The sequence below is a fragment of the Apteryx mantelli genome, chromosome 2 (assembly GCF_036417845.1).
Source record: "Apteryx mantelli isolate bAptMan1 chromosome 2, bAptMan1.hap1, whole genome shotgun sequence".
Classification (NCBI taxonomy): domain Eukaryota; kingdom Metazoa; phylum Chordata; class Aves; order Apterygiformes; family Apterygidae; genus Apteryx; species Apteryx mantelli.
The window spans coordinates 78,723-221,484 of NC_089979.1; the positions used below are offsets into that span (position 1 = coordinate 78,723).

Here is a 142,762-nt window from a genome sequence, read left to right on the forward strand (position 1 = left end):
TCCCACAGCCCGGGGACAGACCCTACCTCAACTGCTTCATGGCCACGAGGGCCCGGGGGTGCACCGGGGACTCCTGGGGCTCCTCCTGAATCACCTCCTGCAAGTCACAGGCAGACACGTGCAAAGTGGGCAGCGGCGCGGGAGAGCCCTCCCACCCGTCCTGGCCGTAGGCTCTTCTGCCAGACCCCGCAGGCACCGGCCCCGCCACCCCCACGGCTCCCGCAAGGGTCCCGTGGGACGAGGCGGCAGCTCCCTGGCGCCCGGATGCACCACGCTTCCCCGCCACAGCCCCGAGCGCCAGCACCCATGTCCCCCAACGGTTTGGGACATGGCTCGGGGCCCGTGGGAGTTTGTGCGATGCCCCGGGAGACCATCGCACCTCTGCGCAAATGCAGAGCCCACAGCTGCCCTGGGCAACGGTCCCAGCTCCGGGCACTCACCAGCAGGGTCTGCAGCAGCTCCCGCTTGCAGCAGAGCTCGAACCCGGGGCCGGTGACCGCAGCCTGGATGGCAAGGCTGATCTCCGTGACGCTCTGCGCCAGGGAGAGCTTCAGTTGTGCATCCTGATCCCAGAGGAGAAAAACACACTTTGAGCTCTTCGCAGGTCCGAGGGCGGAAAGAGCAGCGGGGCTGGGGGGAATCTGCCTCCAAGCACAGCACGGGGAGGACACTATGCCTTCCGGGAACCCCGCGGACCCCAGCTCGGCACCTGCGCCCCAGCAAGGAAACCTCTCTCCCCTCCTGGGAAGGAGCCTCCCAAGCGGAGGGAAGCAGCTGCCCCGCTGCCGGCCGGAAAGACCCTGCGGACCCCTGCCCAAGGGAGCAGGGCGAGCAGTGCTGGCACGGCTGCGACGGGAGAGGCGCGCACGGGAAGGGCAAGGAGAGGCTGGAGCTGGCGGCACCCGGCCGGCTCTGCCCCGCGCCCCAAGCACCCACCTGGCAGCCCTCGCGGTAGAGCTGCAGGACGTTCCCCACCACGTCTCTCTCAACGTGGGCGAGCAGCTGCTCCCTGGGGGCGCGCAGCGCCATCTGGCCGTACGTCACCATCAGCGCAGCGCGAGTAGCGCGGGTCCTCACCGTGTCGCTCTGCCGGGAGGTCGCCGGAGAAGCACCGAGACGTCAGCCCGCGGCCCCGCTGTGCCCGGGACTCCACACGCTCCCGAGGCGAGAGCTGCCCTGCGCCCGACCGGTGGCGCAGTTCCCCACGCACCTCCCAGCAGCTCCCCACAACACCACCACAGGCTCTTTACCTTCTGGTGTTTCAAAGTCCCCGTGAACTCCTTCACCGAGGACAAGGCCAGCTGGAAGTGGCTCTCGGCACAGCGGGACACAACTGAAACCATTCCCTGCAACGCAGCAGAAACAGGGAGTCGCTCCAGCCCCAACGCCCAGCCCTGGCCAGCTCCACCGGCCAGGCAGGACCTTTCCCCAGGGAAACGGGCGTGAACAGAACGCCAGCAAGGGCTGGAGCAGGGCATGCAGGGCCCCTCTGCCCCGGGGACACGCAGGGGACACTCGGGAAAGCAGGGCGACACGAGAAATCCTCACCTGTGCCTCCCACAGCTCCACGAAGTTGGCTGCTTTCAGATGCGCCAGCGTCTGCTCTCGCACGTGGCGGAGGCACCCGCAAGCTGCCAGGGCCGTGCCGAGAGCCTTGTACAGGAACCGCTGCAAGAGAAGAGGCCGAGCCCCAGCTGCGGTGACAGCCCGGCCTGGCGGGAGAGGGCCAGGCCACGGCAGCCCCACTGTGCCGGTGCCCGCGGCGCCAGCCCCAACAGCGGCCGGTGGCCAGCCCAGCCCTGCCACCAGCCCAGCACGGAGGGGAGCGCGAGCACCTTCTTGGGGAGAGAGCGGGCAGCAGGGAAACCAGCCCGCGGGGCAGAGCGCCACCGCCAGCCCTCGCCCTGGCCTGAGCCTCCCGCGCCTCCGCCGCCGCAGCCCTCGGGGCGCGTGAGCAGCAGCGACGACACGCAGGGAACAAACCTTCTCCCAGGACAGGCGGGGAGAGCTGCCCAGCTGCCGGCTCAGCTCCCGGCTCAGGCCCACGGTCCAGGCCTCGCTCCTGATGACCTCCAGCGACGTCCGCAGAAACTAGGGCAAAGTGGGAGATGAAGCAAACGCTCCCCTGCCCTTGGCCAGGGCCTTTTGTACATCCAAGCGGCCCTAGAGACTGTCGGGGCAGAGCTCCCCCTCACGACAGTCCGTCTCCCCACCCGCCCCTCTTGCAACCTGCCTCTCGCTCTTCCCCTAACGCGCCACTTGAGTCCCCTGGGCTCCGCACACGCCAGAAGCAGGCGGTGCCACGGCATGCGGCCGCTCCAGAAGCCCCTGCCCCGGCCTTCGGCTGCCTTCGTGCTCAGCCGTGCCCCACGTGCCGAGAGCGGCTCCTCTGAGCGGGCAGCACCCATGGCCAGGGCAGGTGCCGGGGGCTCGGGAAGTGCCCGTGCCGCTCGGTGCCCGAACAGGGAGCCCCCAGGTTCCTCCCACCGCTTTTCCTGCCCCCTCGTTTGCCCCATCCAGCTGGGACCCCCTCAGGGACGTCGTACCTTCAGCAGAAGGCTCTCCCACTCGGCCGCATCCAGGGAGCTGGCGGTTGTTCCTGCAAAGCCCGAGGAAGCAAAGTCCTCGCTGTTATCCCAGCGAGCAGCACGGGAGAGCCCGGAGGTCTCCTTTGCAGTCTGACGCCCCAAAGCCTCAGGCCACGGGGCTGACAAGCGCCAGCAAACCCGGGACCATTGCCCTCCACCAGGCTGGAGAGCTGAAGCATTTTGCTGCCCCCTCCGCCCCCAGCCTCTCCCTCCCGCCGGCACTTTACCTGCCAGGTGCTGCAGCAGCAGGGGGATCTCCGCGGCCCAGCTCGCCCCCACGGCTCCGTGGATCGTGCCGGGCAGCGCCTGCAGCAGCTGCAGGGCCGCGGCTCCACGGCCACCGCCTGCGTGCGGAGCCACCGCCGCCACCACCTAGGCCAGGGCAGGAGAGAGACGGGCTCACACCTGCCCCAGGAGCCGCGGCTGCCCCGCAGGCAGGCAGGCAGGGAAGTCGGCACTGCCCTGGCTGGCAGCAGGCAGCCGATGGCTTCACCTGGGCACTGCCATCCCCCAGGAGGAGCGGGAGCCCCCGACGGGCAGGGAGGCTCAGGCACCCTCCAACACGCTCCTGCCTCCTCCCGGGGCGCCCGGCACCGGCCTCGGCACCATCTCTCCCACCCTCTCCCCTCGCTCCGGCCCCAAAAGCTCTTCCCTGGGGCCCCGCTACTCACCAGCAGGCGAGCCAGCAGGGCCTGGGGAGCCGGCAGAGCAGCTGTGGGCAGAAAGAAAGGCTGTGTGAGATGCCCAGCCCCACTGTGCCCTGCCCTGCCCGCGCCACGTCCCACGCCCCCGCGCGGGGCTGAAGGGGACCCCGGCTGTGCTGCCTCCACACCAGCCCTGCCGGGATCCCGCGCTGAACAGCTGCTGACAAAGGCAGCTCCGGCACGGCAGGAACCAGCCCCCGGGTCCGGCGAGAGCTGGATGCAGGAGCACCAGGCACCTCTGCCAGGGAAGGGGCGCGCGGGGCAGAGCCCTCGCACCCAGCAACGGGCACCGCTCTGCCCTGCGCTGCCCCAGGCCTCCTGTGTGGGGCTGGCAGGGGACACAGGGACACGCGCTGCCCCGCGCCCACCCAGCCCAGCACAGCGCGCCAGGTCTTTCTGCTCCCCACCTTGCTCCTCAGACTCCAGGGCCTCGGGCGCCGCCGCCTCTTCCTCGCGCTCTGCTCTCTCCTGTCTCTCGGCCAGGGCACGCAGACAGCGGCAGAGCGGGACCAGCATGCCCGTGTACTCGGCTGGCACCACGTACCGCAGCAGCCTCGGCCACAGGAGCTGCAGGCAAGAACCAGGCCATTCGGCACGCCGGCATTTCCGCCTCTCCCTCCCAGTTCCCCTGTCATTGCCGCTTCTCGGCACCGGCCCCTCGGCCTCGCTCCTTCCCTAACTCAGTCTCACCCCGACTTCCTCCTCCACCTTCCCTCCCTCTCGCCCACCTTGCTTCATGCCGCTTTCCCCCTCCCTCTGGCTGCCCGTTTGGCGAGAGCTGCCGGCACAGCTCGCCCCAGGGGCAGTTCACCTCCCCGCTGCAAGGGGACGCAGGAGGCGTACGGCCCCGCCAGCCCCTACAGCTCCTCTGCGGGACGCAGCCGAGACGCGCGCCCAGCGGTGCTCCAGGCAGCGCAGACGCGCCGGACGAGCAAGTGCGGCCCCACACAGCTCAACCCCAGCTCTTCTGGGCTGCTTTAGTGGCTAAGATGGGGAGTCCCAGTGCACAGGGGAAAGCCTCGGGCACCGCCAACCCCACCGCTCAGGGAGCTCGCAGACGGAAAGGACGGAAGCGTTTCCGTGAGCTGCGCGAGCTCTGCAGCCTGTCAGGGGAGAGGTTCGGGCCACGGGGAGGGCGAGGAAAAGTGTCCCCAGACAAGCAGCAGCAGCAGCAGAGGATGACTGACTTTGGCCACTGCTCCTGCAGAGATGTCCAGCGTGCCCAGGACGTGCACGCACAGGCCCCGAATAGCCCTTTCCTCCCGGGCTTCCACTGCACTAAGTTTTCCTGTCGCCTGCGAGACAGAGGTGGGAAACACTCGTCACTGCCTGTTCCCAGACCTTGCGGCGCACGGTGACAGGGAGGCCGCTCCCACCGCAGCACCGGCGCTATTGGTCCTGCTGCACCGGGCTCCCCGCCGCCAGGGATGCCCACGGCAGTGCGGCACCGCTGGGGCACGGCAGCCCCGGCGCCGCGCTCTGCCCTTACCAGTCTGCCCGAGGCCCGGCTGAACTCGCTGAAGATGTGCCCCACCACGTCCCACGCCGAGCAGCCCGGGGCACTGGAGTGCAGCAGCTCCCCGATGAAACGCAGCACTTCCCTCCTCACCTGCCGGGGAGGCCGCAGTCACGACCCCGGCCCAAACCCCGAGGGGAGCTGCCTTTGCGGCACTGCAGCCCCTCTGGCCGGGCCGAGGCGACGAGGGTGCAGCAGCAGCCCTCGCTCCGTGGCCGCCACCGGGCTCCAGCCCCCGGTCCTGCCTTTGCCTCCTGGTACGGCCTCGCCAGGCTCTGCCCCGGGGAAAGGGCTGCTCTGCCCCCACGGCAGCACCGGCCCTGCCCAAACCAGCTCACCTGCGCCGTGGTGTCGCGGCACACAGACTGCGCAAGCTTGGCGAACAGGGGCAGCTTCTCCCTCGTGTCGGGGGCTGCAAGAGACAAGGAGAGGCTTGCGCTGAGGCCGAGCCCCCATTTCCGGAGGGAGTCGTCACGGCTCCACGGCTTTTTGTACACAAGTGGGACAGAAAAGCGGGGCCAGATTGGGATGTCAGAGGAAGCAGCAGCATCCCAGCAATGGAGTAGGGACTCCAGTACTCCGGCCCATGTTACTGACCGTCAGAGTGCACCAGAGCTTGCAGCATTTCCACGGCTGCCACGCGATCGGCCTTGCTCCCGTTCCTCAGCTTGCAGTATAGGAAGACAATCGTCTCCTCCGGGCATATTTGGGCTGTGGGGAAGAAATCACGCTTGGCATTAGCGACCAGTGCCTTCCCACACGGGCAGGTTTGCGAAAGAGCTGCCGGGACACGGTGGCGCGGCGCTGGCTCTCCTCTCCTTACCCAGCAGCGTGATGCAGCGGCACAGCTCTGCTCTGTGCTCTGGGCTGGGCAGCTCGATCTCGTCGCAGAGCTGTGGGAACAAGGCGCGTTTCAGAGAAAGCCGGATCGGCATGGAAAGGGACAGCAAAGAAACTGCGCTGCCAGCTCTCGTCTCACGAGCAGCTCTGGGCACGGACCCACAGCCACAGCCCAGAGCCCCGGGCACACGCAGAGCTGTGCAGCAGCCGAGGCGGCCCAGGAGCCCCAGGCCAGCGACGCAGCGTCACACCTTACCTGCTGGTGCACAGCAGCATTGACGGCCAGAAGCTTGGCCCGGGGCACGTGGGTCTGAACGCCCGCCACGGCCCCCAGGAAATAGCCGAGAGTCTGCAAAGGAGTGCCGGAGGGAGAGGGCGGCTGTCACCGCGAGCCGCCCAGAAAGGGAGAAACCAGCACTGCTGGGAGGCGCCACGGCCTGAACCCACTTCCAGGGAAACCCCAGCCCCGCACGGAGCTTCTGGCTCGTCCTTCCCGCAGAGCAGCACTGCGAGGTCTCTCTCCTCTGCGTGGCCCCACCGGGATGGCCTTTCCCGGCACATCACCCCCCTCGCACCTTTCCCTGTCACAGGGGCTGGACGTGGCCCTGGGCGCGAGGGCAGAGCTCCTCGCGCGCCCCCAGCCCCAGGAGGCGGCGCAGCCTCCCCTCCCGAGCCGCTCGCCCCAGTGACTCTCCGCTGCCTCCTGGGCCTCCCGCCTTGCTGCTTTCTTCCAGCAAGAGCCTGGGAAGCCCCAGGCCCCCGTTCCCCCTTTCCTGCTCAAAGGGCCCCGGCTCCTCCCGGCACCCCACAGCTCCCCGACGGCCCCCGGCCATGCTGTGCCCCGCACAACGCCTCACCGTGGTCACCCCCGAGGGGTCCCAGACGTCGCGATACTGGTGCAGGAGCCAGAGGAGCTGCTCCCAGACGTGCTCGCGGTGCTCCTCCGCGTGCAGGAGGACACCCATCATGGCACCCATCGCCCTGAGCACGGCCTGCTTGACCTGCCGAGGGACGGTGACACACTGCGTCAAGGACTGCGGGTCTCTCCAGCGCTCGCCTCCCCCAGACACCAGCCCGCCCTTCCCGCATGGGGCTTTCCCCTCCCCGTCGCCCCTGGTGAGAAGGGCTCGCTCGCCAGCACAGAGAGCATTTCCTCCCAGCACCCCCGGCCTGCCCCGCCAAAAGGTCCCAGGATTTGGCTCCTTCCTGGCAGGGAGCCCCTGGCCTCCGGGCTCCTGGCTCGGGGCCGCCACAGGCAGCTGCTGCTGCCCACGGCTGCGAGAGCAGCAACACTCACCTCCTCCTGCTCACAGCCCCGCCAGGTCCTGCCCGCGTAGCAGAAGAGCGGGTAGACGGGGGCGCAGAGCTGGGCGGCCCCCAGGCGAGGGAAGGCACGCTTCTCCCCCTCGCGCAAGTACATGCTTATCCCTCTGCACCACTGCTCCACAGCTGCAGCACAAGAAGGGAAACAGGATCGCCTCGAAGCCTGACCGGCACGAGACCTCGCACCGGCCCCCAGGCCTGCTTTAAGCCCAGGCCAGGCTCGCCGGGGCGCAGGTTGCGAGGAGATCTGCCTTCAGGGACGCGTTGTGCCACGGTCCGAGACGGCTGGATTGAAACGCCGCCTTGTTTCTCCCCTCTTCCGCCCCAGCGCATCTCCTCCTCCGCACAGCCTCGCTCCCCTCCACCGCTGCCTGCTGCAGCCCTGCCTCTCGCTTCCCAAACGTTTGCCCCGCAGCACAAGCTTGGGGGCTTTGGCAGTTCTTCCCTGCGCTCTCCCTTAAAGCCCACAAGCACAAACCCAGGCTGCCCTGGGGGAAAGGGAGGAGCAGGGGGGAAACAGAACTGGACAGAGCTCAGCCAAAGGCAGGTAAAACCGGGAGGCAAGCGCGGGAGCAGAGGCCGGGAAGGGACCCAGGAGCTGCTCGGGGCAGCTGCAAGGAGCGCCGGCCCGGCCTGCCCACAGACACCCTGGCGGCACCCGCCGCTCCCGCATGTTCAGGGCAGTTTGGAGCTGCCGAGGCCGGAGCTCGCTGCGGGCTCAGCCCCGCCGTGCTCGCCCCGAGACCCCGGCGAGGCGCCCAGGGCCGCCCCCTCCCCTTCCCCTCCCCGCGGGCCCTGCCGCGGCGCCGACACTCACCGCCGCAGACGGCGCTCAGCATCCGGCCGCTCCCCACCACGCTCAGCACGCCGCGCAGGGCCGACAGCGTCGTTTCCGCGAAGGGCACGCACTGCAGGGCTGCGGAGAGGGCAGGGACGGGCGGCCCCGGTCAGCCAGAGCCGCCGCGGCCCGCGGGCTCCATCCCCTGGCAGCGCTGCCAGGCCAGGGCCAGGGCTGCGGGGCCGTGCTGGGGGCAGGGGGACGGGAGAGCTGCCACAGCGCTGGGGGAGGCCCCGGCACGGGAAGGGTCCTGCCAGGGCACCCGTGCGCCGGCCGCCTTCCCCGAGGGGCGCGGGGAAGCCCTGGGGCACGGGGAGGACGGTGCGGGGCAGAGTCTGGCACGTTTGGTCTCCGGTGGGTTCCCTCCAGCCCAGCCCAGCCCAGCCCAGCCCAGCCCGTTTTGGGCAGGGGCAGGAACCCCGTCTCCCGCCTGGCACCCACTGTAACCCGGAGCAGCGGGCTGGGGGGCCGTACCATAGCAGGCAGCGAGGTTGCGCAGGGTGATGAGGATGAACTCCTCCGACATCTCCTCCATGGCCTTCAGGCGGCCCTGCAGCGCCGACACCACGTCGTGCAAGTGGGAGCGGGCCAGCGCCACCAGGACGTCACTAGCCGCCATCCTCACGGCGGCCGTCGCACCCTGGAAGACAGCAGCTCGCGTGTGGCAGGAGCACAACCGGCCGTCTGCCACGGCTCGGCCTCCAGGCAGGACAAGGAACCGGGAACTTGACTCCGACTGTCCCTCGCTCACAAACAGTCCGCCCCCACCTCTCTGCACAGCTCTGGGTCACCGCCCCAACCCCCCGCCAGGACGCATCCCGAAGCCTCTCCGTAGGACGGCCGGGCTGGACGCTGGCATCCGGGGTCACCCTCAGCAAGAACGAGCTCACCTGGGCCGCTCGCAGGTCCTCGCACGCCACCGCTATCACTCTGTCCATGACAGAGCTCTGCAGACGGCTCTCGTCGCCCCACAAGATGCTCTCCAGCTCGCGGTAGGTCTCCGCTCTGCCACCCTGGGGACACACCGCACACGGCAGCGATGGGACGTGCTGCCCCACAGCAGCTCTGCTACGCCAACGCCGCGGATGAGCTACCGGCACCGCTCAGCGCAGCCGTCGGGAGCGGGCGAGAAAGCCTGCGCTGGGATTTCCTGACCCGAACCCGAACCCTAACCCTGGGGACGCCAACACCTCCTGCGGGAAAGGAGGGTGTGTGGGAGCGCCTGCCCAGCGCCACCAGCAGGATCAGCGTTTTGGGACGAGGCGCAGCAGCAGGGCAGGGGCGCTGTCAGGCGAGATCAGCCCTCGGCACCCGGGGAAGCCGGGGCGCTGCCAGGAGCCCTCGAACCCCCCACGTAGCCCTGCAAGATGCCTCCGCCTCACCTTGGCGTCTTGCAGCCGGTCCAACAGAGAAGTCACCACGGCGGCAAAGGTAGCGATGGCCACAGGAACCGACCCGGCCACCCTGCCGCCGTCCTCGCCACGTGCAGGTCCGGACTGGGGACGTACACAAGTGAAGAAACCTGGAAGGAAAGCAGCGGAGGGTTTGCATCGCTCCGGCAGCCGCGGGGCTTGGCCCCGAGTCGGGGCAAACATCTCCCCAGCCGGAGCACGGGGAGACAGGAGAGGCCGCTGGAGCCAGCTCTGCGCAGCCTGGAGAAGAGCAGCCCGGGGCAGCTTGGTGCTGGCCCCAAGCGGGCGACCTCGGCTCTCCCCGAGCCGGGAACGCGGGCACTGGCAGGTCCCCGTCACCCCCACCAACGTGCCGGCAGGCAGGGCGCCGAGCGCGGTGCCGGCACCCACCTCGGAGCGCTCGCAGCACCCCCATCGCGGCAGGACTCCCTGGACGGACGCACTGCTCCACCAGCACCTCCTCCCGTGGGAGTCGCGAGCCACTGGGCCAGCGCTGGCCCCGGGAGGGAGAGGGCACCCGCGGGGCCACTGTGACACGTGGGGGCCACTGTGACCCATGGGGGGGCCACTGTGACCCATGGGGGGGGCCCGACGCCTCACAGAGGGCTGCTGGGCGGGGGCCAGGCACGGCTGCAGAGGGACCCCCAGGCGAGGGGGTCCGGGGCACTAGAGGGGACGAGAGGGGTCCAAAGGGGGCTGGAGGGCCAGAAGACAGCTCTGGGGGAAAAGGAAGGCCGAAGGAGCAGTCCAGAACACCCTAGAGGGGACCTAAGGGGCCTCCATGGCCAAAAAATCACTCTGGGGAACAGGGAAGACAGCTGGAAGGGTTCTGAGGAGACTGGAGGGGTGCTAAAGGGGGCTGGAAGGCCAGAAGAGAGCTCTGGGGCACAATTCTGACTCAAAGAGGGGTCCGGAGAGCACTAGAGGAGTCCTAGGGGGTCTAGAGGGCCGCTAGAGGACTCTGGGGCACGATTTTGGCCAAAAGAGGGGTCCCGAGCAGACCAGAAGGTCGCTGAGAGGGCTGGAGGAGCAAAGCAGGGCTCCGGGGCATAACAAAGGCCTCAGGAGGAGTCCTGAGCGGACTAGATGGGTCCTAAGGGGACTTGAGGGCCAGAAGACAGCTCTGGGACACAAAGAAGGCAGAAAGAGTAGTCCAGAGTGCACTAGAGGGGTGCTAAGGGGAGCGGAGGGCCAAGAGAGGTTTGCAGGGGGAAACTAAAAGGCCAAAGGAGGGGCCAAAGCAGAACCCCTGAGCGACAGACCCTCAACAACAAACTAAACAATAAACCTTAAGTGAAAAACTTCAAAGCCTCAGCTTTAAGCAAGAAACACCAAAGCACCCATGAGCATGAGAACAGTACAGAGAAGCCAAGGGGTTTGCCCACAGCTTAAGAAGTTTCCCCTTCGTTTAGAAGGGCAGCAGAACAGCAAGACACGCACCAGAATCATGTTACAGCTGCTGTTTATAGGCTCGGTCTTAGCCACCATTCAAACGTGAGCACGTGCAAGAATTACGCCACTGGATTGCACTAAGCTGCACTTCCACTGCACCTACCTGAAACACCGCAAGCACTAATTCATCTCTCTTACAGACCATTAATATTTTTGGTCCTCTCAGCTCCACGGGCAAACAGCCACAGCCAATGACACCAGTAACCACCGAGGGCAAAACCACCTTCCACCTCCCAGCCCTGCTCACATACACTGCAGCCCCAGGACGTAGCTGTGTCCACGCTGCAAGTCAGAGCTCGTCCTCCATGGACGGCCGCAGAGCTCCCAGCTGTGACAACGCTCCTTCGACTGCCGGACTATGCTTCAGCACCTGCAAAGCGGCCAGAACGGTTACTGAAAGGCACAGCCCTCCTAGAACTACTCCCTAGTCCAAAGCCTGGAATTGTTTCCGCAATTATGACTGACCCTCTGTGCTGCTTCAGTCACCCTCTCTGGCTCCGTTTCATCACAGGGATGTCACAGCAACCCTCACGTACAGTCAGGCTCGCTCAGTCACCTGGCCACCTCCAGCCTTCGGTAGATGATCCTCCTCAGGGAAACTGCCACTGACAGACACCCTCAGAAAGCGCTGTCCAGCCAAAGCAGGATAAAAACTAAGGCCTCCAGAAACTCCAAACTCTGCAGAGACTGAGCTGATGGGAAACTGACTCTGGCCGGGACAGTGCCAGGAGGAGGATTTTGCTTCACTCGCTCAGGCTGCCTAGCAGACCCTGCTGGAAAGCCCTACGACACGACAGCGTGCCAGAAAGCAGAGGCGAGCGCAGGCTCCTGGAAGAGCAGCAGAGCAAGGCTGACGTAGGGAAGACGCCGGTTTGCATAAAGGCAGACCTGGCAGCAAAGCGGGCTCGATGCCAGCGTCGCGATCACGACTCGAGCCGCACCGCGCGGCAGCCCCGTCTGCGCGCAGGCGGCCAAGACGCAGGAACCGCAGGCCGCGCCGACGAGCGGCACAGACGACCGCAGCAGCTCTGGAGCGCCCTGCCACGAGCACCCGTCCTAACACCCGAGTACTCGGAGCCTCTGCTGCTCTCTGCCTCTGTGACACCTTCCCTCCCCAGGAGCCTCTTTGCTGTCCACCGCATCCCTGGCCCACTAGTGCTCCCCCACTGCACATCCACAGCCCCGCGCCTCCGCACGCAGAGTCGCTGCGGAGGGGTCTGACATGACCCGAACCAGGCAGACTGATGGGACCCACTGGTCGCTGCTGGCACCGGACAGAGTGACAGGGAAGGAAAGAGAAAGATGGAGAGCTGGACAGAGGGACAGGGAGCAGAACCGGATGGATCCGGACATCTCGGAACAGCCCTCACCACGCTCCAGCACCACTCACCTGCTGAGCACGCAGAGTGCTCTGCACACCGCTGTGCCCAAAGTCCGCTTGTGGGCCTGCTCGCCTGTGTCCCTACAGCTCCAGGGTGTCTGCATCTGGCGCAGACTGGGGAGAACCTTGTTCTGCACCGCGTTCAGTCACGGTATTTTACTGCTCCTTGTGCATTAGACCCTTTCAAACCTTCATATGCATATGCTTAACCCCAAATTCTCTCAGGTCTTCAGTACGTTCACGGCACCTAGTTTCTCCACACTCTCCAGTCTTCCTTGCTCTTTCCTGTCTTGCTCGAAAACCCTCCCAGACCCCTTCTGTACTTTAAACAGTACCACCGAAATCAACCAAACGGGCTGAGCCGCTCCACTTCTGGTTGCCGGCCCTCGGAACGTCAGCCTGCAAATGAATCAAACCACCAAGGTCACCGGCAGAGTCTCCTTTTGGAGCTTTCCCCCCCACCCCACCCCAGGCTTTAACGATGGTTTCCCAACCTGGGCAAACACAGGTCCTCCCTTCAGCCCTGTAACAGTTTTTATTCTGGGGTCCCAAGTCGCTGTTACAACACCAAGCGGCAAAGCAAGGCAAAGACAGCTGGGGTCACAGCTTATCCACCTAGCCACGAAAATTCTTATTTGAGGCCTCACTGCTTTTTCCAGGTAAACACACCAAAATAAAGCTCCCAACAGGCAGCTGAGGCTTCACACGGGCCCTGCTAGCAACAGCAATGCCGTAGCCACTGGGCTACCAGGCGCTATTCCCCCCCCCACATTCCCTGCTGCTACGTGAACTGCGGCTTATTACTCACAAGTCCGGTAACCTGCCAGTAATGCTGCCAACCCCCCTACGGCCGAAGGCTCCTCGTCAGGACCGGGCAGAGAACCTTTCCCCTGGCATTTGGAGTCTCCTGGCCGCTCTTGACACCTGATAACTTGCAAAGGGCTGAGGGCGGGAGCCTGTAGTTCTGTGATGGAAAATTAGGCTCACCGGCCACCATAACAGGATCTGACCCTAGGTTCCCGCTGAGGCAGAAGTTTGAAGTCAGATTGGAGAGAAATAAAATTTAATGATACATGTGTGGTAATTACAGCTCGAGCTGGGTGCCTCCGAAGAGGGACTCCAAACAAAGAAATCCCTGGGCAATTATACCCTTACAATCTAAATTCCCCACCCCTTAAGCGATAGTTTGCACCAATAGTAATAGTTAGGTCTGGGTTCTTCCCCTTCTTCCTTGGGCCCCTTCATTGTCTCTAGGCAGGCTGCTTCTTATCTTCAAGGTCGGCTACTCCTGCTGTCCGTGTAACTTCTTTATCCCTCCAGCTTGAACCGGCTCTGGGGCCCCCTTTTACTTATCTAAGTAAAAGTTCACAGCCTGAGGCCTAAGGCTTCAGCAAATTTAGCTACTAATGCTAAGCAAGTTACGCTAAGCAATTAATTCTAGACAGCTTCAGTCCGATATTCTCTAACAGTTCTTCACGGCAGCATACAGTCGTTCCCCGATGTTCTGAATGCCTAGGATTAACACAATTTATAAATACAAAAATACCACTGCTATAGGGTGCAAAGCCAAGCTAAAATTTCTGCAACCAAAGCAAACCTCTTCACACCTGACAGAACGAGCCATGTGCATCGGCGCCTATAACTCCAGGCTAGCAACCCCTCCCAGGTGACGTTCTTCTGGCAGGCTGCGGAGCTGAACTCCTCCGTCTTGCCTAAGAGTCTCCGCTGGGACGTAACAGCTCTGTCAGCCAGCGCTTGTTGATGGAGGCTTAGTAAAATCCATCGGCCTACAAAAGCATAAAGCAAAGCAAAAAACAAAAAAAAGAATTCAAAGCTGTTTATAAGCACAGAAGCGGATCTAATACACACACAAGCAAGGTAAATGAGAATACGCAGGCCACAAATAGCTTCCAAAACAGGAGGTTGGGGGAAGCGGTATGACGACAGTCGGGCTGGCTGTGAAAGGCAAGTTCGACTAAGTAGCCGCTAGAGATCAATCTTTCAGAAACCTCCTGTGTCCACATTTCTGGCACAACCGTGCTCTGTCACTTCAGACACACACAGGAAGATCCACTTCTTGTAACACTTGCACAGTAACCCCCCCACCCCACCCCGCTCGTTAAGATTAGTGCCCGCTGTGCCACTTGGATAGACGATACTCTGCTGTCTGTTCACTTCCCTGACATTAGCTACTTCAGAGGGAATTGAGCAGGCTGGATTGCCTCTGCGCTCTCAAAGGCGGTCACAGCCCAGATGGCTGCTAAACAGTCTTTCCCACAGCTGGAGAGTTTTTGCTGTGGCCCCAAAGGGCATGGAAGGATGCTGCTACTGGCACCCACTTTCCCTACCGCTCTTTTCTAACGGTGCTGCTCCCACGGAGTCAGCAGATGCGGAAAGCTTTACTGAAAGAGGCTTGCCTTGTCCTGGGGATTTGAGGGCAGCAGATCTTAGCCGCTTCTTCCAGTCCAGTGAAAGCAGCCTCATGTTCCTTGTTCCGGTTCCGTTCCTGACTCCTTTCCGGTCATTTCCATCACGGTGCGCTGATACTGGCAAAGCCAGGTTAACGCTGCTGGAGGAAATTAAATCCTCCTAAGATTGCTCGGAGTTGGAACTGACGAGAAGGAGTCTTAATTCCGCAAGGCTTTAACTTTTCTTCTAGCTGCTGTCTTCCTGCTGCCCCAAATGCCATTGCCAGGCAATTAACCTGGGGTCGCGCTAACTGAGCCTTCCTGAAAGCCATCTCTTCGTTTTACAATTCAGACACTTCTGTCTCTCTGTCTCTGTTTCTTCAGTAACTCTGGCCACTTGACCACCATTCCCCTAGGATAATAGTTTGCTGTCTTGTAGCTCTTAAAGTATGATGCTTCATAGATGCATGAAGTCACACGCGCAGAAATATATGTACGTAGCATACTTTTTGTAATGCGTACAGACCTTCCGTTATATGTTGGTGATCTATTATTCCAATTGCTATTATTGGTGATCCTTCCTCGCCAGGAGGAACAGGCTTTCCCTTTTTGGGCGATGGAGACAGCTCTCGCTTGGTTCCTTTTGATTTTATTACTTCAGCTTGCTTACATTTTTCTGGTCTCTTCAACTTCAGCCGTGGCAATTAATCTAAAAATTAAATATTGTATCTTTCCCTTTCTATAGATGCACGTATGATAACAAAACAAAATAGAAACGACCAAAACAAAACTAAGGCAGATACAGTGAACAATATCCACAGGGTAGGAACGGGTTACTGAGTCCTCAGCGCTGCCTCCGGGAGGCCGAAATAACTAACATTCAGCATCAAGAGTTACCTTAGTTACCCAGGCCAGAACACCTCCTACTGCCGCAGCTTCTGGTGCTGTCAAGGGTCCACTAAACTGCATTCTTGCTTCCTTCTTTCATCCCGTCCCTTCGGTATTAATCACCAAAAAACTGCTTGTCCAGCTTTCTCTTTGTCAGCATTTGCTATCATTGGTTCCACCTCTGTAACAAAGACACGAACTTGCATTTTACTTTCAGTGAAACACTTAGATTTATGCATGGTCTTTTTCTCTTTACTGTGTTCTGTTTCCTTCCCCCCCTCCTTTTCCTTAAAGGAAAAGTTTTATCTTAATACAGCACCTTGCATCATACATTACAGGCTAAACTGTTTGGAAACATTACATACAGCGATTAGGGCTAGGTTATTAGGCAGGCAGGCACATCACCTAATACTTAGCTACGCCATCTTCCATGAAACCTCATTTTTATTCTGCGTCAGTATTATTGTTCCTGTTCAGTATCCTTCCTCAAGCCCTAGTATACACATGCTCGTCGCGCATGAGTGGAGTAACGCACTTCACTCATAAGAGAGAGGCAGCACTATGCTTATTGCAGTAAGACAGCAACTTAACAAAGTTCAATCGTAAATAAGAATGATTTCACAAGGTCGAATTGGCAAGGTACACTCGGTTACTTACTGCATGGAGGACAGGGTCAGACGCAAGTGCAAAGGAGACCCTCCCGTTGAGTCACGAGGTTCAGAAAGGAACCCCTTGCTTTCTAAACTCCTTCTGAGAGGAGCCTATGTGCGGCTGGATCCAAGCCTCGTCCCAGACTTGGTCAATGGTTTATGTCTAAGGGATTAGATGCACAATCAGTAAGAGATATAACTCAGGAAAGTTTCACAAAGTTCACAAAGTTTCAGCATGCTATTAATCACTTACCGAGGCTCTGTCACGGATAAGGAATCTCTCGACCTCGAGGAGTAACCTGGAGAGGCGTCCCTGCTCAAGAGGAGGTTCTGCAGTGCAGCCCGCTGCCGTGCAGGAGAGCTCCATGGGCTCTGGGCTGCCCCCTATTTATTGGGGGGGGGGGGGGGGGGGATGATCGACTCAGTCATATTTGCAAGCTAGACGGGCCTTAGCTGGCACATGCTCAGCTAGCCCCTGTCTATGTGCTGTTTACGGGGAGAGAGCACATCACGGGGGAAGAAGCAGCACATGTCACAACGCATAATCGACAATTCTCTCAGTCTTTAGCTACGTGGAAGAATGACAGCACTTGATTTGCCTCTCTCTGCTTCAAACCTATCACCTTTTAGATACAGCTCCTAGATTCCTCTTACGCTCGGATGCTGCCCTTGCAGGTGATGACCAAAATGAACAACTGGATCGCTAGGTCGAGCTGCTTCTCTTCAAGATGTCCCCCTTCGGTGGACTACCCTGCCAAACAAACCAAAAAGACTCGTGAGGCCCTGAAGGTATCAGATCTTTGGACCAACTCTCCAAGGCTTTCCGGGGCATTGACAGAAGCGCTTCTCTTCCCATTACTCAAAGCCACATTCATCTATTACCTAAGACTAAACTGTTCCTATTTTAAGAGGGGACTGTTTGTTGAGACCTTACACATAGTCCGTAACCTGCTACGCATCATCTCTAGCCCCTTCTGCTTTCATAACACTTTCGGTAATTAAAGGTGGTAATTAAGAGCACCCATTGCCCTATGGGCTGGAGTAAGACATTTCTCCTGCTCTGAGGAGGTGCTTAAAAGCCATGCTGTTTTTGGTAGCATTTCTGGGGCTTCCCAGAGCCCATCAGTGCTCTCTTAGGCTTTTCCTGAGCCTTTTATTTTTTTAGGGTATTCCTTAGCCTGCAATTTTATGTCAATGTTCTCCTGAAGCATTGTGCACAGCACGATTATCCCACATCAGTCACATCTTGCATGTACAGAGGGTTCTGAGAGGCAGCTCAGAGAAAAAGGGAGAAAAGTCTGCCCGTCACCTGTGCACCCACCCGTCAACATTCTGCACCAAAAAGTGCTGTAAATTCCCTTTTCTCTAAAGTGGCACTGAGTCCAGGGGCAGACACACATCACCGCCCACATTTCTTAGAACACCTCACTGCTGCGGGCACTGGCTCTGGCAGTGGTTGTAGGACTGTTTGGGACTTTGGGACAGAGTTTAGGGGCAAGGTCTGGAGTCAGTGACCATGTTGCGGCAGGGTTTGGAGGCACTTGGGGGTGCGTGGGGGTGTGGGGGCAGCATTTGTGGGTGGTTTAATGGCTTTGGGGGGGCTGGTTGCAGGAAGGGTGGGAATCTGCAGGGCCCTCAGGGCGGGGGGGCCATCCCAGATGTGCAGTGAGTGCATAGGGGTGCCGCATGTGGCTGTCAGCTTTGCAGGAGGCACCACCGGTCTCCCACCAGAGGAGAGGGGGGAAGGAGGAGGGATCTACAAGCTTGTGGAGAGCACCAGAAGAGGCAGTAGGGAACTCTCCAAGGGCCCCATATCCTGCAAAGAGCTGTGAAGGACCCCGTGTCCCAGACAAGAGGAGGTGTCAGGCCGCTGGGCCACTGCTGGAGACATCCAGACCCCCGTGCAGCATACAAGTGCCTGGGGTCAGAGACGACAGAGGCAACGGAGGACCCAGCACCACATACTGCACTGGGGAAGCCCATGGCTTTGGGGCAGCTGGACAGGAGGGAGCAGGGCTCAGCGGGGCTTTCAAGCAGTTGGTGCCCGCGTTGGCTGGCGCCCACATTCTGTGCCTGGGGGTGGAGGAGGCCTCCGGGTGCCTGGCAGTGTCATTCTTCTATCCATCTTCTTGCTCGCCTAGCCACAATTCTCAAACAAACAACTGGGGGGGGGGGGGCTGCACTAACCGTACCTGACTCAAATTGACCTCCAACCTGCTTGGCCCAGAAGTTTTAAACCTCCTCGGCACTTACCAGCACTCTCGGCCGAGCCTGCCGCCACAGGAGCCGTGCCACAACCCTGCTCCGGGGCCGCCTGCCTCCCTGCTCCTCCCCGGCCCGCGCTGCGGAGGCACCGGCGCCCTAAAGGCGACACACGGGGCAGGGAAAGCCCGGCCGCGCTCCAGCACACCCTGCCCCGCGCTCCCGGCGTGGCGCGTAGCCCGGCCCCAGCCCCCCCCCCCCCGCCCCGCCTCGCCGCCTCCACGCAGCGGCGGCCGCAGCAGGCAGGACACAGCCCGCCGCCACCCGAAGGCCCGCGCTCGCCTCACTGGGGCTCCCAGATCCTCGACTCCAGGCGGCCTCCGCCCTCACCCGCCGCTGCCGCCGCCCAGCCAAAACGCCCTCCCTGCTCGCCGCCATCTTGCTTCCCCGCCGCCGCGCACGCGCCGCTCGCCAACGGAGCGCAGCCGCAGCGTTGGGGGGGTGAGGCTGCCGCTCGAGCACCGCGCATGCGCCGGCTACGGACCGAGCGGGAGGGGCGGGGCGGGGCGGGGGGAGCGAGGGGGAGCCCGAGGGGGAGCCCGAGGGGCGGGGGGGGGAGCACGAAGGGAGGCGAGACCCGCAATGGCGCACTCGCGTGCTCGCGGCGCGGCGCTGCAGCCGGGCGGCTCACGCGTGCGAACCGCAGCCCGCCGCGGCAGCCCGGGGCTCCCAGCGAGCGCCCCGAGGCTGCCCGTACCCGTGCCCGTGCCCGTGCCCGTGGCCGAGAGAGCGGCGGGGACCAGCGAGCAGGCTCCGGTGCTGCCCCGGTGAAAGAGCACCGCGGAGCAGCTCCGAGACGGCACTGCCCGTCCCCGCGGCACCAGGAAGCACCGATAAGGAGGAGCGCTCTGCGCCACCGCTCCGTGAGCACCGCGAAGGGGCGACGAGCACGCTCCAGTCGCTTACCCGTTACCGAAACGGCGGAGAGCAGCGGCGAACACGGCGACCGGCACTGAGCGTGTGCGCGCCGGCTGGCTGCAGTATTCCCTGTATTCAGGGGAGGCCAGTCGTGGCTGTAGCAGTGAGCGCGGCGGAACGCAGTGCGCATGCGCCGTCCCCCTTGCGGGTGCAATACCGCTTTTTGACACGCGAGGGCAGCGGTGAGAGCGGCGGAACGCAGTGCGCATGCGCATCCCCCTTTCGGGTGCAGTACCGCTTTTTCGGCACGCGAGGGCAGCAGTGAGCGCAGTTGAACGCAGTGCACATGTGCGCCCTCGCTGAGGCAACTGGGGAGTCTCTGTACCTGCGTCCAGGGCTCCCGCAGGCTCTTTCCACACAGTTAAAGGTACCTGAACGCAGTGGCCTTGGGAGGCTGTGACACGGTGTCCCTAGGGCTGCTGTGGGGCGCCTGTGGCTGTTCCAGGATCTCTCAGGCTGCTTTAGGGTCCTTGGAGAGAAACGGTGCTGGTCACGTTTCCAGGATGGGAAGACTACACCTCCCGGCATGCCCTGCAGACTAAAATGGCCGCCGGGAAAGCGACTGCCAGAAAACTATACCTCCCAGCATGCCGTGCAGACTAAAATGGCCGCCCGGAAGCTCGGTGCCGGAAGACTACTGCTCCCGGCATGCCGCGCAAAAACAACATGGCCGCCCGGAAGCCCAGTGCCAGAAGACTACTGCTCCCGGCATGCCGCGCAAAAACAACATGGCCGCCCGGAAGCCCAGTGTCGGAAGACTACTGCTCCCGGCATGCCGCGCCAAACCACATGGCCGACCGGAAGCCCGGTGCCGGAAGACTACCGCTCCCGGCATGCTGGGGGGGGGTGCAACCCTCTATGTCTGCTCTGCGCATGCGTGAGAGCGCTGACTGCAGTATTGGACTGTGATCAGCAGAGGGTAGCAGTGTGCAGTGTCCGATCACGCATGCGCAGTAGCACGTACAGCTTAATGACTGTCCAGGGCCTCTGCGCATGGCTGTTCCTGCTCGCCTGAGAACCAGCGGTGCATTTCTAGTGGCCTCTCTGCTGCTCCGTGGAGCTCACGGACAGAATCGACTGCAGTGAGGCAGCATAAACTGTCTTTGAGATATCGGGGAACACCAAGGGGACAAGACAGGTTGTGCTTCCAGTCCATGAGCACCGAGGAGACACGGGGAGCGCAGCCGATGGCAGCAGCCGTTCCCGAGAAAGCGGGCAGAACCGGCGATCCTGGCTCGCTGCAGGGCGCATGCGCGAGCCCGCCGGCCGCCTTGGGCGGGACCGCCCGCACGCGTTCAAGGAGGGCACTACGCATGCGTGGGCCGCCTCGGGCAGCGCCGCTCCCTGGGCGCGGGTGGGCGGCAGCGCCCCCCGCTGTCTGCAGCACCGCACTGCAGCGCCATCGAGCGCAGCCGGTAGCGGAGCCGCCCGGGGGCGCCGGGAGGCCCCACAGCCACACGGCGGGTCTTGGGAGAGTCCCACAGGCACACGGAGGATGTGCGAGAGGGGAGCCGTGCGGGGGTCTGGAGGTGCCCCAGAACCACAAAGGAGCCGCGTAGGAGAAGCCTGAGGGGGGCAAAGCCGTGTGAGGAATGTCCGGGGCACCCAAACCCGTTAAGCAGGGCTTCGGGAGAGCCCAAACCCACACGAGGGGGTCTAGGCCCCCCAAAGGCACATGGAGCCGGGTCTGGAGCGCCCCAAGCAATGTGGTGGGGCTGAGGGGTGGTGCCAAAGCCACGGGTGGGTTTGGGGAGGGCCCCACATCCACGGGGGAGAGATCTGGGGAAGAGAAAGCCATACGTCTTAGAGAGAAACGAATACCGTGTTAGTCTACAAAAACAGAACATTGAACGTTGAAATAAGGCACATAGTAAAACACAGTAAGAAGTCATTTTAGATGAGTAGATATAAACTAGAGTGGATTAAAAAAAGTATAGCATATATGCAAGAGTACCTTGGGAGAAAATCTCACACTCTAGTTAACACCTTTGTCATTTGCTTGACTCTCCCGACAAGATACCGTATAACACTGAAGCTAGATGCTTATAGTGACTTTTCCTACTCAGATCATATTTAGGTCATATTTCTGTTGTTTTTCTTGGCTTAGAAACTTTTTAATAAAAGTGTATCATGTTCACTTACGTTATTGAGAATGTGTTTCTTGATGCAACGTTTAGGCAGTGGGCAGATCTGAAACTGCCCGTTGCTGCTGTCTCTTTCATTTGACCGCATTTTTCAGCTTTCAGTATTTGGGAGCAGTGTTTTTCATGTTCTTTAATGGGTGGGTCTATATCCATATTCTCTATTCTGCATCCTTTATCTTCAACAGTATAAAGCACATTAATATATCTGCCATTCATTGGAACAAGAAAGATATGTCTAAATGCTGTAAGGTCATATATAAAACTCACAAGCTGATCCTTATACATGAGAAATTTTATTTCCTTGAGTATATAAGGGTAGAAGAGACTGTTCTGTTGTCAAACTCAGCTTCTGTGTGGCACAAGCATGGAATTTCACTAGCTTACCTGTTCATCGAATCTGGTGATTTGTGACTAAAGCACATCTTTCTAGAAAGACATCTGAACTTCAGTACAGTAATAATGGAGAATCCATTACTTACTTCGGCTGTTTATTGCAGTGGTTAATCACTTCATGTAAAAAAATGTGTGAAATTTTTTTTTCTCACTTGAATTTTACAGCTTGAGATTTTATTGATTTCTAGGTGGTTTCCTGCAAAATTAGGGCAATCTTTATTCTTTAGTCTTTTCTCCAAGTGCAGATTTTTATGTATTGTGTTTGCATGTCCAAGTCTTTTTCTGAAATGAGATTAGGTTGCTTCTGCCTCATTTTAGAGCATTTTTGCCAGCCCATGAATAATTTTCTCTCTTGTATACAATCTCAGTCTATCAGGGTTTTTTTAAATGTGTTGGTTCTTGTCTACATGTAGCAGAACATAAAAAACGTAAGAAATGCAACAAGACACTTGCTAGTGTGCAGACTTGCAGCCAATCTCATCTATTCTGAAAATAATTTAAGTGCATTAAACTATATTGAAAGGTGACTTAATGGACTGTTTTCCTTGTAACAGAAACTATCAGCCAAACGCATAAACAGATAACTCCTTAAATGCAAACTGAGAACCTGCCCCCCCAGTGTGGCTTTGAGGCCCCCAAGACTCTTCCTACAACATGACTTTGGCACGCCACAGACCCCCCGTGTGGCTTTTGGCTGCCCCAGATCCCCCCACGTGGGGCTAGACGGACCTCCACTGTGTGGCTTCCCCCCACTCCCCATACATACATCCCTTCCTAATTTTGTGGTATCTGGGATTGCTTGCCAACCTCACGGAAAGAAAACCCAAATATATGGACTAGAAATGCTTGAGTAGATATTGGTACCTAATTCCCAAGGAGGACCAGGGCTTAAGCCATACATTTTCCTTCAGCAAATCCTAATAACTAGTTGAGACTGTTTCCCACAAAATATAGTGGCCTCTATAAAACCTGTTCTTATAAGCCAAACTGTCCTTGTATTTCTGTTTAACTGACAGCTCATCACTTGGTAGGTAACAAAACATCTCACAGTCTGGCCTCACAGCCAGGCTGGGAACTGAAATCGTTCCAAGAATCTCGCTGCAGAGCTTTGCTTGTGGCTGCAGTGTTTCATCACCATGGACACACACAGCTTGTAAACAACGGCTCTGTTCAGAAATCACAGTTTGGCTATCTTCAAATGCTGTCCTGTAAGCCAGGAGGAGCAAGCCAGAAGAAGTTATCTTGAAACTTTAAGACTGCAAGCACAGGAAAGGTCAGTGGCTTTCTGAAAAACACATTTTGTATAATACCAGCTTTAGCAAAGCTTGCTTTTTCCATGCAGATTTAGCCATTCCCCTAACATTCACACAGTCCTACAATTGTCTTTCCCCCCAAACCCTATTGCATTAACTCATTTCTACTACTTTCCATCATGACACCCTTCTAGTCTTTAAGTGTGTTTCCCAAAACACAGTTGCACTGATTTCTCCCTCAGATTCTTATGGCTCCCTTATGCACTACACTTCTGATGCAGCTGCCATATTCCCAGCTTGGAACCTGTTCTGTTATTACTACGATAAGAGCTTTTTGTATATTTATTCTACTTTGGTCACCTATTTACTTGAATTTTGGACATTTTCTGAAAGAGAGACATCAGTTTTATTAGGATGCAATAAGTTTTAGTTAGAAGTGTTCATTAAAAACTACATTAGACTTATCAGACTTCTCTCTAGCTGTGATTAAATCCTGGATTGCAGTATTCCTCCTTTGAAGAAGTAGTTTAAAAGTTCAGCACACAAAGTTCTATTCACTTTTATTTTCACAATTAAGTCTGCAAGAGTCATTAATACTGATGCATTTCCCTTCCCTCAATATTTGTTCTGGACCTAACCATGCCTCTTATATTGCAGGTATCTCACCAGTTTTAATACATAATGTTGCATTTAAAAAAGAGAAATGTCTGCTTTCAAAAAAATTAGCAAAGTCTTAATTTAGGATTGTAGGCATAGTGTTTACACTATTTGAATATATCTTAAAATAATTACATTACCACTTACTTAATCAAAAATTCCCTGCCTCATTCACACCACAAAAATTATGCCTAATTACCAGACACTGTTTCCTGTGATGTATTATCTTTTAATCATTTAATATGTACAGAAGAGGGCTTTTAAAAAGTGCTATTTAAGGCATTATCCACTATTCCATCATCTTCCCCTGGTAGCTCACAAACATTACAAAACAAGTCTTCTAACTTACTTCTTGGATTCAGGATGTGCTTAGCTGTACTTAACAGTGTGAACCTTCGGCATACAAACATCAAGATTAACAGAAACATTATTCTGAAACTAAAGAAAAAAGCATACATTCCAGACACGTACAGCTTCTTGCTTGTTACTGTGCCTGAGCATTAATTGTTCTGTAATGTTTGGCCCTTCTGGAAAAAAATTGTATGCTCTAAAGGTACATCTTACTGTGGCCACTTTTTCTAACAAAATAATAATTCTTGCCATTATTTGCACTACACGTTTCTTCACCTTGGGCTCTAATCTGGGATGTTGTTTTCTGGCCATGGAAACCCGGGTGTACATCTAAGAGTAATGAGCGTTGGAACACAACTCTCCCCTCCCTCTGGCGAGTGTCCATGGATTGAAACATTAGTCTCCATACAGTAGTCATTCTTTCACTCTTTCTGTATGCATGAATATTTAATTGCCCAAGAGTTGTGTCTCAAATTATATTATAGCCTAATAGTTAAGATGATGTCCAAGAAGATGTCAGTTCATGTTACCTCAGGCAGAGGAAGGATAAGAATGTAGTCACTCCCCAAAGTAACTAAACACCCTGATCAGTCATTGAAGTCTTAGGTTTAAACTGGAAGCAACATTTCCTTCTCTACTCCCATTTCATAAGACAATACTGAGTTAAGTATCTACTTCCAGAAAAAGGATGTGGCTGTGAATTCTGCCTCTTCAAATGTAAATACAGGAATCTAACTTTGATGGAGAAATGGAACTTCTCTCCGTAACATAATTCTCTACAGAGTAATTCGGATGGCTTCTAGTCCAATGATTTTGCAGCCATATTTTATAATTTACTTTATAAGTTTATGGATTTCAGTCATGCCTCTATCCAGCCTTCAGTACCAACTGTCTGGCTGAAGTTCTAGCCACAAGACCCACTGTCTACAGAGAAACAGTACACAATGTAAAACTGTAATAATTCCCCAGTGGAATTTGACCCCATACTCCAAACTACAGAAAGAATACAACGTTAAACAACAACAAAAAAATTAATCTTAAAAGATACATATTTGTAGATTAGCAAAACTACTTATCAGTTGACTAGGACTATAAAAAGGCACATACACATATGTACATATGTGTGCTTCAAGTCAAGATGCAGGCCAGACATGAAATATTTTAGGCCAAACATAAGCAGTTGAAAACAAGAGGACGTGATGGGGGGGGGAGCAACCTTCATACATGTGACTGGAATACTCCCCTAGAATTCCAAATTTTTCATTCTGTTACATTTTGCCAGAGTTTGATACATCAGTGTGAAGTATGACATCCAAGAAAAAGAAGCTGAAACAAGACACCATACGCACAGGAACAAATAAGGAAGGACTAGGAACCAAGAATGGAGAAATATCCAAAGGAAGAAGCCCCATGGAAACACTTGTCAGAGAGAGGAAGCAGTATTTGCAGGAGGAATACAAGACCCTTACTGAACATATGAACACGTACATGGGAAGAGTGGAGCACTTCCTCCATGAGAACGATATCCTAGAAAAGGAAGCTCAACAGAATCAGGAAGAGAGCAACGCTTACCTCTCCTACATAACAAAATACAGCCAGAAGTGCCAGAACGTGATAATAACATTAAATGACCAGAATCACACTGATCTGTCTCAAATCTGGAAGCAGAAAGAGAAGCTAATCTCACAGTATACAGAAAAAGAGAAGGAGGTAAGGAACTACCTCATGGATATGGAGAAAAAGTATTCTCTTATGAACAAGGAGGTTGAAGACTTGCAGCCTTTCAAAGACCTGCAGCTGGAACAGATGAACAAGATTAAGGACCTGGAGAAGGAGTTGCTGGTCACAAAGATCCGGCATTCAGAACAAATGCACAAAATCAAGAGCAGATTTCTCCAGGCCAAGGCTGCCTGTGAGGCAGAGTCTCATCAGAAGATCCAGGTTCTGACCAAGAAAGCAGAAGAAGCAGCAGTGCAATCTCTGATTCAGCATGCCAAACAAATAAAAGCAGAGAACTGGCATCTACGCCAGGAACTGCTCAACCTCATCCAATGCTCACGCACTCTCAAAGCAATCAGGCTTCAACTGAGGGAGCAGCAGCAGCAGCTTCTTCAGGAGAACCAATACAGCCAGGACATGGCACGCATGCGTCGCTGGTTTCCCCAGCATGAGGTACATGATGCAAACAGGTAAACCTACAGCTTCCATAGCCCCTTCAGATGTGTTCATTAGCCCAGAAGAAACACTTCTCTACTCCTCACTCATACCAATTTATCACTAGACATAGCTGGACTGCTGCTACTACAAGTCAGGTAACAAAGTATGCAGAAGTGAGGTGAATAGCTGACATGTTCTGTGGGTGGGTGAATGGTTTGATTTACATTGCTTGTGCTCAGAGCACAATCCAAATACATCTTAAAAGTAACCTCACCTTTAACTTCCACAACATCCATATTAAGTAGCAGTTGAAACTGCAATCCTTTCACTCTGCAAAATAAAATGAGATTTTCTCTCTTTGAGAACAGCCTTTGATATTTCATCAGTTAGTAACTTTCCACCTGTAAATTACATTGTTAGACCTAGTGAGGCAACCTTTGTTACTTTTCACTGCCAACTACACCTACAGATACCATAATTTGAACTGGCGTAGGCCAGCTTCTACTTCCAGCAACATTAATTTTCCCCAAACTTCTAGAAGGCAAGGACTTTAATTTATTTAATCTTTCATTAGTCTCCAAAGGAGGTAAAATAAATTAGCAAACAACTAAATTCTTTAATTAGTATATGTACTAATATAAGATATTCAACCTTTAGTCAGAACTATCAATAAACTATATTCGCTGAATATATTCATATCAATTTTGATTCTTTTTTTTTCCTCATTTTTTGCTTGCTTTAATGTTTCACTTCAGAAACAACGGGCAATCAGTTCTGTTTCTGATAGCCTACAGGTATATTCACTTTCCAAGCCAAACTCTTCTAAATTCCAATTACCTCATCAATGCCAACACCAGAGGTCACCTTTCCTCCATGTGCGGATATTCACACAGGGATATTTTATATAGAATCATAGAATAGCTGAGGTTGGAAGGGATCTCAAAGAAGGATCAACCAGAGGAGGTAGCTCAGGGCTGTGTTCAGTAGGGTTTTGAATATCTCCAAGGATGGAGACTTCACAACCTCTCTGGGCAACGTGTTCTAGTGTTTGATCGCTGTCATGGTAAGAAAGGTTTTTTCTTATGCTTAAATAGAATTCCCCAAATATCAACTCGTGCCCATTGCCTCTCATCCAGCCACTGGGTGCCATGGAGAAGAGTCTGGCTCTGTTGTCCATACTCACTCCTATCAGGCATTTATACACATTGCTAAGGCCCCCCTGAGCTTTCTCTTCTCCGGGATAAACAATCCCAGCTCTCTCAGCCTCTCCTTGTATGTCAGATGCTCTAAGCCCTTAATCACCTTCATGACCCCTCAGTGGACACACTCGAGTATGTCCATGTCTCTCTTGTACTGGGGAGCACAGCACTGGACACTGCTCCAGATGTGGCCTCACCACTGCAGGGTAGAGGGGAAGGATCACCCTCGACCTGCTGGCAATGATCCTCCTAATGCAGCACAGGATGCCGTTGGCCTTCTTTGCCATGAGGACGTGTTGTGGGGTCAGTGGTCAACTTGTTGTCCACCAGGACCCCCACCTCTTCTACCAAGCTGCTTTCCAGCTGGTTGCCTCCAGCCTGTACTCGTGCATGCAGTTGTTCCTCCCCAGGTGCAGGACTTGGTGTTTCCCTTTAATGAACTTCACGAGATTCCTGTTGGCCCATCTCTCCAGCTTGTCAACGTTCCTCTGAACGGCAGCGCAGCCTTCTGGTGTATCAGCCACTCCTCCCAGTTTTGTGTCATCGGAAAACTTGCTGAGGGTGCGCTCTGTCCTGTCATCCACGTCGCTAACGAAGAGGTTAAGCAGCACTGGCCCCAGTACGGACCCTGGGGGACACCACTAGAGACTGGCCTCCAGCTGGACTTTCTGCAGCTGACCACAGCGCTGAGCCCGTCAGTTCAGCCATCAGTTTTCAGTCGACCTCACTGTTCTCTTACCAGCCCGTACTTCATCAGTTTGTGAGTGAGGATGTTACGGCAGACAGCGTCTCCCAGGGCATGCCACCAAGAGGAGAAGCTTGCACCGTAGGCCTTTGCACAAAGAGCTGCTAGATGAAAATAAAAAAAATACCGTGTATCTTGAATAGTATCAGGTGCGGTAGCAATGCTAGAGGTCTCCAGCCCCACCACCACAGTTCTTCACAGTTTGTAAGACGAAGGACACACTCCTGCTGTCTCAGAAAAGTCTCACCCCCCCCCCCCGCCGCCCCCCGGCTCACAGCCCGCGGCCGCCTGAGGGGCGCCGTCCGCCGGCGCGCGACTTGCGCAGCAGCAGCCGCCCCCTCAGCCAGCCACCACGGCCAGGCCCGCGCACACGACTCCCTGCCGCGCCGCGCCGCGCCACGGGAAGCGGAGGGGGGTGGAAGGGTGGGTGGGCAGGAGCCACCGCAGCAACCGCCCCAGCGGCACGGCCGGAGCGGGGCCCCGCGCCCGCGCAGCCATGGGACGGCCCGCGCATGCGCCTTGCGCCGCGGCTGTTTCCATAGCAGCGGGAATCAACAGGGAGGGCGCGGCGCGGTGCGCGGCGGGGCTGCGGGGCTCGTCCGCTCGCCGAGGGCGCCGCCTCCCTCCTCCCGCCCCCCTCCTCCCGCCCGGCAGCCATGAGCGCGCCGGAGGTGGAGGCGCTCGTGTCCCAGAAGTACGAGATCAAGAGGCGCCTGGGCAAGGGGGTGAGCGCGGCGGGGCAGCCTCGGGAGCGCGGCTGGTGCTGTCGCCGGGGGCGGGCTGTGCCGGGCAGGGGGGTTCTGCCGGCGCTGCCCCGCGGGCGCGGAGCCTCGGGCCTTTCCCCTCCCCCTTCTCCCCCCCCCCCCGGCCCCGGGCGGGCGCAGGCCTCTGACCAGGGCCGCGTTCAGTGGTAGAGCTCTGAGAGTTTATCAAAAAGTTGACGAAATACCGAGCCCCGAGTTACTTATTATGCCTGAGAGAGGAAGAAAACCACAAATCATAGCCTCATTGCTTTATTTGATTTTTTTTGTTCTTGTTTCACGATTATCTTTTTTTTAAAGGAAGATAGGTGCAATGTGTGGCACACAAAATGAAAAATACCTTTAAATTCCCTGTCATTTTTTCCTGTAATTTAGTGGAGAACCCTTCCCACTGCCATGTCCTCTGCTATAAGTTTCTGTTACCACACAAAGCAGTATTAGACCTTTCATGTACACCTGCTTTGTAGTAAAATGAGTCTGAGTCTCAAAAAGAGACTCAGATTCTGTCAGTCAGATTCTTTCACATTTACTGTAACCCCATTATTTCAAGTATAATGCCACATCATGTAGTTTTTCCTCGTAAAGTGTTTATATATTTTTATATGTAGTTTTAAAGAGCCGAAGTTAATTTCTCAGCTCTTTCTCCTCAGACAGTCTCTGAGCCCTTCCTAATGAGCTGCTTTTCTTTGATCTGCAACTGTTTGCCATTGCTTAGTTGCATTGGTACCAATAGTTAAGTGTTTTGTGTGCAATTCCATCTGGATATGTGAGAGGCATGTCTTCTCCTTTCTCCTAGAAGACGATGGTTTGTTTTTCTAGTTTTGAAATCATGCCAGTCTTTTTTATGTATTTCATTCTAAGTTTGTCTCTTTTTGCTGCCATCCTGTTACTACTTAACAGCTTTCTTCCTTTGACTGAATGTAATGTATTACATCTTTTAACATGTTATGTTCTTAGAACAGGATGGCTTTATTCTCTCATCCGGAATACCAAATTGTTTGAGGGTTCTAATTGGAGGCTGTTTCACAAACATAACTACATGGATCCAGGTCTTTAAAGGTCTTTAGAGGCCTTAGGTTCATCATCTAGGCATCACTGACATTATCAAAACTACTAGCGAAGCTCTTAACTTTGGTAGTGCTGGTCTCCTAAGCATCTGTGTTTTCTGCCTCTTGTATGCAAAAAGCTCTGTATGTATTGGCAAGATTCCACTGCTAATGATCTCACCTGAGCCTTTAAAAGACTGTTGTAGGCCCTGAAACAGGTGAAGACTGCCCAAAAAATAGAGCAGGGAAGACAGCCAGCAACAAGGGAGATAAGCTGTTCCTTTACAGTGAGGGCATTCAAACAGTTCATAATTTTTTCAAATTAAAATCAGTGTTGCCTATGATGGGAACAGGAACCTTAGCTTGAGTTTTTCCTGTTCTGGATGAGTGTGTTAACTAGTGTGATATTTGCAAATGGTGATTACGCAGCCTCCCTTGTGGAACAGCTCCAATTTTGTTGTTTTTAGGTGATAGATCTGAATCTTAACTTTCCACCTTCTAGGGAATGCCTTACCCCTGCACAGTAGAGTCATTTCTCACTCTGTTGCCCAGTTAATATTTAAATAACTGTACAAAGTAAAACAGCTCCAATATGAGAAAATGAGTGATTCCTATACTTAAATACTCCAATATTGATATTAAAGGAGACTTCCCAAGAATATTCATGGTCCTGGACCATGAGTTCCAGACCTTTGCTGCACATCAGGCAAAGCAAGCATTCCTGGTCCATGGGTTCCAGACCTTTGCTGCACATCAGGCAAAGCAAGCAAATGGAGTAAAAGTATCTCAGAAAGGTGCTGAGATGTTGGCAATTGTGGTTTTTGTTGTTGTTGGTGGTGGGTTTGTGTGTGTGTGTGTGGTCCTAATCTCAGTTTCAGGAGAGGGTATGTAGCTCAGGATCTCAAACACAAACAGGTCTTTGTGACCAGAGACAGACGTCTGTTTCTGGCCACATCAGCTATATAAGTGTGAAAAACATCCCTTCTCTCTGTTTTCTTATTTTACTATACACTTTAGATATCTCTTCATTTACCTGGTTTCTGAGAATGGGAAGTTCAAGTGCCTAAAAAGACATTCTTAGTATAGGAAGCCTGTCTTTGAAACAAAAACTCCATTAGATGATAGGACAATTTAGGATTTACCCATGGCAGTGCTGAACAGAACAATGGTAAGTACTTTTAAAAACCAAGTTCATGGAGCCTTGTTTAATTTCACTGCATCATCCATCCTTATTTGCGGTGTTTAGGTGCTAATGTGACAAATGCAGGTGATGAGATTTATTGTTATTGCTCTGTATATATGTTGGTGGTGTTTGCTGTAAGCGATGGGTTCCAAGGTTTAAGATGATTTTTTAACCAACAGAAGCTATTCCAAAGGTTTCTACCTTGCTGTTGTTGTAGAGTCACTGTGGTCAGCATTTCATACCTTTGCTCAAAATCAAAACACTGAATTAGGAGGATCCTACTAGTTTGATCTATGTCATGCTAGGATTTCTTTCTTAGAAAAGCAAACATTCTTCTTGGAACAGCATGTTGTTGATACTTTAGCATGTTGTTGAGAGGAAACTGGGCAAGCTAATAGAAGACAAACCTATGGAGACTTTTAAAAATACATTGAAACCATCTCTGGCTCAGGTATGTCCTCAGCCAGGAATTAGTAGAGGCTGGGAAGGTGTTAAGGGGAAGTATTATTATATACTTACTCTATTCATATACTTCTGCTATTGGCTGCTTTTGAGCCCAGAATTCCGGGCCTTGTCAACCTTTTGTCTGACTCAGTATGGATGTTCTTAGTCCTTCAGTCAAGAAGTATTGTTCGTTGGCCTAATTTTTCTGTCTCCTAGGTAGTTAGTGATTGTCTCTTCTTTTAAGCTCTCTGTTGAGTACATTCTACTTCAGCACTGAAGGTCTGAACTGAGCTTAAGATAGTACACTGTTCATCTGTGCTTTTCCCTCCCTAGGCTTATGGCATTGTGTGGAAAGCAATTGATCGCAGGACAGGAGAAACAGTTGCCGTTAAAAAGATTTTTGATGCTTTCAGGAACAGAACAGATGCTCAGGTGAGAAATCATTGTATTGACATGTCCTGAAGGATGTAGTGAGAGTATTTTGAGGTTTTATATATTGACCTATGTGTAGGCAACTGAACTGTGCTCTGAAAAATGTTAGCTATTTGACAGTTGTGTGTAATAATAGAGTCTACAATTATATTAGGATTAAAATGAGCAAATATATGAGGCTCTGTGTATCATAGCATTTACAGACTACTGACTGATGTTACTGAGGGGAAAGTGTCTTTATAGGCATGTGCAATTTGATTCTTCCTTATGTTGTTATTCAACAGTATCTAAGCACTGAGAGCACGCTTATGACTCTAGCTTGTCTACCGCATAACATTTTCTTCTACCTCAGTGATTAGAATGGATTTATCTCTCTCCATTGGAAGTTCATATTCTTTTCTGTCATTCTATTGTTATGATAATAAATGTTTCTCTTTATTTCTAGAGAACTTTTCGAGAGATTATGTTCCTGCAGGTAAGGTCCATTTTTTTCCCCCCCTCCGCTCTGATTTTTAATTATCTCTGCTGTCATTCACATACTTCCTTCTCATTCTTTTTTGAAATGCAGTAGTCAGTGTTGCCATGTCTTTTCACTTCCTTTCTTCACTGTCTGTCTTGGCAAACAGTCTTTCCATAACTCCGCAAAAGCTCCTGAATGAAATAGAGAGTTGATCTTATATCTTCTTTCAGACATGCCTTGTTCCTCCACCGTTTTTAGTAATGTGTCTACTCTATAACCACCATATGGATATGCGCTCTGTCTCACATCTTCTTTATGGATGGAAAGATTTTTTTCCTTGAAGTTTAAATGCCATGATTCAGAGGTGGGGACAAGGGATGGAAGAGGATTACATGCTAAAATTCTCTTCCTTCCTCATGTAAGAAGAAACTTGACCACTTGAAAAAATTAAAGCATAACTAAAGGGAGACGTTCTATATGGAATTACTTAATGTTGCTCTTATTTTAATATTATTAACCACACACTAGGCCTAATTACAGTATCAGTGGCAGCGGCATTAAAATCATCTGTCCGTTCCTCCGTATACCTATCATGTAGAAACATTAATGTTTTGGAATAGTGGTAATGTTGTTATAACCATGATCATCTAAGGATACAAGCAAGATGGGGCTCATAGGAAGAGGTGTTTCCTGAGACCGTTAAGTTTAGGTGAGAAAGACAGGAGGTTTTGGACTCTCAAATCATTCTTCAAGCCTGAAATAGAAGCAAAAGACTTAAGAGCTAAAAACTTATGAGAACAGTTGCTTAGAGGCTAATTAATTTAAGTTATAAGTTAGATCATCTCTGAAAGTATAGCACTTTTGGAGTAGGTGAGTGGAGGTGGATTTGGGAAAAGAAAGAGAAAGATTCCTCCTAAAGAAAAGAACAAGATGTGGGGGAAGGGGAAGGTTGTAATGTGCCATTAAGACATTATTTTCATGGCTTTTGGTGCTCAATAGACTTAAGAATTTTGGTTTCCACCTCTTCTTTTTGAATGTTTTTTTGTAGCTCTTCCTTGAGGCTTAGGACTGAGAGATAGAAATGGAAAGATTATATAAGAAATATTCTTTCTTACATACCTGGATATTTTGTCTTATATTGCTTGTCTGTGTGAGTTACTTCCTGTGGGTAGTGATTGTTTAGTTTCATTTGTATATTTACCATAAGGGTATTTAATGCACTGGATGAAGTTCATTATACTTGAGAAGTGTGTATGTAGAATCCAGACATTTTGATGGTTTTCTTCTGGGTGATATGTAGTATGTTGGTCATAATGTTGCTGGCAGGTTTAACATTTATTGCTCAGCATAAATCTAGATCTGTTTGGTGCCTTTTGGGCCACGGTTTAGAATGTGATTTTGGTAATGAGTTTAGTGAGAGTATGGTTCTTTAAGCAAAGATAAGTAGGACTGGCTCTGGCAAGATTGTTTTCAAGGTAGGATGTTTTTATAGTATTGATTGAAACTTTTTCATAACTTTCCATTATCAATTCCAGGGCAAGACAGTGTGAGACAGTGGAGGTTTTCCTTCAGTATTAAGTTCTTAAACTTTATCTTTTGGATGAAGATTTCTTTATATTATTAAAGTGGGTATTGTGAATAGTGTCCTCGGAGATGTTTGATGGCCTGGCTCTGTATTACAGCTCTGTAGTGTATTTTCACTGGTTGCTGCAGATGGGCGTGTTAGTTTGTGAATTCTTCTAGATGTACATTATAACCAATTTTTGTAATTATAATTTTCTACTCAGGGTGGTTCATGAAAATGGCATACTGTGAAGTGTTCACAGTGGTGCTAGCTTATAGCGTTAGTTATAGGAAATGAAAGCCATTATGGCTGTGGATGAAGTAAGTGTTCCTGGCAGCAGTATCAGCCTGCAAATGTGAGGATAGGATTCACCTTCAGGTTACAATATTTGTATTTAGGTATCTCTGTGCGTGTTGGCTGTCTGATCTCCCATTAAAGTGAGTTCAATGCAATCTATAGAGTGTTTCAGCTTACCCTCAAGTAAGCAGTTTCTGTTTGGCCAGCTGAATTGTGTTGGTGGGTTTTTTAATTTATAAATGTTGATGGCACCTTTATTATCACAGTTTTACAGCCACAATAATTCTTTGTCCTGAGTACAAAATATGAGGTGCATAATGTTGATTGGATTTTATTTGTACGTGGTATAGAGGGATTTTTAGTACTAAAGTCTCAGAAACAGAGGTTTTTTAGATTAACTTGGCAGTTTCATACTGTGGAGCAAGTTTAGAAAAAACATTTATTTTGTATTTCTATAGAAGCATAATGAAGGAGATAACATTTTAATGTTTGTTCTAGAACACAATACAAAATAAAATAAGCTATTGTTCTTTATTTGGTTCACAAGCAAGGCTCTTGATTTTCACAGTTGGGTCTCTTTCCTCTGCAGGAGTTTGGAGAACATCCAAATATCATTAAGCTGCTTGATGTTATCCGAGCTCAGAATGACAAGGACATCTACCTCATCTTTGAGTCCATGGGTGAGACTCAGCATTGCATCAGCCATTTAAATTCATCCTCTCTTACGGGTTATCTTTGTTCCCTACCTTGACAGTAGTGCGTTGATGACTAACATGAATAATGATGGAGGTAGATACATAGGAGCAGTACAGGTCTTTATGCCAGTTGTGATTAGAAAGGAATAGCAGTGAAACTGAACGGGCAAAAATAATTATGAGAACTGGTTTGGTTGAAGAACTGGAAGGAGGGCTTTTTGAAACAAATTAGAAGGCTTGTAGAAACATAAGAATTGCATGGGATGACTATATGCACCTTTATTATAACAAAATTATGCACTAGAACAACTACTGTAGCATGAGTTCTACAGGTCAAAGTATACATGGGTATATATAGTGCAGAATGTAAATAAGACAGTAGGTGTTATTCTAGTTTTACAGTTAGTGCATTCTTGATCAGAGTTAAGGAGCATAAATGTTTTTCTCTGCCCATGTGAAACTGCGAACCTAGGACTCAAGGGTATAATAGGTACATTTATAATTCAGAAGTGGACCTGGTAATACAGAGAGATTGCAGTACTATCAGTAACTGAAATATTAACTTCTGTTGAAGATGCACTTGAAAGATTACAGTTTTGGGAATAGTCTTTGTTGCCTTTCTCTGAGGAACTTATATTCACAATTTGTAATCCTTTACTGATCTGTATTACAGAGACAGATTTACATGCAGTGATTAAGAAGGGGAATTTGTTGAAAGACATCCACAAGTGTTACATTCTCTACCAACTCTTGAAGGCCACTAAATTCATCCATTCAGGAAATGTTATTCACAGGGATCAGAAGGTATAGTTCAGTCACTAATCTTTATTGAAATGGATGGTCATTCCTTCAGTCAAGTTTTCTGTTAAACAGTAATGAGAAAGCGTGAAAGAAATGAGACTAGTATAAGAACCTTAATAATAACCTCCTGCTATTCAAAGAGTAAAGAGCTTATTAATTTTTCTTTGTTCAATACAGCCTTCAAATATCCTGCTGGATGCAGACTGCTTTGTTAAACTTTGTGATTTTGGGCTGGCTCGTTCTCTGTGTCAGATGAATGAGGACCAAGGCAACCCTGCATTGACAGAATATGTGGCAACACGCTGGTACCGAGCCCCTGAGATCTTACTTTCCTCTCAGAGGTAACTGTAAGACTGGGATACAGTCTGCTTGATATGAGAGAAAGGATGGGATTATGTAATTTCTTCACTATTGGGAAAAATTCCTGGCTGAGAAGTCTTGCATCATTTTAGTTTAGATATCAACAGATGCAATGGCCATTTTCTCAACGTGCACCTGAAAAGTCTCTCATTACATGCATGTTCTTTCCTGTCTTCTTAGGTTGCCCATTTACATACATCATCCAGCTTATATGTTTGTCATCCGTTCTCCCACCAAATTTATTCTTTCTCCCATTAAATCTGCATCTTTGCAAAATTTTCTTGAGTATCTTAGTCCTCTTTTCCAAATTTTGCTTTAAGGACCTCTGGAGGCTGGTTTTCTCTTCATTTTGTTACTCCTCTGTTTCAAGCACTTCTTTCCTTCTCTCAGTGGACAGAGCTGAAAGCTTTGGCCCGTCATACTTTTACTCAAAGAGCATCCTCAGTAGCTGATATTTCTCTTTGGTATTGTTTTTTGTATGTGTTTGTGTTTTTTTTCTGTTGCTTTATATATTTGTTTGCTTGCTTTCTTAAGGAACTCTATCTTCTGCTTTTCTTTCTAAGTCTAGGGAAAGAAAGCTAGAGTGAAAGGAAGCTTGGCTCAGCCATGGCAGCTAACATGGCAAGAAGACTCTGCAGATAATTTTTGTCCATTTCAAATGTGGGGGATACAAAACTAGCTGAGGGAAACTGGAATTACTAATTTTTCACTTTCATCCTAAATGTTTAACCTGGGTTAATACAGCTCTTTCTCTGCTTGCTGCAGTGATAACGGAAAGCAGAATAACTGTTAAGTGATGTGATGTTCCTGTTCTGTTACAAGATGCATGTGCACCCAGCACAGTAGTACATTATCTTGACCTTTCTTTACAAACTCAGTGAAGCATATTGTTCTCTTTAAGTGTTAAACCCTGTAATAATGTGTCTAATGTTAGAACTTAGAAAAAAGGTTCACATCCCATTTCTAGAGGTGCTGTTTAGCCTTCCAGAATTTTTCATTGATGTCTCAATTTTGTTTAAATGCGCAGTCAGCCTTGGTCCAAATGACTTTTTGAGTCTGGCTGATGTAAGCCAGCTGCTCTTCAGCAGCTCTCTGTTTGAAAAAGCTCTTGTCTGGTCATGTTTCAGGACATTTGAAGTTTCTTAATTTCTAGAAAAGAGGTGATCTACTTACCTTACAGGTAGGTAAGATGTGAGATATAGCTGTGAGATAAGAATCTGTACATGGGCAGTTACTGGAGAGCAATTAATGTGTGGTACCTTGTTGCCATGTGGTATGGTACCTTGTTGCCATGTGGTATGGTAGCTTGTGGCTCACATGCCTGGTCCATCATATGATATGTAGCATCTAAGGCAATATCAGATCTCGTGTTTCCAGATGAGGGTAGGTAGGTCAGTATGTAGTACAAAAATGGAAGAGACGGGAGGAGGAGCACAGAGCAGGGAATCTGAAATATGCAGGAGAGCATGGGGAAAATGGTCATCAAGCTTGTTTTTTCTATGAAAAGGAGCTAACACAGAGGATGAAAATATCAAGTACAGAAAGGTGCTTGCTTGATCTGGTCCTCACGCTGTTCTATTCTTGTTTGTAGCTATACTAAAGGGGTAGACATGTGGAGCATTGGCTGTATTCTGGGGGAGCTGCTTCTTGGGAAACCTCTCTTTCCTGGAACATCAACTGTGAATCAAATAGAGCAGATCTTGAGAGTCATTCCTGCCCCATCTGCAGAAGGTAAGACTCTTCTGTGGAGGAAGATATTCAGAGTGGTGGTGATAAGAGTGAAAGGAAAGCAGTGCAGCTGTATCAGGGAAGAGGATATCAGTTGTGAATCATTCTTACATCTTCCCAAGGAAGTTAAAGACTTAATTGTGAAATGTTAGCATTAGAGGAAAATAGAACTGTGCTTGATTAGATGAGAAATAAGAACCAGGCTCTCCAAAACATTTTTGAGATTTATGAGAGGATAACGGCTTAAAACAGAGTATCATACTCCTGTGGGACTTGTATAGTAACAGTAAATTGGACTTTCTAGTCTGGTAATCTAAACACAGAAGTGAAAGCTGGAGTACATATATTTAAAACACACAAGGGATTATTATTATTATGATAATGTTTTCTGACTTCCAGTCCATAAAGTTTATTAATTTTTGCAACATGTTGATGTGTTCTAACTGAGCTAATGAATAGTTTTTAGAAAAATAACCACCTTTGATTTAAGGACATCACAGTCTTGAAAAATTCCATTCTAGTTTACATTTATTTATATTCTTTATTAGAGATTTGTAACAGGTTGGTGTGAATGAAATATGAATGGGAATGTGTGTGTGAAAACATCAGGAAAAGAACAAAACAGGAGTTGAAGAATAACCTGCACCGGTAACAAAAAATGCTACCGTTCTCAGCAATAAAATTGAGGAATGTGTTGATTATGTCAAAATCAGAAAACCTACACTCTGATAAGACCACAGGGCAGATGACTCTAGCAGAAGGTCCTGCATCCTAAACACAGGACAATGGCAGCAAAGTTGCAGCATATCACAGATGCCGTTTCTTTTTCTATTAGCCAAATAAGTAAGAACAGACATATGGTCAAAACATTTCAAACAAGGAAAAACAAATGATGAGTAGTCTTAGGTATCTTGCCTAAGATTTATGGACACCAAAGAAGCAAAATTCTGAAGCAAAAAACCATTCCAGAACAACTGTTTACTCTTAAAGAGTGTGAAAGATATGTGCAGAAAATAGTTCATCATCGCCAGTCAAGAAGAAACCCAGAGATGGGATGAGGAACTCGATAGCTGATATCCCTTGTCCACTGTACCACACACAAGTGATCCTGGCCAGACCATTTGGCTTCAGATGTCGTGGTACTTCTGAATGTGTGGGTATAAGAGGGCAAGCATATGCAATCTATGAGAGGATGAATAGGAGTTGAGAAAATCAACTTAGAACATTTGTAAATAAATTTTGCATCCTCCTTCCATAAGATCTCCCACTGAGTTTTGTTTTCCTAATTTCCTATGTTAAAGTCAAATAGTTGCTTTTCTTCATAAACTGTATGGTTCCAGTAATCCTAATGTTGGCATTAACTGTATCTTTTCTCTATTGCAGATATTTTGGCTATGCAGTCAGATTACAGGGCCTCAGTTATCAACCGCATGAGCTCCCGGTAAGCCTTGTATAGACATGTCTCAGAAGTCAACGGTCCACTATATCACATGGACAGAAATGTCACCTGTTCACCTGATGTTCACCTTCCAGTGTTCACCACTGGAAATGATTCCTCCTCTCTGCGTATTCACCTACCTCTAAGGAAGGGATGTAAGGGTTTTTTTTGTTTTGTTTTGTTTTTAAATAAAAAAATTAAAACCCTGATGAGAAGACCAACGACTGGTTGTAATCTGGGAACAACAATAAGGTTTGCCTACATTCCAAGCTATTGTTATGTGTACTTTCTCAAAATTAGAATATTTTCCTATTCTGAGTTGTTTGAGTCTAATGTCTGAAGCTGTACAGGCTGACAGCCTCATTTCAGCTGCTTAATGACTCTCACTATGAATTTCTTTTTTCTTGTATCCAATAGGAATTTCCATTGTTGTAATTTTTGGATGTTGCTTCTTGTCATTTTGCCATGCACCTCTGAGAAGAGTCTGGCTCTATCTTTTCTATAACCCTTTTCTAAGTACAGCAGTGGAAGACAGCAATTAGAACTTTCCATTCATTCCTAGCTGAAATGCACTTTTTTTTTTTTTTGACAGCCCTACGTTTTGGATTTTATCTTCCTTTTTTCCCCCCGATAATATGGGGCTTGAATGGTTAAATTCTGATAGATGGCGCTAGCTAAATAAAAGAACAAGTGAAATCTTCATGCTCAAAACTGAAAAGAATTTTTTCTGAGCCACTCAGTTCAAAAGGTATTCTTCAATGTTGGATCATTTTTCTAAACTGAAAGAATGCTGTCATGGCATGAAAATGATTTAAAATCAAGATTAAAGATAGTGTATTAAAACCATTTTTCAAATGTATTAGGTTATAACATGTTCATTATATTAATAATTATCTTTAGAATTTTAAAGTGCAAAAATTTCATCTTCTCACTGCAAATGATACAGAAATATATTTCTGTAGTTCTAAGAGCTGGATCATGGGATCTTCAACAACCTAATTAAAACATCTAAGTTAGGAGTCTGGGCTTCCTCCATTGTCAAAAGAACAAAAGAAATATTCCAGAGAATTGGTTATTCTTCTAGTAGGTTCTGGCATGCTGGGTGTGGTATTGCTCGATTACATCTGAAACAAGAGAAAGACTAGACTTCTAAATTAGGCACTTTGTGTAGGTTCCCAAGGCTAGGAGGGAGGCACCCGAACCTAATCAGCAAGGTGAGAGCCTTAGTTCAGTGGGTATGGTGGAGTGCTCCTGGATTATGGCATACTATTGGTGATTCTGGGGATAGGTGTCGTCTTGATGTGATTCCCAGAACTGTAGTTCACGACTTTGCTGTGAATTAGACATAGGGAGCTTATGCCATTGTTTCTTGACTTTTAGGCAGCGAGTAACATTTGAGGAGATTTTGCCATCCTCTACTCCACTACATGCCTTGGATCTTCTGAAAAAACTCTTAGTATTTAACCCTCATAAACGGCTAACAGCAGAGGAAGCACTGCAGCATCCTTATGTGAAAAGGTGAGAGGAATATCAGTGTGCAGTTTCCCCTGCTGTCTTCTGAACCGTGATAGAGCTGCTCTTGGCACAAGCTTCCATTATACGCATGGTAGAAAAAAAGACAAAGCTAATTCGTAATTCTCTCTGTTTAGGCTGGAGGTTGCGTTAGATGACTGAACAATGTTTTCCAACATGGTATTAATCTGTGGTGCTATTCTTAGTCTTAGTGTGTTACATTATGTGTTATTTTCTTCCTAGGTTTCACTGTCCTGCCAGGGAACCCTCTCTGGGTTATGATGTGATTCTTCCTTTAGATGATGATATCCAGCTCTCTGTAGCAGAGTATCGAAATAAATTATATGAGGTAGTTCCTCTTATCCTATTTCCCAAGACCCTGCTCCTCCAGATAACTTGCTATTCTTTCACACACTTAATGAATTCTGTCACTTTCTCCTATTTGTCTTCCCCTAGGCTTTCCATGTATGTTTACAGTTACATTTTGGCATTTCTTATTATTCAGTTCCATACTGTCATAACTTTTTAAAGAGATCTTTAAATCTACATTCCCACTGGGAAAAGAAGAGTCTGTAAAGCATGATATCTGAGAAAGACTGGAGTTTGGTGCTAAAATGTAGTCAAGTGCCAAGTCATGCTGTACCATGTACACAGAATTATCAGATTCCAGAACAATTAAAATTAACAGAGGAGGAAGAGCAAGTGAAGAATTTGAAGTGTAGCTGATGTGCAAAAATAATAATAAAGGACAGTGATTCTTTAGGAGCCGTATTTTGAATGTATTAACGTGGGGAAGTAGCACTTGAAAAAAATGAAAATGGTACAATAATCAAGCAAGGAAATAAAAGCTGAAGTAAGACCTTTGGTTGTACAGGGGAAAAAGGAAGGATAGTAATTTAAATGCCATTTGATATATAAGATAAGATCAAAAGGAAAATAAAAGCTGAACTTTCCTAGTAAGTTTAAGTAATAGGGGAAAGAGAGCCAGATTAAAAAAATAAGGAAAATGAAAACTTCAGGTGGCAAGGCAGAAAGGGTCATGGAGTGAGAAAGTAAATGTTGATGTTAATTTTAAACTGACGCAGAGGAATGTGGAATTGGAGAGGTAGGTCGTCAACCAAAAACATGAGTAGATGAGATCTGCTTAAAAAACAGAGAAAGAAAAGATGAGAGAGAGTAGAGGAACTTCTGCAGAGAGCAGAAGCAACTGAAGCTAACATTCAAGTAATGATTTACAGAAGTGAGAAAAGAACAAAGATAAACACAAGTCAGAGCTAATTGTAGGAGACTGGGCTGATTTGGATGATGACTGGGCTGACTGGGATGATTTGGATTTCTTACTACTATCTCAGTAGTAAGAAAATAGCTTCAGTTGAATGCTCTAACAATGAAATATGAAGAGCAGCAAAAATGGAAGTAAGTCAAGCCTTTAGGGTGGGGAATTGTTTCTGGGGAGTTTTGTGTGGGTGGGTGGGTTTTTTTTTGTTTTTTTTTTTTTCCCAGTGGATGAGATTACATAAATGCTGTAATATGAGGGAAAGGAGCTAGAAGATGGTAAGAAGAGCAGAGGCTGGAAAGTGAAACTAGTTAAAAAGAAGTTGGGAAGATTGCTTGTGGGAAGAGAAGACCAAAAAGGATGCTTGGAGGTCAAAAAATACAAGATCGAGAAGATGATAAATGTGTCCACCTTCCCAGAGAGAGAGAGCAACAATGTTATTGCTTCTGTTAATAGCAGTTAAAATTGAAAAAAGAAAAAAATAAATTTGAATTTTAAAAAGTTGGATCTATTTATAAAATTTCTATTAAGGTCTTCAACAGAAGGAATCTAATAAACTTTACTGTGAAAGGGTTTTAGGAGTCCTGAGCAGATGATTGAGTAAAGTGGATAGACAGTGAGCACAGGTAGAAAAGATGTTATAAGGGACAACAGATTGCTCGCAGATAACCTAGGTACAAGGCTAAGAAACAAATGAATAGTTTTGAATAATCTTAGTGTGTCAAATTGGGGAGGACTGTGATTAGAGGAAAGTGAGAGCAGGTTGCACCAAAACCCAAAAAGCTTGCCAAGGATTCTGATGCTAGATAATTGCCATGCAGAGGTAGGTAAGAAAAGATTATGCAGTGATTGAAATGAATGTTGTCTTGACCATTTAAAAATAGACTGGGCAAAATTCTAGAAAGGGATGGTAAGAAACGGCATTGTGTTAACCTTCCGGCATATAGATTTTTGTCTTTTCCAAAGCTATTGCCTATTTTATGTAGTAGTGTTCTTCCTCAGGATGTATTGACATTGCCTATTCACCCAAGTAGTCCTTTTTCTTAATTCTTTAGCCTATTTTTTCTTTCCACTGAGAATTTTATTTCTGTCTTCTTTCTAACTCTACCTTAATTCTAAATTTGTAATTGTTACCTATCCTGTGAAATTAGTTATTTGCAAATCTTTCTCTTTCTTTCTGTTTTGTTCCTCTGCTCTGCTGTGTAGCCGTTTTAAGTCTAATCAACTTTTCCTTCCTGCAGATGATCCTTGAAAAGAAAGTAAATAGCCATCCAAAGGAGTTAGTGCCAAGAGAAAACATTCAACAAAGTCAGTCTCAATCCAGGCCGCTTCTTCCAAATTCCAGTTCTGTGACTTTACCTACCAGGAAAGGCCAGAGAGAACCAAGATCGCCTCTTCTAAAAAATTCACATATGCATGCTGGAACTACAACTAGCGTCCAGCCAGAAGTATCCAACCAGAGTGAAGATTTAGCAAGAACTTTATGTCAGAGATCAAAGATCAGTGTGATATACAATCCCATAACACACACTGCTGTTCAAAGTAGGTCCAACCCTCCTACATTGGGATGTAATTCACCATGAGGCATTATTGGGGGGGAAGAAGGAAGGAAGGAGATTGAACAGGGAAAGAGAAAAAAGGGGAATTTACATGACAGGATGAGAGGGTGAAAGAGTGGAAGGAAAATGAATTGAAGAATAAGACACTGTTGAATGAGTTCTGTGTATATGACATTATCTCTTTGCTGCTTCGGTCTTGACTCAGTTTCCTTCTCTTTTCTCTTTCTTTGTTTTTCTGTTGCCGTTATGTTTTCCCATACCTTTTAAACTAGTTTTGTTTGTTTCTGCTTTCTAATTTGATTATTTTTTCCTTTTCTGTGTGGTCCAAGTCTGTGTGAGAGGAAGCAGAGTGGCAGGGGCTGACTCAGTTTTTATGTTCTGTCCTTGCCTCAGTCAGTATAATCTATGTTTTGTGTCCTCATGATTTTCATCCTTTCTCTTCTTTACATATTATTTCTCCCGCAGGTAATGGAAACTCTGGTGCTGTGGTCAGGAACCATTCTGCACCACCTCCTCAGCAGGAGAGAACCTCCAACAATGGGAAACTGGGGAGACAAATCACATGGGCACATGCAAATGCTCGGCCACCTCCAGTTGTACAGAATCTTTATAATGTGAGTAGCAGTCCTACTGCCTTACCTTTTCAGGGATCAAGATGAGATAAACAAAAAATACTTTAATTTGCTACTTGGTAGAGAGACAGGTCATATTGCTCTGAGAGTGACTAAACTACTAAATGTCTATCAGTTAAAGTTACTTATGGCAAAGATATATGCAATGAAATCGCAGTGTGTATGTAGTGTCAGTCAAATGGTATGAGTTACCCGGTTTGATAAGGCAGTTGGGCTTGCACAGAGTGTGTTCCCTTTCTGAGAGAGCTGAAGAGTGTGTTAACTGCAGAGTTTCTGCTAGCAGGGGAAAGAACTGGCCATAACTTGCCTCTAGTATGGGGTAGATTCATATAGGAACTTGCATATTTCAGTGTTCAGTACATTTCCTACATTTCAGATGTTTTGTCAGCTAATGAAATTCACAACCTCGAATTAAGTTTTGTGCATGAGGCAGCATGTTGAGAGGAGGACCATCTAAACTAATCACCAAGAAATGCCAAGGACGCAGATGTGGCTTAAACCTCATGTCTCTGACATACCTAATGCTTATATTCAGCTAGTATGGGTTCATAAACATGAACTTTCTCCTGGAGTTTTGAGTCTAACGCTGTATTTCAAAAAACTCTACCACTCATGATTTGAGCAGCAAGGATATTTTGGTGCCTATAGTTTTATGCAGGAGTTCCATGAATGACTTTGGAACTTAAATACTTGAGTGTGGTGCTTTAAAGAACATGTAATAATACCTTCCTTTTGTAAATCTAGGCCTCTGCCTCATTAGTAACATTTTTTCACAAAGGTTAGCTGTAATGGATCATATATATTAGCTAAATGCAATCAAAAAGAAAAGTAAAAATGTCTCTGCAGATTCTCTGCCTATGCTTTTTTTCCCATGTCGAGTTTTTAATACAGCTTCTTTTGAAATGTCCTGAGATATATGACTTTTTCTCTACCATTTTTCTAGAGGACAGGTCAATTTTCAGCTTCATTCCACCTTCAATTTTATCACTTTGAACAAGTGAGAACTCAAACACTATTTCAGATGATTGTGCTGTTCAGATTGTCGGCAGCTCCGAAGACTCCCTTTGACTTTCAGAATTACAAATCTGTTGCTTTTAATTTCTCTCCAGTGATGGCATGTCCTGTCCAAGGTTTGTAGGTAGCAAAAATTTTTTTAAACCAGATTCAGACTTTTGGATCATTCCAGGCTTCACTGGAGAATTCACGCTACCTCTGGAACCAACCTAATGGATTGCAGTTGCTGAACAGTGGAGGTTTAATTTGTGTCCTCTCTGCTCCTCTCTCTTCTCCATTCCTGGCCACCCTTCCTTGTGCAAGTTCGTATGCTCATTGGGGTCTTCAGTGACTTCCTTGCCCCTCTTTCCACTCCCCCCCTTTGGGCTAGTTGTCTGCTAACTAGCTCAAAGAGAGTCTAGCCAACACAAGACAATCAGGGGGGAGCTTATGGTAGAGGAATAAGATGGAAGGAGGCACCAAGAATTCCCCTCTTTGTGACAGTAAAGATTGCTTGCTGTTTGTCGTGGAACTTTCTGAGATCCCCACAAAAGAATATTTGAATGTCTATGTGCTCAGACTCCAAACCATTCAAAATGTATGCTGAGCATCATTGTATCCAGGGACCTCCCATAGAGATTCTGAGAGATACCACTACTAAGCAAGAGCTGGGTGGAATCTCCTGCTTTGTGTCAGCGTGCAGTATTGCATCTACCTTAAAGCAGATTATTTCCCTGAACACAGCTCTGAATGATCGGAACCATTTCAGTCTAATTGCAGATACTTTCTCTTAAGGGTCAAGCCTGTTCCTACTGAATCTCTTCTTTCTGTTGTGACTGATATGAACATGCATATGAATAGTTGGTAAAAGGAGACTGCCAGTAACTGAAAATTCTTCAAAGTATGTCCCCATGCACATTTGCAATCCATCTTTCTTCCCCTTTGCCTTGGAATCCCATTAGAAATGTTTTGAAAAGGAGAGGAACCATTTATTCCACAACTATAGCATGAAGTGCTGAAGGGACTGAGAGATGCTCTTTCCTTGGACTAGCAGCTGCATGTGCAGATGCATATATGAACAGTGCATCTTCAAGAATCTCCAGGTACTTATAATCAACTTTCTTCTACTAGAAGAGCACAACAGGGAGAAGATAACTCTGCGTATGCCCTGTGCTTTAGATTTGTTTCCTGAGAGGCTAATACTGACCAGTGTCAGAGACAGGGCATTATGGTAAATGATTATCAGCACTGTTGCTGATCTTATGTTAAGTGAACCCTGACTTTGCCATATTTCTCGTTCTGCCTCAGCAGGAGCTGAAAGGTCCTTTCATTCCAGCTTGCTCTGCATTCAGTCTGCATTTTCACTATCCAGTCAGGCTCATGAAGCTGTTATTCACAGCCTTTTGACCACGAAAGACTTTCCTATAATCACTAGGGTGACAACAGCCAGTGCCACAGTAGTGGGTAGAATCTCTTGCCTTTCAGTTAACTAATAGAGGCTCACAAAGTAGAAGCTGCAGTGAAGCACCTTTCCTTGAACTGCAGGTTCCAGCCTGTTCTCATCTAAGTGATATATTATTAACTTGTCCCCAGTGGGGCTGTTAAACACAGTATCTGTATGCAGCTTCCAACTTGGAAAGTATGCTGGGCAATGATGATGACAACCTCTCTTTTGTACGTTTAAAGCATTCACAACTGTCGGAAACAAGATAATAGCCAAACAGGCCATTGGATCTTTGCTTCAGTGTAGGATTAGTTTCTCATATCTTGCCCCAGTGCCCCAATCTCATTTTCAATATACTCATTCTGAAGCCCTTTTCCCTCACACCATTCTCGCCACCCTACTCTTGATCTTACGGAACAGTCTGTTTTGTTTGTTATTCATTTAATATTCACGATCTGTTCTACCCCTCAGCTCAAGCAAATTCTGCATTCCTTATCTGTATTTCAGAAAGCTGCTTAAGGGTTCCTGAACTGTCTTGCCTTTTTTCTCTCACAGAATCCAAGAAATGCTCAGTTTCACAGCAAAGATGTTCGTCCCCTTCTGAAGTCCAGTAAAAAGATGTTCCAGATTACTGCAAATATGGGAGCTGCTGGTGATCCGAAAGCATCAATGGGCAGTTACTCCCAGGCCTATGGAACCATATGTAAATCTGCATTGCAAAGTCTTCCAATATCAAATTCCTCCCAACAGCATGAACAGTGAATATGTAAGAGCTCTAACCAGGTGAAGTACAGCTCGTCTCATCAATCCCCTAGCTCTGCTAGTAACAACAAATGAAAATATAAGAGGCATTTGACAGTTACCCTAGTTGAAGAGAAATTTTTTTTATTCATTTCACTTTCTTCATCACATGGAAGTGTACCGCTTTCCTCTGACCAAAGCAACAAAGAAGAGAGTCTAATCCCCTTGCCTTCCAGTTTTCCCAGACATGGCCACAGCACTGTTTGCTCACACACCGTGGGAACAGTGAATACTCTGTTCTTATTCCTTATTTGTATTATTGCAGAAAATTGCAGCTGCAATATTCTGATGTTTGACTGTCTTTAGACATATTCAGACTTCTTTACAAGCTTCAGGTGCACTGCTTGAATCTAGTTTTTTTGGAGCAGAACAGGTAACTGATAAACTGTTCTCTGAAGACCAGGAAGGCTCAACTTTTCACAGATAATCTTAAAGCCCTTCACTTTATTTTTCAGTGACTTCTGTATGACTCTTTTGGGGTAAATTAATAGCATTGATTAATGACTTCATTAAAATCAAGTAAAAAAACATTGTAAATATGGGTGGGTTCTGCTACACTATTTAATACCTTACCTACCATGTATGAATGTATTTTGTAAGTATTGTAATAATAAACTCTGTATGGCACTGCAGAAAATCCTTGTCTTTTAATAAATGTTTGCTGTGTGTGTATGGGAGAAAAATTCCAGGGATATCTTGTTCAATTAGTAATATGATGATAATTTTTTTCCTTTCAGAAAGCAATGCTCCAAGAGATGCTATTGCTGAAACATTGTGAAGTTGTTTTTAGGTAACAGTGGGACTACAGTAAACTTCAAAACTATTTTTCTGCTTTAATGCTGATTTTTGATAGATTCTCCTTTTTAACTCCAAAGCTCTTATAAGAAGTCTCTGTCCCTGAAATTTTACTTCACCTATCATAATGATTGTTGTTGCAGAACTTTGGAACTATATTTACACAGAGGATTCAAGCACTAAATTCCAACATGTGAGTACCACCGCCCTTGACGGTATTTCCGTTTTATCTTTTAGTACCTAAACACCAAAGACTAGTGAAGTAAGAAGTAGTGCATTCACTTCTGGCACCAGGTGTAGTCACTTAAGTCTGGTAATACTAGGGACCTAGGAATGTAGTTCACAGGAAGGTCCTGGTTTATTCTGGCATATTCATAAAACAGGCATTTCCTGTCCATGTCAGGTATAGGTCTAGGTAGATACAGGAAATACCAATGACTGGGTGAACATGCTGTGTAGCAACTCCCTCTGCAGTGTGTCAGCTCTTGTGAGTCTGAGGTGTCAGTTCTTATTCGCTGAAAAGGGAGCCTAGCTGCTTGATTCAGGGCCTTCCACGAAATGCCTAGAACCTAGCAGTTTGATGATACAATGCAAGATCTAAGATCTTCTTTGAACCTAATCCCAAACTGAGAAGCGATGGGCTGTAACGCTAATTTTTTTATTCCTAAAATGGCTTTTGTTATTACCAAGTGAGTTAGTTATTCTGCAATATCTGTAGACGTCTACAACATCTGGTAAGCAAAATCACACTAAATAGATGAGTCATTCTCGTTCTGGTCAGGAACATACTTTTACACTGAACACACAATGCTGAGCAAGATAAAATTCTAAAAGTCTAAACAAATAAAGCAAAATTCTAAAATGCTGATGTAATCTGTGACTATAGAACAAATTTTCAGTATGTCTGCTGCAGAATGATGCTGGAAGGCTGGGGATGTAAGGAATGATGTGAATATAAATTACAGAAAATAGGGCAAGAAGAAATCTCAGGACCTCATATATGTATTTGTATGTGTATATATACCTGTATATATAGAGCCCATCTTTCTCTCTAGAGTAGGATCAGCTTTATCTGTATCATCTAACTGAACACTGTTTAATTATTACACTTCATTTTGGGACTTAAAACTGCATCTGATTCAGTACTTTGCTAAGAGCAAATGAAATAAGGATGCATACAGCATTCATATGTGAATTTGTATATTTAACAGACTATGGGTGGTATCCTGAAATGGTGTTACTCAGCTTGGTGTGGTACTGCTGAAATGCCTGAAAGGACATCTATATCTTCTGAGGATCTGGCCTGTTTATATCTGGTATTATTTTTGTGCCCTCACTGTTCGAATTTTGCTTGTGTATAAACTTTTTGGAGAGGCAGTGTTGCACAACATACTGCATTATGTGGACACAATCCTTACTGGAATGTCTGCAGTGCTGTTGGTAAATCTAATTTGTTTATGAATGCAGAAAATGGTGTAGACCTTGATATACAAACTCTAATTCTCCTCTGTTTTTAATGGAAGGTATTAGCCACATTTCAGTGAGAGTACTTTCTCTTTTCAAATATTAAAAAAATAATTAGAATTAATTGGAAACAGAGACAAAGAAAATGCATATATGTTAGGAAATCTGTGCCCACTTAGTTCTGGTCCTGCCTCCTTAAGCTGCATATTTAGTGGTCTGTCCTTTGTGGTATCAACTTTTTTCATGAACATGAACTCAATTTCATAAGGAGAATTCAGATCACTGTTGAGTTCTTCATGTCATGCAGGGTGTATGTGTGAAAACTGAGCCTTTTTCAGCACTATAGTAAATTACTGTGTTTATTTAATGCATCACAATATTCACAACTACTTGGTTACTGTCCTAGAACACCATAAAAAAAAAAATCTCATAGTGAACTTACATCATCAAGTAAGTTGCTGCCTGGCCAAGTCAGCATTATACAGGCTTAATTAAACTCCCTACTAACTCAGCTTAGCTGAAGTGCAGACCTAGACACACATCTTTCTCCTTGCATAGCACGTAAATTTCCTCTTTTATGGCCTTTCAGCTGCTTCTCTCAGCTCTCCCTCAAAAGCAATAGCACTTATGATTATAGATAAGGAAACAAAACACTAACAAAACACACCCAGTAGGTTTATAAAATGATAAATATGAAAGCTGGGCATGTATTAATGGAAAGTCCATAACCATAGATAAGAGAAAAGAGCTTATTTTTGAGCAATGTTTTTTTTCCTGCATGCTTTCAAAAATGTGCCTTTGGTACTAGATATGAAGAAAAACTATTTGCACCTGAGAAACTTTTTTTTTTTAACACTTTTTCGATTAATATATCTATATCTACAAAAAAAAAAATTTTTTATTTTTTTTTTCCTGGCTCAAACCCAAGTATTGAAATTTCTATTTCCACTTCTGTCCTTACTGTGTTGTCAGCTGAAAATGTTCCCTGAGTACAAGGTAAAGAGACTCTACTTTACTTGTTTTAAGCATTTTGGCAATTTAATATTTTTATTTGAAACATACTGCAATAAGGTTGCCTGATACCACATGACTTTGGCAAATTGTGCCACAGGAGGCTAATGATGAACGTATTTCCACTCAATAACCCAGAAGCGTATCACCTATGGTGCTTATATCCATCATAAGCGTGTTATCTCCTCATTCTCTTTTGACAGTCAGTGATTATATGGAATTAAATAGTATTTCTATGATCATTTTTTGGTCTTGAAGGTCCCCAAGATTTTGGGCATGAATTTTCCCATCTTCTTGTCTTTGGCATCTGTGTCATATTCCTCTTCACTCTGACTTGTATGATCATCCTTTTTGCAGAAGACCTCAAATCTACTGTAGACTCGCTTTTCCTTCCGCATATTCTCCATTTTTTTCAGAAGGGTATCTCGATCCTCTGATGGTTGCCGCTGAAGATTTCGTTTCTGGCTCCCAAAACTCTCTGATCTGTGGATGTTACAGCTTTTCTCCTTCTCACCTTTCCTTTCCAAGCTTGTAGTTGACCTAGAAAGATCAGGATTGCTAGTGGATGGCAGTTGCTTGGCCAGTTCAGCTCTGTTCTTCTGACTGTTTGCAGAAATTTGTTCTAGAATCACTTTGGTATCATCACGGAGATTGCTGCTGTACAGAATGTTAGCTGTGGAAAATCTCCCCTGAGTTGGCTGGCTGCTTTTGGGAGGAAGTGGTGTTGCAAATTTATGGTTTTTTTCTTCCTCCATCATTTCCTGACAGTCCCCTATGGAAGATCGTTTGAGAACCACAGGCTGTTTGTCAGATTTTCCACTCTCAGAAATGGGTTCCTCCTCCAATTTCTTTTCACCTTTTGGGTTCAACAGCTGCTTCAGCCGTAATGACCCTTTTCTGAAAAATTCCATTGGATTCTGTTCCTGTTTTGAACATTCTTCCTCAGACTTATTGAGAGAGCTGTCGGATCCGTGACTTTTAGATAAGCTTTCAAGAACTGATGTGGTACTTGTTCTAATCTGTGGTTTCTTGAGTTCTGTATTAGCTGATTTTTGAGTGTCGTCTTTGAATGTCACTCTTTCCTTCTTCTCTGGAAGATTCAGTTTCTGAGTGTCCCCTACAAATATAAGACTCTCCTTCTCTGGAAAAGCAGGTTTATTCTCTATAGGGTAAAACCGAGATGATAATTTGTCCACTTTAGTGCTAATATGTGCTAGGGGATCTTTACTCAATGCATCAGTAAGCTGGGGAGTTGATGAAGCCATTCCAAATGGTCTGTCAGTCTCTCCATGCACTTTGTAAGTACTGCAGGAGTCTTTGGAGTCTAGTACCCTACTCTCAAGAATCTTATATTGCACAGATTTGGTACATTTCTTCTCTGCATTCTGTGATTCTTCCTGGAGAAAACTGGAAATAGCTTTGGTGTGACTGACTGTCGCTCGCTCTGTGTCTTTGCCCACAGCTTTGTACTTCTCTAAGAGTTCTGCCACTTTAGATGAGGCAGCTGTCTTTATAGTTTCATTGTCTTTTGTCAACTCACTGGACATTTGTTCCTTTTGGATCATATGAACCTTTTCTATTGCTGTGTTTGGCTGATCTAACTTGGCAGCACTAAAAATCAGAGAGGACCTGAGTCTTGAGCTCCTCTGGATCAAGGGATTTATTCTGGACCTAAAGGCATCTTGTTTCATTATAGAGGCTTCTTCACCTACTCTATCGGGATCTACAGATTCTTTGGCACTTTCAATTCCTAGTGACTTGTTATTGAATGATATAGGGGATTTGAACACCGGGATGAGGTCGCTGGAGTGCTTTGTGAGGGTATCCCCAAGAACATCACTGTATGCCTCCGATTCCATGGGCATTGGGAGACCTTCTTCCGGTTCAGACTGGTACGCACTGAGGTATGAAGAAATCCTCCAGTCGCGTAACCCTGTTCTATTTTCTTGGGTATTCTTGTCTTGATTTGGGTCCTCATCTTTGTCTTGTAAAAACAGGCGTTGTTCCAGGCTTTGCTTCTGTGTAGGAGATGTCTGGCAAATGAATTTCTGTCCTATGTTTTGCCTTCTTAACATCATTCCCATGGGGCCGTTGCCTGCAGGGTTCAGCTGATCAGATCCATGTCTCACTTCCCTGGAAGAATTTGAAGGTACGTAATCTAGTCTTAAGGGGAAGCCCTCCTGTGGAAAATTGGATTCAAGTTCAGGGTACCTTGGTCCCTCTCCATAGTCTTCCAGTTCATTGAATCCTGGCCTACCGCCCCGTATTCTATCAAACAGTCCCTGAGGCCTGCCATGGGGATGTTCAAACTGGTACTGGTACAGCTGGTCCTTCTGAAAGTGACTAGACTGGATTTTAAATTCATCCAGATTGTTCATGAACATCTGTCTGGCATACTGCTTGGAGGAAGCGAAATTTTCAAATGTTCCTTCTGCAAAACTGTGTCTCTTAAAAGCATCCAACTCTAACTGCTTGGAGCGGAGAAAACCCCTGAGAGGATCCATCTGAGAATTCTCTATTTCTACCTTTTTATACATTCGCATGGCTGACCCCTCCACAGTATGGCGCAGCATGTCATCCCGCCTGAAATTTGACAGGAAGTACCTGTCTGCATCAACTCTGTCCATAAAGGAGGGAAAGAGATTGTCCTCTCTCTGGAACATTAGGGGTGCTTTTTTTGGAAAGAAAGGCATGTTATTGCCAAAGGGAGTCATGGCAAATGGGTTCTCTGTCTTTGCCAAGACATTGGCTGGAGGAACAAGAGGTTCTGATTGTGCAAACAAAATTCGGAATTCTTCATCGAAACTGGACACCAGCTCCCCCTGGAAGATGTGTGCAATGCTTCTGTGAATCTTCTCAAAAGACCACATAAAACTACAAAGAAAAACAGAAGTAATGATAGTGTTATCATGAAGTAACTCAGCAGTACCAGTTCACATTAAACCATTTGCTTGCCTGAAGAAAATTCTTCTGATATTATGTACTACTCAGGCAGCCATTCATTACACACTGGTGTTCCCAAGCCTCATAGTTAAGGATTTATTGGGCATCATTGCTTTGCAGAGGATTTTACAGAGCAGTAAATGACCCATGTTCTAAATAGGCCAGTCAGTAGTAACAATAGACAGAGAGAACTGAGGCCAAGGATGATAATCCTTATCATTCATGTGAAGTAAATCTTCCTGCAATTACTTTGTGTTGTAATTGTTTTTATAATTAAAATGTCATGCCCATCTTCAAGAAGGGCAAAAAGAAGCAAGTAGGGAACTACAGCCAGTCAGCCTTACCTCCGTCCCAGGGAAGTTTATGGAGCAAATCCTCCTGGAAGCCATTTCCAGGCACAGGAAGGACACAAAGACGATTGGGAACAGCCAGCAGGGGTTTACCAAGGGTAAATTGTGCCTGACCCAATGTGATTGCCTTCTACGATGAGCTGGCTGGCTGTGTGGACAAGGGGAGAGCAGTGGATGTTGTTTTCCTTGACTTTGGCAAGGGTTTCCACATGGCCTTTACACAGTACCTTTGTAGCTAAGTTGGAGCACTATAGTGGGCCACACCACGAATGGAAAACTGGCTTGGCCGTCAGGGTCAAACGACAGTGGTCAGTGGTTTGATTTGTGTTGTCTGTCAGGGGCCAGGGCTGTGGGCAATGCTGTTCAAGATCGTCATTACTGACCTGGACAAAGCGTGCGGGGGGGCAGGCACCCTCAGCAAGCTCGCGGATGACACCAGCTTGGGAGTTTGGGGTGGGGGTGGGGGGTGGCACAGCTGGTATGCTGGAGGGCAGGGCTGCCGTTCAGAGGTATCGCAATGGGCTGATGAGAACTGCATGAAGGTCAGCAAAAGCAAATGCAGAATCCTGCACCTGGGATCAGATAACCCATGCACCAGTATAGGCTGAGGACAACGAGAAAACAGCTTGGCAGAAAATGACTTGTGACAAGTTGAGGAAAGACAGCAGCGGTGAAGGCTAAACCACGTACAGAGGTACATCAGTAAAAGTCTGGCCAACGGGTGAGTGGAAGTGATTACTCCCCTCTAGTCAGCGCTTCCGACACTGCATCTGGAGTATGAGTCCAGTTTTAGGCTTCCCAGTAGAAGAAATCTGTTGACAACCTGGAGCAAGCTCAGCAGAGGGTCACCGTAACGGTTATCAGGCTGAAGCACGTGCGGTATCAGGAGAGGCTGAGCGAGCTGGTTCTGTTCAGCCTGAAGAAAAGCATGCTAAGGGAGGAGTGACTGGGGGGGAGGGAAGGGGAGCCACGAGCTAGCTGTTGTCCTCAATAACTTAAAGGGTGGTTATAAGTGAAGTGGAGCCAGCCTGCTCTTGAAGGTACACAGCAGAATGGTGCAAGGCAACAGACACGATTGCAGCAAGAGAAATATGGATGAACTATAAAGAAAAACATTCTTCACAGTGAGGACAATCAAACGTTGGCGCAGCTGCCCAGAGAGCTGGTGGAGTCTGTATCCTTGGAAGTATTCACAACCCAACTGGATAAGGACCTGAGCAACCTGATGTAATTTGGAAGATGGCGCTACTTGGAACAGGGGAGGGTTTGGACTAGATGACCTCCAGAGGTACCTTCCAAGCTGAATTATTTTACAGTTCAATGATTGTAACATATTTTAAAGTTACAAAACAGTTTATTTTGAAATAGTATACCCATCCAGAGATATGCAGAACAACATGGATCTAAGTGATCATGTGCCTGGCCCCATTATTCCAGATTTACATGATGATATTCAGAAAAATTAATCTATTTGATCACTTGAAGTAGGCCAATTAAATCAAATTACATCTTTTTTTACATATAGTTTAATTTACTTTAGAAGTAAACTGAAGCCATTTTATTTTTGGATATAACTGTTCACAGAAGCATTTAATACAATTTAGCATCTTCACTTTAAACTTCTATTTCTGGCTAATCTGACCTAATTTTCTTTAATGTGTTTTTGTGGAGACAGTCCTGTACAGTATAGCTACTTCCTCAATGAGATGATTTTAACATTCCTTTGCAGTTAAATCTCAATTATCCATGTGTGGATTACCAAAGTTGTGGGTCAGTTCCATGAATGCAGATTCAGTCTGCTTCTGTTAAGACTTTGGGACCCATAAAAAAGACTAACTAAAAATATGGTGTTTAAGTGGAAATATGGGATAAAGCAAGACTTATTTATGAAAATAGCTCTCCTCAGACTAACCCACAGTGTCTGTTTTGTTTTTTCACTCTGAAGGTGAATAAAACACTGGAGATATAAGTTTCAAACACATTAGAAATTAGTTGCTAAAAAATGGGTTCCCCCATGGGTAGTACTAGAAGTCTTGTAAAACTCACAAAGTCATATCTAAATAGGAGAGTAACTGTGCAGAAAGTAGCTAGCTGAAGGAAGGCAACTAGTTGAGTTTTTGAAGGATTAGATATAGGGCTGAACTCATCTTTTCAGTAGTGACACCGGCACAAAAAGTAAGCATGTGCTGTTGCTGCGGTAGTGCAGTGTATCATCAATATGAAAGATTATCAGAATCATATGCGGCAGGAATAAAATTTTGAAGACGGGAATAAAAAAACAGCCTGCAGTGGCAAAAAGCAGAAAAAAAGACTAGAAATATAAGACAAGCACAAAATGATTACAAAACACCAACGGTATGGTACAGCATTGAACTGTGAGCCTATGATTTATCAGGACAGATATTCTCAAACTAGGGAAATGTTAAATGTTATTGTAAATGCCTCAGAATACTGTCTCTTACTATTCACATGTTCAAGAAAATTAATTCAAATGGGAATAGAACATCCAGCTTCTACATCAAAACTAAAAGGGCTGACTGAGGCATAGGGAGGAGGAATGAGACCTTTAGGCCGAAGAGTAATGTCAGCACAAACACAGCTATGGCTAAACTGTACATGAGTACCTTTAGACTGGACTACAAAAGGTTCCTAATATCAGCATAGCAAAGGTCTAGGTTTGCCTTCCTGTATGATGTTATTTGAGTTGTTTTGGGGGGGGCTTTTATGGAGGCTGCAGTGGGGGGAATGTTGACAGAGTATCTTTAGAGTAGATTTTGGTTATGAAGAAGGATGTAAGATATGCTGCCCTCTAGCAACAGGGCATGGGATACAATAGCATACAATTCTTGGTTGGTGTACTCAGGCATAACATGGGTATAGTATATTCATTAACAAAGAAGGCATCGGTAATTCCATATTAGTAACTAGCTGTTGAAATGTAAGTGCCTACTCCTTGGTCTCTTTAACTATTTTATTTTGGAGGAGGTGGTTGGGTTAGGGTTTGTTTGTTGTTAGGGAGGATTGGTGACATTTTTTTTTTGAATCAGGTTTAAAAGTTCCCCAGAATATATTCAGTTACATAACTTGTGCCAGACTGCATGTAAGTTTTTTGGACTGGTTTACCTTGGCAACACTATTGTCCAGCATTGCATTGGATTTTAAAATACATTATAATTATTATATCTTTTGTACAGCTCATTTACACTTTTGATGTTAAACAAGCTCAGCTCTGGGTATTTGGGCTTCAGGTTCAATTGGTGTATCTACCTCAGTTGCAAATGGCATATTTTCCTTAAAATTGCTCTTCAGTATCCTTCAGTGAGAAGAACTTTGTCACTGATGTTCATTTGGAAATCTGAAACACTGCTTTACCCAACAACCAGCCTCTCTCACTGAAACAGGGAAATGTAAAGCTGCAGGGCTTCTCACCTGTAGTTGCCACTCAGCACCACCATGCAGTCCACCAAGAGGAATTTCTCTTTCACATGGCCTTTGAAGGACATCCCTGTGCGGCAGTAGTAGGTTGGGCCAGAAACTGTCCTCACCCTTAGGAACTGCAAACCAGATAAGGCACTGACTCAATTGCAAGCTGTTATTTCCCTTTTCCTGCCCCTAGTTCTTTCCCTTGCTCCTTTAATTTCCCTCCCTACCCACCATTTTTATATTTCAGCACTAGCTATTCTGCCTGCCTGCCTAATGGGTAGAAAACCCCCTAAATAGCATATCTTCAGCATTCACCACTATATTGTTATGCCAGCTCTCCTGGCTTCCCTCATACTCCTATATTTCTAGGCTCTAGCCCAGCTTTCCCTTTTCTCAGGTTTTTACTATAATAGCAGACCTCTGTGTCCCAAGACATTCCCCTCTAAGGATAGGAAGGAGGGATAGAGGAGGTCTTCTGTTTGCTCACCTCCACGTAGTTAAGATTGACTCTGCATTTAGCAGCTGTATCAAGGAAAAGCTGAGAGTTCATTTCATCCAGCAAGATGTACACAGGGACTCTGCGAGCAGCAGCATCCAACACCTCAAACAGCAAATCCACATCAGTGAAGATGTCCATCACTATGGCTACCACCTAGGAAAAGAATGCAAGAGCTTATATCCGAACTGTGCATGTTCCCCAGCACTTTACGTTTCAAAGCTGAACTGCTGCACTGTCTCCAGTTCAATGTCTTTTTTTTAACATTGTGGGTCCCAGAACTGGAAACAGAATTCCTATCTTACGTGCATATTCCATAGATGAGGGTGACAAGTGACGGAAAACCCTTGCTGCTATTGAACGTTCCCCTTGTTGATTAATAATCATAGCAGACATTTTTTGGTCACAGAACCACACAGGGAGGTTGTATTGAGCTGCTTGGCCATTACAGGCCCACACCCTCTGACACGCACATGCCATTTTTAGATAACTTCCTGGCCAGCATTCAGTCAGCCAGAATATAGCTATGTCTATATGCTGTTAAATGGGAAGTAGCTTCAAACCTTTCTGGGATTTCCATGTCCTTCCCAACTCTTCGCTTATCAACGCATATAAATATCTAATGGCAGGGAGTAAAGAGGACAGAACCAGACTCTTCTCAGTGGTACTCAGTGAAAGGACAAGAGGCAATGGGCACAAATTGACATACAGGAAATTCCGCTTAAACAAAAGAAAAAACTTTTACTGTAAGGGTTATCGAACACTGGAACAGGTTGCCAGAAAGGTTGTGGAGTCTCCATCCTTGGACATATTCAAGGACAGACCCTGAGTAACCCGCTGTAGTTGACCCTGCTTTGAGCAGGACTAGACGATCTCCAGAAGGAGATCCCTTCCAACCCTCCCTTCCAACCTCAACTATTCTGTGAACTCTTCGTGTATTTTAGCATTGCCGTACACATTTCTCCACGGGTTCAGACAACAGAGGCTAGCTTTGATGCTGTGAAAGGTAACTTAAGAAACATCCTTCCCTGCCATCAGGTCCTGGGAGCAAAGTTATGGGAATTAGCAGAGGGCCTGATGCGTCCTGATTCATCTCTCACACACAAACACATATTTATCTCTGATCTAGTTTGGCTCCTTGCTATCTCACCTGCTGAGCTGCTCGGATCATTCTGCGAGCCTCCTCCTTGATGCTTGGATTGTCTGGGGGTGGTGGTTGCACAAGGGTTGTCACTTCCGTTCCCCTGAACCCAAAGACCATCGGCCAGCCCAGGTCAAGCTCAGGAACAGCAAGGTCTGAGTTCATGGGCCAGTATGTCCCAGAGGATCCATCCATGTCATTGTCGCCTGTGGTGTCTGTGTTACTTTCCTGATTGGCATACTGGGGTTTCTGGAGATTCTGTATGATGTGATCCACCTCTGAGTTGCAAAGAAAATCAGGGACTGCTTCTTCTGCCAGGAAGCGTTGGTAACTTTCTTTGCCCTCTTCAGTCAGCACATCCAGAGCCAAGCGGTAATACTCCTTGTAATGTGGTGGCAGGTAGTTAGGGTCGAGGGGGTTGTCCCCCTGTGAGGAGCTTTGAGACCGACGAGCCATGAGGCAGGGGAGAGCTGAAGAAAAACAAACAAAAAAAGACAACAGCAACAGTTAGGCCAGCCGTCTCACTCCAGTGACACATCCGTCCTCATAAATTGCGAGGGTTGGGGTCATGATGGCAACACTGAAAGGGAGGAAATTCAAAGGGCACAGAGGAATGTTGGAGAGAATTCATTCCTAATGCATGGACAGCCTTGATTAGGCAAAGATGGCAAACACTTAAAGCATTACTTTAACATAGTTAAGTGTTTTCAGGCAAAATAAGGAATGAATCAAATTGGGCAATATCGTGATGAATGAGGATGATGCATTTAACAGAATGCTCAGCTTTCTCTTTTAGGATACAGATTGCCAAGCTTAAATTTATTTTTTGTTTTAAAGCTGTAATTTTTTTTAAACAAAGTATAATGCTGCTGGTTATTAGCTGGATGCATTAAAATTCATTTCTACATGCTATATAAATTATTTACTGTGTGTAATATGGTAGTAAACCAGAAAGCACATGCATCTGTACAAATGCATCTACTGAATCCTTAAAAAGCTGAGTGTTATAATCACCTCAGCATATGAACAGAAGCAAGGGTAAAACTGGAATGCAGGCAAGTATGGTCAGAAGACAAACAAGTGCAAAACTACTGAGATCCATGAAGGTCTAAAGATAAGGGCCATGATTGCTTCTTCAGTTTCCTGATGATTTAGTTAGAAAAAATCTGTAGTGAAGGGGCTTAGATTTAATATTTTAAGATTACTTACCTGTAGTGAACCTATTGTTTAGGACTAAAGACAAAAATGATTTTAACCACATTTTTTAGAAGAAAAGCTTGTCATGGCACAAATACAACTCAAGTACTAATATCCACCTGACCAGCGAAGAGCTCCAAAACTCTTTGGCTCCTGGCTCTCAATTAATGTCAATGCTCAGACACACTTTTCCTGGAGCCCCATCACTGACATGCCAGCACAGGCCTCCTTATAGTCAAAAAAGAGCATGGCATGCTCTCATGACCACTCATGCAAAATTTCCTCAAGAGTCCAAGTACAGCGGGTGGCAGTGGCTGCTACTGTCATTGTCATCCAGCACAGAGGAGACTTCTGCTTCCAAAATAAAAGGGGTTGCGAGGGATGTGGAAGGAAGAAAAGAGGCTGCAGGCCCATACTATTGCTCTCATTAATCACTTTAAGAATAAAGCCAAAATAGTTTGGAGATGAAGCCTCAGCGGACTTCCCCATCTGAATATATGCATAACACAGGTCACAGAGTATCACAAGTTACTCCAATTTCAAAATATATATCCTGGCAGAGCTGCATCAGACAACAGAAAAAAAATATGGCCTTAATATAAAGATAGCAGCTGAATCCAACAGGCCCCTGTGTGAAGTGCTGCAATGGATAATTGTCTTTGCAGTTTACATATGTTTCTTATTTGTAGTCTGAATTGTCTAGCTTTGTCTTCCCACTGCTAATTCTCATTCTGTCTTTTCTGTCTCAGAAAAAAAAGCAGACCACTATATACCTTCATTTTTGGTGTGCTCAAGTCACCTTTGTACCTGTAATTAACTATTTTGGAAGTGTCTCTAGCCTTTCATTTTCAGGAAATGCTGCCAGAGTTCAAGTCATTCTTGGATATTTTCTGAGACCTTTCCTGGTTTAACATTCTTCCTGAAGTGACATTACAGAAAAAGGACACAACACTGAAGTAATAAGATCATTAATACTTTATGTAGCAGCATCCTCAATTTTCTCCTCTTAGCTTACGTTCTCTGCTTTACTAGTACGAAGTTCTTAGCCACAACATCCCACTAGAATTTTAGGCTTGATGTAGTCTTTACCATGCCCCACGGGGTCCCACAGCTTCACAGGAGTCCCACAGGCTGTGCTGGAGCCTGTGCTGTTCAACATATTCAGATATGGCCTGTAAATGGGATGAATGGTCATGCAAGTGGCAAACTACTGATAATGCTAGCTTGCTCAGAACAGTAAAGGTGAGAACCAACTGCAAAAAAAAGCAGGGAGAGGAGAAGGAGCGGAAGAACTTTATAATACCAGCTGGACAATAAAAATGGCAGAGGGAATTTAATGCTGATAAAAATAAAAATGATCAAACAACCTTAATTTTATATTACATTAATATAATTATATTGATACTATTATAAATCAAGAAGGAGAAGATGGAGCTTTAAAGGAAAAATGTCAGCTAATGCTAAGTATTATTAGGTAAGGAATAGAGAAAATTATGCCACTACATAAATTCAGGTGGAACTCACAACCTGAACATGTTGTGAATATGAAAGTCTGGTTCCTCACATCTCAAAAGGACTACTACAGATCTGAAGTATGACTCTTTAGCCTGAAGAAGAAGTCTATTAAACATGGCCAGGGAACAGTTGTCCGTTTTCTCCTCCAGTACAAGAACCAAAAGGCCATCAAAAGAACCTAGCAGGTAGTAGGTTCAAATCGAACACCAGGAAATACTTTTTCTCAATTGAACTTACACTGCAGAACTCCTTGCTACAGGATGTTTTGGATATTAAAATTTTACAAGGATTCAAAAAGTAACTAGATAGATATCTCCACGGGGCTGGAGAGGAGGTAATGGAGGCGGCAGCGGTGCCTGGGGCAAGGAGGAGTCAGCAGAGCCATAACTGTGGTCAGGGAGGGGGAGAAAGCGTTCGGAAGGATGGCTCCAAGGAGAGAAGAAACGTTGCCAGTTCTCTCGAGTGAGGCTCAGGTACAGAACGGCTGCGTACTGCAGGTCTCAAGTGTGATTGCTCTGAAGGTTTTATGTGAAAGGAGTGCGTGGATTCAGAGTACCCATGTATTCAAACCTGAACACACAGCGCTCTCTGTCCTGCAGGCTGGATGCAAGAAGACCTTTTAGGCTGAAAAGGAGCAGAACAGATTACTGCAGAACAGCCAGCACAGCTTTTGTAGGGGGAAACCACATCCTGTGACTCTCTCACTGTGCCCTGAAGAAATCAGAGCGTACATAGTTAAAAGCGATCTCATTTATATTGCATATTTGACATTACTAATAAGCAACACAAAAAGATTTCAGCAAGCTCCTCACCAAAGCCTTTTGCACAAGCTAGCTGATCATAAGACGAGGCAAGCATACGAGGAAGGAACTCGAGAACGGCCGTACTGGTCAGCTCCAAAGTCTGCCTAGCCCCGTATCGTATCCGTGACAGCGGCCAGCAGCAAGCGCCCAGGAAAGCCTGTATGAACAGGACCGACGTGCAGCAATACTTGCTCAGGCCACTTTTCCCTTGTCCAGAAATGCGTGCCTGGAAAGGCAGATCAGGAAACAACGGGAAGGGCTAAGCGAGTGGTTTTTACAATGGGGCAGGGGGGGTCAGTGATGTTCCCTAAAGATTTGTGGTAGTCAATATTATTAATGAATAAACAGGAAGAATATTACCAGTGAAGAAACAAATGTGATGAAAAAGTAAAATATTCCTCATCCTTCTTCCTAAGCCACTGGGCACAAGGAGGAAGCAAACACAGAGCCGGAGGGGCTCCTTGTCTGAGCACAGCGATCGCAGGCGGAGCGGGACGGTCCCCGGAGGGACGCCGGCCTGCGAGGGACACTTGGAAAGGGGACTTGCGCGTCTCACGCAGCACTGAGAGACATTTGCGCTCGCCCATGCTGCCGGAATAAAAAACCAGTCTCTCGGGAGGGCGTTGCCGCCCTGCGTCTGCGTTGGAGGGTATCGTTCTGCTGCGTGCGCACTAAGGAGTGTCGGCCTCGGCCGCGAAGCGCAGGGGTGACTGCTCCTCTGGGCTTTGCGCCGGCTGGGCCGGGCGCGGCAGGGCCGCAGGGCAGGCGGGGAGCCGGTTCGTCAGCACCCAGCCCGGCGCGTTCGTGGGGCCGCCAGCCGTCGCGCTGCTCAGCGCCGACTATCTCCCCCGCCCGCCCCGAATGCTGTGCCGCGAGAACTGCGGCCTCCGAAGACTCGGCAAAGGGAGCGTTACTGGCCGCAGGGACCGGGGCTCGGCCTGCGAGGCCAAACCTGGCTGCCCCGGGAGCAGCAGCAGCAGGCTGGGGCCAGGCAGGGAAAACTAGTCTCCAGACGTCACCTTTACCTGCGCAAAACAGAGCGCGAGGGCTGCAGCAAACACCTGAACTGGACTGCACTCAGCGCTGGTGCACGAACAGGCCTGGGGCTGACTGAGAAGGTTAAAAAACCTGCACCGTCACCCTCTTTAGCTCACAAGGCGAGAGCTAAGGAAGGAGATGCTGCGTCTGTCTTCAGCCAGCTCCTTTTTCTTAGAAGTTAATGCTGAGAAAGCGCCATCGCATGCAAGATGCCCAGCACCACCTAGCAAGGTCCCGCCGCCTGCCGAATGCGCTGTTCCTATATTTGCTCCAGCAAGGCTCTAGTGACTGAGCCTCCCCCATTTTAAGGAGCAGACTTCTTCCTCGGGTGTTTTTAAACTCTTCCAAAATAGATACGCTTATCTGAGAACTGTGAAATGATACAAGAAATGATGTTTCTGCAACCATAAGTAACTCATGAGTTGTGAGGACGTAAAGATAAGTCCCTAAAAAGTGGGTACAACAAATTTAAGAACACCTACCATTAGTGTGTTTGACCTTTATGCTGTTCCCAAGGCCATGCAGGAAAGCTGTAAAAATGCATCTTTTTTTTCCCCAGTAAGTCCCTAGATTACCCTGAGACTTATGTGTGAGGAAATTCTGGAGTTTGCTCACATTTAATGTATAGCTTTCATTTACTTTGATTTTCCCAAATAGATCCCCTGAAGATAGTTCAGGAAAGATCTGAAGATTTCCTACTTTTTTCTGGATTTTCTGACAGCTTGTTGGAGCAGCAGTTGTAACCCCGGGTCAGCAGCTTGCTATGCACACATAGATGAACCCTATGGTGTGTGCACAAAAGTTTGGTGCCCCTGAGTAGTGCCAGACATAGCACCAGTGCTGCACAGAAGGTCTGTGCGTATGCAGTGAGGCTGATACGTCAGGACACATATCGTGGCTGCACGGGTAGGATGTGTAAGCACGAGCAGCAATTTCAACACGACCTATACACACCGGGCTCACTGTGCATGCACTGGGCTGTGAGGGTTGCACACATTTCTCCTCACAGAATCCTGGACAGAAAGAGCTTACACACGGTAACTAAGCAGGACTTTCATTTTAAAAAATCTCTTAAATATTCTGCACCACTTTGGAGAAAAATAACTTACTGAATAGGATTCTGGGGAGTGAAAGCGCTGGGGCAATTCTTGAGGATTATCTGGAATGCATTCAGAAAGATAAGATCCTTTTGCACTTGTGATAGAGCTGCTTGGTAAGTCAGAAGCAGAACAAGTGTCTGTGCTTCACATTTGAGCAAGATGGAAAACCAATGGTCTACTGATATGGATTTAAAGTCTGGGGACTACAAACAGTCTCGAGAGCAAATGGTTGCGTGTGCATTGGTAAGGAAAGATTACTTTAGCCCTTGAATCCAACCAAAGAGTTGAAGAGGTTGAAGTTCCTGGATCTCAGGAGAAAAAGCTCCAGAAAATCCAGATCTGTTTATCTGTCGCTTCAGTCAAACACATGGGTAGCTGATTTCCTATCCCAAAAGAACACTATAAGGTCAGAGTTTTGTTTATGGAAACAGGGAGGTGTCCTACAATGTTCAGCTTTATTCTATATTGCAGTTTTCCTTAAAGGTACTAATCTAAAGAGTTTTCTACAAAGGTAGTAGCTGTTAGCATTTATACAGCTAGTAAAATATTTAAATAATGAGTAAGGTGATGTGATGTATTTTGTATGTTTTCTTCATGCTGCAGAATTCTTTAATTCCTTGATCTGCAGCAAGGACATAATAGGTTGATTAATTCTCAGCTTGCATGAAGAATGCTGCTTTTTCTCCATCTGCATCGTTGATATGGTTGCTTGTATGATCTGGTCCTACCTCCCTTAGGTCTATTTTCATTATGCCACTTGTAACCCTAAAAAGTTGGGGAAAATCCTGTGAAGAAATAGCCCAAGTACGCTTAGCATTGGCATGATCCCAATAATCTCCCTCTAGCTCCTCATATGCTGCTATCTACAATGAACATATTCGCTGCTTTGCATGACAAGAGATGCACAAAGTGATTGAGGCTCTTTCAGTAGTCTTTCAAACTACTGCCCTGACTGTCAATTTAAGCAGAAGGGGAGAAGTTAGCTGCAACCTCAAATATTATCTTCTGTCACTGTGGTAAGAGTGTAAGCGCATCTCAGGTCAATAAGTAAAACTTTGCAAAAGCAATCAAGGTAGCCGCTGGGCAGAAACTCTGCTAGGAATGCCAATTCACTGATGTAGGGGAGTCACCTGGGCTTTTGGATTCCATGCATTTGCAATCTTTGCAGGTACACCTCTACTACTGTCCATCTTGCAGAGTTTATTTTTGCATTTAGTTAATGTATTCGTTCTTTTCTCCACTAAGTCACAACTCCTGGGAATAGTTATCTGAAACTGGCAGAACTCAGAACTACTGGTTCAAATTTGATGTTAAGCTGCAGAGTGCAAGGCTGTGTCTCTAGTTCTAGGTCAAATGATCCATCATTTGATGACTAATTCCCCTAGAAATTAGTTGAAAAATATAACATACCCTTTACGGCTAATATTTGTTTGTCACAAGGAGGTTTCTAAAATGTAATTTTTTAAAACTACTATCTCTTTACATCTATGTTAACCAGTTTTGATCCATTCCATATGTGTCAGTTATCACTGTGCAAAGCTAGATGTTATGGAGTACATTCACATGCCTTAGAGAAGACTGGATCTATTACTAAATATGCAGCATTACCTTGTTACCGTCTGACTCCAGAACTGGATATTCTGTTATTTGTTTGTGTAGGGCATTCAGAATCTAGAGTGCCAGGAAAGGGCATCTGAGTGTAAGTAGTTCTTTATTCTCTCTTAAACCTGTGGTAGTTGTCATGTAGGAGGCCTGGTAAGAGCAAAATGAAGGAAATATTTGGCAGAAGCAGCAAAGTTTGTGAGAGAGCTCTGTGAAATGGATAACCTATGTGGACCCTTACCTCTTTCAAGAGCTCAGTGGTCAAGGTTCTCGTTAAAGTTAGATGGTAATTCTTTGTTTCTACGCCTTGGCTCCTTTAGTGGGAGCTCACTGAACACCTTGTCAGACCTCCTGAATCCAGTGACAGAAGACTGGGGCACACATTATTTATTGGTATTCTTGCATGATGTCTGGATTTTCCTACAAGATTATGGTAGCATCTAAGACAGAAGAAGAAGAATGCCAAGAGGGGGATGCCTCCTTTCTTGAAATTTGCTTGAAAATCTGCTTTTTTGCAACTTTCATTCACCCCAGAAAAAGACTGGTTTGTGGAAATATGAACTACTATACCAGTCAAAGAAACGGAGTCACAGACTGAGAGCATACCACATGGCTATGGAAGCCTGCAACTGCTTTTAATAGAGAACTTTATTTATTTACAGGTTTATTTATTTAATTTAATGAAGACTTTTATTTTATTTTATTTGCTAGTCACAGTTTACAAATTTTAATGATACAAGCTATGGAGAATCTGGTAAAAAAATGAAGCCGCTAGAAAAGATTAATGTGTGGCACCACCATGTCACTCTTGAGTATCTTTATAAAGGGTAATGAGATATTCTGTATGCCAGTTATGATTCGGGAACTGAATCTCATAGGACTACAGGAGGAAAAGGGCCCATATAAATCATCTATTCCAGCTTCTGCAACTGTGGGCAACCACCTGACGAAAGTATCCACCAAACATCCCTCCTTCCATTCACATGGCAAGTACTGAAAAAAAAGTTAAGACCTTTTGTACAAAAGCCCCAAAGCCATAAAACCTACAATGTACTACCAGAAGGAAACAGGAAAGATCAAGCTCACCACCAAAGTCTTTCACACCTTCGACAGCTGCAACTGCAGGAAAAACATCCCAGGAAGAGCACTACCCTTACGTTGTACAAGAAAGCAAAGAACTCCCATTAAACCCTGCCAGTATGACCTGGAAAAAACTTATTTCCTGTCCTTAAATCCAGCAATTGTTTTAAGCCTGAATTTATGAGCAGAACACACCAATAAGGGACCTGAGAAGTTCTTTAAGACCACTAAGCATGCTAGCATATGCCACTAATTATCCTATCACTAAAGCCGTCCAGTTGTGTTGTTTCAGAGGAAGATGAAAGAAAAACCCCAGTAGCCAAATTAGTTGGCGAGGGGAAAGTTTCTCCTAACTTCTTCCAGCACCTAGCCCTGAAGACTTGGATAAATTAAATATATAAATAGAGTGCAAATAAACCACTGGGAAGCAATTCAGGTGTCTACATGCAGGTGTTTAGTGTCATTTGGGATGCCCTCAGGTATCTTGCCTGGCCTCTAGCTGCTAGTCCAGAACAGTTTGAGTCTCTCATAGGGCTTGTGCCACATCTGCCATGTTTGCATTACCCTAAGGCACCTAAAATGACACTAGACACCTAAGTTTATGAACCTGGATTGCTCCCCAAGAGTAAGATTCACTGACTAAATGCAGGTGTCTAAAATGTCTACACGCAAAATAATTGCCCTGTATTCCCTTCATAATTGATGGAGAACAAGATGAGATTCATCTTCTAACACAGATGCTTATATTTGGCCAAGTTTTCTCTCAGTCCTTCTCCTGGAGACACTAAGACTTCCAAAGCTTCAGTGCTCAATCTTCAGTTCCAAGATGACCTTTATCCTGTCATGCATTCCCTTCTATCAAGATCCACCTTGAAACTTTAAAGATCTTATACCAGAACCTGCCCAGGAGGTGGTTCCAGAATTCCACTCCTCTGACGGTACAAAAAGTAGAGAAATTGGAGGAGGTTTTTTTACTTTTTCAGTTGTACTTTCAAACATGGCTTCCATAGTAGGGCAGATCAGTCTCACATAACTTTAGGGATCTCCAATACAATCCCATGAACGTCTGGTTCCTATTACAACCACCAAAATCTAGTCAACACAGTCAAGTGAGTAATTTGTCTTATACTAAAGTAGACACCTACATTAGGGCTGATGAGTCCCACCATCACTGTGCAATGTTTTGCGAGCCATCAAATTGCTTTGATAACTTCTTTGTACTCTGTTCGAGGCCCACCTTAAAACACAGCCAGCACAGCTGAACAGAATATTCCGATGGTTCTCTTACCAGTGCTGTATTTGAGACAAAACTGCCTCCCTACTCCTGTTTGTACACCTATGGCTGTTGCTATGGCATTGCACTTCAACTCATTGGCTGCTCTGACACCCATGAGTTTCTGAAACAAAGTTGGGATACCATCTCCTTTCTACAGGTATGAAATGGCTTTTGTTACTAAGTGCAATAACTAATTGTGATGCACCCAGTTTATCAAGTGATCCAAGGTGTTCTGTATGCCTGCCCTATCTTTTATCTTAATTAATCTTCACAATAATGAAGCATCTAAAAGCTTTCTCATAAGTGTTCTTACTTCTTTGACTAAAATACTGAGATAAAAGACAACACTGAACTTTACTGAAATTGCTAAAAACCAAACCTATCCAAATGATGACTATTTTTGAAACAAAACTTTTTAAATTACTTAAAGTGCCTATTTTAATTCTGAACTGTTATCCAGTCTATATCACAACTGCTTTTTAAAAGATTAAGTATAGACTGGGGGGGCTTTTAAATCATCTGCTTTAATACTGCAAACCATTAACTTAGCACTGAATATTCCAAGCCATTGAATATCTGCCTTCACTATCCCATCCTACCTGAAGCTGTGGCCATCTGGGTCAAAGGAAGATTAAAAGTCCTAAATACATTTATCCAGTTGTGCAATGAGGAAAGCTACTTCCTGACTCCTTCAGACAAGTCCAAAATATGAGATTTGATTATCATTGCTATTCTACTACACAGATGGAAGAGCACTAGGCATGATTAGCGTGCAGCAGGCAATCCTGCTCAGCACAAGACCCGACTGGTAGAGTACGGCAGAGAAGGGAAGTGCAGATACCAAGGACAAAAAAGAACCAGTAAATCTTTCAGTCTGAACACTCCAGCTCCTTGTACACACAAGCGATGACATTTCTCCCAGTAACTATACGTAAGCATATATTTTAGAAAGTTATATTTTGTTTTAAAAATACCAGACAGCTGTGAGTCGACCATTTTCCTAGCAAGCTACTTCAATCTTCATTTACCTTACTGCAGTGAAAATGCATCTTATTACAAAGTTAATTTAAGCTAACTTCATCTATTAGCTGTGCTATAATGCCTCTATTAGCAAAAAAGAAAAAAACCCCCTAATATCAGATCTTTTGCCTGTTCAAGTACAGTGTAAATCTCTTCTTAGCTTCCTCCATGATAAACTGAACAGAGTTTTCTGTTTGTGAGGCTTGTTTCCCGTCCCTGACAAATGTTTGTGGCATTCATGTAAGAATTCTCTGAACTTTCTCTGGTAATTTAACGCATCTTCACATCACAATACCAAAAGGAGAAACAGTATACTACTAGTGGCCTTACATTTTGTATCATTAAAGTTTGTAAACTGTGACTAGCAAATAAAATAAAATAAAATAAAATAAAATAAAATAAAATAAAAGTCTTCATAAAATTAACTTATACTACTAGTGACCAGAAAAGGTAAAATGACTGACTTGTCAATTCTATAATTTCAGCATTCATTCATGCTTTCTGTACATTGTTTTCTATCTGACTGTATTAAAATATGATTCATCAGATTGTAGTGTTGCATTATTATTTACCCTTTCCTTAAACTTTATGTTATCTGTGAACTTTATCAGGCTATTTAATGATTGCCTAAATATTTTATTAAAATACCGAACAGCACTGGACAAAGATTCAATTGCTGATAAGTCTGATAAAAATGAGCATTATTAACAGCTTCTCTTTAATAACTGATACTAGTTCATTAACTACCTAATGTAAGACCTGTTAATTTGGCATAATGTAGGGTTTTTAACCACATTTCAGAAAGCAGTAATTTAGATGATCTGGAGAAGTCAACGCTTACTATAATAAACATCCCTACACCTTCACCAGCCAAAACTATGATCAGGAGAAAGAAGGCTGGCACAGTTTGACAAGATCTATCTTCCTGACATTTTTGGCCTGTAAAACCATCATTTTACCCTGTATATTCTGTTTCCTAACATGATGTGTTATTGCACAATTCTACCTTTTCTATGTTGTTAGGAGTGTTCTTTCTCTGTCTAGAAACGGGCCTCTCTCATTGCTGGGATTTATTTTCTTTCTGATACTCTTCAAACAAATCTAATCTCGATACTGCCCTTAACCATGACAGCCAGACATTCTTCCCTGCAGTGTTTTGCATACCATAACAATTTTTTATACTTAAGAGCAATCAATATAAATAAGATACCATCTGCTTTTTTTTTTTTTTGATAAAATGCGTTCAATGTTTTCACTGTATTTTGGCAGAAGCAAGTTGATTGTCACAAGAATGAGAAGTACAGATTCCATTTAAAATTCAGATGGATAATACGGCTAACTATTTTACAGTTGAGGTAATTAAATACTAGAACAATTTTCTGAGGGAAATGTGATGCTTTCCTATCAAGACTGAATGTCTTTTTAGCACAGAAAAAAAACACAGTTAAATGTTATAGCCTCTTACACTAACAGGCAGCTTAGTTTATCTGCTGATCTCTTCTGGCTTAAATCCCCAAATTATCTAATTCTTATTATAAGGATGCTGAATAGGCTTTTTAACCACACGCATCTCTACTTTCTCCCTGGCTAGTGATGAGTTATTTTGGCATCACGTAATTTCTGTAAAAGAATTCAATAGTCTAAGTAGCTACTGAGTAGAAGCAGCTATTTTATCATTTTTAATGTTGTTTATGAATTGTACGTCTTGTTCTTCTGTTGAGAAAATCAGAACATCTGAATTTACTGTATTCCTTGTTTTATCATGTCCCTTGTTCATCTTGTCCCTACTATGACAATATCAATCTTTTCAATCTTACTGTGACAATACCAATCTTTTCAGTTTCTCTTCCTGAGCATTTTCTGACTGTGTCTAATAAATACTATTGTTCTTTTGTTTTTAAGTCAGCTTCCCTGTTACCTTTGAATTCTGCAATATCAGCATCAAGATGAAACTACCATTATTGCACGTGATGCAAGAGATGGGTCCACACTGCTGAATTACACAATAAGCATTATTTTTCCAAACTATTAACTATGGTATTCTTAAGGTTAGAGCATCTTGTCTCCTTTTTGACTCCCCGTAGCAATGCCAGTATAGTCTGCAACTTCACCCAGACCCTTTTTTTCTTCCTGATTTTTATAGTATTTAGTTGAATCTCAGAAGGCATACAAGTAGATCAGTATTTTCCTTTGTGTAAATTACTTTGCACTGGCAGCACAAGGTTTCATTTGCATTATGCTCATCTTTCAGCTAGCTTGGTTAGTTTTTTTTCCAAAATTCTCTACAGTTTTCTCCGGATTTAATTACTTTAATGATTATTACTACTTATTTTCAATAAACTCTGTGAGAGCTCTTGTCAAAGGCCTTTTGAAAGTAATGCACTTTTATCCACTAACATGATTTTATCATATTCATCCAGCTAACAACAGGCTATTAGGGTATGGATTAGGATCAAATTAGCAAAGTAAGCTAAGGGACACAAACACAGTGATCCACAGTAACTGCCGTAACTGCCCTGCACTTCCCTTGTCATAAATGAAAGGCAATTTCTTCTTCAGCAAGACAGAACTCTAATACCTTGCATTTATCATGGGGAACCGTGAGGTAAGGGCAAACACGTACAGTTGCTATGAAGTAGTTACTCTAATCACACTTTAGCATACAATATTTTTGTGTGCACCTATGGCTTTTAAAATAGCATTTAAAATAGCAGCTTTCGAGCATAAATTACTGGCATGGCTTTTCCTCACATAAACCCTGCTGATTTAGATCAAAATCCTCCAGAAAGATTATATTTTTTCCCAATCCCATTCTCTACTGTATACTGTACTTTGCACTCCTGTGTATTATCTTCTTTAGTACTAAATAACTGTAATGTAAAAGCCCCTCTCAAGATCTTTGTGCTCCACCTGCCATTTACGCCTATCAATTTAAGTGTTTTCTTTCCGGCCTCTTTAAATAAAGGGTCACAAAATTCTCTGTCTCTCCAGGCTTCATTCTCATTAACTGTGTCTGAAACCTCACTTTGCTGTGTGTTTCTGAAATAGTACGACCAAAAGAGAACAGAATGTAATATCGGCTGTATGGGGTCAGATCAAAGGTCCATCAAGCCCAGAATCCTGCCTCCACCAAGGACTGAGAGCAGATGATGTGGAAAACATACAGGAACAGGCCAAGCATTTATGATGCTTCACCAGCTTCTCTAACCCAGTTTTTAGGTACTTGAGGCTCAAGAACTTCCTGAGCCAGGTATGTGTGTAGATAGCTTCAGTGGATTTTGGTTTCATGAACTCATTCAGAGTTTCCCTAAACCCATATAAAATTTCAGCATCCACAACATCTAGAGGCAAGGAGTTCCACAGCTCAGCTATACAGTAGATGAAGTACAGTCTCCTTTTCTTTTGAATCTGCCACTTGTTCCCTATTTTTTGCTTTGGATAGAAGAATCAATATGTATTGCTCCTCATCATGCCACTGATTTTATACATCCCTGTCAAATCTCCTTTCAATCATCTCTTTTCTAGATGGAGGACCCTAACCTTCTCCATCACCTCTTATATGGAAACTGCTCTATGTCTTTGATGATCCTCTAGTCTATTCTCACCTCTGAATTTGTTTCACTCCTACTATATCCTGTTTTGAGATGGTGGGGCTGGAACTGCAAGATGAAGGTGAAACATGGATTAATATACAGTAGTATAATGTTTTATACTCTATTCCTTTCCTAATATTAGGTTTGCTTTTGACTACTATAGAACAATGAGCATCCTGCTGATTTACAAGATAGCATTACTATGCTTTGATTTTTGCTTTTAGCCCTGCTGTCACTGAACTGTCCCCAGTGACCACCAATTAATTTTTCTGAAATCTGAGAGTTCGGCTATAGGCAAACAGCCTTGCTGGTGTGGTTACAGTTACAGTAAAAGACTCTAATCAAGAGTCATGATACCATTGTGTCAGATGAGGTACCAGCAATTATTAAATTGGGTTTTTACTTAAAAAGGTCTCATAATGAAGGCTGCATTAGATGCTAAATGAATTAAAGAGAAAAATGAGCTGAGGAGTGAAAAGGAACAACTGGGAGATGTGCAAATTTAGCACTGTGCATATAATCAGTGGTGCAATTAAGTGGGTTATAGCCACTGTACTATAACTATCTTCTAAAGGGAGACTGAAGAGCAAATTTTTGATGGAGTTTCCCAACACAAGGAGAAGCATAGGGGAAACATCACCTGAAAGACAGGTGAAGTAACTGGCATCAGGCAGAGAGAGGTTTGGTCTGATAAGGCATGTCATGCTGCACCATGAAGAGCACATAGAACAAGCCAAAGTATTTGTGAACCTATTTTTACAGGGATTCCAGACCACCCTTCACTTATCATTTCAGACCAGTTGCCACACTGGCTCCCATCTCTGCCATACAAGTGCTGCAGTATTTCGCATTTACTATCCCTCTGATTTTGCAGTCACTCAGAACTGGTATTTCATAGAGGGCAAAAAAAAACATTGATTCACAGTGCCATCTCCCCACTTGTTCTAGAAGGCTCTTAGAATTATTTGTCGTTTCATGCAGTTCTCTGCTATCCTAAACAATCACTTCATAAAATCAGGCTCATAAATTTGTAAGTACCAAAAGCACCAGTCATAAATCAGAATCTTATCACATTAGGAAATGAACAACCAAAACTACAAAATTCAGCTCCTTCCGAGGAGATCTGCCCTCTAAGTATAATATAAGGGACAACAATGAACACAGACAGATATAGAGAGGACGGTGTAAAGAAACAGGCATTCAGCCCATTAGCTTCTTAGAAGTTATTTGTTAGCGTGTTAATACGGGACGGTTGTTTTTGTTCAGGAGGAAGCTGAAGAAGAACAAAAAGAAGGAAGGCTTTGTAGCTGTTTACAAGTAACTCCTCCCATGCTTAGGGGCAGCGGATAAAGGAGAGAGCACGAAGGAGCTTGTTGAAAACGTAACAAGTAGGAGATGAAGGCTGATATACCGGGCTGATGAGAAGCAAGAAGAAGCGAAAGTCTCTTGGCAGTGAAGGTCTCCCTCACCCATCCGCTTGGGCCTTCCCAAAGAGACGGGGTTGGTTGCTGCTGTGCCAGTGCACCTCTGTGCAAGGACGACTAACACAGTCGCTCCTCTACTCAGCCAAAAAATGTTGGCAGGGGAGAAACAGGAGAGAAAAGAGCACGAAGCTGTCCCTGGGCAATTACCAAGAGCTTTTTCTGAGCAGGGAGTCTCCTAGGGAAAATTCCCTTTGGCTTGGCTTGAGGCCTGGTTCTGTTCACATTGGTGTAACTGGGAGTGACTTTACTTGGTTTGATATTTATCTCAAGCATTCAGTTTTGTGACTGACAAAAGCTATCAGACCAAAGAATGTTGCTCTCTTAATACTAAAAAAAGTAAGAGGTGATGTGATCACAGATGACAAATATCTGTGCACAGAAAAATGTTCAATCATAAGGAATTTTTTTATCTAGGTGGAGCATAGCAAAGTAACTGACAGACGAAACTAGATGTAAAAATTTTCCCTCTATCTCTAGACTAACAATAAGAGCAGATATTGGAATAAATTATGGACCTGTTGGATTGTGCTTCATTTGCTGCCCTTCCATATTATGTTCCATTTCAATGGAGCTGAATTGTTTTTTTTCAGAAAGAGTGACACGAAATTCTAGTCTGAGCTATGCTGACTGGATGATTATCATGTTCCCACAAAGCCTAATAGATTAAAAAAAAAATAGGAGCTGCATTTCTCTTAATTCTCCTCTGTCCCAGGTGTGAATCAAGTGTGATCTTCCTTCAAGCTGATCGACTATATTTTTCCAGTCCAAGCACAAGGAAAACCAGCTCAATGTTTCCTTCTTCTCTCGCTGCTGCTGCCTGCTGCCAGCCCCTGCTGATGTCTCAGCACCTCAGGCTGGCTCTATCTTCCTGCCCAGTGCTGACTCCGGTGCTTGTTGTTACGTGTTTTGCCGGCACAGCGAGTTCCCAGCCTGCCTCTCTCAACCGATCACTTCCCTGGCTGGACCTGCTTCTCTGCTTCAAGACACTCCCAAAAGCTGAGGCCTTCATAGTGCTGTATGCACCAGCAGAGGGAACTGCCCGAGAAGCAGCAAAGGCTGTATAAACCCCTCCGGAAAGGGATAGTCAGATGCGATCTCTGCCTGAGACCCCACGCTCATGTGCAAGGCTTAAGCCCAATTTGCTGGGCTTAAGCATCTTGTCTTTTCATTGCCCTGGATACCAGCAAGAAGAGAAAGGCAGCAGCGAGAAGAACTAATTTAGCCTGCTGTACTCCACACACAGCCACAAAACCCTTCTGTGCCATGAACGTGTGTGGGACTGCCAAACTCAAAGCGATCTGACAGTCAGAGAAGTAGAAAAAGGTATACCCTGGAGAAAAATGTAAAGCAGTGATTTCCAACCTGTGGTCCAGCAGGCAGGAGTGAATGGGCCACAGGTGGTCCACATAGCCATGTTAAACGATGTCCCTTACATCTCTTTATGGTGGGCTGTGAAAAATTTTCAGGTTTCCAAAATTTCTGGAGTCACCAAAGTTCAGAAGCCAATGATTTAAAAAATTACATTTGACAAAGTAGAAAAGTTGGTATGAGAACAGCTTGCTAATATTCTGGAAGCATCGACTTTAGGAGACAACAGTAATGCTAAAGGTAAAACTACTTGGACAGACATTGTGATGATAAAAGGAAAAACGTGGGATGGAAAATGTGAGTTGCTCTCAAGAAAATGCTGTACTAGGGCTTAAGGTGGGCTTTTTAACTCCACTTTGTGCGATAGAGAGCCTGCCAGTGCTTTCTAACCGTGCTGCAGCAGGCTGAATAACCTATATTAATTGTGACAGCTATGCTCATCTTTTCCAGAAGCTGCTCCTACTTGTGCTAGCTTTCTCTATTAAAGATTTAACTTCTACGGACAGAGGATCTCTCAATTTAAGGCCTCTTACTTGCCAGTCTCACAGCCATGTGTATGTAGCACTTTTAGCTCACAAGCATACCCCAGAATTTCCTGATTAGCCATAACACATTGCCATGGAGATTCTACAAGAGCTATGGCAAAGGATGCTGGACCGCACCGGAGACTCCAATGCATTCCTATTAGGTGCTGTTCTAATTAAGGCTCAGACATGTTCCCCAAACAGTCTAGTGAAATGTGGGTGCTATTCTGAATTAGGCTCTTTCTCAGCCACAACTGTGTCTGCTAAGTCCTCATGGCAATTACTTTTCCCCTTTTGATCTTCCTTTCTGTACTTTCTGCTGAAGTCTGTGTTCTCTGTTCTTGAACTGTATCTAGGCTCAAAACCTCCCTGTGTTACCATTAACATTTCTGTGTGGAAGATGAAAATATGGAATTTGTTTTTCCTGTTACAATGCCATGTAAACAACCCAGAGCTTTCTCTTCTGGTCATCTGACCAGCCTCTATTGATCACCCTAAGTTAGAGCATCTGAGTGAAGGTGGTTTTGCACGAATCACAGCCATCATTTTAAAAAAGGATATATCTGCCTGCTGTAGTCTAGGATTTTCCTTCTGTCTGAAGTCATGGTCATCAGATCAGAAATTGCTTGAAATCATTTAATCAATTCAGTCACTGAGCATCCAGAGATTACAATTTTATCTTCCATATTACGTGCATTTGCCAGCTCACCCCATGAACTGGCATAATAAACTCTTGGTCCAAGGTGAGTAGTGAATGTACTGAATGCTATAGGCGTGCAGCAGAGCAGAACTGGGACCCTAGTCAGCCCATCAGAACCCCTGCTGGACTCCCACTCACCTCTGCTTTTTAGTCAGTGCAAAGGATCCTGCAAAATATTCCTTGCTGGAGAATCAGGAAATTAGCCAGACATTTAGAATGTCCAGGGATCTTCCTACAGGCCAGAGGAAGAGAAAAGTAGCAGAAAAATTACATGTCGTAATTTTCCTTGTGAAGTGGTTGTTGAGACAGCATGTCAATCTTAACTGTCTTATGCAATAAAGAGTATGCAGTGGCATGTGTAAATCCAGGATGCAGAGAGCCACTAGGGCAAACCCCGACGTTTACAGCTAGTTACCTTCTGCACACTGAGACAAACTGAAAACTGGAGAAATTAGATTCTGCATGCAAAAGGGGCCTCTACAGAAAGCACATTACCTAAAGAGACAGCAACGTTCATGCAAAGCTTACCCCATTTCAATCAATCCCCTTCATTGGATTTATATCTACTAAAAAGCAGACATAAGGAAGTCCACAACAGAACTGCAAGAAAAGGTCCACCAGTGTAAGGTATAGTTTGCAGAAGGAGATTCCCCACAGCATGGTGCCATTGGCCTTTTACTCCCCCCTCCACCCCCCCCCAACTGGATTGCAGAAATCCACTCATGAAACTCCTTCATTAGGGCTATGATAATCCTGCCAAATGGGGTCTGATAAGCAGTTCAAAAGTGTTCCATTTACCCATAAAATACAAAGAAGTCCAGTTCTGCAAGAATTTGAGGTGGATTTTAGTTGCTTAGAAAGCTGTGACTACATGAAAAATGAGGTATAGAACACAGGTGCCTCTGTCCTGAGCCATGACACTGCCCTGGCACCATCGTACCAGACTGTGGTGTGTGACATGTTCATTTTTTCCTTTGACATGCAATTTTCCCTACAACAACACAGTGACTGTAACTTTTTTTTCCACCAAATATCACCATTTCCCCTGCCAGGTGACAGCAAATACAGCTCTTAGCTTCTCAAATACAATTCTCTAAAGCCCCTCAGATAAAGGGGAGCACACAGAAAAAAAAACTCTTTCCCCACACTGAAGTCCTTCTGTAGACCTGTAACACGGTGAAGGCATGCTATGGTATTTCTGTCTGCTTGCTCTTTTACTCCTTGTCCAATGAATACACTTATTATTGTAGGCTGTGCAAAGGAATCCACGGCCACCAGTGTTCTGCACTGTATTTGTCACTACTCTGCTTTGGGGCTAGTTTGTTGTTTAGAATTGTTACTCATTTATTTTTGGCCTCTATCACAGCTGAGCTTACTGCAACTTTCATGAATTAAATGTTTTCAGCAGAAGAATGTCACTGTAGGTACTGCCGTTCCTCTCCAAGCACCTCCTCCCCTTCTAACTGTTTTAGAAAATTGAGAACCTTGGTCCTCAGGCCAGACAAAAGCCATAATTGAACTCCGTTGACCTTAATCAATTTAGAGTGCCAGGAACACAAGACCTTCCCCTTCCTCTCTGTGCACACACTGAATCTAAGCTCTGTCAAGCAGGCTCATATCTGTGGAAAAAAGTTAGCGAGCATATGTGCGTGTGCCTGTGCATGCATGTGTCCATATGCATCTGTCTGTGCCTTTGCATGTACGTGCACGAATGTGTGTGTCGCTGCTTGCAGGGCATGCCAGCAGGGAGCTACACACCCATGCATGGGGAGCGAGGTCAAAGCAAGTAAAGGAGCAGTGGGCCTCAGCAGCTGCTTCTTGTCTCCTTGCCTACCTCACGCCTTGGCCTTTCCAGACCTGCCACCAGTGAAGTCCTCCTTGTCCCAACCTCCCGAGCAGACGTCCCTACAGCGTTTCCTACTCAAGGAGAAGGCCGGCTCGGGCTCTAACTTGGGAAACAGAGTCAGGCTTTCTGATCTCCTCCCAAGGACAGGGATAAGTTAGGAAATATCCGCTCCTCGGGGCTTTTTCAAAGGGGATGGGACACAAGTCTGGTGAAGTGCTCACGGAGCGGTTCTGCTCAGGCTACCCGAGGACTGAGAGGTCTCTTCCCCTCCAGCCACGATGCCTGCCATCTCTGCTGCCACATGCACCCTCCGCCCTTGCCTCTGCCGTCTCCTCCTGGGACTCCCTGTCACACCAGGGCAGTCACAGCACGGCTGGCAGCTCCGGCTGCCGGAGCCCTTCCTCCTCGCAGCAGCCATCTCCTGCCTCAGACCGCTTGCGGAGTCCCTGCCCCGGACCCCGAGCACCCAGCCCTGCGCGGAGGGGCAGGACGGGGCCTCCCCAGCCCCTGCCTGCTGCCCCAGGTGGCGACTCACGTACCCCAGGAGGTGCCTGCACGTCTCCTACCTTCCCCGGTGAGCCAGGGCAGGTGGCGGGTCGCGCTCTCCGGCTCTCGGCTCCCCTGGACGTGCCTGCAGCCTGATTCACAGGCACCTCCGAGCCAGCGAGAATCAAGCTCCACCCAGGGCAGAGGGTGAGTAAGAGCGAGAGAAAGGCAAACTCTGGAGAGTTATTCCCTCCCCAGGATTGCAGGGGAGCGAAAGATAAGGGCTGCGCATTCCTGAGCCGCAGGCTGCCTCTCCCTTCCCGTCTGCTCCGAGCCTGTCAGACCAGCTCGGGCCTGGCTCGGGAGCAGGCCAGGGAGCGCCGGCTCGGCGCTGCCGGCGGGGCACCAACCCCACTGCAGGCCCCAGTCTAGGCCCAGCCGCAGCGCGGCGCAGCAGCCGCCTCGGGAGCGAGGCGTGGGCTCGGCGGGGGCTCTGGGGTCTGCTCTGGCGAGGCTCTGCCTGCAGCTGGGCCTGGAGAACCGTGCGGCGGCACCATGGCGGTGGGAGCGTCTGGGGGGCGCGGGGCCCAGGGCCTCCCTCTCGCACGAGGCGAGGCGGCGGGCACCTGCGGGTGCCGCACGGCCGGTGCCGCCGTTTCCCCGCTCCCCCCCGCGGACCGTCGCTCGCTGACGGAGGGGGGTCGGGCTGGAACCGAGGGAGCAGGGCCTCGCCGCTGGCACAGGCAGAGAAGGGTTAAGCGAGATTCCCCGCAGCCCCGGGCGTGGCAGCTCCTGTTATTTCACCTTTCGTGTTCTATCTTATGCAGCCTGGCAGCCGCGGCGGCTGGTGGCTGGTGTGCCGGGCGGTGCCCGGACGGCTGCGAGGGCGCGGCGGGAGGCGGCTCCGCGGGCGGCGGCCGTGACTCAGGCCCGCGCAGCCTGCTCCCGGCGGGCCCACACGGGCGCCATGTTAGGGACGCGGCGGGGGCCGTGCTGCCGCCTGCTGGGCCGCGGCTGCCCTGCCTCCGCGGCCTCGGCATGGCTCATTGCGATCGCCTGCAGCTGGAAGTTGCACAGGCAACGAGGAAGGACCCCGCAGCAGGAGGGTGTGGAGGAAGGAGACCAGGCGTTTGGTGGCCAAGGGATAAGCGCACGGGAAGACCGGGCACACGCGCGGCAGCCTGAGCGTGTAGTGAAGGTGCGCGCACACGACAGCTCGTGCAGGCCCATGCACCCTATAACCTGCACTCCCGAGCAGCGCTTCCTGCCGTATATTCATGTACCTGGATGATAATTTAGTATATGCATTATAAAATGTAGCTTAATATTAAGGTGCCAAGGTGGGGGTTCCTCAGAATTTGGAAAATACCACATTAAGGTTGTCTGAGGGTCATGAATCTGTTGTCTCTCTTTTCTGCCCAAATGTATATGCATCATGTAACAGCTTTCAATTATATATTTGTGGAGTATTTTCTCTGTAAGAACTTGTTTCACTAAGCGCAAACAGTGGAGAGTACCAACTGAGGAGGTAACTAGTCGACATATTGCTTTTAATCATCCTTTACTGTGCTGCCCTGGGAATTATTCAGCACATGCTATTTAAACACCACACTGAATAGAGTTGTTAACTTCCATGTAGGTGTTGCCATGCTGTTCATCAGGATACTGCTGGACTGCTTCGCAAATATTAATTAACTTTTCAGTACTCAATTGGGCTGTGATGGTGTGATTATCCCTATTTTGAAGAAAAGAAACTGGAGCAGGGATATTAAATTAAAAATGGCACACTCACTTTCAATGCTTAGTTCAAGATTTCAGTAATCACACCTTTTAGAGTCTCTAGCAGGTGGGGATATAAGCAATGCAGACTGGACGGCCATATATACAGATAGACCATCTTAATTCCGTCATTGCCCAGTCTTTCAGTGATTTCAGCTTCAAGTATCTGCTTTCCAGTAGCACATTATTGTGTGACTAATTCTCTACTGTGTCTTGTTCTTTTCTCTTCGTCTCCTCATGGCTATAATTGCGTATGTCCTAGAATATTTTCTTTGATTGGGTTTTTATGTTCTGTTCTTGTTTACAATGTGGAGGTTGCTAAATCTGTTAGAAAATGCAAGATCAAAGAAGTGTGTTTTGAACTATAACTAGGTATAAGCAAATTTGTACTTTGATAGAAAGTTCTGTTGTGCCACTGGGATGGTTATGGCATCCTCTATCACAAGCTAGAATATCAGGTGATTTTTTGTATGTTCTGTGTGCACACCTGGAAGATAAGAAACACAACTTAGAATTTGGTGTATATCCAAAGAGAAGACAGTACAAAGAGTATTTGGCTAGTTTGATGTTCTTGTGGTTAACACGTATTCTGTGAAGTTAGTCTCTAAGGCCTGATTGGTTCATGCAGTTGTTCAAAAGCCTGAATAATTGTGGTCAAGTCATCATCCACTGGGATGGGATGGAATCCTCTAGATAATCAAACACAGGAGAAAGTATTAGTCATTGTTGCTGTTACCTGAGAGTCTAACTTCAGAAACAAATCATAGAATACAGTCATACAATAATTTAGGTTGGAAGGGACTTCTGGGAGTCATCTGATCTGATGCCTCCACTCAATGCAGAAGCAGTTAGGTCAAGTTGCTCAAGGCCATGACTCGTTGGGTTTTGAGTATCTCCAAGGATGAAGAATCCACAGCCTCTTTGGGCTCCTGTTCCACTGCTTGACCACCCTCATGGTGCTTTTTTTTTTTTCTAAGCTCTAATTAGAATTTCCTTTATTGCAGCTTATGTCCGAGAGTGTGATAATATGTCTAAACTACACTGACTGCTCCAGTTGTAGGTGTGTACCTTCAGCCAAGGAAGTGTACAGGTGATAGAAAGCTTTCCAAAATATCACAGAATGGTTGAGGTTGGAAGGGACCTTTAAAGATCATCTAGTCCAATCCCCCTGCTCAAGCAGGGTCACCTAGAGCACGTTGCCCAGGACCCTGTCCACACGGCTTTTGAATAGCTCCAAGGAAGGAGACTCCACAACCTCTCTGGGCAACCTGTTCCAGTGCTCTGTCACCCTCGCAGTGAAGAAGTTTTTCCTCATGTTCAGATGGAACTTCCTGTGTTGCAGTTTGTGCCCGTTGCCTCGCGTCCTGTCACTGGGCACCACTGAAATGAGCCTGGCCCTATCCTCTTGACACCCTCCCTTCAGATACTTGTACATGGTGATAAGATCCCCCCTCAGGCTTCTCTTCTGCAGGCTGAAGAATCCCAGCTCTCTCAGCCTTTCCTCATATGAGAGATGCTCCAGCCCCTTCACTATCTTAGCAGCCCTCCGCTGGACTCACTCCAGTAGCTCCATGTCTCTCTTGTACTGGGCAGCCCAGAACTGGACACAGTAGTGCAGATGGGGCCTCACCAGGGCTGAGTAGAGGGGAAGCATCACCTCCCTCCACCTGCTGGCAACGCTCTTCCTAATGCAGCCCAGGATACCATTGGCCTTCTTGGCCACAAGGGCACATTGCTGGCTCATGCTTAACTTGGTGTCCACCAGCACTCCCAGGTCCTTCTCCGCAGAGCTGCTTTCCAGCAGGTCAGCCCCCAACCTGTCCTGGTGCATGGGGTTATTCCTCCCCAGGTGCAGGACCCTGCACTTCCCTTTGTTGAGCTTCATGAGGTTCCTCCCTGCCCATCTCTCCAGCCTCTCAAGGTCCCTCTGACTGGCAGTACAGCCTTCTGGTGTATCAGCCACTCCTCCCAGTTTTGTATCGTCAGCAAACTTGCTGAGGGTGCACTCTGTCCCTTCATCCAGGTCACTGATGAATAAGTGGAACAAGACTGGACCCAGTATTGACCCCTGGGGGACACCGCTAGCTACAGGACTCCAGCTAGACTGTGCCCCGCTGATCACAACCCTCTGAGCTCTGCCATTCAGCCACTTCTCTAGCCACCTCACTGTCCACTCATCTCACCTGCACTTCCTGAGCTTGCCTATGAGGATGTTACGGGAGACAGTGTCAAAAGCCTTGCTGAAGTCAAGGTAGACAACATCCACTGCTCTCCCCTCATCTACCCAGCCACTCATTCCATCATAGAAGGCTATCAGATTGGTTAGGCATGATTTCCCCTTTGTGAATCCATGCTGACTACTCCCGATCACCTTCTTATCCTTCACATGCTTAGAGATGGTGTCCAGGATGAGCTGTTCCATCACCTTTTCCAGGGATTAAGGTAGCCTGTAGTTCCCTGGGTCCTCCTCCTTGCCCTTTTTGAAGACTGGAGTGACATTTGCTTTCTTCCAGTCTTCAGGCACCTCTCCTGTCCTCCATGACCTTTCAAATATGATCGAGAGTGGCCTAGCAATGACATCTGCCAGCTTCCTCAGCACTCGAGGGTGCATCCCATCAGGGCCCATGGACTTGTGGATGTCAAGTTTGCCTAAATGATCTCTAACCCGATCTTCCTCCACCACGGGAAAGTCTTCCTTTCTTCAGACTTTCTCCCTGGTCTCCAGGGTCTGGGATTCCTGAGGGCTGGCCTTAGCAGTAAAGACTGAAGCAAAGAAGGCATTCAGTAACTCTGCCTTCTCTGTATCCTTCATCACCAGGGCTCATTCAGTAGCTGGCCTACATTTTTCCTAGTCTTCCTTTTGTTGCTGATGTATTTAAAGAAGCCCTTCTTGCTGTCCTTGACATCTCTTGCCAGATTCAATTCCAAATGGGCCTTGGCCTTCCTAGTTGCATCCCTGCATACTCTGATGACGTCCCTATATTTGTCCCAAGTGGTCTGTCCCTGCTTCCACTTTCTGTACACTTCCTTCTTCTGTTTGAGTTTTGCCAGGAGCTCCTTGCTCATCCATGCAGTTCTCCTGCCCGCTTTGCTTGACTTCCTGCTCATTGGGATGGACTGTTCTTGAGCTTGGAGGAGATGATCTTTGAATATTAACCAGCTGTCTTGAACCCCTCTTCCTTCTAGGGCTCTATCCCATGGGATTCTTCCAAAAAGGTCCCTAGAGAGGCCAAAGTTTGCTCTCCTGAAGTCCAGGGCTGTGATCCTACTTTTTGCCCTGCTTCCACCTCACAGGATCCTGAACTCCACCATCTCATGGTCACTGCAGCCAAGGCTGTCCCCGACCTTCACCTCTCCAACCAGCCCTTCCTTGTTTGTTAGTACAAGGTCCAGCAGTGCACCTCTCCTCTTTGGCTCCTCCATCACATGTTTCAGAAAGTTATCATCAGTGCTCTCCAGGAACCTCCTGGATTGCTGTGCCTTGCTGGGTTGTTCCTCCAGCAAATAGCAGAGTGGTTAAAGTCCACGATGAGAACCAGGGCCTGTGATCGTGAGGCTACTTCCAGGTGTCTGTAGAAGGCCTCATCTACTGCTTCTTCCTGATCAGGTGGCCTGTAGCAAACACCCACAACAGTGTCACCCATGTTAATCTAACCCTTAATCCTTACCCCTAAGCTCTTGACCTGCTCATTGTCCACCCCTAGGCAGAGCTCAATACATTTCAGTTGCTCCCTCACATAAAGGACGACTCCTCCTCCTTGCCTTCCTGGCCTGTCCTTCCTAAAGAGCATGTAGCCATCCATGGCAGCATTCCAGTCATGTGAGCTATCCCATCATGTCTCTGTAATCGGAGTGAGATCGTAGCCCTGCACATGCACACAGATCTCTAATTCTTCCTGTTTATTCCCCATGCTGCATGCATTTGTGTACAGGCACTTCAGAGAGGTATTCAAGCATGCTGATTTCCCAGAAGTGCAAGAGGTTTCCCCATAGTTTTGTCTTGTAGGCACTTCCTTGCCTGCATCAAATGCTTGAGGTATCCCCACTTGAGCCCTGTTTTGCTGACTGCATGCTCTCTGTAACTCTCTCCTTTCCCCATCTTTCCTAGTTTAAAGCCCTCCTTAACACGTTGGCCAGCCTGTTGGCAAGGACATGTGTGCCCCGTTCAGTGAGGTGGACCCCATCTCTCCCAATCAGTTGTTGGTCTTCAAACAGGGTCCCATGGTCATAGAAACCAAAACCCTGTTGCCAACACCAGCCGTGCAGCCTGTTATTTACCTGCAGTATCTGTCTACTCCTCCTCCCATCCTTCCCCCTCACTGGCAGGATTGAAGAGAAAATGACCTGGGCCCCCACGCCTCTGACCACCATCCCCAGAGCTCTGTAATCCCATTTGATACCTTCCAAGTTGCCCTTGGCAGTATCATTGGTTTTCATTTACCTAACATCATAATCTTCATTTGAATGTTGATTCAGTTTAAATTAAATGCAAAGACAAATAAAAACAGGCTTGTATAAGATGCTCACTTAAAAAAAAGGAGAAATCTTGACAAATTAGGAGACAGTGCAACTAGTCAGATTCAGGAATTCAAGGACTTGAATATGAAAGGAACCTGGAATTTCTTTAAGACAAAATTGCTAAAACTGTTGTTTAGCACTGGCAGCAGAGAACTGAACTTAATTCAAATGAAGGTTATTTTTTTTATGATCAGAGATAGAATAAAATCTCCTTTATTTAGCAAAACAAAATTTAAAATTGCATCTCTTTTCACTGATTCTGAGATTATTCAGTGAAGAAATTGTTGGTTTTCTTCTGTGTGACTGCATTATTACTACCATCTGTTTTCCAGTCTGTGTCTGGGAAGTTAAGTATTTTCATAATTCCCAATGGCATTTTTCTCTCTTAATACCTCCCAATAATGTACATATGGATATAAACCTTTTGATGCTCTTTGCAGACTCCCAGTAGACTCCCTTTTATTATCTTTTCTCAGTCTTCTCTGAAGAGTGCCTCTATTTTACCCATTTTTTTGTTTCTTTACATTATATACTTGCATGTCCAATTGCTGACCTATGATCTTTACCTTTATTTCTGTTTTCTAAGCAGAAAATAGCTTTCAAAGTCATGGTCCAGTGAGGATTACAGTTATGTTTTTTGTCACTCTTATAATGCTGAGTTTCATGTTTAAAGTTCAGCCTTTGACTACTTTTTGTGGTTCTTGGAACTTCAGGATGACTAAACAGACAACTCCACACCTGGGTTTGGGATACTCATCTTCTTATTTGGTTTTAGAGTACTTCAAAGCAGAATGGAAGGCTTCAGGTCTGCAGTGCAGCCTCTGCATGGATTTCTTTTGTTTTGTTCGGGCATTGTTTCTTCAATGTCTTCTCCTTTGTGTTGAACTGCTGCAGGTACTGTAGAGCTGCATACACAGTGGGGAGGGAAGGAACTGTCTGAAGGCTAACACTGGTGGTTAAGGCAGATATACTGTGGTGATGATTCACCAGCTCCTTGACTTCTCTCCCTGTGGACAGAGCACTTTTGTTCTCTAACAGAATGTAGAATTTGATTATATGAACCTTTGAGATTGAGTCAAGATAAGGTATCTTTCCTCTTGCCAGGGAACTGTGAGGGATCTGACTAGGGCCCAAAAAAGTGATGATACTGCAGCTAGTGTCTTGGATATGATATGGGCATTTAAGACAGAATTTATCTGACTAAACACTGGTGACTGATACATAGGTGTCTACCTCAGGGCAAGTCATCCCATGCTGCTTTTACTGTCTGTGAAGGGCTAGTCAATACAGTCAGTGGAGTCTAGGATACAATTCAAACCTTCAAAAATAGAAAAATGAACTCCACCTAAACTCCACTATGTACACATGGAGCCAAACCAGCTATCTCAGATACAGTCACCTGAATTTAGATGGGATAAATCCCACTCCTAATCTGAAGATGAGATTCAGGATGAGTTGAACCAAAGATGACTGTAAGAAAGGCAAATTTTCAATATGAGTTTGGGGCTTTTCCCTCTATGATCTTGCAATATGAATGTTGAACTTCCCCAGAGTGTCCAATCTAGAATGTTTCACAATCATTTTCAATAAGGTTTCAGTGTATGGCTTCACAAACCTTTTATTCGGTAAAGTGAATGATTTGTAATTGAGCTTAAAATGATCTGTAAATGAATGTAAAATCCATGTGAACTTTGGTTCTAGTTCTATCAGCAAGCAAGGTCCCATTTGAAGTATTCTTTTTAGATATAATATGTGAGGAAAATCTCAGTGTCACCTGCCTTCACAGAGCTTATGGTCAGAAGGGGCTGTATGATCCTTCTGCTTCAACCTCCTATATAATAACATCTATAGAGTTTAATCTAGTCACTTCTATACTGAGTCTAGTAACCTTTATTTGACTAAAATATTTCTCAGCAATGCAACTAAAATAATCATACCACCTTACAATCTTCTCTTCAATAATTGAAATAAACAACTTTTAAAAAGCTCTCATTGTATGTTTCCCTCCATCTATTAAACTATATTTGTGGTTCATTTCTGCCCTGTTCCAGCTTTTCAAAACTAACTTAAAAATGTGAATACCAAACTGGACACATACCTTTAGTATCAGGCTCATTATTGCTGTATACGCAAATACATCACCAGAATTATTCTGCTATTCCAAGTTTTATAAACTTTATTTGAGTAGGTTTGACATTTCCTGAGCCAGTTCCCTTTGACTCTTAAGTGAAAATTATTGAGAACTGCTGATTTTAAGAAGGGAATTCCTAACAGAGGTGATCTCATTGCTAATGGTCTAAAAAGTCCTCTATCATCACACTATGGCACGGTGGTATTACTTGCATCCTTCCAATTAATAATTAAATCTTTTGCTGCTTTCTTGTTCTGAAGGTTAAGGATGCCTATTTTTATTTTTTTCCAAGCTAATATTGATTGTTTTTAAAGAATCCTCAGCCATTGCATTCATTTGTAAATTATGTTTGCTTTTTTACTAATTATAATGTATACATGCATTGTCATTCTGTATTAATTTAGTAATACATCCAGATAATTACTATTTGTGACTAATGTCTTGACCTGGGCTCTTTTATGCTAACTGCCTTCAAACAAAGAGCCAGTAGTAAAGAGACATTTGCTGCCCCACATGGCTTATAATCTGGGTTAATGACATGATGCGACAAGGGGATAAAACAAAGAGGTAATCAGAAAGGAGTGAGCGCAATTTCAGATGGTGGCAGTTGTCACAGCTGTGAAAACAATGGTTTCAACATTGGAAGAGTAAGCAGCAAATGGCACTAACAGTGAACCACCTTGAAAAGATGGGCAGGCCATTCCCCATTCAGCTTACACCAGTCCTAGGGGAGCTTGCTACTCTATTAATCCTAGAGATTTATTTTTTTTCCTGGGTCCGTATTGCAGCTTGGTGATATGTTGTGCAAGATGATGAACCCAAGGCACAGCACAAACATGCATGTGCGCAATCAGTAATGGGTTATGGCTGGTTGCTGCTAGCTCTCTGAGACATGGAGTGAATGAAAATAAAACAGGTATCTGCACCTTGTGATACAGTGGTCTTTGGTCAGCTTGCAACAGAGGCACTCACACATGTAAGGTAGAACTCACAAATTAATCTCTTTTCCACTCTTCAGACGGGACTTTGGTGATATCTGGCTTACTAATTAGGTGTGACATTTTTCCTCCAGTTATATCTTGTGAGTACATGCTGTATCAGTCTCTTCAGTTATTGAGCAAGACCCACAGTGCTGCAGCCTATTTAATGTCTGAAGGAGTTTCTCACCACTTGTATCAATAAATGTATGAATAAATGGCTGCAAAATGTGCCATAATAGATGATGTTTTCTCTACATGCAATTACATACACCAAGTCTAGGCCCAGCTTTAAGTTGTTCTTCCCTGGCTGAGGAGGTTATGTCTCCTTTTGTCCTGCTAGCATTATGCAAAGAAAGCACGTGACTAAGGTAAGGGTGTTTTTTTGAATTGTATTGGTTTCTTCAGCGCTCAGAATGCTACTGAAGAAACAACTAACTTTATACTGCTTTGAGATGAGTGATCATCTTTCATTTATAAAGCTACTCTGCACAAAGCTTTAGCCATTAACTCCTTTTGATTTAGCAGCTTTCAATTTTTTAGCTTTATAATATATATAGTAAACTTATTCATACACAGTTTTTCTGGATGCAGAAACATTGCCATCTTTCATCATGGATGATGCATACCACTCCTTCAAAACTGGCCTCCAGTTTACACGTACTGCTTCTTACATTAATTTTAGCCACAGTGGCTGTTTTGACACTAGCAAGGATCAATTAACAGCTGTATTTCATTTTCCTCACTAGAGCATTTTTCATTTGTCTATCTATAAATAGTGTATTACACCTTTTGAACACTTGATAAGTCCCCTGTTTTTGTATGTCTTGTGAAAGAAAATATATTCCACTGAGATATTGCTGATGATGATCTTTGAGCATGTATCAGTGATTTTTTTTTAAAGTTTCCCCTTCTCAGAATCTTTGCTGCCATGCTCTTTTGAGCAAGCAACACAACATACAAAGTTATTGATTGGGAGCATGCTAGAGTTTTTCTGGGAACTTAGTTTTTGCCAATATCCTGAACAGAAGTACCATTAAGGATCACAATAGTTCTTAGGAGAGCATCGCACAAATTTGTGTTTTGAGGTGACACAAGATTGGCACATGGATCTTAAAAGTTTGTGCTGTTTGGCAAGGTGACCCCTTTTTCCTCATTGCTTAGGAACAGTAAGGCTTCATATCTGCAAAGAAATATGTATGCATAATTGATTGCACACAAATTCACCAGGATGAGTTAAATAACAGCAGTAGTGGCAGAGGCACAAAAGTGATGCAGTCATTTTGGTGACTATATGAAGTTATTTCTTTTGTAAAATTAACATACATATATATATATATATATAAAAAATATATATATATTCTACTATCTTATGCAAATGAGCCATACAATTAAAGAGTCCATGGAGTCACAAAACTTCCATTTTTGGGTGGTACTGGTTATTGCACAGACTAGTGCATTGGCACAACTGGGAGGAAAGAAAAGCAGCATATTATAACATGGGAATGCATGTCCGAGGCTGTATTGTCCTCAGTCCAATTCTAGATTTTTGTTGGCATAACATGTAGACAAGCCTTGCCAAAATACATGAGAAAGACATCAGCACCTGCCTCCAAAAAGTCAGTGTTCATCCTTCTCCTTCGGAAATCACAACAGACTGGAGGAAAATGACAGCCTGTGCCTGGAAGGACTTCTGCCTCTAACTGATCAAGGTGAGATCTGTAATCAGGAATCCAGCTGTTCAGAAACATTCTCATCAGTGATTTATTCAGTCTGGATTGCATCATGAAAACCTGGCCTGACAGGAGCCTGTCTTTTATCATGTCCTCGCTCCTCTGGTATGTCTTTCAGGCTTCAGGGGCCTAGCAGGAGTTCTCTCCTTATTTCTTCCACTGCCTGTCTTGATAGAAAACTATTAGCAAATTAAAAGGGAAGTAAAACTGAAAAGGCATTAATTTTTTCATAGCACTGTTGGCAGTAACTTATCCAACTGTTTCAATCCAACTGTTTCACTTCTCTTTTTTCTCTGTAATTGAATTATCATTGTTCTTTTTTGAGGGTATTATCTGTGCCATTGTTCACACCAGCAAAGAGATTGGTGTTTGTTCTTTAGAATGGACAATTGCTGCTGGCCTTCGACAGCAATATGCAGGCCAGTGGGATGTTTCTAGCTGTGGGGAATTTACATTTCCCAGAAAAGAACAGAAGAGAATCTGGAAAGATGGAAAGTTTGGAGATTGCCAGTGTTGTTAAAGGGTAGGATGGAATATGTCCTGCTGTTTTCTTATTTTGAACTGAGAAGATCTTTCTTTTCTGAAACACTAAAGAAAGGTAACCTGCAGGAGGGACTTGTGTTTTGCCCTGACGAAGTACATTCACTGTGAAGTTTGCATTTCTAGTTGGTGCAGAGTCCCACTCTGCGTGTTGCATCATGTTTGGTTGCCTCCCTGCAAATCTTTTTCATTTTTCTAAAGCTATTTACCCATATCAATGTCTGAGTTAGAATTTGAACCTCACAAATCTCATAATTTTATAAATGGAGAGTGGAGACAATGGAAAAATTCTCAGATTGGAATGACGTTTCCATAAAAAAAGCAACAAGCAGAGGAGAGACATGGGAATAGAAGGGACTAAACATAAACGTCCCACGTGTATCTCCGGGCCCTGAGTGCACTTGTAGGCCTTAGTGGCCCTGACCGACCTCCCCTGGGGCCTCCACGCAAACCCTCTGCCCACGGGCCCAGGACCCCCATTTCAGCCCAGCCCTGGGCCTTCAGTCCTGCCTGAGCTACCTCATAGGCATACTGGTCTCCAGCTTAGCCACAACCACGTCCGTGCCTGGCTATGGACCCCACTGATCTGGATCCCAGCCACAAACCGAGTTCCCAGCTTGACCTAGGAGCTGCCATATCACTATGGACCTGCCCAGCAATCACCGGACTGTGTCTAACCCTAATCGCCACCGCTGGACCTGACCCTCACCAGCGGATTGACTTCCTGGCTTGACCTCACACCGGTCTTGTCACCGCAAACTTGTCTGGTGATCTGGGCTCTTCGTTGACCCTGGCTGCCGTCATCCCTGGGCCTGCCCTGCTTGCATCATTCGGGCGCTGCGGGACCAAGTCCTGGCCGGCGAGGCCTCTGCCCCGCTGCCCGTACTGTCCCACGCAGCTCCCGGCTCTCCGTCCTGCCGGGAGCAGCTGGCCTCACCGCTCCCTGAGTGTATACAAGGCACAGAAATAAAATATCTACCCCAAAGAAGCCATAAACAAAGACAAGCTGAGGTGGCCTGGGATGTATAGCAACTCATCTTGCTTGTTCTTTGAGTTGCTTATGTTTTTATGCTGTTATTTAGTGTTTCAGATCCCCTGGACTATGTTATAATGGAAGAAATGGTGAATGCTCCTTTTGGCTTAAAGCCTGTGACTAATCCTTTCTGCCCCTTCTGTTTTTGATCTGTTCTAGACACTTAATTTGTGTTTGTTAGATTATCTGGGTTAAGTGCAACTTTGCTTTTTCGCTTCTACCTATCTAGCCTAAAGCTGTCTAACAAGATCTTCCAGTTTTTATCCCAACTCAATATCAAGAAGTCATAACTACTAACTGGCACTCAGCATTGCACTTATTTTTTATGCAGTGAACCCTAACACATGCCCTGTATATCACTGAAGAATTCATTGGTCTCCAGCCTCTTGACTTCTCAGCCTGGCTTTGCTGTCAATATTGAAGGGGTCTCTTGAGGAGCTTGCCTGCTTCATTCCCATCCCAATTCTTCCTGGCAATTTTTCATTGTAAATAACTTCTTTTTTTTTCAGATGTGACTGTAGAGAAATCCAGCATGATTATAACAAGCAGTATTGACATCTGAAGGAAGTGTGGGTGTGGAAGCACGAACTTAGCTTTAGTCCTGTGTAGTTTCACTATTATGCTTATAGTTTAATTTGGAAACTGCCTTAAATTATCAAGCTAGATGGAGAGGAAGAGAGGAAGAATCATCACCATCAATTCTTTTGTATAGCAGCATTCTTTGGGTACCAGCATGTTTTTTTTTTTTTTGTCTTTCCCTACCATGGTGTTGAGCTGCTACTGCCATCCTTTCCCTTTGGGGAAAGATATAGGAGGTGACGTAAGAGATAAAGGTTCCTGTCATCAGATAACCTGGCCCTAACCTGTGACGAGGAGGCTGATCCCCAGTGCAGATCAGGTGATAATCAAGTTCAGTGTCTGTGACTGAACATCTAGTATCATCTGGTTAAGAAAAAGCACACATCTGCTTGGCCTGGCCAGTTAAAGTCTTCCCCCAGGAAAGAAGCAGGAGGATCAGTTCCCCAGCGCCCGCAGCTCATCACCCCAGCTGAGGGTCTCTGCTCTCAGTTACCAAAGCTCTATTTTAACCTCTAATCTAGGCTTTATTTATACAAACCAATATTACAGCATGTAGAGAAGATACACAGATTTTTTAAGTTGAAAGAGTATGTACTGAGCATCTCTTCTGTCTTGCATGAAAAGACCAGAGAAACTAAGCATCACCCTGCAGAGAATATGTATTATAGAAGAATGCTGAAGTAATTAAATAATTGATAATCCAGCAAAACTGCATGTAAATAGTCCCTGTAGTTAATGAACCGTACCTTTTTTATTGTCTGAAACGTCTTTCAGCTTCCAGCTGTGTGGCTCATTACGTCTGTCACAGAGCGGTGTTATAGAAATCTCATTGCATATAAGCACTCAGTTTTACACCCAGTGCTCTTATTAACTCCTTGTATCACAGCATGGCACTGCAAGCTCGTTTGTTTTCTGTGGACTCCCCCCAGAATTTTTCGGTCACTTTTCCAGAATACAGTACTTTTGCTGCAGACGTGTCTTTGTCCTCGACATAAAATCTGCATTTAGGTTTACTAAAACACCTTTTGTTTTAACATACTTAAACTAACAAGGATTCAGACTGCTGACTACAAAAGTCCCATATTCGCAGTCTTTCCTCCTCCCTCAGTTTTTGCTCCATTCAGAAATCTTATGAGTAGTTTTAAAACCGCTGAGTGCAAATATTGCCCCTTTCTGACCACGATTCCCCCCCGGGCGGGGGCGGGGCCGGGGGCGGGGCATGGGGAGGGGGCGGGGCCGGGGCCCCGGATCGCGGGGCGGAGCTCAGCGCCCGCCGCAGGGACACGGCGGGGCGGTGCCTCCCCTGCGTCACGTGACGGCCTCGAGCCGCAGCCGTTACGCGCGCGGCGGCCACTTCCGCGTCCTGGGCGCGGTGGTGCCGCCGTGTCGCCGCCGGTGCGAGGCGCTGTGAGGGCGGCGCAGCCTCGGGCCTCGCGGTCGGTGCCGCTCGGGGTCGAGCCCCGCCGGGTCCCTCCCGCGCGTGGCGCGGCTGCCCGGCCGGCCTGTTTCTCGTCGTGTCGGGTTCGCGGCTGCGGAGCCCGGGCCCCGCGGCGGGGCGGCGGCGCCCGGACGGGCCGGGCTGGGCCGGGCCGGGGCAGGCAGTGGCCGCAGCTGGCTGCTCACGGGCGCCGGCAGCGTGAAGCCGCTCCACGGCCCCGGTCCGGCGCCTCGTTGGCGTTGGGGTTGAGGGGTGGGATAGCGTGTACAGGCCGTTTAAGCCTCTAGTCGAAGGATTTATGGTTTCAGCATATGATTAGCCTCGTGTCCTGCCGCGATTAAGGCTTATTTAGTCACGGGCTTTAGGCTCTTTTGGAAAAGTTGAATCGGAGGTGATAATACTTGCTGTGTCAGGAAGGCTGAGCCAGTTATGTTGTGACGTTTTACCTAAGCTGCTTTCCTTCCGTGTTGTTCCCTTAAGTTGCTCCCTAATGTTTGTTTTCAGTCTTAGCTCCAGATAATGCAGTCTTGCTTGAATTGCTCTTTTAAGGCCTTGTGCAGCAGATGTATATAGGTGTAATTAATCGCTGTCCTCACTGCGGCTGCTCACGTTTGCAGAGCTGTGCCCTTGAACTGTGAGGTGTTTAGGGCAGGTGTTACGTGTAGTTTACAAAGAAAGGTGCGTGTTGTCACTTTACAGCTGATAATAAAACTGTTGTCATGTGCTTTCTTTCAGGAAAATGAATGGCTAGAAAGCATCAGAAAAGCTGCTGCTCATAAAGCTGAAAACTAGCTTCAACAATGAAAAAAAATGGAAAAAGGGTAGGGTTAGTAGGGTTATTTTCCTCGTGGAGTAAAACTGCATGCTGTAACTGTGGGATTGAATGGAATTTTGAGATTTTTCTGACAGGTGCCATGGCAACAACACTATGCAGTCCCAGGGTGCATGTCTTTTGTGCTTCAATGAATCTCATTAGCGGCATAGCTGAGTACTCTACTTCTTAATATTTTTCTCCCAGAATCTCTCTGTAAGGAAGAAAATGTTTCCATCTCCGATTGTTAGAACACTTGCCAATGAGAAATGATTTGTCTGAAGTTTTGCCTAGTAAATCCGTACTGGAGCAGAAACTTGAACTCAGGTTTCCTAAGTTATAGACCCTTGCTTGAACTACTCTTCCATTTCCAGAGTTGAAATAAAAGGATGATTCTATGTTATCCTTCCATTCCTACGAATAAAAGGAAGCTGAAAACTGAAACTACTAGACACGATTAGCTGTGTGTCTGGTGTAAAACTGAAGGCTCTATTTTCATGTAGTATTAGGCCGCACTCTTTAGGGAGCAGAATATAGCAACACTGCATTGCCAGAGTAATAGTGCAGGTGGTTGCATCTTCCGAGCTGAAGACTGCTTAGAACAACTAAGAGGGTGTTCAGTTAATGCAAGAAGACAATGCTAAGAATGCAAATGTTGTGCAGTGCTTGAATAGGTAAGTTATGGATGAATATGCTTAAATACATAGGTTATCCACTTTCATCTGAGTCAGCAGTCTGTACTGTGGCCAGAAAGGTAATGTCTTAGTTTGTAGAGTGTGGAACTCGTGTCTGTGGGATTGCCTTCCTAAGGTACTTGTCCTCTGATCTTTCATATTGGCTCTATGCTCAGGGTCCCACTGCCAGTGATTTTATTTTTATTTTTATTTTTTAAAGCCTCTGTTCAGGTATACTGGGTAAATTAAAGCTGTGGCTTCTTACCTGATTTATTTAAATTATTTATTTAAAGTGTTGAAAGTCTTTCTGACTGTTTTTTTTCATGATACATAAAAGGTAGTTATTTCATTTGGTGACTTCCCCCCCCCCCCCATTTCTGTACATCAAAGATTGGTCATATATGTCATGACCTCTGAAGTGGTATAGGAAAGCCTCTTCTCAGATGTTTGGATAGTACATTTCGCTGAAATGCTCAGGGTTAAACTGATCACTAGATTAGGGAATGGGAAGGAGTTTTTCTTAGGGTAAGGATGTTTGGAGCTTTTTACTTTCTTCTCTAGGCTAGAGCAAAGCTTTCCCCCTAGAATTCTGTGATTGTATTTCATCTAATTAATTCTTTTCTGTCACAAAGTCCTAGGACATTGACAATACTTTGGTTTTGTTCTCTGCTTGAGGTATCTGATGGTTTAATATCGGGAGAACTCAACAGGTTGCAGGCTGTTTTTTAAAAAGGTGAAGTATAAAGAGCGGAATACAAACTGCAAGGCTAAATTTTCGTAGTTTTGTGCAGTTTGACTGGATTGTGTGGGAACACAAGTATGACGGACTATAATCTGTGAGAGGCAGAATGCATCAGATGGAGGACAGAAGTCCTCAAATACTGTCAGATTTTTAGACTTGTATACTTTTTCACAGCTTGGAGGCAGTTATGTGTCTGAATACTGTATGTCATCTTGGGTCATGCCAGCAGTCTGCCAAATTATGTTACTCAGGAAGACTTCTACAAGATGCATTGTATTTTGAATAGAGGCACTATTTCATTTTTGTTTCTAGTGGACAATTAAAATTCAGCATGTTATAGAGAATAAGCAGGGGTATTATAAATGAAGGAAGGAGAGATATGAGAGGTAGTATGGAATTTTAGCAGCGCCTCTCTGTTACTACTTTGGTACTCCTCCATCAGTCAATTTTCTGCAACACAGTTGTTCTCTTTTCTTTATATAAACAAGGTCAGATTGCTTTCAGGAAGGATGCTGAACAAAACCAAAACAGTCAAAAGAAACGCTCATTGTATAACTAGCAAAAGAGGCATTGGGTGTCTTACAGTTAGAGGAGGAAAGGTCAGGGAGGAGGCTCTCTCTCGCGCACTCTCTCTCTTGATTTCTGTACTTAATTTTTCTTCACTTTAACTGAATTTTGTATGCAAGATGAAATAAAAGAGTAAAATGAGATCAGTGTTCTACAGAAATTATATATTGCAGTCCATATCACAGATTAAATTGTTGGATAAAGAGATGAAGTGATAGTCACAAAGGGAGATGATGAAAACCAGTAATATAAGTCAGGCCGCTTTGTTCTCCACCGAGTGCCTCCTCCTTTGTTGGAACTGATGGGATTGTGCTGAGCAATGCAATGCAAGGAGATACTGAAAGACGATACCCCCATGGAGAAGAGGAGGGAACCGATCAGGTTGTTTGAAGGAGAACCAGGAAACTCTCCTGGAGAAGAGGGGAGTTCTCCAGAGGGGGGGAACTGGGTCATGCTACTTAAGGAAACAGGAGCCAGGACTACTAAAATATGATGAAGGGATTATTGTGCCAATTAAGAAAAAGTGAAGCAGTGATTCAGAATGCTCTTAACAAAGTTCCATAATTGTAAGGGAAAAAATCTTGATATTTGGAAAAGTACTAGGGCTGAGCAAGCAGCCTTAAATAACACGTTTTAACACTACACTGTAAAGATTTCTTAACGTATATTTTATATTTGGACCTGTGATTTAATGTGCCACTCCTTCCGAATTCTGGGATAGAAATTATTAAGAATTTGCTTGGGGATAGTAGGATTCTTAGTTTTCTATACCTCCAGCAAGGTAATTCCATTTCCTAATCTCGTTCCTATTAACTATCTTTCTTTTGTTCCATTGTCAACATCATGGTCCTTTTGAAACGTGAGGTGAATAGTTTATTTGTTGAATTACACCTTGCAATGTATATTAAGTTTGATTTTTTTTTGGGGGGGGGGGAGTTATCACTTTGTGCTTGCTCTTTTTGATCTTTGTTATGCATAGCTTTCTTTGAGCATTTTCTTTTTTAAGTTCTGCTAATACCTAATATCCTTCTTGAGAAATATTCATACATTTAGATTAACTTTATACAAGTTTTCTTCCTTGGTTGGGGTACAGATTTGTGGTAGTTCTAGCATCTTTGTTTTGAGGAAGAGGTTCTTTGATATTCAGATCAGCTGTACTGAAGAGCTCAGAGACAACCTAACTAATTTTCTTAGAACCTTATTTACAAACTTTTTTTAATTTATTCTTTAATTTAATTTATACTGAATCATTCTATTCATAATAACTAGAATTTGGATATTAGGAATGATAGAGGTTTGTAGGCAGAGTTCCTATCATTTATTAGACAAACTAATAGGGTAACTTGAAAGATTTAAAGAGCTTTGAAATATTAACTGTACTTGAAGCCTTCCACCCAAAGTTAGGATGGATGAGCTCAGACCTTTGGCCTTGTGATTTGTGGTGTGGATATCCCAAATTTAATGCCTGTCTGACTGTGGTAGCTATGGCTTAGAGAGGAATTTTTTTTCTCCTATTTTGAGGTGCAAATCTCCAGTTTCTCCCCTCATTCTGTCCCCTCTTTGCTTATTGCTGTGGTTTCCAGTTTAGTATCATTTGGAAGCTAAAAACGAAGGTTTGCTAAATCAGAGCAGAGCTAACCCAGGTAAACACTTGCAAGCTCTGTTAGATAATGTGACCCTTTAATGTGACACTTTAATTGATCATTTTTTGAGGCATATTTAAAACAAAATGTTAGAAGAAATGTGACTGAAAGAGTGAATGAAATTAACAACACCTTAAAGCATTATTTTTAACTCTAATTTTTGTCTTTCTTTTCTCATTTGTGTCAGAGAGCATGCGGCAATTTCCTAACCTTTGTCTGTGCAAAAATTCTGTGGTACAGTCTTCCTTTGAGAGGTGATGGAAGGAGCAGAGAAAGAGGAAAGTTATTATCCACCCCTGTCCTGTTTCTCCCAGAAGAAGGTTCTATAGGGGTATGCTTTCTCTGACTGCTTTAGGCAAATAACGATTACCTTCTTTTACTTAAGTTTCTGCAAAATTAACATGATTTTACTTTCACATATTTATGATGTGGATGAATTCATAGCACTTGGGAGTTGCTTAGATGAAGAGGCCAATATAGGCAAGATTCTAGGTAGGAAAGTTTATTGGTTACCTTGCTTGTGCCCTGGGAACATCGACATCCACTAAAGATCTTATAACACTCCTTTGTGTTTTTTTTTTGTTTCCCAAACAAGCAAAATTAAATACATGTGACTCATGTAAATATTGTTTCTTCTCTGAGAAATGGCCAAAGGTGTGTTTGCTCGCTTCTGCCTGTCTTCTCAGAGAATGGAAAAATGGTTAATGTAAAAAAATAATGCAAAGCTGTGCCTGACCACACTTGTTTGTGCTGGCCTCCTGCAGGGACTCTGGAAAAAAAAATCACCTCTCTGCTATACCAATGAATGAGTCATCCTCAGCCAGATAACATGGAGTGCAAGAATTGCTCATAAAAGGAAAGACAAAGGAGAAAAAAGTGGCTGAGAGGCGATAGGATCCAGAACTGTTGTTCAGGGGTTTATGCTATGGAGGAGACTTGTTACGAAAGTTAAACAAAAGAAGTCTAGATCTGTTGCTCTATTACAACATTGCTCTAAGAAACCTCGACAGAAAAGCCTCAGCTGCAATTTCAAAGGAGCTTGTATATCTAATCTATTGAGGACAGATTGTGGTGATAGCGAGAGACCATTTTGTTAATATAGCTTAAGAAATGACTTCTGATGGGAGCACTTGGACTGTTCCTGTGCCTAAGTCAGTAATTGGTGATACCTGTCGCTCTTAAAGCATTCACTGTCCCTGGGTAACGTACTACCTTCTGCCCTCCTTTCTGGACTCGTATACCTTTTTTTTTTTTTTCTTGAGGCTATAATATGTATATATGGCTTCAATTTAAGACACACAAATTTAGGTGTCTCTCCATGTGAGTTAGGTGTCTCTCAGTATATTCTAGGGCAATTTACAATCAGCGAAGCCTAGAGATCAATTTTAGGTGTCTTAATCTTGAACTGAATCCCACTCAGACTTCTGTTATTTCTGTTAGTCTGATGCCTAGCATGTTTAGTCACAGTTTTTGCTTATCCTTAGCCGCTGTTTTAATAAATATGATGATTAAAATATGGCAAATATTTTAAAAAGATAATTACATCTGTATAGTAGTGATTCTTGGATCATTGCAGCTACAACAAGAGACAGTTTGTGGGATTAAAATCTTCTGTTAAATTCACTGATATAGGTGAAAAAAACAGGCTCTTAAACAGAGGTTGATGAAGGACCACTTCGCCTGGAATATTGACCTTTTACAGTTTTTGTTTGGTTTTAGGGAGATGGAAATGTTTCTGTACTAATAGGCAAATTAACAGTGAACTGGACAGGAGTGAAACCAAAGGGATTAATTCAGCCCAGATGATAACTGTAGAGAAAGAAGCTTTATTATCTAGGTACTTACTGGTTCCAGATGATGTCAGGACTGTTCCCTTTTGGTAATTTGGTTAAACTCTCAGTAGGAGGACTTTTCCTTCTTTTTTTTTTTTTTTTTATGAAGTCCATATCTCTGGTGAGTCTTAGGTATTGTTGGGTAGCCTGAGTTAGTTGGCACTGGCCAGAGCCTCCAAAGTCATTACCTCTCCTCTGGGGACTGTGCCCTGCTGTGCCCGTTTTCATCATAACGTACTACACGACTGGCTCTTTGGCCTCCCTTGTGCATGAGGATCTGCCAAGGCAGGGCATTTCAGGCTCCTTCCTGTGGACCTAAAAAGACCGTACTGTTCCTTTATGCTTACAGCTGAAACACTGTCCAGTCCCTCAGTGATGAACTGTATGAAGAGTGAATGTTTTATGTATCAGAGAGTTAGGGATAATATTCTAGGCACAGTGGATATGGTGATGAAAAGATCAGAGGGATTGTTAGAACTAGCCAAATTAATGGGAAGTGTGGGTTGGAATGTACATCTAAAGGCAAAGCAGTGCAAAAGTTTTTTGTACCAAACCTTTGTACCAAACTTCCTACTTTATCCTACTTCTCCAGAAATTCAAATATCTCTTTACTTGTGTCAAGTATATTCCATCCTAGTGTTAAAACAGAATAATGATTTGGTTATCATCTGTCTTAAAATATTTATATATAAGCTATGGTTGTAGGCTTGACTGTCATGGAGGGGAAGTAGCCAAGATGGAACCATAAATTGGCAAAAAGTTTTGCTGCTTTCATTCTTACAAACATTTTTTGGGAAAAAAAAGTTACAAAAATGTGCAGGTTTTAAGGCCAGAAGGTCATTATTTAACATGAGCTGCATAACACACACAAGAGGAACTGATTTTATAATAGCTGTAGAAGTTGAAGTTGTACTTGAACTACAGCAGGTCTTCAGAAAGATGCCTTTCCCTGACTTAAGAACTTCAGTAAGGGATAACTACTTCCAGTGGTTATGTATTCCACATGATATTTTTATAATATTTTTAGGGAAAAGGTCTTGTGTGAATTTTGAAGGTTCATGTTTTAGCCATTCAGTATATTATGCCTTTTTCTGCTAGGCTAAAGTGATGCTTAATAGTAGACATACCTTCCAGAAGATCTGATAATCTGTTTACCTGTTAACTTGCTCTTAAACAAGACTGGTCGAACTTCCTCAGTCACTTTCTGAGAAGGATAGTTACCACACTTTGTACTATTCTTTTCTGCATTAGCTCTTTTGTAAACCCTTCTAATTTTTTTGATATCTTTCCGAAGTGTTCTCCCTATAGGTATACACAGACAATAATGCATCAAAATATTATATATGTAATTTTAGCTACAGCAGTATGCCTTTTAAGTGATTATCTTTCATAACTATGAAGTCCAAAAAGTAACTAACTGTATTGTTTCTTATCAGAAGGTTATTCGGAACAGTCTTTCTGTAAATGTACAACTTTTAAATTCAAGTCAAGTTGGTTGGTTCTAATAAGTAGTGTCATTAAATGATCCTTTCTGTGTATTGGCACAATATTTGCAAGGTCTGGAAGTTCTCCTATTTGCCAGTATTTTACAGTGATTTGTGATCATGTAACCCTTCTGCTCATTAAAATGTTACTACAGTAGTTCATCCTTAAAACTGACAGATGTGTTCTTAAATGTGGCCATGAATTAGCATAAATAAAATTTGGAACTAATTGAATGGAAAACAAGCGGATGCTTTTCAGCTCCCTTCACCAAACTTCCTACTGCTCCCATAGATACTTGTGTCCATATTTCCATTCTTGATGCTTTTCAGTCTGCTATTTTTTTCTTCTGCTGCTCTTCAGTAAAATTGAGTTAGTTAATCAATTTTCCTGTAACTCTTCTTCATATGATTCTGTAAGATCTTGAATATCTGTCTCTTTCAGTTCATCAAATCCAACAGTTTGTCCAGTGTTTACTACTCGAGCTACATTATCATCTTATTTCTCAAACCTTTCAAAAATCATGAGGATATTCTTTCCATAGTGCCTTCTAAACACCATTCATTTTCTTGCTACTTACTAAGTCTGATGCAGGAAGAATGTTTTTCAAGGCATGCTGGAACTCTTCCAAAATTCCCATACTACTGATTTGTTTGGTTTGTCATGTCTTTCAAATAATGTGTTTGTCATAAATAAAACATTTTGAAAATCGTGCTCTTTGGTCTAGTGGTTGTAAAAGTGAGGTAGAGTTTTGTGGCAAGCACAACTGGAATGTTCAGCTGCAAATCACACAGGTGAGCTGGATGGCTAGTTTTATTACTGAGAATCAGGTGTTGCATGCTCAGCTGTTGGTATGATTAGAACAGTTCACTGACCGATCTTCTGCAATACTGGATGTTAGTCATGCTTCTTTATTTGAACCCTAGTGAACAACTAACATATGTAGGGTTAAACTTTTCAGCACCCCTTGGTTTCTTGTAGGTGTTTGCATTTGAAGTTGCCATATAAGTTCCCACACAATATTTAATTTGGGTGGGGTTTTTTGTGACCTTAAATTGTGGAGCTCACTTCTTTCTCCAAAGTAGTAAAAGCTTTTGATGGTATGTTTTTTTTTTTTTTTAAGAGTCCTGTTTCTTCCATTCTGAATACCTGTTGGGATGCATAGCCTTTAATGCTTACATCTTTCAGCTGTTGGAAAAGCAGCTGCAGTCTTGTGATCAACACTAGCTGATTCTGCTCTAAATTTTGTTATAGAGAGATTGGTTATTTTCCTTTCTTTTTTTTAAGTTTATTTTTATAATCATCCACTCTTGGAAAATCCTTGATAGTTAAATGTTCACCTTATTCTTAATATAGGTATTTATAATTTTCACTGTTTTCTGCCAAGTAACCCTGGAACTTAATGCATGAGGTTCAGTCAAAGGGTTCCTTTACATGGCCAGTTATCTTCATGGATAAAATACTTGTTTTTTTTTTTTTTTTCTTTTAATCATTTGGTGTTATGGTCGCCTGGAAGACACACCAAGGTCAAGCACTGTTTGTTTACTAGCTAGTTCATATTTTACCCACAATTTCTCTTGCATTGTACTTGACATACATACACAAAGCATGCTGTCACAGTACCATAGTTCTTTGCAGGGTTTATTTCTTCACTTTTTATTGTTTGAATTCTTTTTTTTCTAAACCTTTTACATGCAAATCCTCTTTGGTATTTGTGAATTTTGATGCTAGAAGCTAGAAACCATTTCTTCTGAGGGACTTATGTACTTAATTCATGTCTTTCTTTTGGGTTTTAATCCCTAACATTACATTCCTTTAATATTGCTGCTGCTTTTCAACCGCCCATTTGCTGTACTAAAGCAACTGTATTCTGATAGCAAATAACTGACTGTGCTGGTGCTTGGATGGCACTGAAAGCCTTATACTTGTTGCCTCTTTTGCTGTGAGTAGTGTTGTAAACAGCTGAGCGCGTGTAGGCTCACACCTGGTCACACCTGTAAGGTAGTGGGCAGGAGCAGCAGGCTTTGCAGGGATCAGTAACGGACTAGTCCTGCCACGGAAGGCAGCATCACATCTGGCAACCTTTACCGATAGAGGCCTGGGCATATAAAGCACGGCTACCACAGCACTCAGGTACATTTTGTACCTAATGCCCCCCTCATACTGATGGCGTTAGTCTCTCTGCAATTAGTGTTGGTACTAGTCTTATAGGTCTGTAACACTGAAGGGATGATTTTTGTCATTCCCAAATTTGTCCCCTGTCTCTTGCAGGCCATTGAGCAGGATGTTTTTGACTAGATGTCACTGACAAATGTGATGATGAAACCACTGTTGCCTGCATGTATCATCTCCTCCGTTTGTCCCCGTTTCCTTTCCCCACTCCTAGGTCTTCTGTTGTGTATCATAACAGCAACTGCAATAGCAAAAACCTCTACTCTGCCCTGACCAATGAATCTGCTGCTTCCAAAATATGAAGTCCTTTTCAAACTATGTGAAGATGAGCCTAATAGTTACTGTTTTGGGTTCTCTTCCTCCCAACACAGATGCCATAGTTTCATATTAGCTTCAGAAAAAATCTGCAGGAAATGAATAGCAGATGCACTAGAGGACTTTCAGTTAGGGTTGCATGAGTAACACCAGCTCATCTTGATATTCCGGTAGCTAGCACTAATTTATGTGATTATTTATTTGTGCACACAGAAGCAGTAAAACTCAGTGGTATGTTTGCTAGATTATAGGTTGACTGATAATCGAGACCAAAGTGTTGGTATAGAAATTGCAGACACTCACACAGGGCAAACTGCACTAACTACAGGGTCTAAAATGTAAAGTAAACTTTATTATCCTTGAACCACAAAATAGATTTCTTTGGTTGTACAAATTTCACTAGTTACAGTCTTGATGCGCTAATTTTCCCTCAGAGTCTCTCAGGAGAGAACGGGAGAGAACCCAGAGCCTGGCACCAGGTACCGCACAGGGAAGGAAAAAAAAAATAAAAAAATCACAAGTTAGTCACCAAAACCAATCCAGGATTGTTTCCAAAATTGCTCTTGTTAAAAAGCAAATGCTAAAATTAGATTTAAAAAGGAAAGCTCAACTTGCTGATGATGGAAGCAGCCATAGCTGCAGTTTGAGATTATCAGAAGTCCCCCTTCAAAGCCCTGCAAAATTAAAACATACAAAGTCAGTTAAAATGATCCATTGGATTTTGGCATGAAGGGAGATTCTCAACTAAAAGAAACTGCATCCAGTCATTCAGCAAATATACAAGCAGAAGTGCCTGCCACTCCCAAGCCACATCCGGTCACTGAGAGGCTTCAGGTACAACTCTGGTCTTACTGCTGGAGGGGTTCAGCAGAGAGCACCAATGGATCAGGGTAGACAGATCAGATTACTGCCAAGCTCAGATGCCTTTCTCTCTTCTATTGGAGGTGTTGTTTAAAAAAAAAAAAAAAAAAAATACTTCAGTAGTGGGCAGTAGAGCAGGGGAGACTGATTTCAGAACAGAGCTATGAACAATGTCCGTCTCCTCCACATTTGCAAAGCTCGCTCGATACTGAATCTGTTCTAAGCCCTTGTTTCATGCAGGAAAACAACGAATCACACCCCTGCTCCTTTTTTTGTCTTGCATGGGCAAGCAAATATTTGCCCTGTTCTGCATGGAAAGGGGCCTAAAGCCAACGTGTTGGCAGAGAGAGCAGGATTGTGTAGTTATTGCAAGGCACAGGCCAGACCCATCCTATTTCATTGTGCTCTCTGCCTGGCAGGCACTCCTCGAGAGCTCCATACCTAGCACCTCCTCAATATCACATTTCATCTCAGTGCTAGTGGGCAATGTAGTGGATTCACCCACTAGTATCCTCCTACCTGTAAGAACCCATTACTCCTAACTTAACCCCAGCAATGTCACCTACCTTTCCCCATTTCTGAATCCTAACCCACTACCTTATCTGCTGTTTACACCTCCTACCTCTGCCACCATATCCTAATTCCCCAACTATTCTGTCCCCTATTGCTGTCACACACGCACACTGCTATATTCTCACTACAGCTTTTCAGCTTGTTTCTCCTTTCTGCCCCAGTTCACCAACTCAATCATGATGCTGACAAAAGACAGCTACCTGGCGTCCCCTGACACTTGGTACAGTGTGCATGCTGAGTGGCTCACACTCCGCGTGCATGGGATACACACAGTTATGGGTACCTCTAGGTGACTGTCTCCCAGAAGAGCACAAAATACTGGCAGGAGCAGTTTCTTACATGGAACAGATAGCTGCTCTCACAGAGGCAATTGGAATGGAGCTGATGCTTCCTAGAGCTGGCACAGGCTCCTGCTCATTCAGTCTTTGCTTGAGCACACAGGTGTCAGTGTCAGAGGGAGGCACTTCACTGAAAATTTTTTTTTTTTTTTTTTTTTTTTTTTGCTTCAAAGCTACCCATTTCCACATACTCCCAGAAGAAAGTGAGGTGACACTGTGTGTGGGAGGTGGAGGGAGATGCTTTTTGGCAAAAGACTGGAAATTAAATAGCAGTAAAGGCTGGAACTTCCTTCAAATTCATACCAGAATAGATGCTCCCCTATTAACCATTAAAAAAATCCAAGTTGAGGAAATATAACTACTGGAGCCGCCCACACTCTCACTCTTATGGTCTCCCTGTCCTACCCTTCCCCACCCCCCCAAATATTTACAGGCTAACAAACTGCAGCTGCCCACTGTCTTACCCACACCTCCTCTCAATTGGCCATCAGTAAGTCTAGTGTTGTCCCATTTTGTTTAGGACATGCCCCAGTGCATTACGGGGTGAGAAAAGAGGGCGGTTCACAGCCTTAAAGGACGTTAGTTGACCACAACGCTCCCTGGGGTGCTCAGTTCCCATCCAGAGTCCAGGAGGCAGCTGTGGAGGCAGGCCGGTGCTGTCCCTGGAGCACAGGACGCTCAAGAGCCCTGTGCAGGGCTATCCCATTGCCCAGGCGCGTCGGATCCTCTACGTAGGGACAGCAGCCTCCAGACTGCGCCGGCTGTGCCGGAGTTTGCGTTTGCTGCTGTACAGAGCCATTTCTTCAAGTGCTGATGCAGTAGGTGTTGATGAATCATGTGTTAGTAACATTTCCTCGTCCTCTTGCTGCCCGTCCTGCTCCTGGAGAACTGTGTAGACACAAAAAGTTAAGGTTTTAGGAGAAAGTGGTAGGTTAGGTATATAGCTGATGCAGTAGATATGGGCATAAAGGTATACCCCGTGCTATCTCAAATTTAACACCTAAGTCTTTAAGATGTCGTTTAAACCAATCCAGTGCCCACTACTTTCTGTTGGTGTTTTTAGGTGTAGTTCATGTACTGACTGCTATGGATTTTGAGGACTTCACATGCCTGAGAAGATTTCTATCCCTAACACTCAGGCTTCACTGAAAACAATAAGGAAGTGCCCAGCCTTAGGAAAAACAAGTATGCTGAAAGGACTCAGGTGTATCTTTGTGCTCCAAGCATTTCAGTAGTTTTGACAGCATCAAGCACTAAAGGGCAATGTGAGCACCTGCGTGGTATGCAGCAGCTGAAGAGAGAGGGGGGGGGCAAGCACCTTCGCCTTGCTTAATGTTGAAGTTACATGACAAAGTCTCTTCTGTAAATTTAGACTTTGACTTGTGTCCTCCACCAAAGGAACTCACCAAAAAAGATATTCTGTCAGGGCAGCCCCTCTGTTAACTTGCTCTCAGGCCCTTTAGGGATGTGTACTGTAGCTGTAGTACACTGCTGTTACAGTGGCTTTTTGCCTTCCTGAAAGGAACTGGTGCAACTTAGCCCAGGAGCTTTGACATGCACCTGGGACATCTGCCATTCGCAGTAGTTTGACTTGAGCAATGACTGTGAGATACTTGTGTAAAAAGGAAAAAGCTCCATTAAATCACACATTTTTCTCTTCAAGTACAAACTGGCTCCTGAGAAGCCCTTCTCCACATTTTTTGAATTTAGTACAGAACCTGAAATACAAAAAATCTATGAAGATATATTAGAGCAGCGGAGCACAGTCCGTTGGGTTGTACCTAGTGGCCCTCCCTCTGCTCTAGAGCCAGACTCCAAGATGCAATGCCCCCCTCATTACAGGACCCAAGTATGAGTATTTGCTATAGTCCAGAATTGTTCCTGAACTATTACCTGTATCGTTAACCTGTTGTTTGAAAAGGCCTCAGGACCAAATGAATGTAGATGACAAATCTGACATCTTGAAAGGATTCTATAATCGATAAGCAGATGACTGACTTCCAAACAAGGCAAACTAGTATAAAAGAAAGGCATACATAGACATGCAGATAAAAATCCAGATTTGGGTGAGAGGGAAGTCAACATGGCTTCCACAGAAGGAAGTCATGCCTCTTAAACCCACTAGAAATGGCAAACATGCAGGTAAGCGTGATCTCAAAGAAGCATACTGGACTTTGCAGAAGACTTTTGATTGTTCCTCAGCCAAAGCTCTTAATGAAAATAGACTGCCATGGGATAAAAAGCATGGCTTTTAGTGGATTAATAAGTAACTAAAACACAGAAAAGGTGTAGGAAGAAACCCTTCTCTGTTTTAGAAGCAGATTGTTATCTGTAGTACAGTCAGTGTTTGGTAAGTGATGAGTGAGAGGAGAAGTGAAGATGACTGTATTGAGAAAGTTTGCTGATGATTCCAAGTTGTGGATCTGGGTAGTCAAATGAAACATCACTACAAAAGAGTTTATTAGGATTTTACAGAGTTGACTGGGCAATAACATGGCATATGAAATTTACTGCAAATGTATATAGACTCAAGAAAGCAGTGAACAAATTAACTCTAAAATTAACAGCCTCTGGCTTAAAAAGTGCTAGAACGCAGATTGTGGTAGTCTCAGGCAGTATTCTGGAAAGAATCACTATATGCTGATCTTCTTTTATGCTCTTTTCTTGGCATTGCCAGTGACTCATGCCAGACACAAAACACTGGGGTAGCCAGCCTCTACTAACTCTTTTCTTATGTTATTGGATGAAACTCAAGCTCAGTAAAGGTAAATTAACATAATCCTGACTGCATATAAAATGCAACATCCTTAAAATGAGATTACCAGTCCACACAGATTCTCCAGTCATTAGGGGGAGCTTTCTGAAAACATCAGCACAGTGCTCAGCAATACCATTTCACTTTTGAGTATTAGAAATTGGAAAGGATGGGAGAACAAAACAAAAAACATTATTCTGCCACCGCATAAATTCATCGTGTACCTACATTTGCAAGAGTGCCTGTAGCCATGTTTTCCTTCACCACCTCAAAAATAGCATAAAAGAAATAGAAAAGGTCCATAGAGGGGCTATGAGAATGATTCCCACAAAGAGAAACTAGGAGTCTTCAGCTTGGAAGAAAGAAAGCTGATGGCAGCTACGCTAGGGGCCTGCATGAATGGTACAGAAAGCGTGAGTAAGACACGGTTACTCACTACATCCCACGAGAACCAAGGAAGTTACCAGGAAACAGAATTAGTGTAAACAAAATGCCTAATTATGGAACTTAATGCCACAAAGTGTCATAAAAGATAAAAAATAAGTAGTTTAGAAAGACTAGACAATTTTATGAAGGCTAGTTCCACTGATGATCCAGATACAATATCTGGCTTAAGACAACCGTAATTAATACATGATTAAAGAAAATAGAGAAGGTGCATGTAAGGAAGCTCATTTTCTCTGTTTCCTACAGTCTCCCCCCTAAGAAATCCATTTCAGGCAGACAGGACACTGGCTTAGGAAGACCTGCTGCTTGTTATTAAGGACATATTTCTGAAACCTGACGGTTATAAGACTGGAAGGCACAAGCCTCTGGCTTTAAGTGATGTGGAAATCAAGCACATAGCATGGTACCACTGCACCCCACAAATACTATTATTTGGTTCATTAACTTCATGGCCTCCTGAATGGATTGGAATAAATGTTTTAACAAACAAATTAAAAAGACAATGACAGGAGTCTGCTGCAGACCATGAAGTCAGATGTGAGAATGGGAAAGACTGTTTCTTAGAGCCCATCTGTGATGGGCAGGAAGCTAATGGCGGTGTTCCAAAAGATGTAAAGAAGAAAGATATGCTAATACTTCCCTGCAGTCAGCAGTAAGATATCCTTGGAGATTCTAGTATAACAGTTTTCTAGCATAAAGGTGAGGAATTGCTTATGAGTTTATCATATGGTCAAAAAGCCAAAATTACCTGATCAAGGACAATTTTGATTAAAACCCTAATGCGGTAAAGGGATACAGAGAAGAAGTGTCACAACAGTTGCAACAATTAGACATTTTTAAAGCTGTATTAAATTCACACACACGTGAAAGGCTCAATAGGAACCCTGAATCCCTCAAAGCTTAGCAAGCATATATAGGACTAGCTATATAACTCTGGAAACATTAATTCACATTTAGCATTATTAAAGGGATGGGAGCACAGCAGTTTCTTGTGCAGACTCTAACACAGATGTAAATCGAGTCATTACAACGTCTGATTAGCTGTGGCATAGAGCAGAATTTTGTATCCTTGGCCACCATGAAGGAGGGTACTTCACCTGGACCTAATCACTGTAGAAACTGGTGCCTGAAATGCTGGGAGCTGCCAATGAAGCTAGTGTTGGGGGGTGGGGCTGGGAGCAGTGGGGCGCAGACATAGGGTTTTTTGATAAAGGTTTTCTTTCCTTTTCCTTTTATGGTAAGACAGATTGCAAATAAAAATGTCTCCAACTCTCAAGTATTTTTCCTGAGAAAAATATTTCATTCAAATATACTCTCCATGTATTCTGAGAAGTATATCTGAAAAGAGACAAAAGCAGGACTGGCAGGAGGCTGGAACTGATGCTGAAAAGGAGGGTTTTATTCCAGATACAGATGCTAGAGCTTGCCAAAAATTTATGTAGGCTCCATGAATGAATTAAAAAAAAGTCTATATGTTGAATGAAATGCTGCACTGCCTGAAAGAACCAGATAGGAAACGAAACAAAACAAAACAAAACAAAACAAAACTTGAGAGCTTTGTTCCATATCAAAATAGCATAGTTGCCTCTTAATCTGCTATCCTTCCAGATTGAATTTTGGAAAACCTGCATGCTTTTTGCTGCCTCACACATATCACAGCCTCAGACAGTGGTGATCTAAGGATTACCTAGCCTAAAGACTAGGTCAAAAAGCTCTTAATAGAGCATCATGGTCTTTTTTCTTCATCATCTGATAATATGGCTTTTATTCTGTTTGAGGTCCCAACAGACTGATGATAGGCAATAGCAAGGTTTGACATCCCTGTGCAAGTGCTGATTAATTCCTGATGCTTCTATAAATTGACTGAATGGACTGTCTCAGAAAAGAAAACCCAGGGTTGAGAGATTTACCCTGACAGATGAACAAGATACTATTTGCAGGAAAATGAGCTTTAGTTGAGGATCCCTGCAGCAGAACCTCCTTCTGGAAATGGCCAACACAAGAATCAGCTGTCTGGAGTGCAGTCTTTACTCAGGAGATTTACCAAGATAAAACCCAGAGAGAAACTGTTTCTTGTGTACATTAAAGGGGAAAAAAACAGTTGCCAAATAGGCAGAAGAAAACCAGTGCTAAATGTTGCAAGAAACAAAACTACTACTAAGGAGCAGGCCCTGCTGAGCTCCACGCTACTGCAACAGCCACCCAGGAAGAAGTAGGAGATAGTCTGAGCCTCTCTATTATACTTGGAGACAGGAAGACATACAGTAGCCAGCATGGCCTGAACAGATACAGCAAAGCTTTCAATAGTGTTTATTTAGGCCCCCTAGCACACAGATCCATGAGGTCAGACTTAGCAAGTCACCTGGGTACTCGAGCATCCAAATGCTCTGAAGCCCTAAACCAGGAGCAATTTATCTGCCTTTACCTTCCGCTAGAGCAAAGAAGCTGACTGCCTGCAGCACGGGCTTCAGGCAGACCCTGAGCAATGTATGTTATCTACCTACTGCAGTTGCCAGAGGCCAAAACTTCCCGTCCATGTTCTGCCCATTCTTTGCTCCAGAACAAAAAGCAGGAAGAAACTAGGCATGCTTGTTACACATCATTCCCAGCAAGTTAGTTATCACTAAAGCACAATGCAAAAATCCTACCCAAAACTCAATGTGACGAGTTTGGAGGGTTCATTCTAGAATGGGACAAAAAAAGAACATTGCTTCAAGCCGCAAGAAACCGACGTCCTCAGTGCTGATTCCACAGGCAAGCAAAGGGGACCCTCTACAACCGTGATGGGAAGTAAGTAGTACAAGGAGAACCCCCCGCCTCGGCCATCAACTTACCTGAGTTATTTCTGTCATCTACGTATCTGTGATCATCAGCTGCATCAGGTGACTGGAAAAGAGCAGAATATATGAGCATCTACCTCTGTAACACTAGTGTCAGGTAATTACCCGCCTTTAGCCTTCCAACACCCTAGAGAGAGCCTTTTGCCCTCAAAGGCTCTGGTGATACAGCAGCTGGGGCATGACACTCGGTGAATGCACATGATAATACATTAATCCTTCGTGCTGAAGTCAAGTAGCCTGTTGCTTGAATTGCAGGATGAGAAGTGCCTCTGCCCAGCAGAGTTGTCCTCTTAGTACTTCTGAGTGGGCAGGAAAGGGTGCAGGAAGGAAGTGACAGGAAAGGCAGAAAGCATAAAGAAGAAAAGGAGCAGAAACATGAGAGCCAAGACATGAGAAATTTACACTTCTTTGACAGTCTTGGATCCTAATTCTGCATCTGCAGTGTTTCCAGGCCTAGCTTCATAGGCAAAATCAACCTTCTTCAGTATTTGGGTGTGCGTAGAGAACTGACATGTACTTACAACCTAGCAGATGAAGGACATCTTAACAGACAGCTTTGGAGAGAAGGCTAAAGTGATAATCATGAAACTCCACCACTTTCTGCTAACTTTAAAGCCTTCACAAAATGAAGACCATTTCCAACAACCACAGCTGTCTGTAGTTCACCAGACCAGAGTCATAACACCATGAAAACAACAACTTTGGTCATGGTCATGAACTTGAGTTGGCTTGAGAATCAGCTCTACTGTGGGGACAGGCATAAATGTCCCAAGCCCTTGTTATTTTGCTTAAATAGAGAATTTAATCTAGCTGTGGATAGCGCTTCAAGGACAGAAAGGTCAAGCTTCTCTATTAAGGTGCTCTGTTTACCACAATGGCTGCATTTATTTCTTCTATTATCTTTCCAGGTTTGTACACAATACTTATGCTGAGGAGCTAAACACTTCTCTGAGCTATACAAATATGAGGATAGGGTTTCAGAAGAGCTCGGTATCCAAGCTTAATAATGCCAAACTCTTCTGAAAGTTCTGACCACTACTGAGCAACATCTGTTTGTTTGGGGTCTTTTCCTTGCTCAGCTCAAGAACAGCACAAGTGAGAAGGGGGTGTAATTCTTAATTGCAGGATAAAGGATGAGGGCTCTATGCACTTATATGGAAAGCACTGCAGAAGTTTCACAACTGTGAGAAGTCCAAGACATGCTCATCTCCATATAAGCTTTGTCTGTTTCGTGCAACCAGCAAAACTGGAGGGGGAGGCAGGAAAGCAGGGGAGATTATCTCAGACCATTTAGTGCCTTAGAAATAAAGTGAAGGCATGGTAAAAGCCATGCTCTTCATGAAGAGCAGAGAGCAGAGCACAGGGGACAGTGATGATTTTGGCATGTGTTGCTGAGGAGCTTTTCATAGTCCAGCCAAATAGCAAAAGGGATCCAAAGGGAATGACATACTTGTGTGACGATGGCCAGGAAGAGACACAGTCTCTTAAATACTGCACTGCTGTGAGAGGTCCAGAGGAAGAGCCTGATGACTTGGAGGTGTAGTGTTACCCTTTGGAGGCAGCTTCTCAGCTGCATGAAGAGGGTGGCATTACGACCTCAGCAGAGGCTTGGGGAAACTCAGGTGGTCCAGAGTTGGCCCCTGGACACCGGGGCTCGAGTTGCCAGCCCTCAGCATGCTCGGTACAGAACCTGGACAGGTACACATGCTGAAAGGGAAAGGATTCTTAGAGAAAAAGATGAGTGACTACCAAAGGCTGGGTAATATCACCAGTAAAAGTACAGTCAGGCAAAAATATGAATTGAACACTGAACAACTGCCTAAGAATCCTCCAACTGCAATTCTGCTAAAGTCAGCTTGACTTTGGGGATAAGACCTTCCGGACCTGGGATCTTTGTGTCATGAGAGCAGGTTAAAGCCTAACATGGCAATACTTGCTAGCTCTCCATGCACAACACAAATGTAACCCCAGGTATCTAATATTACCACTTCATTGTCTTCATTAAAAAAAAAAAAAAGTATTATGGATGCATAGTGTCTACTCAGATCAACTGTCACAAATGCAATCAATGACAGACCCAGACAAATAAGAGGTAGATTACAGGAATGACATGGCAGCTTAAATGAAATGAGTATTTTTTCCCCCAAAGAACCTGGCCAAGGCACTCACCCCGCAGCCTGGTGTGCTCTCATCACATGATTACTTCACAATTCATCTACAGCAGAGTTACAACATATGGCAATTGTCAGCACAGCTGTTTCTTTGGCAGGATGCTGGATACACTCTAGTTTGAAATTAAATTTGCTCCAGTTTGCAACTTGTTGGCAATCAGTTTTGTAGGGTTTTGCCCCTTTTAATTCTCATTTTTCACTTTAAAATGTTTCAGAATCATCAATTGATTGTCTCTAGAAGTTTGCCAGAGTTGCCATGGGCTTGTATCATGCCCAAATGTGGTGACCTTAAAAGCACTGAGAAATGATGCTCTAAGGTGAAGATGGAGCTGCTTTATATTTGCAAAGGCTTTGTCATTAGTTTTAAAACCATCTGGATCAATTTCTTCACAATCCCACTCGAATAAAGTCTCCAGGAATAACTGAATTATACAGCATGGCTGGTCATCCTTGCTTCCCACACAGACAGGACCTCTGAAGAGGACTTCCTTAAGTGGTACAACCTCTACTCTAGGTCATCACTGCATTTGCAGGCACTACCATCAAATCAGGCTCTAACCAATCTAGTAGCTGGCAGGAATTCAGCATGCAGTTTATACCTGGATTTCGTAAACAGGTTTGGAAGAAGGAATAGCAGCAAATTCCCGGTAGTCAAACTTCTTTTCGGACAGGGACTAGAAAGGACAGCAAGAGAGGAAATAGAGAAGAAAGAGTAAGGGGAGAGGAACGGACGGGAAAACAGCAGCAAGCAGAGTGGTTTGTACAGAGACAAAAGCAGAGGCAGAGCGTCATTCTCAGCTAGCGCCAAGGCGTGCCTGAATACAGTCTCTGAAAATGAGGCATCTCTGGGACATTGTCTTTTATCTCTTCTGGCATCAGGACGGGGGCACCAAGTTGCAGAGAAGGCATTATGTGCTCCAGCAAACTGCACACCAAGTTAGGTAACAACCCTATCTATCTTCATAAAAATATTAGTGGCAGGATTTCTGATAGCTTTAGCATAGCCAGGATTTCAATCCAGAGTTGGCTCTACTTGTGTGACCTTGGGCAAAGCCGTGTCCCCTCTGTGCAGCTGTTCCCAGTCTTCTATTTGTCCGTCTTACTAATTTTGAAAGCTATCTGCAACAATCCTGTTGCATTTATACAGTGTCTAGAAAAAGCAAGATGCTGATTTCAGCCGGACTTCTCAGTTTTATGCTATGAAGAAAACAAGCAGGTGAAGTCTCTGTAATGAAAGGCTTTCTGAATGCAGAGATGGAGGAAAAGAACTGAGAAGAAAGGGATGGAATAATAAAACAGGGAAGCAGAAACCAGACTCTAAAACTCAGTTGTTAAAAATGGGGATGCTTCTAGCAATGGGTATTGCAGAGTTCTCATCACCATTCTGCACATCATGCAACCAGACCTGGGTGAAGTATTTAAGTAGGCATCCTGTGGCTCAGATGCATGATCCACGCCCCAGGTCAGTGACTGACAAATCCCGGGATTATAGGCAAAATAACAGAAGTAAGCAGAAGTATCTCATACCAGCCTTCCTGGAGAAGTGACATTCCTGGGACTGCAGTCTGCAAAATAAGATGTGAAAGCACTATTTAGTGAATGGCTGTATTACACACAACACTTCCCCTGCCATTTAGCAACATATAAGTGTAATAAAAGACTATGCTCAGGAAAGAGACCGTCTCCTCAGCACAAGTGCCTCTTTCCTGTCTTTTTGGTCGTGATGCTGGGTTTTCTTCTGCTCTGGTTCCCTGGAACTGTACCTCAGATGTTTAAGTCTCTTTTCTATAGGTCAGGACTATCCCTATGCTGAGAGATGTCATATGCCCCCAAAGGACCTTCCAGTCTAGGCAGAATGAGGAAACTGCTTTCAACAGGTCTGTTTTCAATCACAAGAGAGAAGCTTAGCTAGAGAAGCAATAACTTTTATTCCTCAGAGATAGAGCTAGCTATACAATACCTTCAAGTGGCGTTGGTGATGGGGTAGGAGCAGGTGAAGGGGACTCTGCCAGCTGCTCCAGAGTGCTGCGTTTTTTTCCCTCCTTGGACTTAGCAATAACCATTTGGGCTTTAAGAGCATCCTGTTCAAGTGACTTCATCCTGCCTCAGAAAGAAGAGGTGGAGAGAAACAGACATCAGACACTGCCAATACCCTCTTCTGTACCAAGCAGGCAGACCACAGGCAACAGGCTGAGTGCAGAAAGGTGAGATTAGCACATTGGCCCCTTGGCTTCCTGAGGGAGACAGACTTTCAGAGTAGAAAAGAACAGCCTGGTTTGCTGTCATCAGACAGTAACGTCCTGAAACACACACTGCCAAGTGCCTTGAACAGACAAAACCTAGGGCTAAGCACCAACCCACTGAGAAGCTGTAGGCCTTTCCGGAGGTGTCATATATGATGGGAGAGCAACGCAAGTTAGGAAGGAGGGAGGCGAACTGCCAGGCCTCAGATGAGGAGGATCAGTTTTCATGGGCTTTAGTCTCCTCTGCGCTCTCAGTGTGTTGTATCTTAACCCTCTTCTGCCATGAGGAGATTATGAGCTACCTAAGAAAATGTGGGCTCAGCTCTCAGAAGCGTCTGCTTCCCAAATATCAGACAAGCCCAGCACCCCTCCATCTCACTCTCATTGAGATAACTGCCAGTAGTCCGTGGGACCTCAACAAAAGGAACACCAGCAGCCACACTAAAATGTTCTCCCTGGTTGTAACAGGACACAGCTGGGAGCGCTGCACTAGGATGCAGGGATACAGACAGGGGTTGTTGAACATGCAGCTGGCAGGGGAGGGGCTGTGCACACCTGGATTGGCTTCCTGACCCCGGGGTTCTTGAGACGTGACTCTGCATTGGACTAGGCATCTGAGCTGGCCTGGCCCCAGGAGCAGGTGCCCACTGTCGGGATTGGTACAACTTCCTGGCCAGATCCTGCTCGTACTGTTTAACACTGTCTTCAAGAGCTGAGGATCTGAGGAGGAGGAGGAGGAGGAGGAGGAGGAGGAGGAGGAGAAAGAGGAAGAGGAGATGATGGTGATGAACATCACAGCAGATTAGCGCAGGGAAAGAAAGAAACAGATAAAGGAACATACCCTGGTGAGAAAAAATATGCGTCTGATAAAGCGGTAGCCTCGATTACAACGGGCTCCTATATCTGATCCTGTCCAACACCAACTGCTGCAGAAGAAGCAGGATCCTCCAGGGGCAATCTGGGATGACGTGCCCAGAAGCGTTAGCCTTTACAGCCTCAGCATCTAGGGACTGCCCTCCTCACGTGCTGGGAGAAGATGACTAGAAAGGCCCAGCAGACCAACAGAAAGGGCCCAGCAGGTAGCTGCAAAGAACTGTGTGTGTGTGCATGTGTGAAGCTGACTGAGTGAGTACAAGGCATGATTGTGTGGGTGTGTGCATGCGCACGGGCACACGCAAACATTTGGACAGCTGTTAGTGTGCATTTGCATACACATATCTGATCATCTGTTAACATGCACCATTGCTTGACCATGAGAAAAAGGGATGCAAAATGGACAAGCGCGTCCGGAGGGGGCTGCATTTGCCACGGGTCCGGGAACACATGCAATTGAAAAGGTGAATGCATTCATAAAAGAGCACTTGCATGTTGGGAAGACTGCCAAGCTGCACACAGCCCTTTCTGGACACCTCCTGTCACTTCTGGATATGTGCCTGTACCTTCTCAATCACACTCTTCCTATGGCGTGAATGCCAGTAGCTGTGTGTGCTCAGACCACTTATGCAGCATGGGTGCCAGTGTGTTTGTCCCAAAAGAGCACACATGTCCTGGCAAGGCACTGATGACTGAGTACGCAAAAGGAAAGCCCAAGAACGTGCAAACCGAGGGGGTCAGGAGTGACAGCACACAGACCAGAGAAATGGAAAGAATCAGAAGACAGAAGATTAGAAGGAAAGTAATAAAGTCAGTGGCATGCACTTAAAGAAAATACAGGTTAGTGAGGCTGCAGCACCATATGCAGGGCAACCTAGTCCTCCCTCCCACGCAGCACATACGGTACTGCCTGGGGATCTCCGGAACAAGGACCTGAGCCCTGGCTGCCTGCTATCACGTCACTGTGCCTGCTCAGCTATAGAAGACAGGTCCTAAGAAGAACAGCTCATCCTGGGAGATGTGAGGTAGCAGGGGACAGTCCAGCACACACTGAGCTCAAGTGCCCATCGTTGGCTTACAGAGAGGAGCTATCGTTATGGGGACTGACTGATTCCTGCCGATGCCAGAATAAGCAAGGCCTTAGCCCTATCCAAGGAATCAGCCAGACCCTTCTCTGAGAACTGAGGAAAAAGCAATACCTTGGAAGGTGTTGCAAGAAGCAAAATGGAACTGAGGACCTGGTCTGCAGAACTTAAAAATGTTAAGACTGGATCTGATACTTCAAAACCAAGGCAGTTGCAAGTGGCTTCCCCTTGGAGTGCACCTTCCTACATCTGAATGGCCTTCCCTTCACTAGTTCGTTTTCCACAAACAAAACATGCTTAAAAGGGATGAGATTGAAGGTTTGGAATGCAGAGATTTCTATTCTGCACACAGTAGACAAAACCACTATACTCAGCACTCACTAAACCTTCTAACAGTGCAATGCGAAACCTTCATTGTGCACTAAGCAACTTCAGCAAATGCCCAGCTGATCCAGAACCATAAGCAGGTGTATGGTATTGTTACAAGAGTCAATAATGTTAACATTAAAAAAAAAGAATGCTGTTTTATTTTTCAGCATCAGAAGTTTCTTCATCTGGTGGCAATAGCAGCAAGCTCCTGTAAGAATACAGACTCTTGAGGCAATTGGTACACACGCTGTGACACACGAGCAGTGCCCTCACAGCTACTTTGCTTTCAAAGGTTTGTATTATGGGCAATGTCATGGTCTTCCATTCTATATCAATCTTAAACAAAACTTTTATTCTAGCATTCCTTGGATATTTTCATGTTCAGGTTTAGGAAGGAATCAGAGCTGATACCACCTCATACAGCCTGCCCTGTAGTATGAGAAGATACGCATGGAAAGTGGAGGCATGAGGGAGAGAAAAGCATGGGGTTCTAATTGGGAAGGGATGAGAGATCAGTATCTATCACCTCTCAAAGCACAGTCATGTTGATTTTCAGACAGCCTAACAGACAACTTCTGTTTCGCTAGGTCAAATACAACAGTGGAGCATTTTTTAGGTGCAAAGAGTGAGCAGCAACTCCCTGCTAGATGCCTACGCTTGCTGACTTTGTGGTGCTTCCACAACATCATATTGAACTTCAGCTTTAATGTGTTTATGCTCATAGCTTTCCTGAGAGACAGAGAAGTGCTATTACACTCATCTCTCAGGAGCGCATCTGCAGCACAGCAAGATCCGGTGATCTGCCCAAGGTCATAAGGAACTATAGGGCAGAGCAAGAATTTGGATCCGGTCACCTCAGTCTCAGCCCAACCTCTTCTGAGCAATGTTTTGCAAGCACACATTAGCTCTCCAACACCTGCCCAACTTGTAGCCCTATAATGCAAGGACAGTGCCTCTACTCCAGCAAGAACAGTTCACAAATTCTCTTCCCTTTTTTAAGGTTTTGTAAAAGAGTTGTTCCTCAAGTAATACTTTGGAGTGATTGGTTCTGTGTGAGCTCTCAGGAAAAACATAGTTTGCTTAATAATAATCACTTAGTTTGTCCAAATATATACTTGAAACTTTTTTTTTTTTTTTCCAGAGTTAGATTTTCTCTCTTGGCTGCTTTAGAGGAGTTGTTTTTTAATAATTTTTAAAAGTTACATGAAAATCCATTCTATTCAGAAAATATACTGTAAATAAGATAAAAACATTACATTCTCTATGAAAAATAGGAAAGAAAAATCCTTGCTTAATGTGAAAATACAGAACTTCATTTGTAAATGATGCTACCTGAAAACGTGTGAAACAGAAACCATGAGAACAGCAGTAACTAGAACAGGTGTGAAATGCCAAATAAAGCACAATATTCAGCAAGTCAGAGCAGCAGATATAGTGCTATAGTTTTTGGCACTGCATTACAGGAGCATGAAACAGCAGCATGGGGAGAAAACAGTCCTGACAGCGAACACTGTGGTAAGACGTTGACTCACTGCTGCGCCTGTATCTAGGCGTCTCCATTAGCAGGGGGCAGGGGGATAAGAGATTATTGAGTAAAAACCACAGAATGATTTGTGTTGGAAAGGATCTCCGGAGATCACCTGGTCCAAGAGCTGCTCAAAGCAGGGTCAGTTTCAAAGGTGTATTAAGCATGCTACAAGATGACAGAACTCAATCTCTTCTAAGTTACGGTTTCATACAACAGATAGGCTTTTCAGTGACCTGTTCAGTTTTCTGACCTACAAACACTGGAATTGCAAGGTGGTATCACAACTCAGGGCAATCTGTCCACTGTCCTATCTAACAGGTTGGCAAGGATGAGTCTCTAGCAGCCCTGTTCCTCTGAAGGTCTCATTCAAACTCCAAAAGAGACTGGTTTCAGATTATCCTTTGAACAACCTCCTACAGAACACTCAGGGAAGAAAACTAATTAGTTTTAGAAGCAGCTTGACCACTTTTTGAAAGACATTATGTGATGCAGTAAAGGCCTGGACTAGCTTCCAGTCTTACGTTCTGAGGTAGGAAATCCTCTCTCCCAAAACAACTGTTTAATTACGTGTTCACAGCTGATGAAACAGCTGGATAAAATTACCCAAGTCTTGCTAACTTCTTGGCTTCAGCAAGTTTTCCAGTCTAGCAACACCAAATATAAGAAATGCTCTTTCCCTTTTTCATTTTTCAATCTGTTGCCTTGCAGCTTCACTAAGTATCATCTTCACATGTTGCAAAAGAGGTGAGGAACTGTGTGCCGAGAGGAAAGTGATACATTCACCACTGTATAAGTGTGTTTGAGTCATGTTTTTTATAAAACTCCACTGTTCTCATGATTGTGCAAGCGCTGTTGAAATGTAAGAGCGACATCTCACTCATGCACGTCAGAAGCAGACGAGCTCAGTCAGGCAGTGGGTGCGTGGCACTGTTTGACCAGAAGCAATGTGCTATGACAGCCTCCTCTAACATCTGTCTTAGGAAGGCTTGTACGTTCCCTGTTTTTAGTACCACAGATTCTGAAAAGACACACAGCAGCTCCCTTTTTCCTGAACTAGCCTACTGAAGAGAATAGGGAAGATTCTTCTATCTCACCGTGCTGCCCTCCACATTGCTCGTTTTTCTGCCTCCAGAGCACGACGCTCTGCTGGAGAAAGTTCCTTCTCCTGGCCACTCGGGAGCTCAGGACTCTGCATTCGCAGTCGCTCCTGGTGACGCCGTTCAGCTTTGGCTGTCCTCACAGGTGCCACTGGATCCCCTGTTCCAAGATATAACGGACTCAACCTGGGGAGAGAGGGAAGCAGTGAGAGATAGGCTGACCTGGTCCACCACAACTCTATCTGCCTGTTCTTCCCAAGATAAAGGTGATTACCAACACTCCCAATCGATGTCCTTGAACCTGGATGTGGTACAGGACAGTTGCTTTGGGAGATGGACGAAGGACTCGGAACACAAAGGTCAGTTACTCCTAAAAAGTTGGTTCCAAGCAGTTTCCCCTTTTCCACTAAATCCTTCCTTTCACGCCCCGTATCTGCTGAAAAGCAGAAGCTGCCTGCTTCATCATCTGGCAGTTCTTAGGCAAAGGACATTGCTGATCCACCTACCCAGACACAGAGCCGGTTCTCTGTTCTGACTTGATTCCCTCTTCCAGCGAATTCCTCTGTGAGTTGCTGTTCTCATTGGCTTCAGAGAGTCTAGAGCAAAACAAGCATGTCAGCTAATGGTACTAGAGGCTGGCATTCCCAGGGAATGTTCAGAACAGATCCAAGCTCCAGGAAGCAACAGCTAGTTCAGTTTGAAGACATGGTTTTTGACAGACTTGGGTTTTTGCTCAACAGGTCTGTCTCCACTACTGCAAATGTTTGCTTGTTGATCTCGTACAGTTCAAGCTCTCCCTACCTAACCTCAGGATTCATTTTCTTCATTTGGAGGTCAACCATGTGCCTTCCACTAACACACACACACACACACACACACACACACACACACTTAATGCACTGTACTTGCTGACAAGTTCTTACGCAGTTCTAGCCTGGCTCTTCCCAGTTGCCATCATGTAACTGGCAGCCTGGCTGCTCCCTGCTCTTCTTTTGTTGGTGTCAGATCTGCATGAACGTTAACAAAGGATGAGGCTCCTGGGCTGTAAACGAATGCAAGCCTGGGGTAAGGACAAATCCTGAGTGATCCCATAGCACTGACTCGCAGTGTAGCCACTCCATGCACAATTGCATGACACTGAGGATTTATGCTCACGATCAAACTACTGCACACATCAGATCAGCAGAACTGCAGTTACCGTCTGCACTCTTAAGTTGTGGCACACGCAGACACTACTCAGTTTGACCTGAAATGAAAGGAGATCATATAAACCTACATCACGTGTTTTCCACAGGTTAAGAACATGCACACAGTTACTGCAGCACTGCTGGCAGTCAGCAAGTTTATCATGAGTTTGAGCCCTTACTTTTACTGTTCAAATTTATATTGATTGAATCCCAGCTTCTGTTCTAGCATGACAAAAATATTTCAAAACACACAAATTCAGTCTATCCCACTGCCTCTCCTTTGTCTGAGCATAAATAATATGCAACTGAAAGCCTTAAACCAGCAGTTGCCTAGTCTTATACAGATAAGCACTGGTAGTTGCAGGCTGCCCCACCTTCAGAGCTTTCCCCTGTTAAATTCACTGCTGACTGAGCAAAGCAATCTGATGGAGCCAAACTTAGTGCGCTCTAACCTCCCAGGTTTCATTATGTGAAAGGTAGGGAAACAGAGGCCTTCACATCAAACCAAGCGGCTGGTTTGCATTTGGCTGCTGCTTTCTTTAGGGTTGTCAAGTAACGAGCTAAGGGCAGCACAGGAGGTGGAAGGTCTAACTGTATTCATGTTGTGAGAAGTTCCTCAACACAGACAAGACAGAAACAACAGCGAGAAACAAGATTCAAAATGACAGGATGAATGTTTTCAGCCACTGCGAGACTGACAGTGAAAATGTTTGTGAGAAGAAGAACGTCTTACCATAGACTCAGAAGAGAGAGTCAGACAAGGGCAAGTCCAAAAACAGGAGCTTCAGCTTTAATCTACCACAGCTTTATTTTTATCTGAGGTCTTATGAGAAGTCTGTTCTCATTCCCCAGCTGTACGGCCAAGAATAAGGAAAACAACATCAAGGCAACCTGGAGAACAAGTCCAGGAGAACCGTGAAACAAAAGCTTAAAAAAGCAAAGCTGTGGTAGGTTCAGCATCAGAGCTTATCCTGAGTTACCCATCTCCACAAATCCGTGGTTCTATATACTCAGGTGCAGAACTGAAGGAGCTATTCTGAAAAGAAAGAGCTGGGAAAAAAACTGCATGTTGCCCATTTCTACCTCCAAGAGGAGATGCTGTCCAGCCCTCTTCCCTGAAGATTACTGATGTTGGGATACTGCTGTGAACGCATGGGTGGCACCGAGCTAGCAGTCTGTCTTACCGAGTTGCTGGGGCCTGGATGCTCCTTCCATTTAGCCTCTCAATCTTGTACTCAACTCCTTCAATGATGACACTGGACTGCAGGCTCATATCAGGTGCCTGTTTTACCATCTCTTCCTCTTCCCCTTCTTCTTCCAACAGAAGGGAACGTTTCTGCTGCAGTTTTCGGGCTGCCAAAATAACACAGGCTCATCTTAGAGCACAGAGTGCTCACTAAACCCCACAGGGATGCAACCTCTGGGCAGGTCCTTATGCTTATCGTCCCTGCAGATTTCTGCTGTTCTATATTCTCTCCACAGATGCATTTATTTCTCCCTCCACTCCATTAAGGCTTCAGGCGTAATAAGCTCAACCCCATTTCCTCAATCCCTTCTTCCTTATTCACTAAACTTTTTTCCTACAACTCTCTAGAGTTATAATTTCAAAGACGTTCACTTCTCAGCATTCCTGGACACTCTACAGAATAAAAGTTTCCAGCAGCTCATCATACTGAGTTTATTTATCCTCAAATTGGAAGTTGTGTGCAGACCCTTTTACCTCCTCCCCCAGAATGGAAAGCCCTAGGAATCTGCACACACGTGTTGTGCCTGACCTTCCCACCTGCCTCCTTGAGGGAATACAGCCTGGAGTGCCAGTGCCAAAGCCCCACATATGGCATTGAACTAATGGGAACCATCAGGTGGGCAGACACAAATCACAAGAGGATGAGAGACAAAAGGGGCCAGTGAGCAGGCTGTTTTCTACAGACTCCTACAAGCATGCAGGTATTCTGACCTGTCCAACATAACTGCAAAGTAATAATGCTGCTTATCCTGTTCTATTAAATGTTTTTAGAATGACAGAATTCTCTGGAGATCACCCAGTCCAACCCCCTGCTCAAGCAGGGTCACCTAGAGCGTGATGCCCAGGACCATTTCCAGACAGCACCTCCACTAGTCCTCATGGTAACAATGGAGCATCTACACAACTCCTTAAAATTCAAGTACTTCAAGCTACCACCAAGCCTTATTAATAGCCACTCATTGGCTTTGGAGGTGTTGGATTCCTAGTGTGTGCCCTCTCACTTGCCTTCCGTTGAGAAAGAATTCACTGGAATAGGCCAAGTTTCCTTGCACAGATTCTAACATACCTTCCTCTTCCTTCATCTTCTTCAGGTCATCTTCTCCTACCAAGGAGACACGCTTGGGAGGCTTATCCATCTGCTGTTGCTTCACCTCAATCTCAAAATACTTCTGTCTCTCACGGAAGGATCGCTGCTCTGGGCTGTGTAGTCCACTCAGCTGCGGCACCTGTGACAGCCACACCAGGCACACTGTCCATCCAGCAGCTGACACAAATCCCTCTCCCCACATCTCCCCGAATGAGTGCCTCACCCCCGCCTACCCTAGCCATGTCCCCAAGACCCACACCCTCTCCCTCCTCCCCAGCTATCCCTGCATGCCCACATCAGGATCCTGCTTCCAGGCCCACAGTCCCAAAGGCCTGAACGGCAGGAGTCCCCACCCCACTTCCAGTTCCACCACCAGAACTCACCTCCTGGGCACTTTTGGATTTCTCTGTGCTGGTCTGACCAGGCAATTCCTAAGGATACAGAGAAATGTGCATGTTCTGACAAGATGATTTTCTACCAACACTCCTTCTTCTGTCTCTCTCTCTGTCTCTCTCTCTCTCCTGCTTGGTGTTGTGCTCTTGGTCAACAGAGAGGGAAGGAGAGAGAGAGGGAAGGAGAGAGAGAGGGAAGGAGAGAGAGAGGGAAGGAGAGAGAGAGGGAAGGAGAGAGAGAGGGAAGGAGAGAGAGAGGGAAGGAGAGAGAGAGGGAAGGAGAGAGAGAGGGAAGGAGAGAGAGAGGGAAAGAGAGAGAGAGGGAAGGAGAGAGAGAGGGAAAGAGAGAGAGAGGGAAGGAGAGAGAGGGAAGGAGAGAGAGAGAAGGAGAGAGAGAGAAGGAGAGAGAGAGAAGGAGAGAGAGAGAAGGAGAGAGAGAGAAGGAGAGAGAGAGAAGGAGAGAGAGAGAAGGAGAGAGAGAGAAGGAGAGAGAGAGAAGGAGAGAGAGAGAAGGAGAGAGAGAGAAGGAGAGAGAGAGAAGGAGAGAGAGAGAAGGAGAGAGAGAGAAGGAGAGAGAGAGAAGGAGAGAGAGAGAAGGAGAGAGAGAGAAGGAGAGAGAGAGAAGGAGAGAGAGAGAAGGAGAGAGAGAGAAGGAGAGAGAGAGAAGGAGAGAGAGAGAAGGAGAGAGAGAGAAGGAGAGAGAGAGAAGGAGAGAGAGAGAAGGAGAGAGAGAGGAAGAAAGAGCACGCACGACAGAGAGAGAGAAAGAGAGACAGAACATGCGCGACAGAGAGAGAGAAAGAGAGACAGAACATGCGCGACAGAGAAAGAGAGAGAGAGAGGACACGCGCCACAGAGCGAGAGGGACAGAGAGGGCACGCGCCACAGAGAGAGGGGGACAGAGAGGGCACGCGCCACAGAGAGAGAGAGAGAGAGAGAGAGAGAGAGGGCACGCGCCACAGAGAGAGAGAGGGGGACAGAGAGGGCACGCGCCACAGAGAGAGGGGGACAGAGAGGGCACGGGCCACAGAGAGAGAGAGGGACAGAGAGGGCACGCGCCACAGAGAGAGAGGGACAGAGAGGGCACGCGCCACAGAGAGAGAGAGGGGGACAGAGAGGGCACGCGCCACAGAGAGAGGGGGACAGAGAGGGCACGCACCACAGAGAGAGGGGGACAGAGAGGGCACGCGCCACAGAGAGAGAGAGAGAGAGAGCACGCGCCACAGAGAGAGAGAGGGAGACAGAGAGGGCACGCGCCACAGAGAGAGAGGGACAGAGAGGGCACGCGCCACAGAGAGAGAGGGACAGAGAGGGCACGCGCCACAGAGAGAGAGAGGGGGACAGAGAGGGCACGCGCCACAGAGAGAGAGAGACAGAGAGGGCACGCGCCACAGAGAGAGGGGGACAGAGAGGGCACGCGCCACAGAGAGAGGGGGACAGAGAGGGCACGCGCCACAGAGAGAGACAGGGACAGAGAGGGCACGCGCCACAGAGAGAGAGGGACAGAGAGGGCACGCGCCACAGAGAGAGAGAGACAGAGAGGGCATGCGCCACAGAGAGAGAGAGACAGAGAGGGCACGCGCCACAGAGAGAGAGAGACAGAGAGGGCACGCGCCACAGAGAGAGAGAGACAGAGAGGGCACGCGCCACAGAGAGAGAGAGACAGAGAGGGCACGCGCCACAGAGAGAGGGGGACAGAGAGGGCACGCGCCACAGAGAGAGGGGGACAGAGAGGGCACGCGCCACAGAGAGAGACAGGGACAGAGAGGGCACGCGCCACAGAGAGAGAGAGACAGAGAGGGCACGCGCCACAGAGAGAGAGAGAGAGAGAGCACGCGCCACAGAGAGAGAGAGAGAGGCAGAGAGGGCACGCGCCACAGAGAGAGGGACAGAGAGGGCACGCGCCACAGAGAGAGAGGGACAGAGAGGGCACGCGCCACAGAGAGAGGGACAGAGAGGGCACGCGCCACAGAGAGAGAGAGAGAGAGAGCACGCGCCACAGAGAGAGAGAGAGAGACAGAGAGGGCACGCGCCACAGAGAGAGAGGGACAGAGAGGGCACGCGCCACAGAGAGAGAGAGGGGGACAGAGAGGGCACGCGCCACAGAGAGAGGGACAGAGAGGGCACGCGCCACAGAGAGAGAGAGAGAGAGAGCACGCGCCACAGAGAGAGAGAGAGAGACAGAGAGGGCACGCGCCACAGAGAGAGAGGGACAGAGAGGGCACGCGCCACAGAGAGAGAGAGGGGACAGAGAGGGCACGCGCCACAGAGAGAGAGAGGGGGACAGAGAGGGCACGCGCCACAGAGAGAGAGAGACAGAGAGGGCACGCGCCACAGAGAGAGGGGGACAGAGAGGGCACGCGCCACAGAGAGAGAGAGACAGAGAGGGCACGCGCCACAGAGAGAGACAGGGACAGAGAGGGCACGCGCCACAGAGAGAGAGGGACAGAGAGAGCACGCGCCACAGAGAGAGACAGGGACAGAGAGGGCACGCGCCACAGAGAGAGAGAGAGAGAGGGCACGCGCCACAGAGAGAGAGAGACAGAGAGGGCACGCGCCACAGAGAGAGAGAGACAGAGAGGGCACGCGCCACAGAGAGAGAGAGAGAGAGGGCACGCGCCACAGAGAGAGAGAGACAGAGAGGGCACGCGCCACAGAGAGAGAGAGACAGAGAGGGCACGCGCCACAGAGAGAGAGAGACAGAGAGGGCACGCGCCACAGAGAGAGGGGGACAGAGAGGGCACGCGCCACAGAGAGAGACAGGGACAGAGAGGGCACGCGCCACAGAGAGAGAGAGACAGAGAGAGCACGCGCCACAGAGAGAGACAGGGACAGAGAGGGCACGCGCCACAGAGAGAGAGAGAGAGAGGGCACGCGCCACAGAGAGAGAGAGACAGAGAGGGCACGCGCCACAGAGAGAGAGAGACAGAGAGGGCACGCGCCACAGAGAGAGAGAGACAGAGAGGGCACGCGCCACAGAGAGAGGGGGACAGAGAGGGCACGCGCCACAGAGAGAGAGGGACAGAGAGGGCACGCGCCACAGAGAGAGACAGGGACAGAGAGGGCACGCGCCACAGAGAGAGAGAGACAGAGAGGGCACGCGCCACAGAGAGAGAGAGAGACAGAGAGGGCACGCGCCACAGAGAGAGAGAGACAGAGAGGGCACGCGCCACAGAGAGAGAGAGACAGAGAGGGCACGCGCCACAGAGAGAGAGGGACAGAGAGGGCACGCGCCACAGAGAGAGAGGGACAGAGAGGGCACGCGCCACAGAGAGAGAGGGACAGAGAGGGCACGCGCCACAGAGAGAGAGAGACAGAGAGGGCACGCGCCACAGAGAGAGAGAGACAGAGAGGGCACGCGCCACAGAGAGAGAGAGACAGAGAGGGCACGCGCCACAGAGAGAGAGAGAGGGACAGAGAGGGCACGCGCCACAGAGAGAGAGAGGGGGACAGAGAGGGCACGCGCCACAGAGAGAGAGAGGGACAGAGAGGGCACGCGCCACAGAGAGAGAGAGGGGACAGAGAGGGCACGCGCCACAGAGAGAGAGAGGGGAAAGAGAGGGCACGCGCCACAGAGAGAGAGAGGACAGAGAGGGCACGCACCACAGAGAGAGAGGGACAGAGAGGGCACGCACCACAGAGAGAGAGAGGGACAGAGAGGGCACGCACCACAGAGAGAGAGGGACAGAGAGGGCACGCACCACAGAGAGAGAGAGAAAGAGAGGGCACGCGCCACAGAGAGAAGAGAGACAGAGAGGGCACGCCACCACAGAGAGAGAGAGGGACAAAGAGGGCACGCACCACAGAGAGAGAGGGACAGAGAGGGCACGCACCACAGAGAGAGAGAGGGACAAAGAGGGCACGCACCACAGAGAGAGAGGGACAGAGAGGGCACGCGCCACAGAGAGAGAGAGACAGAGAGGGCACGCACCACAGAAAGAGAGAGGGACAGAGAGGGCACGCACCACAGAGAGAGAGGGACAGAGAGGGCACGCACCACAGAGAGAGAGAGAGAGAGAGAGGGCACGCGCCACAGAGAGAGAGAGAGAGAGAGAGAGGGGCACGCGCCACAGAGAGAGAGGGACAGAGAGGGCACGCGCCACAGAGAGAGGGGGACAGAGAGGGCACGCGCCACAGAGAGAGACAGGGACAGAGAGGGCACGCGCCACAGAGAGAGAGGGACAAAGAGGGCACGCGCCACAGAGAGAGAGAGGGGACAGAGAGGGCACGCGCCACAGAGAGAGAGAGGGGGACAGAGAGGGCACGCGCGACAGAGAGAGAGAGAGGGACAGAGAGGGCACGCGCCACAGAGAGAGAGAGGGGGACAGAGAGGGCACGCGCCACAGAGAGAGAGGGGACAGAGAGGGCACGCGCCACAGAGAGAGGGGGACAGAGAGGGCACGCGCCACAGAGAGAGAGAGGGGGACAGAGAGGGCACGCGCCACAGAGAGAGGGGGACAGAGAGGGCACGCACCACAGAGAGAGGGGGACAGAGAGGGCACGCGCCACAGAGAGAGAGGGACAGAGAGGGCACGCGCCACAGAGAGAGAGAGACAGAGAGGGCACGCGCCACAGAGAGAGAGAGACAGAGAGGGCACGCGCCACAGAGAGAGAGAGACAGAGAGGGCACGCGCCACAGAGAGAGAGAGAGAGAGAGCACGCGCCACAGAGAGAGAGAGGGGGACAGAGAGGGCACGCGCCACAGAGAGAGAGGGACAGAGAGGGCACGCGCCACAGAGAGAGAGGGGACAGAGAGGGCACGCGCCACAGAGAGAGAGAGGGGACAGAGAGGGCACGCGCCACAGAGAGAGAGAGACAGAGAGGGCACGCGCCACAGAGAGAGAGAGGGGGACAGAGAGGGCACGCGCCACAGAGAGAGAGAGACAGAGAGGGCACGCGCCACAGAGAGAGAGAGGGACAGAGAGGGCACGCGCCACAGAGAGAGGGGGACAGAGAGGGCACGCGCCACAGAGAGAGACAGGGACAGAGAGGGCACGCGCCACAGAGAGAGAGGGACAGAGAGGGCACGCGCCACAGAGAGAGAGAGACAGAGAGGGCATGCGCCACAGAGAGAGAGAGACAGAGAGGGCACGCGCCACAGAGAGAGAGAGACAGAGAGGGCACGCGCCACAGAGAGAGAGAGACAGAGAGGGCACGCGCCACAGAGAGAGAGAGACAGAGAGGGCACGCGCCACAGAGAGAGAGAGACAGAGAGGGCACGCGCCACAGAGAGAGGGGGACAGAGAGGGCACGCGCCACAGAGAGAGACAGGGACAGAGAGGGCACGCGCCACAGAGAGAGAGAGACAGAGAGGGCACGCGCCACAGAGAGAGAGAGACAGAGAGGACACGCGCCACAGAGAGAGAGAGAGGGACAGAGAGGGCACGCGCCACAGAGAGAGACAGGGACAGAGAGGGCACGCGCCACAGAGAGAGACAGGGACAGAGAGGGCACGCGCCACAGAGAGAGAGAGACAGAGAGGGCACGCGCCACAGAGAGAGAGAGGGGGACAGAGAGGGCACGCGCCACAGAGAGAGAGAGGGGGACAGAGAGGGCACGCGCCACAGAGAGAGAGAGACAGAGAGGGCACGCGCCACAGAGAGAGAGAGACAGAGAGGGCACGCGCCACAGAGAGAGAGAGAGAGAGGGCACGCGCCACAGAGAGAGAGAGACAGAGAGGGCACGCGCCACAGAGAGAGAGAGACAGAGAGGGCACGCGCCACAGAGAGAGGGGGGACAGAGAGGGCACGCGCCACAGAGAGAGACAGGGACAGAGAGGGCACGCGCCACAGAGAGAGAGAGACAGAGAGGGCACGCGCCACAGAGAGAGAGAGACAGAGAGGGCACGCGCCACAGAGAGAGAGAGAGACAGAGAGGGCACGCGCCACAGAGAGAGAGAGACAGAGAGGGCACGCGCCACAGAGAGAGGGGGACAGAGAGGGCACGCACCACAGAGAGAGGGGGACAGAGAGGGCACGCGCCACAGAGAGAGAGGGACAGAGAGGGCACGCGCCACAGAGAGAGAGACAGAGAGGGCACGCGCCACAGAGAGAGAGAGACAGAGAGGGCACGCGCCACAGAGAGAGAGAGACAGAGAGGGCACGCGCCACAGAGAGAGAGAGGACAGAGAGGGCACGCGCCACAGAGAGAGAGAGGACAGAGAGGGCACGCGCCACAGAGAGAGAGAGAGGGACAGAGAGGGCACGCGCCACAGAGAGAGGAGGGGGACAGAGAGGGCACGCGCCACAGAGAGAGAGAGGGGGACAGAGAGGGCACGCGCCACAGAGAGAGAGAGGGGGACAGAGAGGGCACGCGCCACAGAGAGAGAGAGGGGACAGAGAGGGCACGCGCCACAGAGAGAGAGAGACAGAGAGGGCACGCACCACAGAGAGAGAGGGACAGAGAGGGCACGCACCACAGAGAGAGAGAGGGACAGAGAGGGCACGCACCACAGAGAGAGAGGACAGAGAGGGCACGCACCACAGAGAGAGAGAGAAAGAGAGGGCACGCGCCACAGAGAGAAAGAGAGACAGAGAGGGCACGCACCACAGAGAGAGAGAGGGACAGAGAGGGCACGCACCACAGAGAGAGAGGGACAGAGAGGGCACGCACCACAGAGAGAGAGAGGGACAGAGAGGGCACGCACCACAGAGAGAGAGGGACAGAGAGGGCACGCGCCACAGAGAGAGAGAGACAGAGAGGGCACGCACCACAGAAAGAGAGAGGGACAGAGAGGGCACGCACCACAGAGAGAGAGGGACAGAGAGGGCACGCGCCACAGAGAGAGAGAGAGAGAGAGAGGGCACGCGCCACAGAGAGAGAGGGACAGAGAGGGCACGCGCCACAGAGAGAGAGAGAGAGAGAGAGGGCACGCGCCACAGAGAGAGAGGGACAGAGAGGGCACGCGCCACAGAGAGAGAGAGAGGAGAGAGAGAGGGCACGCGCCACAGAGAGAGGGGGACAGAGAGGGCACGCGCCACAGAGAGAGGGGGACAGAGAGGGCACGCGCCACAGAGAGAGACAGGGACAGAGAGGGCACGCGCCACAGAGAGAGAGAGGGGACAGAGAGGGCACGCGCCACAGAGAGAGAGAGGGGACAGAGAGGGCACGCGCCACAGAGAGAGAGAGGGACAGAGAGGGCACGCGCCACAGAGAGAGAGAGAGAGAGGGCACGCGCCACAGAGAGAGAGAGACAGAGAGGGCACGCGCCACAGAGAGAGAGAGACAGAGAGGGCACGCGCCACAGAGAGAGAGAGAGAGAGGGCACGCGCCACAGAGAGAGAGAGACAGAGAGGGCACGCGCCACAGAGAGAGAGGGACAGAGAGGGCACGCGCCACAGAGAGAGAGGGACAGAGAGGGCACGCGCCACAGAGAGAGAGAGACAGAGAGGGCACGCGCCACAGAGAGAGGGGGACAGAGAGGGCACGCGCCACAGAGAGAGACAGGGACAGAGAGGGCACGCGCCACAGAGAGAGAGAGACAGAGAGGGCACGCGCCACAGAGAGAGAGAGACAGAGAGGGCACGCGCCACAGAGAGAGAGAGAGACAGAGAGGGCACGCGCCACAGAGAGAGAGAGACAGAGAGGGCACGCGCCACAGAGAGAGAGAGACAGAGAGGGCACGCGCCACAGAGAGAGAGGGACAGAGAGGGCACGCGCCACAGAGAGAGACAGGGACAGAGAGGGCACGCGCCACAGAGAGAGAGAGAGGGACAGAGAGGGCACGCGCCACAAAGAGAGAGAGACAGAGAGGGCACGCGCCACAGAGAGAGGGGGACAGAGAGGGCACGCGCCACAGAGAGAGGGGGACAGAGAGGGCACGCGCCACAGAGAGAGGGGGACAGAGAGGGCACGCGCCACAGAGAGAGACAGGGACAGAGAGGGCACGCGCCACAGAGAGAGAGGGACAGAGAGGGCACGCGCCACAGAGAGAGAGGACAGAGAGGGCACGCGCCACAGAGAGAGACAGGGACAGAGAGGGCACGCGCCACAGAGAGAGAGGGACAGAGAGGGCACGCGCCACAGGGAGAGAGAGGGACAGAGAGGGCACGGGCCACAGAGAGAGAGAGACGAGAGGGCACGCGCCACAGAGAGAGAGAGACAGAGAGGGCACGCGCCACAGAGAGAGAGAGAGAGAGAGGGCACGCGCCACAGAGAGAGGGGGGACAGAGAGGGCACGCGCCACAGAGAGAGAGGGGACAGAGAGGGCACGCGCCACAGAGAGAGAGGGACAGAGAGGGCACGCGCCACAGAGAGAGAGGGACAGAGAGGGCACGCGCCACAGAGAGAGAGAGAGAGAGAGAGGGCACGCGCCACAGAGAGAGGGGGACAGAGAGGGCACGCGCCACAGAGAGAGAGAGGGGGACAGAGAGGGCACGCGCCACAGAGAGAGAGAGGGGGACAGAGAGGGCACGCGCCACAGAGAGAGGGGGGACAGAGAGGGCACGCGCCACAGAGAGAGAGAGGGGGACAGAGAGGGCCGCGCACAGAGAGAGAGAGGGGACAGGAGGGTACGCGCCACAGAGAGAGAGAGGGGGACAGAGAGGGCACGCGCCACAGAGAGAGAGAGGGGGACAGAGAGGGCACGCGCCACAGAGAGAGAGAGAGGGACAGAGAGGGCACGCGCCACAGAGAGAGAGAGGGACAGAGAGGGCATGCGCCACAGAGAGAGAGAGAGGGAACAGAGAGGGCACGCGCCACAGAGAGAGAGAGGGGGACAGAGAGGGCACGCGCCACAGAGAGAGAGAGGGGGACAGAGAGGGCACGCGCCACAGAGAGAGAGAGGGGGACAGAGAGGGCACGCGCCACAGAGAGAGAGGGGGACAGAGAGGGCACGCGCCACAGAGAGAGAGGGACAGAGAGGGCACGCGCCACAGAGAGAGAGAGGGGACAGAGAGGGCACGCACCACAGAGAGAGAGGGGACAGAGAGGGCACGCGCCACAGAGAGAGAGAGAGAGACAGAGAGGGCACGCGCCACAGAGAGAGAGAGGGGGACAGAGAGGGCACGCGCCACAGAGAGAGAGAGGGGGACAGAGAGGGCACGCGCCACAGAGAGAGAGAGAGAGACAAGAGAGGGCACGCGCCACAGAGAGAGAGAGAGAGACAGAGAGGGCACGCGCCACAGAGAGAGAGAGAGGACAGAGAGGGCACGCGCCACAGAGAGAGAGAGGGGGACAGAGAGGGCACGCGCCACAGAGAGAGAGAGGGGGACAGAAGAGAGGGCACGCGCCACAGAGAGAGAGAGGGGGACAGAGAGGGCACGCGCCACAGAGAGAGAGAGAGGGACAGAGAGGGCACGCGCCACAGAGAGAGAGAGGGGGACAGAGAGGGCACGCGCCACAGAGAGAGAGAGGGGACAGAGAGGGCACGCGCCACAGAGAGAGAGAGAGGGACAGAGAGGGCACGCGCCACAGAGAGAGGGGGACAGAGAGGGGCACGCGCCACAGAGAGAGAGAGAGAGGACAGAGAGGGCACGCGCCACAGAGAGAGAGAGAGAGACAGAGAGGGCACGCGCCACAGAGAGAGAGAGGGGACAGAGAGGGCACGCGCCACAGAGAGAGAGAGAGGGACAGAGAGGGCACGCGCCACAGAGAGAGGGGGACAGAGAGGGCACGCGCCACAGAGAGAGGGACAGAGAGGGCACGCGCCACAGAGAGAGAGAGGGGACAGAGAGGGCACGCGCCACAGAGAGAGAGGGACAGAGAGGGCACGCGCCACAGAGAGAGAGACAGACAGAGAGGGCACGCGCCACAGAGAGAGGGGACAGAGAGGGGCACGCGCCACAGAGAGAGAGGGACAGAGAGGGCACGCGCCACAGAGAGAGGGGGGACAGAGAGGGCACGCGCCACAGAGAGAGAGAGGGGACAGAGAGGGCACGCGCCACAGAGAGAGAGGGACAGAGAGGGCACGCGCCACAGAGAGAGAGACAGACAGAGAGGGCACGCGCCACAGAGAGAGAGGGGGACAGAGAGGGCACGCGCCACAGAGAGAGGGGGACAGAGAGGGGACGCGCCACAGAGAGAGGGGGACAGAGAGGGCACGCGCCACAGAGAGAGGGGGACAGAGAGGGCACGCGCCACAGAGAGAGGGGGACAGAGAGGGCACGCGCCACAGAGAGAGAGGGGGACAGAGAGGGCACGCGCCACAGAGAGAGAGGGACAGAGAGGGCACGCGCCACAGAGAGAGAGAGGGGACAGAGAGGGCACGCGCCACAGAGAGAGAGGGACAGAGAGGGCACGCGCCACAGAGAGAGAGAGGGGGACAGAGAGGGCACGCGCCACAGAGAGAGAGAGACAGAGAGGGCACGCGCCACAGAGAGGAGAGAGAGAGACAGAGAGGGCACGCGCCACAGAGAGAGGGGGACAGAGAGGGCACGCGCCACAGAGAGAGGGGGACAGAGAGGGCACGCGCCACAGAGAGAGACAGGGACAGAGAGGGCACGCGCCACAGAGAGAGACAGGGACAGAGAGGGCACGCGCCACAGAGAGAGAGAGGACAGAGAGGGCACGCGCCACAGAGAGAGAGAGACAGAGAGGCACGCGCCACAGAGAGAGAGAACAGAGAGGGCACGCGCCACAGAGAGAGGGGAGGACAGAGAGGGCACGCGCCACAGAGAGAGAGGGACAGAGAGGGCACGCGCCACAGAGAGAGGACAGGACAGAGAGGGCACGCGCCACAGAGAGAGAGAGACAGAGAGGGCACGCGCCACAGAGAGAGAGAGAGACAGCGAGGGCACGCGCCACAGAGAGAGAGAGGGGGACAGAGAGGGCACGCGCCACAGAGAGAGGGGGACAGAGAGGGCACGCGCCACAGAGAGAGAGGGACAGAGAGGGCACGCGCCACAGAGAGAGAGAGGGGACAGAGAGGGCACGCGCCACAGAGAGAGGGGGACAGAGAGGGCACGCGCCACAGAGAGAGAGGGACAGAGAGGGCACGCGCCACAGAGAGAGGGGGACAGAGAGGGCACGCGCCACAGAGGAGAGAGGGACAGAGAGGGCACGCGCCACAGAGAGAGAGGGACAGAGAGGGCACGCGCCACAGAGAGAAAGAGAGACAGAGAGGGCACGCACCACAGAGAGAGAGAGGGACAAGAGGGCACGCACCACAGAGAGAGAGGGACAGAGAGGGCACGCACCACAGAGAGAGAGAGGGACAAAGAGGGCACGCACCACAGAGAGAGAGGGACAGAGAGGGCACGCGCCACAGAGAGAGAGAGACAGAGAGGGCACGCACCACAGAAAGAGAGAGGGACAGAGAGGGCACGCACCACAGAGAGAGAGGGACAGAGAGGGCACGCACCACAGAGAGAGAGAGAGAGAGAGAGGCACGCGCCACAGAGAGAGAGGGACAGAGAGGGCACGCGCCACAGAGAGAGAGAGAGAGAGAGAGAGAGGGCACGCGCCACAGAGAGAGGGGGACAGAGAGGGCACGCGCCACAGAGAGAGGGGGACAGAGAGGGCACGCGCCACAGAGAGAGACAGGGACAGAGAGGGCACGCGCCACAGAGAGAGAGAGGGGGACAGAGAGGGCACGCGCCAGAGAGAGAGAGGGGGACAGAGAGGGCACGCGCCACAGAGAGAGAGAGAGAGAGGGCACGCGCCACAGAGAGAGAGAGACAGAGAGGGCACGCGCCACAGAGAGAGAGAGACAGAGAGGGCACGCGCCACAGAGAGAGAGAGAGAGAGGGCACGCGCCACAGAGAGAGAGAGACAGAGAGGGCACGCGGCCACAGAGAGAGAGGGACAGAGAGGGCACGCGCCACAGAGAGAGAGGGACAGAGAGGGCACGCGCCACAGAGAGAGGGGGACAGAGAGGGCACGCGCCACAGAGAGAGACAGGGACAGAGAGGGCACGCGCCACAGAGAGAGAGAGACAGAGAGGGCACGCACCACAGAGAGAGAGAGACAGAGAGGGCACGCGCCACAGAGAGAGAGAGAGACAGAGAGGGCACGCGCCACAGAGAGAGAGAGAGACAGAGAGGGCACGCGCCACAGAGAGAGAGAGACAGAGAGGGCACGCGCCACAGAGAGAGAGAGACAGAGAGGGCACGCGCCACAGAGAGAGAGAGAGAGAGAGCACGCGCCACAGAGAGAGACAGGGACAGAGAGGGCACGCGCCACAGAGAGAGAGAGAGGGACAGAGAGGGCACGCGCCACAGAGAGAGAGAGACAGAGAGGGCACGCGCACACAGAGAGAGGGGGACAGAGAGGGCACGCGCCACAGAGAGGAGGGGGACAGAGAGGGCACGCGCCACAGAGAGAGACAGGGACAGAGAGGGCACGCGCCACAGAGAGAGAGGGACAGAGAGGGCACGCGCCACAGAGAGAGACAGGGACAGAGAGGGCACGCGCCACAGAGAGAGAGGGACAGAGAGGGGCACGCGCCACAGAGAGAGAGGGACAGAGAGGGCACGCGCCACAGAGAGAGAGAGACAGAGAGGGCACGCGCCACAGAGAGGAGAGGAGGGACAGAGAGGGCACGCGCCACAGAGAGAGAGAGACAGAGAGGGCACGCGCCACAGAGAGAGAGAGGGAGAGAGGGCACGCGCCACAGAGAGAGGGGGACAGAGAGGGCACGCGCCACAGAGAGGAGGGACAGAGAGGGCACGCGCCACAGAGAGAGGACAGAGAGGGCACGCGCACAGAGAGAGAGAGAGAGGAGGGCACGCGCCACAGAGAGAGAGAGGGGGGACAGAGAGGGCACGCGCCACAGAGAGAGAGAGGGGGACAGAGAGGGCACGCGCCACAGAGAGAGAGAGAGGGGACAGAGAGGGCACGCGCCACAGAGAGAGGGGGACAGAGAGGGCACGCGCCACAGAGAGAGAGAGGGGGACAGAGAGGGCACGCGCCACAGAGAGAGAGAGGGGGGACAGAGAGGGCACGCGCCACAGAGAGAGAGAGGGGGACAGAGAGGGCACGACGCCACAGAGAGAGAGAGGGGGACAGAGAGGGCACGCGCCACAGAGAGAGAGAGGGGGACAGAGAGGGCACGCGCCACAGAGAGAGAGAGAGGGACAGAGAGGGCACGCGCCACAGAGAGAGAGAGAGGGGACAGAGAGGGCACGCGCCACAGAGAGAGAGAGGGGGACAGAGAGGGCACGCGCCACAGAGAGAGAGAGGGGACAGAGAGGGCACGCGCCACAGAGAGAGAGAGGGGGACAGAGAGGGCACGCGCCACAGAGAGAGAGAGGGGGACAGAGAGGGCACGCGCCACAGAGAGAGAGAGGGGGACAGAGAGGGCACGCGCCACAGAGAGAGAGGGGACAGAGAGGGCACGCGCCACAGAGAGAGAGAGGGGGACAGAGAGGGCACGCGCCACAGAGAGAGAGAGAGGGACAGAGAGGGCACGCGCCACAGAGAGAGAGAGAGAGACCAGAGAGGGCACGCGCCACAGAGAGAGAGAGAGAGACAGAGAGGGCACGCGCCACAGAGAGAGAGAGGGGGACAGAGAGGGCACGCGCCACAGAGAGAGAGAGGGGGACAGAGAGGGCACGCGCCACAGAGAGAGAGAGAGGGGACAGAGAGGGCACGTGCCACAGAGAGAGAGAGAGGGACAGAGAGGGCACGCGCCACAGAGAGAGAGAGGGGGACAGAGAGGGCTACGCGCCACAGAGAGAGAGAGAGGGGACAGAGAGGGCACGCGCCACAGAGAGAGAGAGGGGGACAGAGAGGGCACGCGGCCACAGAGAGAGAGAGAGGGGACAGAGAGGGCACGCGCCACAGAGAGAGAGAGGGGACAGAGAGGGCACGCGCCACAGAGAGAGAGAGGGGGACAGAGAGGGCACGCGCCACAGAGAGAGAGAGGGGGACAGAGAGGGCACGCGCCACAGAGAGAGAGAGAGGGGACAGAGAGGGCACGCGCCACAGAGAGAGAGAGAGGACAGAGAGGGCACGCGCCACAGAGAGAGAGAGGGGGACAGAGAGGGCACGCGCCCACAGAGAGAGAGAGGGGGACAGAGAGTGGCACGCGCCACAGAGAGAGAGAGAGGGGGACAGAGAGGGCACGCGCCACAGAGAGAGAGGGACAGAGAGGGGCACGCGCCACAGAGAGAGAGAGGGGGACAGAGAGGGCACGCGCCACAGAGAGAGAGAGGGGGACAGAGAGGGCACGCGCCACAGAGAGGAGAGAGAGAGACAGAGAGGGCACGCGCCACAGAGAGAGAGAGAGAGACAGAGAGGGCACGCGCCACAGAGAGAGAGAGGGGACAGAGAGGGCACGCGCCACAGAGAGAGAGAGGGGGACAGAGAGGGCACGCGCCACAGAGAGAGAGAGAGGGACAGAGAGGGCACGCGCCACAGAGAGAGAGAGGGACAGAGAGGGCACGCGCCACAGAGAGAGAGAGGGGGACAGAGAGGGCACGCGCCACAGAGAGAGAGAGGGGGACAGAGAGGGCACGCGCCACAGAGAGAGAGAGAGGGACAGAGAGGGCACGCGCCACAGAGAGAGAGAGAGGGACAGAGAGGGCACGCGCCACAGAGAGAGAGAGGGGGACAGAGAGGGCACGCGCCACAGAGAGAGAGAGGGGGACAGAGAGGGCACGCGCCACAGAGAGAGAGAGGGGGACAGAGAGGGCACGCGCCACAGAGAGGAGCAGAGAGGGACAGAGAGGGCACGCGCCACAGAGAGAGAGAGAGGGACCAGAGAGGGCACGCGCCACAGAGGAGAGAGAGGGGGACCAGAGAGGGCACGCGCCACAGAGAGAGAGAGGAGACAGAGAGGGCACGCGCCACAGAGAGAGAGAGGGGACAGAGAGGGCACGCGCCACAGAAGAGAGAGGGCGGACAGAGAGAGGGGCACGCGCCACAGGAGAGAGAGGGGGACAGAGAGGGCACGCGCCACAGAGAGAGGAGGGACAGAGAGGGGCACGCGCCACAGAGAGAGAGAGAGACAGAGAGGGCACGCGCCACAGAGAGAGGGGGGACAGAGAGGGCACGCGCCCAGAGAGAGAGAGGACAGAGAGGGCACGCGCCACAGAGAGAGAGGGACAGAGAGGGCACGCGCCACAGAGAGAGAGACAGACAGAGAGGGCACGCGCCACAGAGAGAGGGGGGACAGAGAGGGCACGCGCCACAGAGAGAGGGGGACAGAGAGGGGACGCGCCACAGAGAGAGGGGGACAGAGAGGGCACGCGCCACAGAGAGAGGGGGGACAGAGAGGGCACGCGCCACAGAGAGAGAGAGGGGACAGAGAGGGCACGCGCCACAGAGAGAGAGAGGGGGACAGAGAGGGCACGCGCCACAGAGAGAGAGAGGACAGAGAGGGCACGCGCCACAGAGAGAGGAGACAGAGAGGGCACGCGCCACAGAGAGAGAGGAGGACAGAGAGGGCACGCGCCACAGAGAGAGGGGGACAGAGAGGGCACGCGCCACAGAGAGAGCGGGGACAGAGAGGGCACGCGCCACAGAGAGAGAGAGACAGAGAGGGCACGCGCCACAGAGAGAGAGAGACAGAGAGGGCACGCGCCACAGAGAGAGAGAGACAGAGAGGGCACGCGCCACAGAGAGAGAGAGACAGAGAGGGCACGCGCCACAGAGAGAGGGGGACAGAGAGGGCACGCGCCACAGAGAGAGAGGGACAGAGAGGGCACGCGCCACAGAGAGAGAGGGACAGAGAGGGCACGCGCCACAGAGAGACAGGGACAGAGAGGGCACGCGCCACAGAGAGAGAGAGACAGAGAGGGCACGCGCCACAGAGAGAGAGAGAGACAGAGAGGGGCACGCGCCACAGAGAGAGAGAGACAGAGAGGGCACGCGCCACAGAGAGAGAGAGACAGAGAGGGCACGCGCCACAGAGAGGAGGGGGGACAGAGAGGGCACGCGCCACAGAGAGAGAGGGACAAGAGGGGCACGCGCCACAGAGAGAGAGGGACAGAGAGGGCCGCGCCACAGAGAGAGAGAGGGGGACAGAGAGGGCACGCGCCACAGAGAGAGAGAGAGGGGACAGAGAGGGCACGCGCCACAGAGAGAGAGAGAGGGACAGAGAGGGCACGCGCCACAGAGAGAGAGAGAGGGGACAGAGAGGGCACGCGCCACAGAGAGAGAGAGGGGGACAGAGAGGGCACGCGCCACAGAGAGAGAGAGGGGGACAGAGAGGGCACGCGCCACAGAGAGAGAGAGGGGACAGAGAGGGCACGCGCCACAGAGAGAGAGAGAGGGACAGAGAGGGCACGCGCCACAGAGAGAGAGAGAGGGACAGAGAGGGCACGCGCCACAGAGAGAGAGAGGGGGACAGAGAGGGCACGCGCCACAGAGAGAGAGAGGGGGACAGAGAGGGCACGCGCCACAGAGAGAGAGAGGGGGACAGAGAGGGCACGCGCCACAGAGAGAGAGAGGACAGAGAGGGCACGCGCCACAGAGAGAGAGAGGGGGACAGAGAGGGCACGCGCCACAGAGAGAGAGGGACAGAGAGGGCACAGCGCCACAGAGAGAGAGACAGACAGAGAGGGCACGCGCCACAAGAGAGAGGGGGACAGAGAGGGCACGCGCCACAGAGAGAGAGAGGGGGACAGAGAGGGGCACGCGCCACAGAGAGAGAGGGGGACAGAGAGGGCACGCGCCACAGAGAGAGAGAGACAGAGAGGGCACGCGCCACAGAGAGAGAGAGGGGACAGAGAGGGCACGCGCCACAGAGAGAGGGGACAGAGAGGGGCACGCGCCACAGAGAAGAGGGGGACAGAGAGGGCACGCGCCACAGAGAGAGGGGGACAGAGAGGGCACGCGCCACAGAGAGAGACGAGGGACAGAGAGGGCACGCGCCACAGAAGAGAGAGAGAGGGCCGGCCACAGAGAGAGAGAGACACGCCGCCCACAGAGAGAGAGAGACAGAGAGGGCACGCGCCACAGAGAGAGAGGAGACAGAGAGGGCACGCGCCACAGAGAGGAGGGGGACAGAGAGGGGCACGCGCCACAGAGAGAGAGGGACAGAGAGGGGCACGCGCCACAGAG

General features: G+C 47.8%; 4 protein-coding genes across 7 annotated transcripts in view; 2 read left to right on the top strand and 2 right to left on the bottom strand.

Moving 5' to 3' along the window:
- The first annotated feature begins 23,414 nt into the window (after positions 1 to 23,414).
- CCDC166 (coiled-coil domain containing 166) lies at positions 23,415 to 26,512 on the top strand. The gene has a single exon (XM_013939585.2). It carries the CDS (start codon positions 25,284 to 25,286, stop codon positions 26,169 to 26,171), a length of 888 nt encoding a protein of 295 aa, XP_013795039.1. The 5' UTR covers positions 23,415 to 25,283; the 3' UTR covers positions 26,172 to 26,512.
- A 2,212-nt stretch (positions 26,513 to 28,724) lies between these two features.
- On the top strand, positions 28,725 to 48,907 carry MAPK15 (mitogen-activated protein kinase 15). Of its 2 annotated transcripts, none has more exons than XM_067290031.1 (13): positions 28,725 to 28,804; positions 31,847 to 31,945; positions 32,391 to 32,420; positions 34,856 to 34,946; positions 35,635 to 35,765; positions 35,940 to 36,103; positions 37,714 to 37,853; positions 39,234 to 39,291; positions 40,669 to 40,806; positions 41,044 to 41,149; positions 43,318 to 43,618; positions 44,101 to 44,249; positions 47,260 to 48,907. In XM_067290031.1, exons 1-13 carry the CDS (start codon positions 28,736 to 28,738, stop codon positions 47,464 to 47,466), a joined length of 1,683 nt encoding a protein of 560 aa, XP_067146132.1. In that variant the 5' UTR covers positions 28,725 to 28,735; the 3' UTR covers positions 47,467 to 48,907. The 2 variants fall into 2 exon arrangements, with proteins under 2 accessions (XP_067146132.1, XP_067146133.1); XM_067290032.1 differs by lacking the exon at positions 47,260 to 48,907 and adding an exon at positions 46,223 to 46,357.
- An 879-nt stretch (positions 48,908 to 49,786) lies between these two features.
- On the bottom strand, positions 49,787 to 77,992 carry FAM83H (family with sequence similarity 83 member H). The gene is made up of 5 exons (XM_013939589.2): positions 77,957 to 77,992; positions 59,138 to 59,598; positions 57,979 to 58,143; positions 57,498 to 57,622; positions 49,787 to 53,649 (listed from the first exon to the last, which is right to left on the bottom strand). Exons 2-5 carry the CDS (start codon positions 59,582 to 59,584, stop codon positions 51,015 to 51,017), a joined length of 3,372 nt encoding a protein of 1,123 aa, XP_013795043.1. The 5' UTR covers positions 59,585 to 59,598; positions 77,957 to 77,992; the 3' UTR covers positions 49,787 to 51,014.
- Positions 77,993 to 105,058: 27,066 nt separating this feature from the next.
- The window catches only part of SCRIB (scribble planar cell polarity protein), a 158,918-nt gene continuing 121,214 nt past the window's right edge, over positions 105,059 to 142,762 (bottom strand). For all 3 annotated transcript variants that reach the window (XM_067290034.1, XM_067290035.1, XM_067290033.1), the window contains 9 exons: positions 125,810 to 125,857; positions 125,406 to 125,565; positions 124,278 to 124,446; positions 122,413 to 122,502; positions 121,904 to 122,092; positions 116,672 to 116,811; positions 116,239 to 116,276; positions 112,535 to 112,586; positions 105,059 to 107,386 (listed from right to left, as the gene is read on the bottom strand). In XM_067290034.1, coding sequence (XP_067146135.1) covers positions 107,226 to 107,386; positions 112,535 to 112,586; positions 116,239 to 116,276; positions 116,672 to 116,811; positions 121,904 to 122,092; positions 122,413 to 122,502; positions 124,278 to 124,446; positions 125,406 to 125,565; positions 125,810 to 125,857 — 1,047 coding nt within the window. In that variant the 3' untranslated portion in view covers positions 105,059 to 107,225. The remainder of the gene's footprint in view (positions 107,387 to 112,534; positions 112,587 to 116,238; positions 116,277 to 116,671; positions 116,812 to 121,903; positions 122,093 to 122,412; positions 122,503 to 124,277; positions 124,447 to 125,405; positions 125,566 to 125,809; positions 125,858 to 142,762) is intronic.

Excerpts from the sequence above, each read along its gene's own strand:
- CCDC166 (XM_013939585.2), top strand. The coding sequence starts at position 25,284 with ATGACATCCAAGAAAAAGAAGCTGAAACAAGACACCATACGCACAGGA.
- MAPK15 (XM_067290031.1), top strand. The coding sequence starts at position 28,736 with ATGAGCGCGCCGGAGGTGGAGGCGCTCGTGTCCCAGAAGTACGAGATC. Across the intron at positions 34,947-35,634 it reads CCTCATCTTTGAGTCCATGG|AGACAGATTTACATGCAGTG; the intron begins GTGAGACTCAGC and ends TCTGTATTACAG. Across the intron at positions 41,150-43,317 it reads ATCGAAATAAATTATATGAG|ATGATCCTTGAAAAGAAAGT; the intron begins GTAGTTCCTCTT and ends TCCTTCCTGCAG.
- FAM83H (XM_013939589.2), bottom strand. The coding sequence starts at position 59,584 with ATGGCTCGTCGGTCTCAAAGCTCCTCACAGGGGGACAACCCCCTCGAC. Across the intron at positions 58,144-59,137 it reads TGATCCGAGCAGCTCAGCAG|GTGGTAGCCATAGTGATGGA; the intron begins GTGAGATAGCAA and ends TTCTTTTCCTAG. Across the intron at positions 57,623-57,978 it reads TCAATCTTAACTACGTGGAG|TTCCTAAGGGTGAGGACAGT; the intron begins GTGAGCAAACAG and ends TCTGGTTTGCAG.